Source organism: Labrus mixtus, chromosome 21, assembly GCF_963584025.1.
Source record: "Labrus mixtus chromosome 21, fLabMix1.1, whole genome shotgun sequence".
NCBI classification, from domain to species: domain Eukaryota; kingdom Metazoa; phylum Chordata; class Actinopteri; order Labriformes; family Labridae; genus Labrus; species Labrus mixtus.
The window spans coordinates 5,793,428-5,937,606 of NC_083632.1; the positions used below are offsets into that span (position 1 = coordinate 5,793,428).

The 144,179-nt window shown below is 40.6% G+C and overlaps 4 protein-coding genes across 5 annotated transcripts; all 4 read left to right on the forward strand.

Annotated features, from left to right (window-relative positions):
* The first annotated feature begins 10,633 nt into the window (after positions 1-10,633).
* On the forward strand, positions 10,634-80,925 carry ttyh2 (tweety family member 2). Of its 2 annotated transcripts, XM_061028022.1 has the most exons (15): positions 10,634-11,043; positions 28,643-28,815; positions 40,983-41,094; positions 50,853-51,073; positions 55,493-55,588; positions 62,557-62,629; positions 68,868-68,937; positions 69,029-69,084; positions 71,965-72,057; positions 72,185-72,277; positions 72,695-72,837; positions 74,156-74,338; positions 74,430-74,508; positions 77,382-77,408; positions 79,509-80,925. In XM_061028022.1, exons 1-15 carry the CDS (start codon positions 10,915-10,917, stop codon positions 79,587-79,589), a joined length of 1,629 nt encoding a protein of 542 aa, XP_060884005.1. In that variant the 5' UTR covers positions 10,634-10,914; the 3' UTR covers positions 79,590-80,925. The 2 variants fall into 2 exon arrangements, with proteins under 2 accessions (XP_060884005.1, XP_060884006.1); XM_061028023.1 differs by lacking the exon at positions 77,382-77,408.
* A 1,269-nt stretch (positions 80,926-82,194) lies between these two features.
* Positions 82,195-119,960, forward strand: kif19 (kinesin family member 19). Its single transcript, XM_061028612.1, has 20 exons — positions 82,195-82,590; positions 85,211-85,291; positions 107,242-107,352; positions 107,443-107,530; positions 108,442-108,578; positions 111,446-111,571; positions 112,056-112,250; positions 114,298-114,444; positions 114,551-114,673; positions 115,004-115,160; positions 115,277-115,451; positions 115,873-116,071; positions 116,178-116,448; positions 116,575-116,699; positions 116,782-116,945; positions 117,035-117,140; positions 117,587-117,710; positions 117,919-118,307; positions 118,683-118,851; positions 118,959-119,960. The coding sequence occupies exons 1-20, from the start codon at positions 82,552-82,554 to the stop codon at positions 119,084-119,086; spliced, it is 3,054 nt and encodes a 1,017-aa protein (XP_060884595.1). The 5' UTR covers positions 82,195-82,551; the 3' UTR covers positions 119,087-119,960.
* Positions 119,961-121,133: 1,173 nt separating this feature from the next.
* On the forward strand, positions 121,134-127,173 carry si:ch73-127m5.2 (uncharacterized protein LOC561202 homolog). The gene is made up of 5 exons (XM_061028310.1): positions 121,134-121,266; positions 122,949-123,633; positions 124,595-124,795; positions 124,899-125,028; positions 125,107-127,173. The coding sequence occupies exons 2-5, from the start codon at positions 123,228-123,230 to the stop codon at positions 125,573-125,575; spliced, it is 1,206 nt and encodes a 401-aa protein (XP_060884293.1). The 5' UTR covers positions 121,134-121,266; positions 122,949-123,227; the 3' UTR covers positions 125,576-127,173.
* Positions 127,174-128,026: 853 nt separating this feature from the next.
* si:dkey-21e13.3 (uncharacterized protein LOC100150043 homolog) lies at positions 128,027-133,501 on the forward strand. Its single transcript, XM_061028840.1, has 5 exons — positions 128,027-128,311; positions 129,947-130,054; positions 131,100-131,222; positions 131,410-131,535; positions 131,942-133,501. Exons 1-5 carry the CDS (start codon positions 128,218-128,220, stop codon positions 132,412-132,414), a joined length of 924 nt encoding a protein of 307 aa, XP_060884823.1. The 5' UTR covers positions 128,027-128,217; the 3' UTR covers positions 132,415-133,501.
* Positions 133,502-144,179: the final 10,678 nt, after the last annotated feature.

Here is a 144,179-nt window from a genome sequence, read left to right on the forward strand (position 1 = left end):
GAGAAATAAAGAAGTAAAACACAGAGCAAAGCAATCCTGAAGGTAAGTAATAGTACCTCTGGGTTTAGAGCCTTTCTGAATCCACCATTACTTCAGTTTGAATGGATCAATGGGATTTTAACAGGTTGCATTGTAGCGACCAGGCTTATTAAGATAAACTAGAGTTTACAGAGAAGCTAAAAGTCATGACAGAGACATGATCACCAGACTAAAGATCATCCACAGTAAAGTGGAAGGCTTTAAAGGCAGGGTTGGTCATATTCTCCAGATTCACTTTTTAAGATTTAAGTTGAAATTGTCTTTAGGTCCTGACTCATAACTCATGTACTCTGAAAAAGGAACGAAGAAAATCGGTCATCTGTAGCAGCTGTAAGTCTGTAAAAACTTCGACCAATGTCTGCCACGAGGTACCAATCTGATGAACCAATCACACGCCTCCCTGTCTCCCTGCTCGTTCTCTACCCCTTGTGCGCACGAGCCCAAACTCAAAGCGTGAGCTGAGGTCCGCTTCTGGACCAACGGCGCTTGTGCATGTAAGTGAGGGGGCGTGGCTTTTGAGGGAGCACAGAGGGGAGGGGTCTGGGTGCAGACGGAGCACTGGGGGAATGCTACTTTCAAAATCATGCTAGTTTTGGAAAATTACCAACCCTGCCTTTAAAGAGGATAAACATCTTGTTACGGTATTGTGTAATGGTGGACCGTAGTTTTACAGTTGTGATGTGTGTGCAGATGCAAATGTAGGTTTATGAACTATTGGCTTGTTGGGATTTTTTTTTGTGTGCGACTTGTTAATTTTGGCAAACGGTGTTCAGCCATTTTGGTCCATTTCTCTTTGTTTTTTAAAATATATTACATTTTACCTGTCTCATTCACATTAGTGTTTGTTTGTAGTAAAGATTAAATACGATAAAATTAAAACTTAAACGACATAAAAAGGCAGATACATTGGGAAAGAAATGGAAAGATGGACGGTTGGACAGACGGATCAATAGATGACGATATTTTGTGTTACGTTAGGTAAGTTTATTGGTACCCGTCGGTAGATTTGGTTTGCAGTGAGTGAGTCGGCCTCCTTTTACACACACAAACGACAGCACAGGACAAACCGTGATAAAGTGGTAGTAGCAAATATTCAAACGAGAACTTTAAACGCCGAAGTGGAGAAGGGTTCCACGGGAACGGCAGGTGAACAGGGGTCAGTCTCTCCTAAGAGATTGGGATTGAAATTTACATTAATCTATACTCAAGTGTTTTTATTACTTTAAGAACAAGTACTCCAGCACTTCCTAATTACATATTTTACTGACATAAGAAAACGTCAGTGGTACGCGATGTTTCTGTGTTGTGTCCTTCATCATTACTGAGTGTGCGCCTATCCCTACTTAGTGTGTGTATATAATCATTAATTAAAAACTAAAAAGTACTTTATGACTAACTGAAGCTTATGTTCACAGCAGCCTTCATTCCTGTTCACTCATTTATGTTCCAGACAAAAGCCTCTTTATGAAGGCATCGCTCCTGAATATGTTTAATTATCCAGACAAGGGGAGCCATTATTGACTTTTGAACCAGCTCAGTGCTACAGCACATTACATGGGTTTATATTTCTGTACAGAGGCCTTGAAACAGCAGAGCCTGTAATGGGCCAGGCTTAATAGAAATTCACGACCAATACCAGGGGAAATGGACATATTCTATGTCTCAGATCAATGATACTTGATGTACTTTACCACTGTTTAAAGTGACAAAAGCCCAACATCTGCTTACCACAATAATCTGTTTGTCAAGTCGATGTGATCTGACATATTAAGAGGCACAAAAAGAAGCGTTTTTAAGATGTTCTTTTGTTGTTTGATTCTTTTGATGTTCTTTAAGATGTGTTGTTCTCTTTTAGTTCGTGGCATTCGGTAACCAAACCCAAAGTCTTCCAACATTGTACTGCTGTTTCACATTCAACAACATCAAGTTGTGGTAAGACAATGGTCGCTGACCAAAACCCATTACCTTCAGGATCTTAACGTCCATATCAATCAATGTTACATTATTAGACGAGTAGTACTTTTTCAGTTGCAGGTGTCAACGTATAAAACACATAGACGTTTTTGTAGGATTTCAGCTGTGGTGTTGGTTATCCAAAGTCCAGTGTCAGTCAGTTTTCTGTGTGTTGTCAGCGTGTGTTCTTCATGCCTCAGAAAGATAGAAGCCATACTGTTTAGCAAGTAGCGCAACCAACAAAAAAAAGCAAGTAGACGAGAAAAGATCAGCTTCATCCACATATGTAAAAGCATCACTTTCCATATAAGGCACTCGTTCTCACGGCAGGGAAAGACACACTATCTGTAGAAACAGGAACTTTGAGTAGGAAACTGAACAACCACTTGCACCTTTGGGAAATCTCACACCCTCAAAAAAGGTGTAATGGGTAGATTATACAGCCAAAACTACAAGTCTAGACATAAGGACACAATAATCCAACATCTGTGCAACACACTCCTGGGTATGATGATCATATTTCCTGGTGTTTTGTCAATGCTAGAACTTTACTAGCACCACCCACAGTATCATTTAGGGATCACATAGAAAGAAGATATCTAAAGCCTAATTTCAAACTCATGGTCAGTCACATGGATGTTACAAATTACTTTCTGTAACCGCTGTCAGGTAAAGGAGAAAAAAAGTCAGTATGCAAATAAACAGCCACCAAAGATAGAAGACATGCACAAAAGTTGGATGCCCATACACCTGTCATAAATAGCCCCTCAGCAACCAAGCAGACACGGCGGTCTACATCATAAGCAGCAACATAAAGGGACAAATAGCCAAATTTGTCAATCAGAATCACCCATCGTGCATCACTTAAAAAAAACCCAGTGAAGGATTTTGGAGTGGGGACGAGACAGGGAGTTGGTGGTTTTCCCTGGACTTGGTTTAAGTTGATCTTGTTTTAGTTATTTGTGTTTGAGTTAATGATATGGTTAGTGTGTTTAAAGGTTGTTTTGTGATTTTGTTGGGTCAGTTCGTGGATTGTTCTTTGCCTCATGGGGTGTCATTCATTCGTTGTTTAGCAGAGAGATATTAAAGCCTGTCAGCTTTTGCAGCAAGCGGCTGTTTATATTGTGTGTTTGCAAAGAATAGAAGACACACACACACACACACACACACACACACACACACACACACACACACACACACACACACACACACACACACACACACACACACACACACACACACAAAGTGAAGCTGAATGCCCATACAGCCACATACTGTACAATGAGAAACATGCATGACCAGCTCAAACAACTAATCCAAAATATAGGCGACTATCAATTTGTGGCCTGCCAATAATAGAGAAACAAGCAGACACGGCGGTCTACAACATAAGAACCAACAAAAAGAAACAAATAGCCAGCATTTAAGACAAGCCTTTCACAAGCAATTGAACAACTTAGCCTACCGTTGATGTCTTCAGCCAGCAGCTGTCAGTTTGAATCTAACCCAGCGGACCAGCATGGCATCCAGTGCAGCACATAGGAAATGTCCCAAAAAAGTTTGTTTCTTCTCTTTCTCCCTTTTTCTTCTTTGCGACCGAGTTGTATTTAGCAAAGAAAGAAATAAAGAAAGACGACATTCGGCTTGCTAACTTACACACTTTAAAAATCGTGTTAACAACGTCATTAAAAGAGACAACAGCAGACTTGCACGTGCATTTTAAAACCAGAGCTTGATTAATGTGACGTCATTAAGACACACACAGGCTGTAATTGTGAACTGTAATGATAACAAACTCTTGATTTTTAATGGGAAAAAAATACTTGTTTTTGTTTTTTACTAAAATGGAAATAACGACCAGGTAAACACACTCAGTGCTGCAGGTGCAGGACCTTCATTAGTAGGTATTGTATTAATTTCGCGAACGATTCGACTCTTTTTTATCGACTCTTTGAGGGAATCAAACCGAGTCCTACTTGAGACTTGCTTGAGATCCGATTCGTTTTACCATCGAGCCCCTGTTTCCCCTAGGTGGCGATATTTCACTTTTCTTTCATTCTTTAACTATATGCCTCATGCTTGTATTTATTTTTTAAATAATCTTTTTATCAGTAGAAATATAAAAATACAAATCAATGATAGGCTACAAGTGCAGTATAATTTAATGATTGAATGCAAATAGGTACATAAATGTTGAACAATATAGCCTAAAAAGTATTCATAATACAAAACAAAGATAAAGAAAAAGAAGCCAGGGTACAACACGTGCTTACATTTAGAACATAATATAGCCTATTTATTTTTTGAAATGGGACCACACATTTACAGTTTTAATAGCGTTATTGTTTTTGGATGAGGAGATGTCCCACGCTTTTAATGCAAACTAGCAAAAAAAAGCAAAATAGACATCTCAATATGTGAGTACAGACGATTATATGGACGAGGATATGTGTTACTGTTACACTCCTTTTTTTCTGAAGGGATATTCAGCTGTTTGTCTGCAAGCTATAAGGCACATCTAAGAAATCTCCCCAGCACCCAATTGCCTACTTATTGATTTTTTTTTTTTTTGGTGTGTTAGTAATGAAAAACCCAAATATTTAGTTTAATATCAAGGCAAGGCAAGGCATGTTTATTTATAAAGCACATTTCAACAACAAGGCAATTCAAAGTGCTTCACACAAGACATCAAAAGCATCATGACAGAGGAAATAAAAGAAACATTAAAATAGAACATTTAAAAAATCACTGAAATGATTCATTATAAAGATATGTTCGAATAAAAAGAATTAAAATGAAATTAATTAAAATAAATAAAGTAAAAATATAAAAAGAGTTAAAAGTTACAGTGCAGAGTTAAAGTTTAAAATCTTATTAAAATTGTTTAATGAAAGGCAGCTGTAAACAGGTGAGTCTTCAACCTGGATTTAAAAGAGCTAAGAGTTTCAGCAGACCTGCAGTTTTCTGGGAGTTTGTTCCAAATATAAGGAGCATAGAAACTGAACGCTGCTTCTCCATGTTTGGTTCTGACTCTGGGGACAGAGAGCAGACCTGTCCCAGACGACCTGAGCGGTCTGGATGGTTCGTAATCAGGAGGTCACTAATGTATTCTGGCCCTAAACCATTAAGCGCTTTATAAACCAGCAACTGTAATGAGGGACCTGTGTTTGTATTTGTTGGAGCCAAATGATGTGTTTGTTTTGTGTCATGCTATTTTCCTTGTGGTTGTGTTTGTTGGCCCTCTACTGGGCACTATGTGAAGCCTGGGCGGATGCTGTGGTTAAAGCAAGGCTCCAGGTGAGGTGGGACAGGTGATTGAATGGAGGCAAACAGTTTTTTTTACACTACAGTATTTACTATAACGCTGTACAACAGCTCACCTCATGCGAGCAGAGAACTGTCATCATGATAATATCTGTCTCTCCTTACTGTAATCTGTTCTGCACATGTTAAATTTACAAATTATCCCTGCACTCATGTTCACTTCATTTGTCTGTCTACTCGCCGTTATATTGAATAGTTTCTGCTGATAACATGTCAACACTCATGCACTTTAACTTATGTCAATACTGTCCATTTACAACTCTGTTTTTGCACATTTACATTTAATCTTTCATATTTAATTTACAGCCATTTACAACTCTGTTTTTGCACATTTATATTCAATCTTCCATATTTAATCTTCCTATTTAAGACAAGTAATGCTTAGTTAAATCCTGGTTGTATATATTCACATTCTTAGTTTTGATATTTTTAGTACTTATTTACTTTGTATTTAATATTATATTGTGTTTAGATTTGCTAACATTGTGTTTTTTACTCATATTGTGTGTTTGGATAACCTGCTGCTGTAACGCCACAATTTCCCAGTTTGGGATCAATAAAGTAATTATATTCTATTCTATTCTATTTTATTAGCAGAATGCATTTGGGTTATCTGGGTGCTTAATGTTGACATTACACAGCATTTTAATCTAATTTAACTACACATTTGCATAACAGACTCTTGAAATAAATACATGACTTAAGTACTTCACAAAAAAGAAAGTCAAACTCTGTTTTCTTTTTAAAGGGAAGAATGAGCGAGGGTCATTTCCATTATCTAAGAAATCAAAAAACTTACAAAACGTAGCACTCATCCAGCGTTTACTGTATTTACAATCGCAGTCTATGAATTTAATATACTAGATACTGAATTCTATATAAAATGTTACAAACATATAAATGGCAATACGCTTTTTTTCCCCCTCAACATTGTCCCTCTCTACTTCCCGTAGCGCTGTATAAATGTCTTCGGAACCGGAAGTCCAACCCCTTTCATCCCCTTCTCCGGCAGACCGAGTGAGTGTCACATTTACAGATAAACAAAAATCCAAATTTCAATCATCATCCATCCTTTTTTATACCAATAATAACCAAGCTTAGACCGTAAACACCGACATATATGCACCAATACCTCGACAATGAGTTATTTATTTCCTTAACAAGACTTTTATTCACGATGTTTTAACCGATGATCTTCCTCTGCTCTTCCGCAGCGCTCTGTCCGCTGAACCGGCAACATGGTAAGGCGATTTTCTCTTCCAGCTTCCGTAACTAAATCTCTTATCACAACATTGCTGTGTCTAATAATTACGAACGAGCTGTGACGCGAAATATATCCGTGACTTATATCCATCTGTATGCAGCTTACAAATGGTTAGCACTCATTTTTAGCATTAGCATTTGGGCCGTGTGGCTCCAGCCTGTTTGACATAAACACGTTCAACAGCGCGTTTCTGCGTATTTCTAATGACTTGTTTAAGTGCCTGTGTGATAGTGGACTATAATTTATTAGTGTGCATTTCCTAGCTGTACTTGTAGGACAGTGGTTCATACAGTCTTCACGGTTATGACGTCAGCAGCTGAGTGCTAACGTTAAGTTCAGCCTTCAACTTTCACCTGTCGTGTTTTTTTTTTTTTTATCCTCCGCAAGACGTCCAAGCATCTCAGGCTGATGTGCTCGTTATGCATCACAGTCTTGCAAGAGTAATGATGGACCTAGTGCTGGGTTTTGATTGTAAACAGAAACATCAGTTCCACCGGTCCCCTAACATTAAACAAAAAAAACTTTTCTGTGAATCTCTGACTTGATGCTTTTCTGGAGTAATGATTGTCACGCTTGTGTTTTTGATTTGCAGCCTCGCATGATAGGAGAAATTAAAGATTTCCTGCTGACAGCCAGGAGGAAGGATGCCAAGTGTAAGTTGGATTCTTGACTGTCGCATGTGTCTGTAATAGTTGATAAAAATGGAGTAGACAGGTTTAAGCACAGGACATTGATAATTTAAGATATACTTTCTTCATCCCAGCAGGGAAATTTAGGTGTTCCAGCAGCCAGCATACATACAAACACACAACACGTATATACATGCATATCCCAGCCATACAAAACAACATGAGCCCACAATACAGTTTGATATATGCATCTCAGGCTAAAGTTTAAAAGTCTTCTGGAAAGGAGACAGAGATGGATGCAGGGGGTCAACTCTTGAAAATCAAACTCATGTTTAGGTAAAACATTCTTAACAAGGCGTCAGTATATGATACATGTTATAACTTACAAATGTTCAGGCAGGCATACATGTCATCGATGAAGATGGTTATCGCTTGAATTGATTTTTGTTAAGTAAATACATCTGTTTGGTTTCTCTGGTTGTGTGATTTTAAATCAAAGGATGTGTTACTCATGAAGATGTTGATCTTGACTTGTCTTTTCATCCGTCTCCAGCCGTAAAGATCAAGAAGAACAAGGACAATGTTAAGTTCAAGGTGCGCTGCAGCAGGTACCTGTACACCCTGGTCATCACAGACAAGGAGAAGGCAGAGAAGCTCAAGCAGTCCCTTCCCCCAGGTCAGTTTTATGATCAACAAACACAAGAAAACAGTCACAGTAGTCTGTGAAGAGGCTTGCATCTTTCCTCTGTCCTGTCTTAAGATACACAGTGAAGTTTTAGACGTCTAGTAGTGTAGAGTATGTTTCTGTGAGTGGCTCTTTTTTGGGTATTTCTGTGCATCAGATGCACGTGGATGACAATTATGGGATGGCATGTTAACTTATTGCCACATGAGGGGTTTTGCTCCTTATAATGCACTTTAAAAATAACTTGAATTGATTTAAACATTGCAGCATTTATCACATTTGAAAGTGTTCTCCAGCATAGAACATTATATTTATTTATAAGAAACAGAAACAAGCATGCAAACTGTAGTTATTTACAGCAGTGACTTTGCTGCTTTGAAGAGTTTCCAATCAGAAGACTCCAGAGGGGGTAGACACAATTAGATCCTTTAGGGAAAGGAAAAACTTCAACTTCAAGAACAATTTGACTGTAGTCTGGGTAGTTATATATTAAATATTAGAACAGCAAGTCTTATGAGGTCCACTGAGCCTCCAGTCAAAGCCATATAAATCACTGAATTTGTTAAGAATAGCCTCAAATCAGCCAGTAAAAGTTGAAATAACAAGAAACTTTGGAAAAATATTAACTGCTCGAAAACTTCCAATGTGCAGTGGCTCAAAGTCAAGAAAAGGCTTATTGGTGGAGGCACTCAGGGGCAACATGCATACACTTTCCAACCATCTTCATTGTATTAATAAAAATGCAGTTTAGTGAAGTGACGCAACAAAAGGATAACCCCATAGTTAAACGTGAAAAGGGGTGAAGCAGATTCTCATGGGAGCTGCACCATAGGAGTCACTTTAAAGTTTTCACATTGACGTGAAGAGGTTTTTTCTATTTCTGTTCTTGTTAAAGACTGGCTGTTACTGGGAACACTGGTGTTTCTACAAGTTTATTTACTGGTTTTAAAATTTTCTCACCATGCCAGCATTGTGTCAAACAAGTATTGCCGCAAAAATGATGAAACTGTTGCATGTTGGCTGCTGGATACTGAAGCATTTTCTTGGGTCTCAAACATTTGTCCAATCATTTTCTTCCTTGAGATTTGTCATCAGTATGTAACTGCTTATACTTCACTTCTTTTGAATGAAGGATTAACAGCAGCAGAAGTTAGCGTACATTGGTTTTGGCATATTACATTAATGCCAGATAATTGGGGAAACTCAGTGATGTCTTACAAAATTAAGAAAATAATTGTGCACATAAGTCGACAAGTCTTGCAGCAATTTTCTTTTAAATGATTTGTAACCAGTGTGTCTAAATAATGACACAAGTGATCTAAAGCCTCAGTTGTAGCCTACCTCTCAAATGATTTGATTCAATAGTAATTTAAAGGAAAACTGTAGCCTATCATGTTATTTTGCCTGGTGTCAAGTGAAGAGTATTTGTCATTAGAGATTTTCAAACATGAGTGTTTTACCTTCATTCACAAGAGAAGGGTTTGAGTGTACGGTTCAGGGTCTATCTACTCTTTACTGCTGTGATAATTGATGCCTGTGAGCTTTTTTTCTAACCGCTCATCTTTTTTCTTTTTCAGGTCTGGCTGTGAAGGAGCTCAAGTAAATCCGTGATGTACAGATTATTGTAATAAAAATTGGAAAATCCTACATTTTGTGTCCTTTGTCATGTTGTGATGAAACCGTAAGATTTACAATTCTAAATGTATCGTGTAGTGGTGTTAGCATCGCAGGTGTATGATATGCAGCTATCTTAAAAATAGAATACTTGAACTAAGTATATTGTAACTTTTAAATCAAAGTGGAAAATTGACTAGTTGTTAAATGTCCTGAAACAACCGCCTTTATCATCTGAGTGCAAAAGATAAATTGTAATCCATGGATGAATCATGGCTGGATTGAATGAAACCAAATTGTCAATTTTCAGAAACTTAAAAACGTTTCTGGGAAAGTTTGTAAACTATTCAAAGCTGAAGCCTTGATTATAAGATCATTTATGTGGAGCTACTTAATTCAAGTGTATACCAGTTAATTTGACCAAAAACTTTTCATTATTGGAAAAAGAAATATACTGTTATGTCGTATAGTGATCAGTATCAAAGGACTGAGTCCCTTTGCTCAATAAGAATTTATGAACAACACTTCTAAAGATTTTTCTTTGGCTAAGATGGCATTACAAGATGCTTTTGAAGTGTAAAACGATGGTGGGGTTGTGGTCAAACCAAAAAGGTGGTTGATTTGAAAAAAAAATGTGATTGAAATTGAGCAGATCACAAACATCCTGTGGTTTACCTTCACTAGTAAAAAAAAATAATTCATATATATGTAGTAAAGTAAGCTGTAGAGAAATGTAAAACCCTTGATTTTTAATATTTCCCGAAGAAAAAAGTAGCTCATGTTTGATTCGGACGTCCCCTATCAAGACACCCTCACTGTCGACTGAAGTTTATTGTAATCACCTCAGTTGGCCACTAGATGGCAGTGCGGTAGCTATCTACACACAGACTGATAAAACAACTCTAACAACGCTGCGTTCGTGTTGATATAACAATTGAATAACTTCACAGTGAATGCCTGTTTGTTATTAGTGTAACCTTGAGCAGACACGCTGACTTGTATTTCTGAACTCCTGACGGGGAGATTCTTTTGCGCGCTCCCGTGCTTTTACTCGTCTTCTGCGCGCGTCCCCGCCTTGTGACTGTGTCGTTTGGAGCAGTTTGCAGGACGTTGTCTGTGGGTCCTCACCAGCGCGTGGACATGGGCGCACTGTGATTATCTCTTCTTTCATGACAAAACCTCATCCGGATTTTACTTCCCGACAACTTCCCCGTCTCGTCAGGACTTTCATGCACGCTTTTTTTCTCCCCCCCCCTCTCATGTGTGGCTGAGAGTGCAGTTTCCACAGACGAGCATGCTCCTATCATTGTCTTTGTTTGACATGAGACGGGATTAAGGCAACCCGCTTCAGTAAAACGAGGCTAATTTAAGGCTGTTCGCCCGAACTTTTTCTCTCGGGGGCAGGGATGTCTTCGGCTCGGGTGGAGTACATTCAGCCCTGGTGGACCTACTGGCTGCACAATTTCCCTCACATCAACCTGAGGTTTCAGCCCATTGACAACACCTTCCAGCCTGAAGACACGAACTACCAGCAGGTCAGTGGGAGAGGGGACACGGGGCTTTAACAGACTGGAGATCACCTATCAAGGACCAAAGTCAAAAAAAAAAAAAAAAAGCCCTAAATAGTGGTAATATTTATATAGTATAATAATGATATTATTGTGCACATCATTCTATTTCTAATTAGAATAATCACTTCATTTAATACATTATCAAAGTCAGATGATTCCACTTAGGATGCAGGACGTTTATTATGATGATGCGTTCAGGTGCCATCGCATTTTGCAATTATTGATAAACAGAAGTGGCCAATAGCTTCTCTAAATGTCATCCTGTGCACTTGAGTAGACCTCCCCTAAACCTTGAAAACTATAAGGAGCTAGGCTTTATCCAGCATCATAATATAGATCAGGGAACCAAGTCATTACAGGGAATGGATGCTGTGTGTTGTTTTCTTTGCAAGGGAAAAAGTTCATTAATCCTCATTAATTCTCACACAGATTAAAATGGACCCATGCGAGCTGAAGCCCCTCTTTTCCTCATACACTGTCGACATATCACCTTGAGTTAAAGTATTTGTACTAAATGTTTTAAAACATAATGTGTTGCAGTAAACAGTGTAGCCCATATGTTACATTTAAACAACAAGATGAGCTTTTTTACTCTCAATAACAGACGAGATTTATACAATCATTTCAAAGTGAATGAGCAGAGCTGTTTACAGTTTTGTAATTTGAGTTCAATAGTTCTCACTCAGAGAAGTATCAGGAAGCTGACTGAATGTTGGCATAGACAAGTTTCACTCTCGGGACTTTAGACTCTAGTTCCCATCTAATCCCAGAGGCGGTAACAGTCCTGCTTCTCACTGTGTTTTTTTTTTGTAGCGGGCTGGGATTTAAACGTTGGATGACTAATGACCCGCATGTGAACACATGTCAAGTTCTATGAATGTTTTATTATTTGTCTTGATTAATTTTTCAAGCTTACAGCTCAGCTCCTTGTTAGTGCAGGTAGGTTACATGGTGTGGAGAACAGATGACATTATCGGTGCATTGCTGCAGTGTCTATCCACAGTGGTTTTCACAGTGAGGTTAGAGAGGGGGGGGGGGGGGGGGGGTGCTGCTTTCAGGGTGCAAGGGAGAGAAAGAGAGAGACTTATTAAGATGTGGAAGTGTTATCATTTTTTAAGTGAAGTGTCAGACTATGCAGACTTCTTTTTTTCACAGCAGTAAAACACTAAAGAAACTTCAGATTCAGAATCAGCTTTATTGGCCGGAGCGCTTAAACATCCAAGGAAAATGACTTTGATCATGTGTGCTCTTTGTACAATAACCTTCATGAAACCTTTACCAAACAAATGATAATTAAAACTCATATTCACAAGCCAACATAAGACTAAAGTGGAAAATAGAGCAAAAGATGCTGAAATAAACATGATAATAAATCATCTTATTATGTAACAGATGGCCTGTAGTTTATATGGGATTGATAGCTTTACAGTATTTACATTAAAGCAGTGTGCAGTTCATGCTTTAATGTAAATATAGATGTAAAAAGAGAGTCGCTTTTGGAAGTTTTAATGAAGAGTAACAATCAGAAGGATAACAGGACGAGTATGACAGAAGATAAATCACCTTCTCCTTTGTTTATGGTCAACAGTGAAGATATGGCAAGAACGCTACTTTGATAAGCTGAAAGACTTGGCAATCAATTAAATATATATCTTTAAAAAACATGCTGCTGCAATGAGGACTGTATCCTCTGTACATGGGGAATGTGACATAACCGCGCAGTGACCCACATAGATGGCTTTGACTCAATATATTTCACCACAAGTTTAAACAAATCTTCAGGGCTGCCAAGTTTTGAAGTTCAAGATCAGTGTGTTGTTGGTTTTTTTTTTCTCCGTTCAATAAGTGCTAAAAACCTGAAAGCTTTCTTTCACACTCACAGTTTGGACTGTGAGGGGGAGAAAAAAAAAACAAATTGCAAAATGTGCAGAGAACAAAGGTTGTGATTTACATCCTTCAAGATTAAGAGAGAGAGGGTAAGTAGGTGGGAATTGTTCCCAGAATGGCTCAATGAAAGCAGACCAACATGTGAGTCAGTGTGTACTCACAGCAGGCCAAATCCAATAGTAATATATAGTAATATAATAGTGAATAGGACTACTCTGAAGAGCATTAGCAGAGGTATTTATGTGGAACACATCACCCACAATGAGTAAAATGTCAAAGAAAGACTCCAATAGTTTCTGTTTCCTGTGAAAAGGGAAGCAAGGCTTGCTTCTTAGGTTTCTTTAAAACCTTTTTTTGCTTCAACATACAGAATATGAACCTTTAAGACAAGTGGTGGTTAACTTGGTCTGCTCTTTGGTACAGATGGGGAAGCATACAATGGGGAACTAAATCTAATCTGCGTCATTATCTTAACACAGATTTGAAGTTATAACAGGTGTGTGTGTGTTTCCAATCACGTTTATTTTTTTTTCCATAACCAGTCTATATTGGCCTGTAGCCTCTAAATGCACTAAGCCAGTGGTTCTCAACTGGGGGGGTCGGGACCCAGAGGTGGGTCGCGGAGCCATTTTCATTGGTGCCATGGAAGAAAACAAACTTTTTAAAATATGTTTATTTTGTTCAGTTTCTTGCTCCTGTCGCATGTTTTGTACCGACTGAGGTCCAAACCGCAAAAAAATGTCAGTAAATAAATCTGATTGGTCGGAAAAAAAATATCAAACATGTGGATCGTGATTTTTCACTGATGAGTTGGTGGTGGGTCCTGAGGCTAGATGAGTTGAGAACCGCTGCACTAAGACGATGGCTGTTACCATGTGAAGAACATCAGGTTTCGACCTCTTCAGCGACAGGAAAAGTTTGAAACATTTCCTGATCTAGATGTCAGATTGGAGCACACCTGTTTTGTAATGTGCTGGTATAAAGGGAGAGACGGACAGAGGCAAAGTGAAGCAGAGTTTTTTTTTCTTTCTTTTCTTCTCATTCTGCCAGTTTTCATTCTGCGTAGAACAGTGGAAGTATAGAGTCATGGCCACGGGGTTTGTGTGGGGGAAGATGGTGGTGAGTCTCAGCGGGAGAGCAGCAGCTTCCTCCGGAGAAAACTGTCAACCACAGGCAGACAGGCCCTCCAGTCAGGGGTGGGGAAACCCCCCATCATCCCAAAACATCAACCAAACTCTTGTACTCTGTGACTTTTATTTCTGTTACTTTCTCGTCTTCCAACACCACCGGCCTCCTGCTCTCTTTTTGTGCGTCTGTCACAGATATAGGTCAAGCCCTTCATGCGCCCACTTTGTAGAAACAATTTCCTTTGAAGCACCGGAGCTAATGACACAATTTTCAAGCCAATGCGAGGCTATCTAGGCCATTACATTTCCCGTCCTTTGTGGGCTGCCTAGCTTAATTCTGATCAACACATCCTGTTATTGCTGCATTAGTCGGAGTGATAATACGCTGTGCATTCATTACGGGGAAGGCTATCTGAGAAAACAGGTGTTTTGTTGCCCCTGGGTGCGCTTGTGTAGTTGTAAAGTTGTGAATTATTTAAGGCTGGTGTTGATGCTGCTAATAAGGTGACTCATGACTGAAAAGTCAGTTTCAAACGGCCCCCGTGTTTATTGTAGTTTCAGTGGAAGTGGCATGAGGTAATGAAGATCTTTCTAGGGAATTTGGGAACTTGCAGAAAACTGTGATGTAAGCCAGCACTGAGATGTTGTCTACACTTAATGACTGGAATTATTCTTTCATGTTTCAAAGCAAAAAATAGGTGTTTTCTTGTAAATAAAAAAAAGGGCTACCCCTCAAAAGATTTGAGGTATTTCAATAATTAGAATAATAAGAAGAAACCATGCAAGAGCACATTCTGTCCATCAAATCTGCACTTTCAGCTTAGACAGAGCTTTACGTCAGCAGCAGCATGGGAGTAAACTTTGAAAACCCAAGTATGAAAATGACCTTTCAGTGTTCATTTTCACGAGAAAAAAAAAGCCGAATTGTCTGCGGAGGCTTCCCTGTCTTCCAAAATAAACTCAACCTTGTGATTTCGACCTGTTTGAACAAATAAATAAATAAAACTGCTTCATTTATCAAATCAGATGTTCTTCTTTGCAAAAATGGGTGAAGTAAAAAAAAAAAATGCTTGATATGATTTGTTCCAGGATTTGACTTTCATCAAGGTTTCCTCCTCTCTAAGATTAACCTGCAAATTAAAACCCAGGAAACAAGTTGTAAAGCAATTTCACATAAAAATATACTTAGCCCAAATATGTACACACATTTAGTTTTCTTCACTTTCCCATGATAACGAGTGATTTCTAGTTGTCTTCTGAAGATCTTTACTTGCTTAGCTTATTTTTTTTTAGTGATTACGGGTTACACTTCCTGTCGATCTAGAAAACTTTAAAAAATGGGCTGTTTACTATGAAAGGTCAGACCTCAACATGCCCACATTAGTGAGGTTAGTTACCATGTGTCTACGTTTGTTTTTGGGCTTTTGCACGACTAACTCCGGGGAGAGAAATAAGTCGAGATCCAGAGAAAACAACCGGACATCGGCCCGTTGTCACAGGAGTAAACACAATGTGTGGATGCATCTATTTGTCATGTATCTTCATTCCAGTGTTTCAGGAAATGCAAGCCAACGTGCAAATACGCTTACTTTACTGAACTCCTTCTGACAAAATAATATAGTTTATAAAAATGGTCACATGACTTGAAACATGGGGGATAGTCAGTTCTTATTGTTTTGATGTCTTCTTGTTTGTCGGCACTTGTAAAAATGGACAAAAGCATCCTGCAGGTAAAACAAAGACTCGTATTGATTGGTGTATGTTTGGTGAGGCGTTTCATTATTTAAAAAAAAAAACGGTAAAAATCTTTGTATTGAACCACAAATCGAATAGTCTGGGCACCACGCTACAGAAACTCATGCTTTATAATTAAGCCGTTGAATTCATATTGAGTCCATTCTTTTGTGTAGGAATAGCTGAATCGATAAGATTGTCGCTTCTCGCCACGTCTGTGAAGCGTCTCAGACGAGCGGTAATTCGGTCGAGTTGTAGAGTGGGCAGTCCGGGTGAATGCCTCTGCTGGCTGTGCGCCAGTGAATGTGTGCGATGGAATGTGAGGGGTTGTGATCTTTCCCTGTTCTTTGTTTTGTGTGTGTGTGTGTGTGTGTGTGTGTGTGTGTGTGTGTGTGTGTGTGTGGTAGTAGATTTCTCACCCTCTATTGGACATTGCTATCCTCTGTTATGGAATGTATGTCAGCTGAATCACCTGACTCGAGTCTTTCCTGTAATTTCTGTTCTCTGACAATAAGCAAAGTCTTCTTTTTTTTTTTTTTTTATGCTCAACATATTTAGCAAAATCTTATTAGGTTTTAAGAGCTCGGCAATAAATGCAGAGTAGAAGTTTCTGTTTGTGTGAGACGAACTACAGTAAGCGTCCGATCTCTGCTGAAGGCAAAAAATGTTCATACCGGCTTCACATGTTGGCCCAATCTAAAAAGATAATAACCTTTATTGCCTCCTGTTGACTGCATCACACTGCCTTGTCTGGACAATTGTTGGGCATGCTGTGGGTTGCTGATCTCCTCTCCCAGGTGTCTCTGTCGTTTCAAATGTGTCTCTCAGCTCGTCTCCCTGTCCCGAGGCCTGGAGCATGGAAAGAGGGCAATAAACTAAAAACTGAAGATGCTCATCCAGAAATAGGACCAAGGCCTAGTTCTTACGATATTTGTGTGCAAGCCCACTTGTAAGTGTGTGTGTGTGTGTTTTGAGCCAGATATCATGTGTAGGTAAGCATGAGTGGGTATCTTTCCACTTCCTGCTCACCAAAATAAGTTTTTACTTCAGATGTTGCATCACACGTGTTGTTGTCCCTCACATCCAGCAGGCACCGTGATACTGTCCAAGAAGGTTACTGGTGAATAGAAAATAAATGCTAAAAAGCTGATTGTAGTGCTAGAGTATATTGCTGGGACAACAAGTGTGGGAAAAATGTGCTTTACGCTGACCTTTGTGCTTCTGTTTGTTTTGTGTTGTTGATTTTGTGCATGGCAGTCTTACTGGTCCAGGCTGTGGTATATATATATCCGTTATCCGAACCAATTATAGACAAAACAAAGTTTAAACGTGGCTCCTTTCTTAAATAATTCCATCTTATAAACATTGACCAATCCTGTTTTAGTTTGACAAATAGTTTCACAGTGTGTTGAAATGTGTCCATCTCTATGTTACAGAGAAAAATACATTTTATTAAACATGCTTCATTTGCACTCTTAATTAGTGATCTCTACCACTCTAATAAACTTTGGTGAAATAGTAATCAAGTAGGAGATTAGCATAGCTTAGCATTAAGCCCACACAATACCAGGGAGTCAGTATTCCTGGCCAAGAAGCCTAAATGACCAAAAGTTGTCTTTTTTATGTTTCTAGTGTGAATGAACTCGATCTGAAGTATTCATGAATTAAGAATGAATTACACACAAAGACAAGCTAGCTCTTTACCCCGTTTCCAGTCTTGATGCTAAGCTAACAGGACCGACGTGCAGCGCTTTTATTCTCCGCTTCATGCAAGAACTTCGAGCGCACAACCAGCGCTTTTCTGCCCCGGAAAAAAAACCGCTAGCTGGACACGGGGCCTTAGGCTTAACATTGCAGATGAAAAATGCGCCTTGTTCCAGTCTCTCAACAGTTTAACAGTCTTAGATACGCAGAGACAGGTCTGTCATTATGTTGTGAACATGGATATTAATGTTGTTTTTACACCTCTTGTGCTACAGACTTAAAAAGGAATTTTTCAATCACCAAGCAAAAGAATATGTTCAGACTTAAAAGCAGCACTATTTGTCATTGATAACACTCTCTTTCCTCATCTCACTACTTTAATCTGCCGCTCAGACGGGTTTTTATTGATATTACATTACACTTGAGTGAAGCTAGATAAATGAACAAGCATAGTAGTCATACTATTCAATTACGGGAGAAAACGCAAACTCCTAACACCCTCTCTTCCTGCCTCAGTGGCTTTTTCGTTCAGAGATCCCCTTGAAACAACGTTCCAGCCGGGTGCATCCTCCTCCTCCTCCTCCTCTTCCTCTTTTTTTTTCTGTTGTCTTTGTTTACCCCCTTTTTCTGCTTCATCAGCAGTTTCTTCACCTTCTCCTTTGTGTGCATCCATGTAAGACCATCCTGTACCAAAAGAAATGGAAGTGCCATTGTGTCAGAATAAGCTCAAGAGTGGATAACGGAGAGAATTTGAATGAAATTTTGAGGATAAAATAGTTCCCCCCCCCCCCTTTCAGAAATATATTTACTCCTTCTGATTGTACCACAGCATTGATTTCTGCAAGTGGCACTATTGTTAGATTTCATTTTTAATGAATTAATCCAATTGAAATGTTAATTGTTTTGCTGTAAAATATTGGATAGTGTCTTTACAGCACTTGATCACCAGTTGATGCCATAACAGGCAGCGAAACCTGAGTGATTTATCCGAACAACCGAATGCAAACGTCTTTGTGTAAAGCTGTGTCAAGTATGTGTAGTGGGAAATTGAGATTTATGCACACAAAGGGCTGAAAATCCATTATCTGTTCAGCAAGCGCTCTGATTGCATTGGAAATTGACCTACTCCTATTCCCTCCCCCTGAAGAAAATCAATCTTAAAGCTGTTATTCTCGATTTCCACGCTCCTTGTCTGACCCGAGCGTCTCCCCGATGGAGTGAAAGACTGTGTAACAGTATTGTTAAAACAGGGATTCACCTCCACTCGGCCTAGCTGTCATGATTCCCTTTATTTTTTTGAAGACACCGAAAACCCAACTCCCCAAATAGCCTTCTCGTAGTGTAGGATCTTTTGTATTCAATAGTTAGGAACTAGAAAGTTTTGGACCTTGTTTTCAATCCAAAATGGAAATATTGGCATTTAACTTTCCCTCAAATTTGGTTAGCATTTATCTTTATGTTCAGACATTTGTTTGTAATTTATTCTAGGAAGCAATTATATAAAAGCTATTAGCATTAGCTTTGTTTACCAGAGAAGTATCTCTTGCCTCTGGCGTTTAATTACAACTGTGGTGAAACATTTCTAATTTTGTTTCCGAGGCGGAGGGTGTTGAATGTTTGCAACAGCTAAAGCTACAGAGACCATCATTTCTTTCAAAGCTTTTTTGAGAACAGATAGAGGCGTCCTAGCCAACCTTGCTTGTGTATGCCGCTAACTGCTGCTAACCTTGGTATGGATTAAAAGACATCCTGCAATTCTGGAATTAATATTTTCCCATGGGTCGAGTTTCTGCTTCCTACGCTGAATTCTGATTCAGACAAGTCAACCTAATTGTTAAGTTCTGCACTATGCTGAAAGTCAAATACGCTCTTGCTGTGTGCGAAGCGAGGCAGATGTGGATCAAACATATCACCTACAACAGCTGCACGGTCTTGAGAAGTTGTCTTAATGGCTAAATTCATTATTTCTTGGTCTTTGTGTTCTAGTTAAAAAGTGTTTTGTTTCCCTCAGTCTCTTAACTTGGATATTAGATTTCTATTTATTCCACACCATTTTTCCTACAGGCTTTAATGAAGCCATCTACTTAGTCTTTGTTTGTGTCAGGCATACATAGAAAGAGGCACTCTTGTTGTCCCCTCTGGCTCTCCAGAAGGTCATTAACCTCAATCTGTCTCCGTTACGCCTGAAGTCATAATTAGCAACACCTGATTGGCTGGATGGTATGGCCATGGTCTGAACTAATAAGGCGGTATATGTCCATCCCTCCAGCTGATCAAACTGCATTGCAACAGGAGATGACAGCATTGAATGCCATATACTTTGTTGCAATCCAATATGATTGTTGTGTTTTCTTATGAGTTTTATTTGGTGATGAAGAACACAATAAGAATCTTCAGCAGGTCAGATCAGGCAGGAACTCCCCTCTGGCAGAAACAATAATGAAAAGTCTACTCCGCCATTGAAGCTGGGGGTTGGGTTCCTCTTGTTGTTGAGGGTGTAGCATCATAATCACGACCCCTGACTCCCCTCAGGGAAGGGTCGGGGCTTTGGGTTCACGGGAGGTGTCAAGATAAAGAGGAGAGAGCATGCCTCAGTGCACTCCAAAGTAAAATCAATCAATATTGGATTTTTGTGGTTGGTACTAATTTTGAACCGTTTACAGATACTGCAGCCGATAAAGTGACATAGAGCAGTGGTTCCCAAGCTTTTCACAATGAGTGCCACCACAGAGATCATTTGGCTCTCCAAGTACCACCATTATGGCAAACATTGAAATACAGTAGCGTAGGGCTCCCGTTTGGAGCCACAAATGCAAAAGAATTGTAACCGCAAGTTTTGCTTCATCCCCTTGCCATCACCGCTTTGCTGGTCAACCGTTTGATTTGTACATCTTTTATTTAAAAAAAATCAGAGACTCCCAGAGTACACCAAGAGGGATCCCGCGTACCACCAGTGGTACTTTTACCCCAGTTTGAGAACGAATGATATAGAGAATATAAGTGTTCTATATAAATTGTCGACCAACACTAGTGTTGACCACCATCAGCTCGGCTGTCAAGCTGCGGTGCATTTGCCGCAGACAGTGTAGAGAGTGTTTATGAATTTATAAAAAGTTTTCTGCATTCATAAAAAACTCTGTATCAGCACATATCGGAAAAAGATTCACAGCTTTACTGATATGCTAATAACAGAGTGCGCTTGTATAGCACTTAAAAAAACAGCCTTACAAAGAGCTGTACCAAACATAAAAGCCCACAACAATGTCAGAATAAAATAGAAAGAGATACACAATACAACAGGAAGATCTTAAAACATTGGTTAAATGAATAAAATATCAAGATTCATCATAAATAATATGTACAAGAAAGCCTTTTGATTAAACATAGGCTTCAATTCTTAACATTAATAGACCTAATTCTGTCTGAGAGTATCAGCCAGCCGATATATCAGTCGAGTTCTTCCCTAAAGATGTCCTGTTGAGAATGGTTACTGGTAAGAAATGAATGACGGATAAACAGAACGATGGAAGTAAAGCTAAAATTAGCATCTTAAGCAAGCGCCACACATCATCAAAGCTCCTGAGATCTTCAGTTTGTGACGGTTTAGTGTTGAGGGAAACCAGGCATTGCAGATCCTTGAGCAATGACGGCCCTTTCTCTCCCTCTCCCTCCTCCTCTCATCCATAACCCATGGGTGTCTTTACTGGGACTTAATGGCGTCACAGCTGTGAACATGAGCAGGCCCAGCCGAGTGCACTCTGCCGGAAACAGTCCCGGTCCCTGGGGCATTAACCCGAGTGTCAGAGGGGGACGGGCAGCAGCAGGGGGGAAGACACTGAGTCAGACTGCTCTATTGATCTTTGTGGAGAGGAAGGGGGGGGGGGCAGCTTTATATTGTAATGCCATTTCTCAAGGCAGCTTGTATCGAAGACTTTTCTGGTTGTAGAAATAAAGTGATCTTTCACGCAGCGCAGTGTGTTAAGTGCTTCAGAGAGGGCAATGTCAGAGGATTACGATGTAGCTGCTCCATAACACAGTTTTTAAAAGGAATCTGTGTTTTGTTTTTGTGCTTTTAAGTGCAATACATCAGTTTTCCCCCCACACGGCCTTCAGCTTACTCATCATGAAGAAAGCAGCATCTTTTCGGATGCTTTGCTTCTGCGGGAGCTTTTCTTTTCGTTTCGTCTGAGGAAAAAAAAAAAATAACTCTGTTCATGTCACCGGGGTTAAACCTTGGAGCAGCTTAGACCAGAATATTCGACATTTTTACAGAAACTTCATGGCATGAACTTGCAGCGGTTTTGTTAAACTTTCGAAAAGTAAAAACTCAGGAATCATTTTAACACATCATATCTTCAATGCAATAATAAATGTCTGAAATACCCCTTTAAGAAAAGACAATGACAATAGTTGGAAACCAGACAGCGCTGTGTGTGTGTGTGTGTGTGTGTGCATATCTGAGAGTGTGTGTGTATGTGGAGCACCTCTGTTTTTTTACATGTCGTGCAGAGACCAGGGCTCTGTTGTGAAATCGATATAAAAGTACAAAGGCGCAATGGTGGCAGAGCTTCATTCCGGCGCTGTCGCTAATCTGGGCTATTATCTCTCTCTATTGATTGCAAACAGAGGGCAGAGTCTCCTGCTGTTCACTAAACTTTTGACTGAAAAAGGCGGAAACCTCCCATCTTCAGCCATATCTTCTCCCTCCTCTATCTGTCCTGACACATGTTTAACCCCTATCATGTTGGAGTGATGTCACTGTCCATTCAGGCCACACAGGCACTCACACACACACACACACACACAAACACACACATTGCACTTCAGTGCGCACACTTGCGCCTGGAGACCTTCTCCACCTCCGCACAGCTGTCTGCCACCTGCTGTGGAGCAGCCATGCTTGGGGAAGACATTTCGTATCGCTTAGCGTGCATTTAGCACATCTCCGAGCCTGTGGAATTCCACTCGTACGTACCTCAGTCCTGCTCTGCAGATGTGATGTAACAGATGGGACTGCTTTCCGTCTCTATGTATTAATCATGGTCACTTATTGTGAATTAAAAATAGATTTTTAATGGATGCTCTGCATAAGGCACAAACCATATACCACTTTGACTCATGTGAGTTTGCGTCCCTCATCATCTTTTGTTTGTTTATTTCCACTCTGCTCCCATGAAGTAGATTTATATCAGTGCAGTGCTCATCAAGAGGAATATATTCAGGTCAGATTTATTGCCTTAAGCATACCATTGCTTTACACTGGACAGTAAACATGCATTAAAGTTTGGATAAGATTTTGCATTTATTGTGTTTTTTTCAAATGTAGAATTTATTCAGTATCAAGCAGTATTCCCATATTTTTGCTGACTCCACCATTTAACTGGATAGATGTGTATTTTGCATACATGAAGAAAAGTTCCAAAATGATTTGGTGTGATAAAAAGATATGCAGACTCTTCAGGCACAGGGCTAGATTTCAGTATCTGAAGTGTTCAGTTTTGCATCTGTTATCCAAGTAAAATCGTCCAATTTGATTGTAAGCAGGACAACAGTCAGTATGGAGAGCAACCCATCTGCCGTCGTCTAACTACCGTTTATCTTAAATGAATGTCTTTAAACATAAATCTGCATAAAAGTGCAGCCAATAATTCCTTCTTAGATGTGGTTTCTCGACACCGTCTCCGTTCTTGCTTGCCAAGTTTGCAGTCCAGACTGTAAACAAAGAGAACCCACGGAAAAGGAAGGTGGTGGCGCAGTGGTTAGTGCGCAGCGGCCCATGTGTGGAGGCTGTGGTCCTCCGGGGCGGGGTCGGCCCAGGCCCATGTCGTTCCCTGCTCTCTCTCTCTCTCTCTCTCTTCCTGATTTCAGACTCTATCCACTGTCCTGTCTCTACAAGAAACGCACAAAAAAGCCCAAAAATAAATCTTAAAAAAAGAAAGAAAAGGAAGGTGGAGCCAAAGTCCTTTTTTTTTTTGCCACAGCTGGCTACACCGCAAATCCCAAAAAGATGACTCCCAAAGGCTTTATCATCGTCAGACAATGGCTGGTGACCAAGACATAACCTAATTAAATGTACAGGTTTCAGATGACTCTTCAATACTTCTTGAACCGGCAGATTCTTTCTCTTCAAACCTGGGCCACTTAAGAGCAATTGAGAGTAACAGATGGCTCCAAAGTTCCTCTGAGAAATCCTCTTCCTGTGTTAACTGTGCTGACTTCACGTCACCTGAATTATTCCATGAGTCATCCTTTGGAGCAGAGCTTATGGCTTGTATGTGTGTTGTCACGCAGTTCATTATCCTACATTAAACAGTGAGCTTTCTTACGGTTGCTCTCTATTCCGGGAAAGTTGTAGCGTTATGCAGCGTTGCCGCCTCGGGGCCCGAAGACGTCTACAATGCACTTGTAACAGGAGAAAACTGGGCCAACCTTGAGTAATGAAGAGGCTGTTTGAGGTAGCCATGAGGTAGCTGGGTCTTTGTCTTCCTCTTTCGTGTCTTCACTCTCTCCTCCATACCCTGCTGTCTCACCGTTTTCATTACCCTACAGTTTTTTTTCCCCCCATCACTCTGTCACCCTCTCTTGCTATTTTCTATTTTTTTTTCTCCCTCCCTCCACATCTCAGGGATTTTCTTTCCGCTCCGCTAGACCTTCCTTCCTCTCTTTCCCGTGTCATCGCCTCAAGCCTTCCCCACCCCCCACCCCCACCCCAAACTCCGTCTTTAGGGACAATTGAGAGGAAACAAAAAAGCATAGACAGTGGATGGAGTGGGCCTCTTGAGCTAGGAATGAGTAAGTAACGAGATGGGTGTTAACACATCGAGCCTACTTCTGTTGGGGAAGCTACATCGACCTAATTTAGGCAGCAGTTAAGTGGTTAGAGCTGTCGATTTGATTTTTTCTTTTAACCAAAGAGCGAATGTGTGGACACCGTGGTTGGGCGAGAGATAAATGGTGTTTTGAAACGTAATGGAAGGTTGGAGTACTTGGGCGAGTGATGGGTTTGCGGTGTGGCTTTTTGTGCACGTACTATCTGTGTGCAACCTCACGCTGAATGGATTGTACATAATTCAGGAGCCATTATTGTTGCACACTACAACTGAGAAGAAGAAGAACAGTACGGCAGAGTGAAAGAAAGGAAGAGAGTGGAGGGTGGTGTCTTGGCCACATTTACTTTTAAAGTAACCTTGCAATAATTTGTATCTAAAAGAAATGGATGTTTCAGTTCCTTAGGAAGTCACAGTTTTGAAATAGTATGATTTCTACCCAACACCAATAGGCTTTCCTCTTTTGATACCCTTCAGATACCTACCATTGACCCTTGAGAACCCCTCTCTTAGTAGGGCAATACAAAAAAGAAATATATTATTTAATAACTGTAGCTTTCACTGCCAGTCCTATATGGATGTGATATGATTTCTATCCCTGTTTTATGACCGCTACACTAAAGGAAACCTAGCCTGGAAACAAGCTGAACACCCATAGAAACAACTCAAGCTAATATTAGCATTAGCCCAGCATCTCTACTATGTTCTGTGTCTGCAGAAGAGAAACCAACTAGAAACTGGTTTATTTTGTGGGTTTTTACCTCGTTCTACTGTATTTACTTTTTATCACACACAAAAAATCCTTAAGTGAGTAATTGAAAAACATTTATTGGTGACGTAATGCTAGTTTAAGATAAGGTAACGTTCTCCTATAGCAGCAGCTTATAGTCTCTGAAACAGTTGTTGCTAGTTTAGGCCACTGGATTAACTTTTCCTGAGTAAATTCTGTTTTCAAGAAGATACAATATTTTTTTCCCTAAGGTAAATTCATCTTGGTATCAGATCATTGAATAGCCTTTAGTACCCTGATAATGCATAATGGCTGTATCAACGGCGCTTCTTAAACAGGTTGGCCTATTGGTATCAACACCATCTCCATCCATATGTATACATACAATCGATCAAGGGCCGGAGTAGAATAACTAACACAAATGGGGACCATTGTATATTAATTCTACGGCAAATGTGTTATGGCTAACTAGCAAAAAGCTGATTGTGATCAAATCCAGGAGACAGACGGTTGCATAAGCAATATGCAGATTCAGGAAATCAAGTTTTCTTTTAGCTCTATCCATCAATTTAGGGTGCCCTCACACAAGGCACCAGTTGGCCCATACCGTGCCAAAGCATGATTGTCCCTCCTTCCCTGTCTTTTTACAATTGTGTTTTAAATGTATGTTGGCGTCCAAAAAGCATACTTACTCAATAAAGATTAAGAGTACGTTTTTTCTGTCTTTAGTACATTTGAGCTAAAACGTGACCCTACAACTGTTTACTGGATCTTTCCCCTTTCTTGAAATTCCCCTCTTTCACTTCATGGCCGGGCTGCAGGAGAGTCACAAGACGGAGGCACAGCAATTTAAGCGGGCCTGTCACATGCTGCTGAATTCAAATAGACTGTTGTATCTCGCCCTTTCACTCGTCTCCTTCCCTACTGCAAGGGCACCAACCAACCTGCATGTTACCATGACTATAAGAGCGTCTGGGTGGCCTTGTGTTTGTCTGTCAGCGGGATCCCCCACCGCCCCCTTCTTTTATCCGTCTGTCCAACAATCAGAGGCAGTCTTCACACCCTACCCTTCCCCCCTTCAAATTATCCACCTGCGCCCTACACCTCATTTACTGTGCTCGCCTCAATTACACCCAGTTTATGCCAACACTCATCACCCCACCGTCCAGCCTTCAGCTTCTATCTCTTTGTCTCACCTTGGTGCACACTGCCATCCATCTGTCTGAGCAGAACCATTAGCACATTTACTGTCCCATCTCTTAAGATGAGGCGCAACATTTCCTCTCATTTCCACACCTGGAGAACACAAAGAAGCCCAGGGATCAATGGGTGGAGATTGGCTCGTCCTTCCTCGCTCCTGCACCCCCCCTTTTTTTTTTTCACTGTGAAAAGGCATGTAGCCATGAAATGGAACAAGATGATTGCTCCCAATGGATTGAGCTAAAATAGAGGAGCGAGGGCTGAAATAAATATTGTTTAGAGAAAGAAATAATTCATGGTGCAAAATCAATGTGCAACTATAGTGATATTTATGTTTCTTGAAGACCTATTTTTGCTCTCTTATTAGCCAAGTTGACGGGACTGTGACCCTGTCAGCTCACATAAACAGCTGTTTTCAGGCTTCTCGAGGATTTTTTCAATTTGCGATTTACTCTGCTCTTTATGGCAGTCATTGACATAATCCTGCAGATTCTACCATTTCTAAAATTTAATCCCACTACTTGACTTGTGGGACACATCACTTCACAGCGTGAGAGCAGATGGCTCAGCACCAAGAAGATTTCAAACAAACTAAAAAGGAAGCGTAAGTGGTGGTGGGGGGGACACGGGGCGAGCTTGAATAAACCCATCTGCTCACAGATGGATGCAGAATTCATTTGAGACTGTCAGGACAGTCTTGTTGCTATTTTTGTCACAGCACTCCATCTCTCGCAGAAGGTGGGAAGGGGGCTAGAGGAGGAAAAAAGAGGAAGAAGATGCAGAGATGCATGAGGGGGTGTATGCTCTTCAGCTTGAGATAGTAGATTCCGCTGCTCTTGTTTCTGCAGCTCCTGAAAACATATTCATATGTTTTTGTTGTCCTCTCTCTTGATCTCTTCACCTCTCACAGTAATTGTTGAAGTTAGTTTGAAAAATGTTTTTTGGGAGGGTCACAAACCGTCCTTCTTAAAATGATTTTCGCATGTTTTTTTCTAGTTATACACAGTAATTTGCCGCCATTTTTGCCTTTATTGGAGAGGATAGCTGAAGAGAGACAGGGAATGTTGGGAAGAGAGAGTGGGGGATGACTTGCAGAAAAGGGCCGAGGCCACTCTGACGAGGACGGTAGCCTCTGTGCATGTAGCGCATGACATAACCGCTAGGCTATCCGGATTTTGCAGCTTTTTAAGTTATTTAACTTTCATTTTTAAATTTCTTACATGAAAAAGTTTGTCTGAAACTGGACATAAGGTCAAATAACCTAATCATAACTATTGAAAATGCGTAGGAATCATTAATTAGCCCTAACTATATTGCGACATGATAGAGTGCAACATTTTTGCCTGTAAACTTTCAGCCTATATATTTTAGTAATGTAGCAAATTAGCACTTGTTTGTTATATCGAAATGTGTTTTGTCCGTTTAAAAGCAGAATAAAAGCTAACATCAAACACAGACAATAACATAATATTGCTATGGCTAACATGTGAAACATGCTAACATGTCTGTAAAACTGTTTCTTATTTACAAATGTAGCAGACACAGAGCAGGGTTAGCATTCATTTTACGTTATTGTTGTGGCTAAAAGACTTTATTACAGCTTTATCTGCTGTTTATGTTAAACCCAGCACCAGAGAAAAGGTTCTTTACTTGCTAGCTTAGATGATTAGTTGAGGGCAGTGTAGTTAGCCTAAAGTTAAGCTAGTTTTGTAAAATAGCTTTCTAATGCTGTCATGTCAGAAGCGAGCACAACTGAAAAAATATAAGATAGGGTAAAAAAAGGCAACACATATATATATATATAGCCTACTGTATTTATTTGCATATAGGTATATATACATGAATGTTATCTACAGACATTTACAGATTTCAGTTGTTTAGAAGATTTTGTGTTTCTTGTTTTTTCTGAACTTCAATGTGTGTTAATATTTCAGTCATGTAGTGGTTGAAACTTCTTTTAATTTATTCAAGCGCTGCTAAAATACTATCTTTTTTTATAGTTAAACTTCTATCCTGCTAATTCTATTCCACTTAACTTTGCAAAAAGCTTTCCTTGAGCCAGCGCCAGCATTCATAAAAACTGATAACACATTAAAGCATCACTAATGATAGGCTAATATCTATAAAAGAGACTTGTCACAGGGGCCGTCTTCTTTGTAATGAGTCATTTTACTTAGGCTACAGCAAATACATTTCCCTAAAAGTATACTTCCATGAACTTTCTGGAAAGCATTAGTCATAAGTGACCCTTCATTCCTCGTCAAATTGGTTGTTCTTTGCTTGAGGCAAAACATGATGAAGCTTTTTGTTTCTGACTGCATCATGTCATTTCATCCACTTCTGTCTCTCCACAGTCTCTTATATTCCTGGGCTGTGTGGCAGCTGCGGGGCTTGGCCTTAACCTGCTCTGCCTGGCCATCTACCTGAGCTGTCTGTGCTGCTGTCGCAAGGAAGAAGAGGAGGAGAGCAAGAGACCCAACTCCTGCTGCGTCACCTGGTCCGCTGTCGCCGCTGGACTCATCACATGGTGAGTAAGACAAGACGTAGACTAGATGACTAACTGCTGATTGTAGTGCGCGCACACACTCTCTGTTGTTGCCTGTGTGTTTTTCTCATTTCCTTTATTGGTCATTCAGTATTCCTAAAGGGGAGCAGCCGTAAATGGCACGGCGTTTTCACAGAAAAGATTCTTAATATGTCTCTGCACTTTTGTATTCCCTCCTGAAATCCAAAACTTATAAGTTCATTCGGGTTGATTTGTCTTTCTGTTTATTTGCACACGTCTGTTTACCTGCCTCTCTCCGTTTTGTACTCTTAAGCTGTTCAAGGTCTCTTATTTGTGGTCTACAAGCCTGGCAGTCCATCACACGTTAGAAAGCCCCTGAGCTTCTGTTTGCAGTTCTGCAGAAACTTGTGGTTCACAATTGCATCATACTAGTTTCTTACCTTTTGATGAGTTCACTCTGAAATCAGTCTGCACTCAGACTTAATATGTACCTTTGTCCGACATTGATGATCAAATATGTTTTACTGAACGTACACTTTCTGTACGGTCAGTTGTTGAAAAACCAGACATGTTTGGATATATGTGTGGTTTTTATACATGGAGAGGTTTGTTGGTATTTTTGCTCAGACAGACAGGTAAGTACAGGTTAATAATGCAAGACGCAATGAGCAGGCTATGGGTTCTGATCCCACCTGCAACATGAAGGTGGTCTGGGACGCCTGGCTGCAGCTGACAACTGTGGACCACCAGCAATTCATCCCAGATTCTAAAAATACTGCAAAGTGAGGATGTCCCAAGTAACGCAGCGAGATAACAAAGATTGTTTTTTTTTTCACCTTGGATGCATGTTAACACCTGGGCCTCCCCTAGTTGGAGGAATAAATTGTGCACAATCAGCCAATACGTCACAAGCTCCGACTAAACATGTTCAGTCAAGTTCAGTCTGACTCTCCAGCACCATCCTTGTAGTGAGCGCATTAGAAATAATCGTGAGAAAAAATATGCTGCTACCACTTTGCATCAGTGCCAGTGACAGCCAACTGGCAGACAAATCCTATCACCTTGTGACGTTGGATCTCTGGATAGAATCCCTGACTGCGTCTGCCAAATGAAGCCAAACTATTTAATGAATCAATTGGAGACACAGTGCTGTATTCCTTCTTTTTTTTTTAATGCAGGCTTTCAGAAGCATAGAAAACTAGAGGGGAAAGAAACAGAAACCTTGTGAGTTTTTGGAAAGTTTTCATTTATAATGTGGATTATAAACGTTTAATTGAAAAAAACGTAAAGTAATAAAGGCCACTGAACCCGAGCACACACTCTTTGAGTCTCCATAGGATTACGAGACGGATATTGCAAAGGTGTTGAACTAATACAGCTCAGAAATTATAATGGATTTTTGAAACCCAATACTTGCAGCATTTGTAAATAACATTTCCCCTCGGCTAAATGCTTACAGGCTGAAAAAGCTTATCAAGCGTAGCCTATTTATTTTTGCTTCTTTAAAATCCTATGTGTTTCCTAGCTGGCTGAATAAAGCAGCTCAAATAATGAAAAAAAACCCTCTTTTTTTCCTGATGGTTGGAAAATGACACTTTTCACTTGTCTCATTAGGGCCAATCTTGTTTCACCATCACAAGACTGGATTTTCAAGGCCTCATAAAATGTCTTGTGTATGAGGAAATTACATTTGTTGAATAAAACCCTTATTAATGTTTCGAGGAGGAGAAATATCTCCTGATGTTTAAGATGATATCTGACCCAGTGTCTCCCTTAAAGGAGCGGTGCAGTAGATGTGATTTGTTTTGTCCGCAGGCTGCTGAATCTCATCAAATTTATGCTGAACTTTAAAGTATCCTGATGTCAAATTATATTCAGCTGGAATAAAGATAAACGATACAGTGTTGTAGCCGTTAGCTGCCACACAGATTTCATAACTTTTACTCAAGTCAAACTTTTGACTTTTTCTAGCTAGGTTAACAGCATTCTGATGTGTCAAACATTCACATACATCCTTAAATACGACTTAAAATCATTAACAGATACAGTAAATCCCTTTAACTCTACAGGCAAAGATCCACTCACAGCCGGATCTAAAGCTACCCAAATACCCGGACTGATGCAGCTTCAGCGCTCACATCACAAATTAGGATAAATTAAGTCAGTCAATGAGATGTGCTCTCCCCCACAAAGTAGCTAATTGAGTTTGTAGCCAGAGGAGTCGAGACTTCTGCCAACCATGTGACAAGTCATGTTTAGCAACCAGTGGGAAGTATTAGATTAAGCCTCAGGCATTATCGTACATCTATCTTGTTTCAGGGGAGGGTCATTGTTCAATGGAAGCACACAGCAGTGTCATGGTTTTGTAAGTTATCCTTAAAGGTTTTCTTCTTGTAGACTCTTGAGCTGTTTTCACACATGCACAAAACTCCTAAAAAGAATTAACCAAAATCTTTAGGAATGAGCTGAATGTATGAACCCTGATTTTTCACCCCGACTGAACTCAAACTTTTCATGTCAGCCCCCAAGCGGGGTTATGAAATGTATTTCTTGAGACCGATGTGTGACCATTGGGCATGTTACAAATTCCCTTCATACTCTTCTCTGCTTGCAACTAAGTTCGTATCCACTCATTCACTGATACTGTGAATATCTCCTGTTACACATAACTTTGATATGAAGGCAAAATAACTCTCACTATAGTTTCAGACCCATACCTTTACGTCCAACATCTTTGATTTCCAAAGCCCCTGTTTGACATCATCTACTTCCTGTTGAGACCCCTCCCTACCGTCCAACATGGAAAATTGTACACTGTGTTAGAATTGTGGATAAGCAATTTTGGAAGATTTCAGGGGCAGACTCAGGAATTGTTTTTTAGAAATGTTTCAAGAGTGCGCTGCAAAATAAGCTTTATGAAGAAGTGAAGCCAATGAGAAAAGACCTTGAACTGCATCTAAAGGCTAGCAGTGGGCAACCTGTCAATCAGGATAGAAACGTAGCAATTTGTATCCACCCATGTCGTCCAGATATGGTGATCTGACTCCCAAAAACAAGATGGCAGGAGCCTTAATGCCAAATGCAAGGCTATAAAAAGGTAGTCAACAAACCAATGGATGGTATCACTGTGACTACTTCCACTCCTTCAATTCATTCTACAATTAATAACCAATAATGGAACTGGGATTATTTGAAATTTTTCAAATTTTTGTCCCACTGCCCAAATCTAGTAAATAAAGTTTAATAGTGTAAATAAAAAATAATGAAAAGCAAAGCTGAGTATTATTTAAAGAAGATTTATTTAACATATTTTACTTCAACTTTAAAATTCTCTTCTAAAAGCATGTTGAAATACATTTTAATCAATACTCAGAAAAACTGCGCTAAAGAACAAGTCATGAAACACTTACTGTGATGTCACATTTATTCAGTGCGTTCTCTCCATCACAGGCTGCAAATGGCTTTTTTGCTCCCCACAATGCCAACCAGTCTTCATTACGCTATAATTAATAATTTACATGTCTTACAACATAGAGTGACTCAGAAGTGGCAGTCCTCCTTGCATAAAAGATTAAAGAGGCAAGATCAAAATTAGAAGAGTAGAGTAGAAATTGCTTGGCTGACGACTGAGGGGACGTGGGCACTGTTATGTAATCACTCACTGTATGAAAAACAATACATTGAAGTCTTTTCAATGCATTTGGACAGATTGTTGGATGCTTTTTAAAAAACCTTGTGGATTGTTTGGGGATTAGATTTGAAACCTATTGGAGAAAAAATGTCTCTCAGTCTTAAGGCTTTTGGGTTTTTAAGTTCCAAAGATTTTTAGTGAATAAGAACAAAACGTGCTTTATGTCTGGGTGCTTTAAAATAAACGCCAATTCATGATGAAAGCTGGCTGAAAGCGAGGCCTCAGGCTGACTTTCCATATGGTATGATTATAGTTTCAATAAAAATGCTTTCAGAATTTCTATACCCATTTTGTTCTGTGATTGGCCAGGTAAAAAAAAAAAAAACTACTGTACCTTTATGTAAACTCACACACAAAATCCTTCATAAATATAGGATTTAATGTTCTTAAATTGGACCAGTGCTCTGAATAATTATTTTCCATTCCACTGTTTTTATGTTAACTTTCAATAAACTGGTTACAAAAGCTCAACAGAAACAGACTTAGCAGATCAATGATGACGTTTACAGGAAGTCCAATGAAAAGAAGAAAAATATCACACATCAGTGTGGCTTGATGAGAAACTTTCTCAGACATTGTTTGTTATTGGTCGGATCAGAGCTCTTTAAGTCAAATAATCGTCCTGCACACTATCGTTTCAACAGTAGAGAATTAAGAGTGGACAATTATTTATTTAACAGTTGAGGAAAAGATAAATATACTATAAGTCTTTGACGGCCCGACTCTGTCATGATGACATCATGCACTCGGAGGGGTAGGGCCGACAGCAGGATATAACACCCCCACCCTCCAGACACTAGTGGTGGTGGTGATAGAAGAATGCAGGATGTGATGAGGAATGGGTTTCTGAGGCTGTATCTGAACTCTGCTGAGCCGGAATAGAGGCGACTGGGGCGACTGAGTTCCATACTGTAATGAATAAACTCAATCCTGCACAACAAATGAGGGCGGAAACACAGAACACTTTCTGCTAGTTTCACTTTCTTGGGCGCCTGATAGTGGTAATATCACGCACCCCATGTACGGATGCTATCGTCTTCCAAGCAGGCGGCCTCGGTTCGACTTCTACCTGCTGATCCTTTACCGCTCACTCATCCCTGTTTTCTGACTCTGAAGGCCAAAACATAAAAAAAACTGAATTTCACACTCTTTTGGAAATTATTTTTGGGAATTTGTTCAAATTTCTCCGACGTTTGGGTAGGTATTTTTGCATAGGCTTTGCGATGTTTGAGGTGAAATTAAGTGTAAAATCTAGTTTCACTTCATTGACAGTGTCAGAGTTGGTCTTAAGTCAACTTCTGCAAAGTTCCCGTCTACTTCATGAGATTATTTCTATCCGTCTCTTTCTCTCTTCTTAGTTGCGGCTCAGACTTTCGGTTGTAACTTCTGTCATCTTATACTCTGTAAAAAAAAAAAAAAAAAAAGATCAGTGCTTTAAAATTTGTGCTCACATCTGAAACTTCTGTTTTGTTTATTTATAGATGGAAATCCCATTAGAGTGACGCGTTGCCGTCCGGAGTAAATCTGAAGAGCTTACGTGGTTGGACTTGATAAATTGTTAGACTTCATACTGAGAGTCGAGAGAAGTAGGCAGGAAACATCCTGCGGGAAATTAACTCTCCTTCATTCGATTCCCATCTTTGATTATGTCAATCTACTGGATGCACCAGAGTGATCTCCCGGGCAGATTCTTTTTTACGTTTAACCTGGGAAAAAAGGGAAAAGGGAAACTGGTTTCATTTTAATCTCATCAGTCCAGATCCTTCCCCTGGTTTTTACCCTTACTCTGTCTTCCTCTATCCCTTATTACTCCCTCTCTCTCTACACTTCAGTCCCTTCATCTTCCCCTCCTCCCTCCGTCTCTGTGTTAAGTCTCTCCGTCCTCCGTTCTAATGATGTTTGACAGAAGCTGGACCTGATTCGCTGTGATGTCCTTCCCAATTAACACTGGTGAAAGCAGAACAGATGTCACTCAGCTGTGTTTGGAGCGCTGCCTGCTGAAGCACATTCATGTGCGATTACACTGTGATTATACTGTACTCTAAATTACTTAGCTGCTCCTGCTGAGGACATCTAGACTGTAACATCGATGCATTTATTTAACTACATTGTGAATAAAATAGTTTGGGACTGATTGTTTTCAGGCTGAATTTAAATAAAATGACCAATAAGTAAGACATCTACTGAATTAAATCATAAAATGACCTTACTTACCTTAAGGAAACATGTTATGTTGAAGTGCTGTCATCTCTGACAAAAACACAGCAGCCGGTATATCCTCTTAAATTTCAATTGAGGTAGAGAATGGTCTGTATTTGTTTTGACCAGAGAAGGTAGGCAGTTTTAAGGCACTCCCACGCGGCCATTTTGGATGCCCTTTCGATTTGCCAGGCAAACTGCAAACCAACAGGTGTTGCAGCGATGGAAGCAGCCATGCAAACTGCTTCAGATATAACTGATTCTACTCAACTCAAAAAGCCTCGGCAGGTTTCTAATAAAGTCAACGACCGGAAATGTGGTAAAACTAGGATAAATATGGGAGATTCTTCTGAAAAATGGAGAGAGGTTAGAATGCAGAAAAGTTTCAAGACCAACGCAGAGCTGGCTAAACACTGAAGCTACAGTGACTGCGACATGGCAACCTGCATGCACATCAGTCATCTCCAAAGGGGAAATTTTTCAATCACAAAATCCCACAAAGAAATGACTTTACATGTGCAAAACAAATCATGCAATATGATAATATTGTAATGCAAAGACTTGTATGAAACAAAGCTTCATGCTAGTAGCCAGTTCACAACAGGCCAATAATGTCGAACACCAAACTGGCACATTTTGTGAAGATGACAAAGAGACAAAAAGCTGTTTGTTTGAGTTACTCAAAGTCCACCTTAAGTGTTTGTTGACTTGTTCAGTTGAATCTGTACAATGGATTCTTATGTGTTTCCAGTTTTTCCAGAGTTTGGATCAAGAGGTACCTGGAGTACGCTCTTTGGACTGACCGATTAAAATATTTCCATTGAAAGAGGCAGAAACATTTGTCTCCAGTCTTACGTGAAAGGAGCTTAACTAACATAGATGGAAACATTGTCTCAGTTACAAATCGATCTCAAGAAGTTATTCTCCTTTCCAGGACGGATAAAGCAGCTTTTTAGATTTCTAGAAAGTTGGAAGCCGAATGCCCCTGAAATCTTCCAGAGAGGGTTTGTTCACACATGCACCTCACAGCGGGAAACTTTACTTGTTGGACCGGGTGAGGGGCAACGCAGAAATGGAGGACAAATCAAGAGAATGTAGCGTTATTATGACGATTTTTTTTACTTCATATCATTGCTATGTGTCATTCGACTTATCCACGGTATAAACAAATGAACGAAAAAGAACATATAGCCATCAGAAAGTCTTGATGCAGTGACATTACAAGCACAGTGTTACACACCGGTCGAAGGATAAAATCACCATCATCCCCCCTCACCTGCTCGCTCGCGTGTAATTCTCTTGGTATATTTTCTACCATGTTTACACGTCATCTCACCCTCACTTCATGTGGAAAAATTACTGGAACTAATCATTTTAACTGGAAAAAAATGGAGGGAAAAATTCAGCTGTCTGCATTCACACATGCACCCCAACTCCCCAATTTTATTTTATTTTTTTTGTGTTGTGTGCGTGTAAATATTTTGTACAGGTGTCTATTTTGCACGTCTGCCTTAAACAGGCTTATTTGGAAGTTTTCCAGGAGTCTTGTCCATGAAACATTTATAAAGTAGCTAGTTGTGTTTTATATTAATGCCGTTTTTTTGTGGTTTGGCCCTCGCTGAGAATTCAGAATATAAAATTCATGTGTCTATATTTGTCATCTCAGGAGAGTCATTGCTGCCGTTTTAAGGCAAAAGCTCAAACATATTCAAACCTGTCCGATTCCATTCAAAGTAGCTGCGGGCAGTTTTCTTTTTTTTTTTCTTTTTTTTCTTTGCTGCAGGCTGATGCTTTTGGTTCCTTTTTCCGAATTCCCCTCAACGTCCTTTATCCACTTTGTCATTTATCAACGTGACAGTTTGGACCTCTGCTCAGGACATGCCTGCTCAAATCTATGATATCCTTTCTCTTTGAATTAGACCGTAGATAATTCAGGGAGCAGCACGAGGGAAGTGGAGGCACCGAGAGAGAAAGAGGGGAAGAAAAGAGGAGGAATTCTCTCCATTTGCACACGCCATGATGGGCTCCTTTTTTTCTCACATTAATGAGATTCTAACCTTAAAAGTATTTTCATGGTTTAAAGAAGTACTTCTTAGTTCCTACTAGGGCTGCATGATTATTTGTAAAAAAATCACTTTCTTCAAACATGCGCACATGTGGTCTCATTTCTAAATGACAGCGATTCACTTGCTCGTATTTCCATTTTGCATTCAGAACAATTCACATGTTCAATTAGGCCACAGACTAGCCTCAGATGCTGCCAAACAACTTTACAACATTTAAGTGTTTCATGTTACGTGTTCTATAAGAAAGGAAAAAGTATATATTGTAAGGAGACTTTAAAGTTGAAGTCCAGTTTTTTTTAATTTAGGTATTATCTGTTGAGAGCCCTAGACAGCACGTGTTTTTATTTGAGCGCAATTTGCATTTTTGTTGAAAAAATAAGAATCGCTATCTTAGTACATTAGGATAAAAATCATGATCCACATTTTAGCAAGAATGGTGCAGCTACTGTTACACTCGATACATCTGGTGTGTTTGCGATTCAGAGGTGGAGAGCTTTTCAAAAAGATAAAAGAAGGGAAACCCCTGTTCTGTGTGTATCTTCTTATCGGTGATGATTTCAGTATTAAACAAAAATACATAAAAGGAATAAAATTGACCAAGTTGTTTAAAAGTCTGATTGCATGAATCAAGGAAAATCTTCTCTTAGTTGTTTTCCAATTCTTTATCTGTCTTTTCCTTTTTGTCCAAATGTCTCGCTCCCTATTCTTTTTTCATCATATCCAATGTCTGCCTATATGTCCTTGTCTCTCTGAGAGCTTGTCCTCTTTGGTCAGTTTGTATTTTCTTTTCTTGTCTCCAATATACGCCGATATTCTTTTATATAACCCCTTCTTTAATGTTTGTATTCCTCCCTTTTTCTGAGCTTCTCCCTTAGAATTGGTGTGATATCTTGCAAAGTGGGTGGTTTACCTGCAGGGGCTCATTTAATGAGACTGTGTCCTTGTTGTTCTAATGAGTAAAATAGACCCTTTTTTTTGTTAATGCTCCACCACCTGTGATCAGCATCACTCTGACTCTCAGCTCTGGTGGATCCAGGTATACAAGCTGCAGGCCTCTCTCTTCTTACCTCTGATCCAGAACACCAGGGAGAAGTCAACAAGGTTAAAGATGTTCTATGAAGTATTAATTAGGCTGACTCCTGCTTACTTTCCCTTTGGTGCTGACCTGACTTGCCCTGGCCTTGATCCGGAGTTCATTTAAAGATGGGAAAGCGGTGGCAATCCACGAGGGGGTTCCCAACTGTCACTTGAGGTTTAGCCTATAAGTGGAGAGTTTATAGGTTAGAACTCACAAAATGAAATATAAAACGCCTACTCTTATGTTAGCTTCAACACATGAACACAATGTACTGAGAGTTCATTAAAACTAGCTAGCAATCAGAGCAGGTAGCTTAATGGATACATTGGTGAAATAGGAAAGTTAAAGTAAAAAATAGACAGTGGAAAATGGTTAGCTTGAAGTCATGGTTGAACAGTAAATGGTGTAAGACAAATGGTGGAAAGCTAAAGTATTTGTTAAATGGGTGAAATATAGTTTTAGTAATTTTAGATAGCGAAAAGCAACTGAAGATGGTTGATAGAGGTGGGGGGAAAAATTGTTTTACTGTATGTAAAAATGTAGATTCTTATCTTCTGAGATTTTATATCAATTCATAACTTCCAATAATCTATTTTTTTTTGTTGTTGTGCTAATCAGTCACTCCCTGATAAGTGCTAAGGCTAGCTCTTTAACTCAGTAGAATGCCAAATGGAGCAGCAAGAAATTCAGCCAGTCTCACAGATGACTGGAGTAGATCCTGAAGTATGTACTCAAGTATGTACCCACGATCTGCCTAGATGGACCTAATACTTGACGTTAGACTTGTGTAGATTCACCTGAGACTTGTTGTAAAGTTTGTGAAGATGAACTTGAGGTTCACAAAGATAGAGTTGAGGTTGGACTTCAGACTTCCATCCATCCATCCATTTTCTTCCGCTTATCCGAGGTCGAGTCAAGGTGGAAGCAAGTCAGCCCAGACTTCCCTCTCCCCAGCAACGTGTTCCAGCTCCTCCTGGGGGGATTCCGAGGCGTTCCCAGGCTAGACGGGATATAAAATGCCTCCAGCAAATTCAGACTTGTCAAAAACAATTTCCAAAGATTGAGTTGAGAGTTGAATTAAGACTTGTCAGGATTGGGCAACCAAGTGGTTAGTTCGCGTGCCCCATGTACAGAGGCTTCCGTCCACAAAACGAGCAGACCGGGTTTGAATCCGACCTCTGGCTCCTTTTGCGGTATGTCGTTCTCCACTCTCTCTCTGTCTCCCTGATTTCTGACTCTGTCCACTTTCCTGTCTCAATAACCCCCCACAAAAGCAAACAAAAGACTTGTCAAGAGTCATGTTGGACCTGTATATGTTGACTTAAAACTCAATTGTAGACTTGCTTGTATTGAAATGAGACTTGACTTCAGACATACAGACTTCCATGAGACTTGTCTTGATACTTGTAAAGATCATCTTGAGATTTGTAGACATTGATTTGAGGTTCGACTTTGACTTGTTGAAAATGAATTTTGGACCAGTATAGATTGACCAGGTAATCGATTATAGACTTTGAATCCATGGATCAATGAATCTAGAATCGACTTTAATCGAAAATAGATTCTGAATCGAATCGAATGAAATTGTGAGACACCCAAAGATTCCCAGCCCTAATGGTTGAATGGTGAACTGAACTCAGGAGGAAGCTAAATATACTTGTTAATAAGTTTAAATGGTTGTTGTTGGTGATGCAAATGGTTTGGTAAAAGCAATGGATACATGGTGACAAAGTTCTCAACAATGGAAAGATGGTGATTGGATAAGGGGTTGGCTTATGGGGCCTTTTTTCCTAGGAGTTTGGGGACCTGCTCTCCCTGTTTGATATAACAGTAACACTTTCCTCCAAGGGTTCTGTTTTCAGGACAGGCAGCCTCTAGGCAGGAAATCTGGCATTGGGAAAGTTTGTTTGTTTATTTGTTTACCAGTGAGACATTCAGCTCTTACTCTGGCCAGAGTCCCAGGACCTTCACATTTTGTTGTAACATGTCAAGTCTAAGCATTTCATGTTCTCGCTGGGGTTTTTTTTTTTTTTTTTTTTTGAGAACCATTTAGAAGCTGTTTTTCAAACTTCACCATTTGGCAAGCTCTGAGAGGCTACTTGAGAGTGTGAATTTATGTGGATGATTGTTGTCTGCAGTGCCGATGCTCCAGCTGAACAAATGAAATCCTTGGATGAGGGAATATGCTAAATACATCTGAGATGATGCATTCCAATACTCTGCGTTGTATAATTCCTGGTTCAAAGAGTTTAGTTTGCATAATTAAGCACAGAAAGCGAAACAGTTTCTTGCAGCTCAATAGCTACAGTTTATTGGTTTGGTCTGCTGCAGAAAGCCATTCACAGTTGAGGTGTATGAACATTTCTATGACGGTTGCTGTAGGCAGATTTCTCTTTTAGTCACTTATTGTTCTATAGCTAAGAGTTTGACATGGTGTTTGAATTTGCAGCACAAACATTTCATGGAAGAACAAATTGTTGAAACTCCAATTGTATCCTTTCTACAACCTTAAATGTGCATAAAGACAGAGTGAGCATGCCTGTCCAATCCACTGTCACTCATTCTGCTTGGATCACTGTGTTTACCTTGACAAATATTTATTGACTTGACCAAAAAAAAAAACATGTTTGCCTTTGGATAGTGACGATTCGAAAGTGCCTCATTACCTTTGTTTTTTCTTCCTGGTTGTCAAAAAAGTCAAGTTTGACGGACGACTTGATAGCAGTTGTCAAACGGAAATCCACAAATACCAGGGTGCAGAAGAAAAACAGGTGCCGCTAATGAAGATTACAGAGACAGAGCCACCACACCCCCCCTCAGGTGTGACATCAGTACTGACCCTGCTTCTCCTCCTACCAACCACGCCTACCGCTAAAGACACTGAAGTGAATCCTCCTAACGCATTATCATAACATCAGGATGACATAATGTCACTGAAGAATTACAGCGACCCTGATGTATAGGGTCATGATGGACTTTTTTCCCCCAAACAATTGTTCTAATAATGGATTTGAAGCTGACAAACTTTGAATCCGGTGACATCACCTCGTACATATTTGATGTACAAGCCACGCAGGGCTGCTGCTGTACACTGCTCCTCTCATTAATTTAACAAGGGCTCACCCGTCCTCCCATGTCTCTTCTCTCTCTGCAGCGTCGCAGTGGGTGTGGGTTTCTATGGCAACAGTGAGACCAATGATGGCGTGTACCAGTTGACCTACTCCCTGTACAACGCCAATCACACTCTGGGCGGAGTGGACAGTCTGGTAGGTAAAACACTAGCGTCTAATGATGGATGTGTCCAACATGTACACGTTTTTCAGTTCACATGGAGTTTATAGAGCCATCTTGGTGGAAACAAACAGCTCCGAGTGAACGCTTTTAAAAGAAATAAAAGCTGTTTGTGATGCACACAGACGCTCAACAGAGGAGGAAAGCCCCGAGGACTCAATTTAGTATGCCTTTAAATGTTTTTATGGTTCTTTTATGGCTTCTTACTGCTACACACAAATCGACAGCTTCTAAACACAACAACTCTTTCCCCACAGACAGACAACACACACACACACACACACACACACTCTCTTTCTCTCTCTCTCTCACCCTTCTCCAGGCCCGCTGTGGCCTCCTCAGAACAAAGAATCGTCCCGTGTCTTTCTTGTGCTCACTTTAGCTCAGTATGTGTGCGTGATCTTTTTTTCTATTTTTATCTGCCTCCACTGCCATCTTAAAAAGACACACATCACACAAACCCCCAAATGTAGCCCGCTGTTAGAAATTTCAAACTGATGATGAGACGTTTTTCTGCTTTAAGAGGAGTGGGATTTTCTACCTCTACCTCTAGATGTTTTTGTCAAACATTTTCCAAAAAGGTATTTTAAAGTTTTATTGCAGTAGTAGTACAAATTGATAACATGTCAGCACTATTGGTGCAATTTGAGACTGACGTACCTGGTACCCAATTTTTGGCTTGTATCGGACATATTCACACAAGAAGTCCTTCCAAACTTGCCCGAGATCTGCCTAGATGGACCTAATACTTGACGTTAGACTTGTGTAGATTCACCTGAGACTTGTTGTAAAGTTTGTGAAGATGAACTTGAGGTTCACAAAGATAGAGTTGAGGTTGGACTTCAGACTTCCATCCATCCATCCATCCATTTTCTTCCGCTTATCCGAGGTCGAGTCAAGGTGGAAGCAAGTGCATTAAGTCAGCCCAGACTTCCCTCTCCCCAGCAACGTGTTCCAGCTCCTCCTGGGGGGATTCCGAGGCGTTCCCAGGCTAGACGGGATATAAAATGCCTCCAGCGAATTCAGACTTGTCAAAAACAATTTCCAAAGATTGAGTTGAGAGTTGAATTAAGACTTGTCAGGATTGGGCAACCAAGTGGTTAGTTCGCGTGCCCCATGTACAGAGGCTTCCGTCCACAAAACGAGCAGACCGGGTTTGAATCCGACCTCTGGCTCCTTTTGCGGTATGTCGTTCTCCACTCTCTCTCTGTCTCCCTGATTTCTGACTCTGTCCACTTTCCTGTCTCAATAACCCCCCACAAAAGCAAACAAAAGACTTGTCAAGAGTCATGTTGGACCTGTATATGTTGACTTAAAACTCAATTGTAGACTTGCTTGTATTGAAATGAGACTTGACTTCAGACATACAGACTTCCATGAGACTTGTCTTGATACTTGTAAAGATCATCTTGAGATTTGTAGACATTGATTTGAGGTTCGACTTTGACTTTTTGAAAATGAATTTTGGACCAGTATAGATTGACCAGGTAATCGATTATTGACTTTTGTATGTAGATTTAGGACTTCCCTACAAAGCGTCACAGATTGACATGAGACTAACCTTAAAGTTCTCTAATGATTAACTTGAGATTGGTAGAGACTGATTTTGAACTTGACTTTCGTCTCTGAAGATAAACCTTGTACTCAATACTTGGTTTAAGATGTTTATAAATTGACCTGTTACGCATAATACCTTTACTGACTGACCAACTTCTTGTGTAATTCACCAGAGACTTAATTTCAGATAGTTCAGGTTAACAGGAGACTTGTCTGAGAGTTTTTCAGTTGAATTGGAGAGCTGACTTTTAGCCTCGTCAGGAATAAAATTGGGACATGTATAGAATGACTCGAGACTCGCTTGAAACTATAATAAAAGATGTTTAATGGGGTTTACATGCTTAAATATCGGTTAACATAAGCTGTATGTTGTCACGATGTATGAGCAACATTTGTCCTGTGATGGCGTCATGCACAGGCAGGAACTCTGGCTAACTTGCTGTCATAGAGTGGGGATTAAGTCTCCTTCTGTGTTAATGGAGATTAATGTGGCGGTATGTGAACCACTTACTGCTGTGACTCAACGTGGCCACAGTTATAAACACTTTGCCAAGAGAGTATAGATCCAAACAGCACACTCACTGCAGGACTGTGTTAAGACTTCACACGCTAATGATGAGGGAAAACTGTCTCCGATTTTCATGGCGAGTACTTCTTAGCTGTCAGGCTCTGATTGAAGCACTTTATGAAAGATTTACAGTGGAAATATGTAAGAAGGCTGAAATTACAGATGTCAGGAGATCTGTAGGGCTGCTGTAGATTGTCGGCTGGGATTTAGTTATCCTGTGGCATGCATCAACCAGCTAGCATAAACCGTGTTCATAAAATTCTTTTTGATTTACTCCTTTTAATGAGTATCACCACCATGTTACGGTTGGGTTTTCTTAATTATGAGGGACAGATACATCTCCAGATTGTGTGAATTATTCAACAATTGTCTCCTTTTAGTCTTGTAAAGTACTTAACCATGTCAATTCTCAAGTCTTATTAGCAAAAGGAAATAAATCATTAACTTATGGCTCATTTGAAAGCTTGTCAGAGTTTCCCTCTAGGATGTGTGAACTCATGCAAACACATAATTGGACATGGTGGCCTTTATTTAGTGTGTGTGCGTGTGTGTGTGTGTGAGTGTTGGTGTGTGTGCATGAGTGAGTTCATTGCAGGCATCTATGGACTGTTGAGGAGTCTAGTTCTTGAGTGGGACAAAGAGCCCAGTGTGCCACACACAGTTCCCAGTCTCCCCCCACCTAATCAACCATGAGGCCAGGAGACAAAGCCGTTTGACGGGGAAGGACAAGCAGCAATGCTGGCCTGTCTGATTGGCAGAGTTGAGATTGAAATCTGTATTGAAAGCATTGACAGTGAAGGCCTCGCTGCCATTTGGCCCACACAAATGCCTTTTAGCCTCGATTCAAGATCGCTAAGAAGGGAGTCCGGCTCTAAAGACTCGCTGTATAAGACAGGAAAGGAAGGCTGTTAGACTCATTATCAGGAGATGCTTTTTTACTCTGCCTCTGTTGAGCCGTGATTAGTTACAGTCTGGAATATATTCTTATGATGTGTTCACGCACACACATCTATTCACACAGAAACACACACAGTCTTTCATGTGAATTTTACGAAGCACTTGAATACTAAGTGTGGTGCAATTACGAGGCGTTACCTTCAACAGAGATGCAAAAAACGGGGCTGCAAAATCTGGAAACTGGCCAACTGAGATATTTAATCCATGCTGTAATGGGACTGTTGTGACATTTGAAGTCTTTAGACACACTAATAATAACTCCATTGTTTGGAAAAGGGGGGTTGTGAGCGAGTTTTGGCAGCCAGCGGTCACCCAGCGGACTGGGTCGATGTCTGGGTCAGTCGCTGAGCATTTGGCCAGAACTCAAGTACGGTTTGGAAGTCGGCCCACGCCCTAATTATAAACATGCAAATTTCCACAGCATTAACATGATAAGCTTTGTCCAATGTTAGTTACAGTGACCTCAAAGTTTAAAGCTTAAAGGTTCAACGCTTGACATTTATTGGAGGGGTTACTGACAAAACAGAGCATTAATACAAACTTACATTTTCCAAAGTTTAAAATCATCGGAAAATAAGAAATATTGGGATTGCATTAAACATGATATCCATGGCAAGATTGAGAGTAGTCCATTGAGTGCACAACTAGCATGTTTCTACAGAAGAGCCAAACATTGTCTGAAGAGCAGTCACAAGCATGTCTTTTGTATGTTTGATAGCCACTGTAGGAAGGCCAGGTACAGTCTGGAAATACCGGTAAAACCAAAGTAAGCATGGCGCTTGTAGAAGACAATTCTAACATACCAGAGTTTTTATTCTCAGACCGTCATCCATAGTTTGTCCATAAGCTTTGGGTAGTGACCAAAAGAATGAGGCTGTGAATGCAAATGGGATATGACTCAAAACTAGGACCCAGTTGAAGGATTCAAGTCATTTGACTAGGACTTCTCCTTGATGCTTTCATGTAAACATATACATGGGTGTTTCAACTGTTGTGAGACACCTAAACATGTGTCACAAACTGGCTCAAAGTAAGTGACAAAGAAGGGGTATCACACATGAAACAATGTTTCAAGGTTAGTTCATTTATTATAAACCGGAGTAAAACCAATCATTCATATGTAAGTCTGATAAATCAGTCATGAATGCAATGTATGGATGAGTGGAGCATTGTGAAGTGCAAACTAAACCAAACCTTCTGGTGAAAACCACTTAATTAAGCTGAGGCCCGACTCTGCTATTGGCTGCTGAGCCAGGAAGTTAAACCAAACCAACCAAACACATGCAGGCATGGAAAAAGCTAATTTGTGCTACTTAACATAATCTGCTGTCATGGCAGATCAAAGCAGATCAAAATCGGTTGATTAATTTGATTTCTCAAGTCTCCACAACAGTAACCTTAGCTATCAGGAGTTCAATCCAGGGTAGCAGTATGTCTGATCCACAATGTGGTGTATTTAGGAGCCTGGTGATTCCTAATAATTTTATTACTTTCCAATAAAGGACACTCCATCTCTTTACAACAAAGCACTCATTGAGTCTTTCACTGGCTACAAACCTCTTTGACATTTGAATGTGTGCTGAAGCATCTGTTCTGGAAAACGCAATGCAATGAAATGGTCATTCCTGCTGACTTCCTCACTTTCTAACACAGCTAGATGGACAGCCTTGTTAAGGTGAAGGAAAAGTACTACTTACATTTGGCCTGAGGTCATCAACCACTTTCCGTTTCCTCTACCTCAGTATGACCTCTGTGAATGGCTCTCATCTGGTTGTGAACTACTGTACTCACAGTAAACCATTTTTTTAGAGTACCACTTCCTTCCTTTGGTTAACTATCTTCTCTGTGTGGGCGGTCGGATTTCCAAAGGTCTTGATTTATGGATGACCATGGGTTTCATCAACAAACCCATTAACACCTGTAAGTCCATCTGCAGTAAAAAAAAAAAAAAAAAAAAAAAGTTCTGTGGGAATCAAAAAGTCAAGAGAGAAAAAAGAAGAGGGGAAATAATATATTTTTAAAGAGATGTTCTGCTGAGCTTCATTACACAGCGTTGAAGATGGTCTCTATCTTTGGCGGTGAATAAGCGGCCGAGGCACTTCAGATCCATGTTCCATTTCACGCTCTAGCTCCCACATTCAATTTTAATTATGGAAAGGCTTTCCACCATCAAACACGGACAAGGACTAAGACCAGGAAAAGAAGTTTAATCCTATGTCCAAACCTTTGTTATACTTTGACAGATGCACTCTGGTCATCAGTCATGAAGAAATGACCAGAACAGTACAGAGTAGTGTGAAAGTGATTATTGGATGCTTGCTGAACCGTTAAAATGAGCCCCAATTAACTTGTTAAGTGATAAGTCTGCTGCAACCACAGCTAACAGACTATATGAAACATGGGTGTCGCCTCAGGAACATCACCCTTTGGTTTCTGATGAGGCATTTTGAAGCTGAAAGATGGTGGACGCCATATTGGAAATTAGATCTTCACCTAACTTTGGACCAATAGAAACAGGCAAAGCGGTGAACCTGAGGTGAGCTTTAAGCTTGGCAAACAGCTACAATGTGCCCACCTGTTAGTCCACTCAGCTAAGCCCCTAATTATGCAAATATATGAATTACTCTTAGCCTAAATATAACCAAAGCCAACCCCGGTAACAATGATAAAATGAGCTATAGAGACAAAAAAATGTTTTTTGTATCCAGGCTGTAATTTAGGACCGACTGTTGGTTCCTCAGCCAGCCTCCAGTGGACGATTGACGAAATAAAGTTTTTGCGCTGCTGCTTTGGCTTCATCTTTCAACACTGGAGGTTGCTTCATGGATGAGAGTTCAGTTGACTTTACTGGTCTTTTATAAGCTATTTAGCAGATCCCAAATTAGGTTCAGTTATCTGGCACAGCTGATATTGAATCACAACTTTCTGAAACTCTGGCAAGCTGTTTCATGTTCCAACTCGGAGATAGACACTGTCTAGGAGGCTTGCATCTCTGTTTCGTGCGCCCAAATTCATCTTTTAAACATCACCATTTCCCCCCAAGGCGATGTCACAGATCCCAAATGGCTCCAATTTCAGAGAAGGATGTGAAACTTTGTATTCTCTAGAGCCTGAGAGACAGTATTATAATCTCCCGGGCAAGACTTTCAGAAAAAAGATACCAAAGACTCATATCCTTGTCCAGCAGTATTAACTGTGAGAAGAAGTATATGGTCTGATGTGAATTACAATGTCATTTTTATAGTAAATCAATTGGTTCTCATGTATCATTCCAGTACTAAGGTCTTTTTTTATGCATTGGCATTATTTTTAAGCCTCTGTGAATGACAGAATTAATGAATCCCAAATTTGTATGTGTAATTATAGATAAGATTTGTATCATTTTATAATGGAGCCAATGAGGCAAGGAGAAAGATGGGAGACTAAATGACTTTACCAACTCCCACACTGCCTACAAATGAATGCATGCTCGTGTAAACCAGAACCTTTACATAATGCCCGTTGATATATATGTTGTACCCTTTCCTTAAGCTGGAATACACATTTGATATTTGACAACTCTGTCATGTTTTCAGCCCAGGGCTTCTTGTCATTTGTCACAATAGTAATTTTTCATGATTTCTCATGGTTTTTGTTTGTTTATTACCCTCTGGCATGAAGAAAAGAATATCCCACTGTAAAACATCCGCATGCAAAAACCCATTCAACTGCTTGTTCAGAAAAAAAATATATATATAAGGCAGAGAATGCTTCTCCATGGCCTCAAAACATCAGACTTGAGATAAAGACGGGGAAGACTGCGACTGGGAACGGTATCTTCTTGATCTGTGCAGATCACTTACACGATGTGGATCAGACCAAGGCGAGGACGAGGAGAGATTAGCAGGACTGGATGTCTCCCTAGGCATTTTCAGATAAGATTCTCACACGGGAGGCAAATATCAGATACGAGCCTGCATTTCTCATCTGTGATTTCATCTTCTCAGTGTGAGAGTGACTGAGTGATCAGATAGCAAACTACAGAGCACCGCAGGCCTGTGAGCTCAGTGGAGGCTTTTGTAAGGTTCTATTGTTTTCTTTAAAAATATACAAGTCACTCTGTGTAGGTTCCTCATGTGATTCTGATAGTGGAGACCATTATAGTTCATTTCAACACTTGAATTAAGCTCTCTAAAGCCCCTATAAAACATGTATACACTCCACCACGACCAGACCATACGCAGAGGGGATGCATATTAGAACGCAAATGTGCCTTTGACATGCAAGCCCCCCTGTTCAAAGTTTGTTTACTGTCCAATATCTGAACACTAGGAGTGGGAAAACATTACATTTATTTAAATATATTTGTACCCAGGGTCCAAAATTAGTTGCAAACCAAAGTGGAATTCCTATCAAAGTTTCCTTCTTATAAAGGGCTGATTAGCAACATGTGGATGCTAACAGACTAAACTTAAAAGCAGGACCTGATAAATATTTCTTGCTTAACAATAACATCCAACTTAAGCATTGTCACTTTGAGCGTCTTGGCACTGTGACGCTAGCTCAAGGACATTTGTTCCCAAGAATAGCGCTCCAGAGGCTGTATAGACTCTCAGGCTTACTCGTGGGCCGTTTGTTGTGTGCTGCACATTGAATGCAAACCCGACTAATTACTCCCCCCCACCCCATCCCCAACCTCTCCTTGCCTCAGCGTCAGCAAACCCAATCCCTGACAAACACAACAACAATATGAGTTTTCTCTCCTGTGAATGCCAAGTACCCAGAGCTGAATGAAAGCATTAATTAGCCTGTTTGATCATCAAATAGCAGGACATCTCAGCGAATGACATTCCCTTGTAAACAACGTCTCCCTTCAGGAAAAAACGACCGAGTAATTCAGCAAAGGAAATGGTTAGAGCCCATACAGCAGAGGTACACTCCGAACATATAATCTGATCTTGCTGTGTTTTGCCGACAAGGTAAAAAAAATGTGATGTGTAAAAATAAATGCCTGTATTCTTTTGTCTGCCTTAGAGAACCCCAATCTTTCCTCCAGGGACTGGATTACTCGCTATGTGATTACATGGCTTAAACGAGTAAACAAACTCTCCGATTCATTAGCGAGGTATCAATTTGGATAAAAGTCACACACACACACACACACAAAAAAAATAAGCAGCAGCGATGAAATGAATAACTCCAGCAAGAGCAAACCTACTATTTCACCTCCAGGCTCTTGAGTTTTGGATGTTTTCCAAGTTGAACTGTTTGCTCAAAAATGGACCCTCTTCGCCAACACCCACTCGCTGTAGTCAAGTTCTCCCACACTGTCCCCTGTCTCAACTCTGCTGCTGATTGGCAGCACAGACCAGCCTCGTGTTAATATCACCTCTGGACACCTTTTTCTGGGGGACAGCTTCTCAGGCAGAGCAGTCAACCAAAAGCACAAAACACATGAGCAGAATTCTGCACTGCGTTTCACTCCAAGGTAATTCTCGGATATTTTAGTGGGAAAATGTTGAGTACAAAAACATTTTCTCTTTAAACTAGTTCCCGGAGCTTACAGGCATACGTGTCTGGAAAACAGAAACGTACTCAACCCCTTGAGGCTTGTGTTGGACAAAGCACGTCAGCTGTTTTAGATTGGCATGTGAAAATGCTAAAATGTGCTCGAAACAATGAACGATGTAACAAAGCTGTAGCAGATGGCAGTCATTAGTTTTGCAGGTAATTGGTTATCATCCTATGCCCGTTTTCCTCTCCTGGAATCCATTTGGATACCTAGACTTCAGTCATGGCTGATCTTGAGTAACCCGAAATTAGTAGTGAAATTACAAAAAAAATATACAGTACATGATTCAGCTGATTCGCTGTTTAATTTGACATGCAGAAATTTAAAAGGGGACGAGATAATAAATGAAATCTCCATCAGGTGGCCAGACAGGTGGATGCTGGAGTGGTGGTGGAGCTGAAAAGCAAAAGCAGTACTTAATTAAGGGCAGAGCTGGCAATGACGGAGCGGTGGGAGAGGCCGGATACCTTGCAGTTTTAATAGACTGTCAATTAAGAGGTGATGGTGGGGAATGAACAGGTCAGTGTGGAATCAGTGCAGCTTGAGTCGTCTGCCTGAACTCGCTCGCATGCGTCGCCTCATTGGTGGAAAAACCCTTATTGGCGACATTTTGCTGGCCTTCACCAATGTGATACTCTAGTACCATTCTGTTTTGACTCATGATCACGGGACAAACTTGAAACCTATTGATTTTTTGGGACTAGTTTGTCATGGTTTTGACAGAGCATTGAAAGAGTATACTTGGCGATACCTTGTGCTGCATTTGAGGCTGTAAAGGAGTCCAATACCAATACTGGTGGTATCAGAACAACTGCAGTATTGGACAAGTTTTTACCCGATGATGCAATCACTAAACTCAGAAGGATACATCCTCTGGGAACTATGGACGTCTACTAAATGTGATGACATTCCATGAAGTAGTTTATGAGTTGCTGTCTTTTCTTGATTTCTTTCCGGCACTCCCTCTTATTATTTCCACAACGATTCCAAACTTCTTCGCTGACATTTGTGGTTGATATTCTAGTCATACCTGCAGCAGTATTTGTACATTCATAAATTCATCTCACCCTCTACCTTCCTCTTCCTCTTGTGCCCTCCAGGTGACTGGCACCATGGGCAGCATGAAGAGCGGCCTGCAGATGCACCTCGCGAGGTTGGACGAGATCTTTGCCACGCGGGGCGACTACGTGCAGACCCTGCAGTTCATGCAGCAGATGGCGGACAACGTGATCAAGCAGCTGCTGGGGCTGCCCGACTGGGAGGACGCTAAAGTGGACCTGGCAGCCATCGCTGATCAAACAGCACAAGTAGAGTACTACAGGTGAGAGACAGAATAAACATGTGTTGTTCTTGTACAGTGCTGGGCGGTTATTATGCCAATGCTATGATGCAACACTGATGGATTAATGAGAGGATGCTTAGAATGGAACCCAGCAAGAGCTGAGAGGACAGAATATGCGATTTTCTCTCAAATTTTAAAATCTGTTTGCTGTTGCCATGAATATGCTCAATGATGTAGAGCATTCACAATTTTGTGGGAGGCAAAAATGTAGACAGGCATTTCTAAATGCAAATCAGACGAGAACATTTTCATAAGCACAGTTATTTATACCATGAGAACAAGACCCATCTTCATGCAGAGCCATCTGTGGTTTATGGAGTTTGTTTTGGAGGAGAGAGTCTTCACAGTAAAATATTGATGCTGGCTAACGAGGACTGATGAATACAATTTTTATAACATACAGAACACTGCAAAATGTTTGCTTCTTCTTAGAAATGCCAAGGTATCTTCAGTATCATGTTTGTTTTGTAGCTGCAGTCACTGAATAATTCTTTAATTGAGCTTCCCGTTCAGTAGATAATTTGTTTGCAGGTAGTTAAATCCACCACATAATGACCTCAATATATCACATGGTATTTAACAGGATGAGGTGAGGTAATGTTGTTGCTTGTGTACATCATCCACTTGTGTAAAAAAAAAAAAAAAAAAAAAGAAGTCCACAGCAGACTTTGAAAAATAGGACTATCCGATTAAATCATTAGCAATAGTTGCATCAACACTGAAACAACCATCTTAACTACAGTGGGTTGAGACTTCTTATCGTCTCATTATCATCAAACTTCTATTCTTAGCATCATAGAGCAGAACAAGGCCCTTTGTCAATTTGTCCTTGAGTAGGTTTGACGAGTCTTTCTCAGTCTGCAGTTACAGACGGGCTGGTGTGTTTTCATTGATCTGTAATGGGACTCCTCCGCTCCGCCGATAATTCAATACCTCATAGCTCAGCACTAATGAAGTAGGCAGACTGAGAGCAGACAGCCAGATATTGGAAGCTGTTAATGGACTTGTTATCACTTGTCACCCTCCAATAAATAGTTTGTGTGTGTGGTTTAGTGTGTGGGTCTGTTTGTGCATGCTTTCAATTTGACTTATCGAAGGCTTAGTGTTGTTCTGTCTGCATTGTGCATCATCAAAAACTCATCACAGAAAATGTCATTTTACTCTTCAAGCCTGCCCACAGTATTACTTGTGTGTTACTCTACTGAATCACAATAGTGCCACACTCCCTTCCCTCAGCCAAAAAGCCAAAAATTCGACTCTTGACAGAGCATGACATGGTAGCAGATATCATCAACAGATATGAGCCATTAACAGATATACTGATATCGGCATATTTGTATTTAAAAAACCTAACAGATTTGAAAATCACATTCACCCCACATGAGACAATATGTAATATTGAACATGTATTTACAATTTGAAGTCAGTGCAGCACCATTCATCCAAGCAGATTGGAGCACTCTTGACGTACCTCACACCACAGGAAATTTTAGCAAGATAACCTTTAGAAGCATTGAACAATAAGGTGTTTGCACCGGATTGTCGGAACAGGAGAATTGCCCCTAAAATCAGCCTTAGTAGTTTATAGTGTGTACCCTGCCTTAGTGTTATTCAGAAATGGAGAAATCATGTAGTTTGCCCAGCAAAGCAACACCAACACCAATGTTAACGAAACTTAGTTTCAGCATCATCTGCATTACGAGTTAGGAACTTTGAGCCCTGTGAGGAACTTTGGTGCAAATTACACACTGTATTATTTTGCTTTTTTGGTAATTATGAATTTTCCTCTGAAATAATGGTCTCATGGGTCCAATAAGTCCTGTATCGGTTCTACTTTTGACACTATCCATTTTCTGTTTTTAATATTAACACTAGTTCACTTTTCAGTTTTGGACTGAAACCAATTCAAATGTGCAAGCCAAGGGTATGTCACAGATCTGCATTTGATTTCGGGTTTTGGACTCTCCACATCTCCAACTTTATTAAAAAATATGAAACTTTTGTCTGTTGAGATATGGTACCAAGGGTAAATTTGCATTTGCTGTCATTTCACTTAAACTATGGATAAACCACCCTTGAGATTTTAGCTTTTAGAAAAAAAAGTTATTGAAAAACTGCTGCAACAGAATACTAATTGTTCAAAACAATGTACGATAAACTTCAATGTCTGCATTTTTAGATGACTGTGATCTCGACCTTTCTCTGAGGAGGTTGACTAAAGGGTCATTATGAACCTTTAAACTGAAGCAAGCCCATTAGGAACTGCTTCCCACTATCACAGACACAAGCTCTTGAGGACATGTACTTTTCTATTATACATAAATCCAACCGCCCTCATCTCTACATGTCTCTATTCTGCACTCAGTTTGACTCTAATTGCATTAAGATAACACAGACAAACACGGTGGCAGTGTCACCCCAGAGCCTCCGTGTGCATGTTGATGTCCCTGCATCTTGTACCATACCGTGCCAAGAGGGGGAAAGATGAAACGAGGAAGAAACATTAAGGAGGAGGTGGTGAGGGAGGGGAGGGCAAGGCAGGGGAAAGAGGGCTGAAGGCAAAGAGACCGAGGGGAGGGAGATGAAAGAGAGAGAAAAAAGCGGAGGGGTAAAAAAAAGAGAAAGACAGAAAGATGAGGGAGATGTGGGAAAGAAGATGAAGAGTGATGAAAACCCAGTTGGGTGGAAAAAAAAAAAAAGAGGTCTGACGACAAAAAAAGAGAGAACGACTTTTATGAGATATAGATCGATATAAGTGAGAAGGTGATGAAACGGTCGAAACAAAAGACATTCAGCCATATGGATTGGAGTCCATTCATTGGTCACCATCTGGACAGGCTTTCTTTGTCTGGTCAAAGACTGACCACCACTCACATAACAGATGGACACACTGACCAAGGCAATACCGGACAGGAGTGTACCCTCGAGCAACACACACACATACACACACACACACACACACACACACACACACACACACACACACACACACGTCAGAAAACAGCTATTTTGTTTTAAGATGAAAATAAGTGGGACACTCTCCTCTCCAGGTTTCTGGTTCCAACTTGTTTTCTCTGAGTGATATTTCTCCAGTCAACGGGCTCAAAGGACTTAAAATCCAGCCAAAGTTATTTTTCCTCACTAGTAAGATTGTACTCAGTCGTGTAATGGACCCTGTGCTAAGTTTAATCCTTTTCTGTTGCTATGCCGGTCAAGTATTGTTTTGTTCTCGCATGACCCATAGATTTAAAGGTTACAGTGGCCTAACCCTGGTGAAAATTACCCCTCACAACTCTGCACAAGTTCTTAAAACAATAGGTCCTTGAATTTTTAGATGAAACCAGGGTTCACATTTTTACCTAATTACTGTCAAACTTCCTTGCTAAAGCCACAGCTATCAGTAATGGGTGACATTATCAGTAGCTAGACAGTTAAGTTAGCTAACATTAACTATAGCTTCATAAGCTAACTTTGGTGTTACAGAACCACAGAAGAATCTCAGATAACTGTCTTTTGAGTTAGAAATGAGCACAACACTTTCCCTTTCATGCCCCCATTTGTTTTAGACAAGTGATAATTGTCATGTCAAAGGTTTTCGGGTTTTATTGCCAAGTACATTTACACATACAATTTACACATAGGCTAATAAAAAGCTGGTCATAGCTACTAATGTTGGTCTTAACTCTTAAACCACCATGCATGTGTTGCAAAGAAACAAGACTTTTGAAATGATGCTAGGTTATATGTAAGCTAGTTAGCGAAGCATGCTAAATGTAGCAGCTTATGTTAGAGTTAGCTAGTTAGCTAGCTAGCATGAGCACAGTTGATAAACTATGACTGTTTTAAAGGCTCTTTTGAGGAGAGATTAAGAAAATGGTTACAGAGAGTTAATGATGGGTACGAAGACAAGAGCTACCTGTTTTCACATAGGCTAACAGGAATATCCTTTTTAAATGTGTTACAGGCAACATTTCCCAAGTCAAATGTCTGAAAACAACTTGACCTATACATAAACTATCTTAATGTTTCCAACAAAGATCCTCAAAACCAAAAACATAATTTAAAAGAAGTATTCGTCACCTGTATTACGAAGAAAACACAAGATGGTAGCTATGCAAAAAAAGGGAGGTTGTACTCTAATAAATGACAAATCTCAACAAGAACATAATTGAATACACAACTAACATAACGGATGAACATGATTTCTGTCAGTGATGGTGGTTATTAAATATTACAGATAAACAAGTCCCATGGTCTCACTTCACTTCAAGACATCATAAAGTTATGTCCTTAATTGTTGTTTTGATTGAGAGATCATTAATTGAAAAAAAAAATGTCCATGCATGTGTTTAACAAAATTGTAACAGCTGAACTATATCCGTCTGTGTTTGTTTGCAGGTGGCTCATGTACCTACTGCTCCTCATCGTGGACCTCATCATCTGCCTGCTGGCCTGTCTGGGGCTGGCCAAGCAGTCTCGCTGGCTTCTCACCACGTGAGTCTTATTCGCCCTCTAACGCTAAAAGTATTTCCAGAGACAAGAGCAGTGTGTTTGTTTACAAAGAGGAGATGCAATCTGTTCCATTTTATTTGTGTGATTTCTTTCTATCCTGCACAACAGAAGGAGAGTGAAAAGCCAGGGGCAGAATATATGAGAGCAGATTAGCACACTTAAGTAAATCACATCTAAGTGGGAGACAACATCAAAACAAAATGCATTCATTTCATTTGTGGCACATTCATGCTGCAACAGCTGCTGCAGATTCCATTTGTCCAGATGTTAGAATAAAAGACTAAATGTGCACAAATCAAACACTGCATTATTAATTTTTCCTTCTCATGAGTGGATCACATTTCTATCTTTTTTTAGTTTCTTCCAGATACATTTTTTGTGTAGGTATAAACACAACTCCATTTAAGAAACTGAAAATATTGGAATTTCTACCTCCTACCTGTCATAATAATCCAAATCTATCCTTTCTGTTTTTTTCACATAACTGCAAAAAATACTCCTTTTAACATGAGATGAATTTGTACAAGTTGGTATTACTGAGAGTGCTGCAGGCGGGATTTGTTTTTCTTCCCATGGGAAATTGCTTGTGAACAAGTCCTTGTACAAACACTGCCCTGCTAGCCCTGTTGTATTTCACCATTTGCCCATAGCACTGCCAGCGGTGGGCTGGTCTCGCTCACAGTGTTGCCGTCTCGATAGCTTTGCTCTACAAATTGGATCGGAGAGCCGTGGAGAGATGGGAGCGCAGACATTTGATGTTATCTGCAATATAACTTCCTGGAGATTGTTATTCCAGTTTAACACTTGACCTGCTTCAAATGGTCACAGACAAGAATGAGATTTGATAACGGACACAATGTACTGCCTCTCAGGGCCCTTGTGTAGAAGGTCATAAATTATTCAGCTTTGTGTTTCAAGACCTTTTTTTAGGATCAATGTTTTATTGATTTGACCTTTTATGAGTGACCAGAAAGAATGTTTAAAAAAAAGAAATAGCTTCATGTGAAGGGTAGAATTAAATTTAACAAATATAACATCTGAGAAATATTAGATATAATACTTTTTTTTTTTTACACAGAAATAGATGCAAACTTTGAAAACGTACACAATTTCTTCTAGATGGGAAACAGTAACCTGATTCATATACTTTGCGATATTTTAAAATGTTTTGTACAGCTCCTATTTTCTGTATAAAACCAATGCAGCTTTTTCAGCTATCATCATCCACAGCGGAAAAGCTCCTTCAGATTCAGTTATTTTTGTCGCTGCACTCACATTGCTGTCAGTCGAAAATAGTTCAGCTTTTTGGAACACCGATGCACTCGCCAATATCCCTTTCCTCCTACAGTCTAATTGAAAATCAATCAAGAATGGGCGGGAAATCCCTTTAACAACTTAATCAACAAAAACGGCAGAGGAGATACTTATCAACTTTTTTATCTCATGCATACAGACACTTTTTTCAAGGGTACAATGTCAGGGTCTAGAGCTGCTGCTAATGTCAGGTCACAAGTACTTTCCCTCTTTTTTTTACATTCACTTTGTAAAATTGTCTTGAGTAAAACAAAATATGAAGCATACAGAACAGTATAAATGACCTAACTGTCAATTCGAAGGAAGGTGGAAGTACCACCACACTTTGTAACCTAGCAACAGTAAGTGCTGGTGAGAAGCGCTGTGAAATTGAGGTCATGGGCAATGCAAGCATAAAAATACGCTGAGCAGATATAAGGTCTTACGGGATAAAACACTCCTAAACATCATTACGTTAAACTGTGAGATGATATGACTGAAACATTGCAAACAAATCTATAAAGTATAGCACTTTACTTAAAATATATAGATCCATCTAAGCACAAAAATAATAAATATAAAGGTTTATTATCATATTCAATGATTCCGCTTTCTAATCTCCAACGGTATATTTAGCTTAAGTGTCTCTGTGTCCACTGGAATGTGATGTTTTGTTATTTCTTTGCTTCCTCTCTTCCTGCTGCAAAGGATCGTTCACAAAGCATGTCATCCACTCAGGCCTCCATTCATGCAGCCTTCATGTCTCTCGTAATCAGTCAGTTTTGGGGTGTGAGCAGTGCTAAACTTGCCCTACTAACCACAAACCAGCCCCCCTCTTCAGCCTCCCACCACTCTGCTCACACAAGATGAGTCAGTGTCAACAGTGTTTGCACTCCCAAAGCGCGCTCCCTTCCAGTAGAGTGGAAGTGGTTGAAGGCTTTCGGGAGCAGATTACACTCTGGGGGCCTGCTGACTTTTTCTGGTGTTTATATCTGGCTTGCCGTGTGTTAGCATGACATGCAGTTACAGCTCTGACAAGAAGATACGCCCACATGTGAGAAAAGCAGACACATCCATAGACCTTGCTGTCAGCTGTTTTTATTTGGATTTTTCTTCAGTCTGTTTTCTGTTCCTGCAGGGGAATGTTAGTGCTGATCTCTTTTGTCAATTTGTTTATGCTCTGAACATCATAAATCCATTCTCCATACTCTTTTTTGTGGTGGGGTGGCAAATATGTCAGAAACTGAGGTTTCAAACATTAGTACATAATAAATCTTCTTTACGGTATCATGCAAGCAATTCAAGTGAGCAGGATGTGCTAATATTCTACCCAAAAAAATCACAGCATTATTAAAATAGAATTGGAGAAAATGCTTAAAGGAACCACTTGGTAGAAATTCTCACTGTTCAATGATAAACCAGAACGAAACCTTTCAATAATGGTTAACAACAGAAACACAGTTTTTTTCAGAGCGTCAAGGGAAAGATGTAAGGACTATATCAGCAAAAGGAATAACTTGGAATGTAACAATATAGCATACCTGTTTTCAGACAAGTTTAATTGTTTCCCCTTTAACCAGAATGGCTATACAAGCCCAAGTCAAATTGCCATTTTGAAGGTTGTGCGCAGTGAAAGCATTTCAGTGTGGTAATTGAAACAAACATCTGTTCTGACCTCCATTCAACAAACAAGCATCTTAAAGTTAAAGTTTTCCGTGTCTCATCTTGCTGACAGGCCTTTCCAAGCATGAACAAATGGGCATGATGATGTAGTTTAATACAATGACATCATAGCAAAATCTGTTTATTTTTGGTTTATACAGCTGTAGGTAGCTAGATTGCAGCTTGTGTGACTTGCAAAATACAGTAAAACTGACTAAAAAATGATTTTGTTCATCAGAAAAAGAAAAAAAAACACAAAACGTGGAATAATACAATGAGATGACGATTTAACTTCAAACTTTGCTTGGCAAACCTAGACCTGTGTATTTATGGTGTTCCACAGGGAAGTGTACTCAGGTCTTTGTAGTTCTGTATTTATACAACAACAGCACATTATACAGTGCAGAAACCTTACGTATGGAGATGACACCATTCTTTAAAATGTATTAAATCAGGACTTAAAATCGGTTAATAGAGCACAGTGGCTACAATCCTTGTTGCACCACTTCAGGTTTGACTCCAACCTTTGTGTCTTTGCTGAGTGTTATCCCCACTCGTCTTTCAATATTCCCTGCTTCCATTCATCTGTCCTATTGAGTAAAGGAATAAAAGACAAGGGGCCTCCATCCTGCTTAAAATCCAGCACATGGCAAGTTGTGTATTTTCAAAAACTCAAGAAAAAACTCTGGCTCTTTGATGCTTTATTCAACTAAAGCACTGTAAAGAGATTGCTAGAAGCTCAAGAGTGATATCACAAGTTTACAATTAGCTCTAGTGACTATGTGGTCAGCACACAAAAAGTCAAGCGAAGAAAAGGTGAAAACCAGCTGAAGAACTGAAACCCTCATTACTAAACCCAGTGTAAGAAATTCTTCACTTCAAAAACACAATCAATCAGAAAGTTGTTTTTCTTCAGGACACAAAAAGCACAATTTAATGAGGTGTTATCGAAGGGAGTTCACCTTCAAAGCTCAATGTTTTTTGAGTTGACAATCACATTGAAGAATCAGAGATAACTGATTTATCCCTGGGGGAACTTTGGAAAGTTACAATTCCTTTAACACACAATTCATCTGTGGGAAATACAGGAATATCAATAGAAATATGAATGAAATTAATAAAAATTAATAAGGAGTAAGGCAATAGGTACAAAAAGCAGAGTATCGGAAAAATAAAGCTATGTACTAAAGGCATACTTTTGAACAGAAGCCATAATTACAACTAGAAACAACATATAGTTCTTGTGATAAGCTAATTGTCATGTTCATATATCCGTATTTCAGCTTTGAGGATCACATCACTTTAATTTAGATAGTTTAATTTGACAGAAACAATTGTCATCGTACTGAAGAGCAACAAAACAGTACAACTGAATTATTATGGCACTCCATGAGTTACAATATCAAAAGTGCATATATTGATTCTATATTAGCGCAACTTTTTTAATACATGTTTAAAACAGCCGTTAAATGCTTAAGAGTCCAGTTCCATAGTTAGTAAGAAAATCACTTCCCACACTGACTAAATTCAGACTGACTAGGCTTCATACTTTGCCGGAGTCATCTGCCCTGCTCATTGGCCTCAGCGGCTTATTTCACTTGAGTTGCTGTGCGTTACGTTTACACCCGATTTCCCGCTTCTCCTTATAGCTCAGTGAGTCCCCCCCTGCTCACCAGAGCACAAAACTGAAAACAGTCTCGCTTGGTTTGGATGTGACCTGCTGGCACTGAGGAGGCCTCTGAGAATAAAACCAGCCTCATAGTTTGCACACACAGTCCAGTGTCACACACCCTGAAACCACAAACTGTCAAATTGGCATGACTTGGAGGACACGAGCCAGTAGCGACCAAACTCTTTGGCTTAGGACCAAAGCAATGTGAGCTTGTGCCCCTTAACACAGCCTTATGAAGGACACAAGTGTTGACCAGCGACAACAGAGAGGGGATTTTTAGAAGCCTCACAAGGTGAAAATATTCAAGCTTTTCCATTTTTTCCCCATTTTATTGTCTTGATCCTCGGGAAAACATTAAGTACAAATACAAAAGAAATGGATAACTAAAACAGAAATGGGTCCCATATTTCTATATGAATGTCCAATTTCCCAGTTATACTTACATTTTTTTGTGTTAAATTGTATGCAGACGATGTTGTGGTAAACATCACTGAACCTGCAGCAACATTTGCATCTGTTCTGCTCTTCTTGATTATAAACCCAGACAAGGACTCGGTGCAGCATGCCTTGCTCTCTTTGCTATCCGTCTTTCTGTGAAGTTCTAGGGCTTGTGAGGGCTCCGTATCTGTGAGAGGGAAGGAGACAGACTACAAGAGCTGATATAGAAGGAAGCAGTAGGCAGAGAGGAGATAGTGGGGGCGAGAGAGGTGAGGGAGATAGAGTGAAGAACTGGATTTTTCTCTTTTTTTGAAAAGATAAAGGACAAGTGGTGGCTTGTGAGGTAAAATGTTCGGCGCAGAGTATCCTCTTAGCACGTTGAAATGAATAAGCCAGAAAAAAAGGAGAGGGGGAAAAGATGGCGTGATGAAAAGGCCTGGACATGCAGATTATAATGAAACATACGCTGTACACGGGCTATTGGAAAAGTGCCACTGATGTCAAATCAGCAGGAGTTTATTGGATATATTACCCAACACGAGATGACGTTTGATAGGACCAGAGTTGATCTTTTAATGGGTATTGATCTCCGTCAGTCCTTTTTGTACACTCATAGAAAGGCCCATCATTAGACCTCTGCATGCAAGAATTCATCACCCAAATCTCTCCCCATTTCCTCACACATCTCTGATGCAATTTACAGACGCTATGAGCTCATCAGGGTGGGAGCAAACCGTTAAACAAAACCACATGTTTATTTTTCCACATGGGTGCACATAACAGTCGTCCACCCGGGGGGGTGTACTGTAATCCAATGTAGTATTGGATTACAGTATCACCCAATATTGGGTGACTTCTTGTTTGTTTAACCACAGATTTTACATTCATGGTGATTCCCAGTTTGGTACTTCCTCATCGCTCACACAGATGTTTGGAAAGAGGTTAATACTAATCAACAAGTTTACACCCTAAACCCTAAAAGTTGACATCAAATTCAATTGTATTTTTTTCCATTGCACATTCTTATACAAAAGAAAATCAAATTAGTATACATAAGAAAATAAGAATTAATAATTCAAATTAGACTTACATAGCTCTTTTCTAAATTCTCAATGAAGCTTAACATGAATAACAACAAAAACAAACCAAAACGACGAAAACAATACAACGAAAAGTAAAAGAAGGAGGATGAGATTGTTAGTGTTTGTAGGCGATGTTGAGGAGGCAAGTTTTTTGGGAATTTCTTGAAGGAAGTGAGTGTGGGGGAGTCTCTAATGTTTTTTTTTTTGAGTGAGTTCCAGAGGGTGGGAGCGGCAACGAAGAAGGCCCTGTCCACCCAGGACCGATGGTTTGTCCTGGAGGGGTGGGAGGGGGGGTTTGAATTTCAACACAGATACTATTGGAGCCAGTCTAAAGATCAGCTGGCAAACGTTTACAATACAGTTTGATTGCTTTATTGGCAGGAGCGTTTTTTAACACAGATTAAGTGTTGGGGGGGGGGGGAACCCACCCTCAGCAACATTTGGTTGATGAATGTTGGAGTCATCCCTCCAGACTTTGAAAAAGGACCTTGTGTCTTGTTTACTTCTCATTTTTTTGCACTGCAAGTTTAAATGAGGAACCTACGTTTCTCTGCCAGTTTTCTAATGATGTGATTTATAATCAATTCAAATTACTCTTAAAAAAAAAAAAAAAAAGTACTCTAGAATGGAACAACTGATGCACATTATCAATCATTGTGTTTGAAATGAAAGGCTTTAATTCGTTTGGATGGATGGCCAGCGTCAACCGAGCCATCGTTCTGTGGTTGTCGAGCTTTGTGTTCATCCTCATTTCATGATTGATTATTGTCGTCCTGTGAACCTGCTGCTCTGTGTCCCTGCAGGATGATGGTGTTTGGAGTGCTGACGCTGGTCCTGAGCTGGACCTCTCTGGGAGCCGACCTGGCCACTGCTGTGGTGAGCTGCTTGGCTTCTTCTTCTTCTTCACACTTTAACTGACCGCATTTTTCTCCAGTAACAACCATACTGTAGTATCAACTGGTCTCTAATCCATTCTTGTCATTCCCCCGTCAGTGGTGATAAATTGCTTTCACTACACGCACACTGCGCTTGAGAAATGTCTTCATGAGGACATGAGTATGCACTGCTGCGTATGTACCTATGTGCCTGTGGAAAATAATGCATTAAAAATGTGCAGTTTGTGCAATTTCTTGCATTTACATTGAGCCTATCCACACAAAAATATTGCAATCATTAGCTTTATATTTGCTTATTCAGCATATTTTCCTTAGTTAAGTATAAGCCCAACATAATTTTTTATTCTAAGCAGAATATATTTGAGCCCTTACATTAATGCAGTGTCATCTAAAAAGGTTTTAGCTCGTTCTCACTGACCATTCTAATTTTTTTCAATCCTTCAGGGCCTGTGTCCACTTACAGCTTTTCATGACCTCAACTCCAGAGCTCTTCTCACTGGCGTTTACTGTTGCTAGGTTACAAAAGTTGGCTCAAGGCCTTTCCGCTTCCCTCGTCAGTGTCCGTAACAGGTCTTAAATTTCTCTGTTTGCTTATTATTAGTTTGAGTTTGAGAAAATATCACCAAGAAAACATGAAATGAAAAATGAGAAGTAAAACGTGTCCTGGCATTAGCAGCAGCTCTTGACCCGGAGATCGCTCCCCCCCTGAAAAGACGAGTCACATTCGTCTCTCTTCCGCCATTGTTGTTGATAAAAGTTGATAAAAGAAGTCCCGAACATTCTTGACTTTGATTGGTTGGGGAGGGAGAAGTGACATTACATTACAGTTTGCACAAATTCTACTCACTTAGAGCCCCTCTCCGCTGTCCAGCTGATGTCTTGAGGAGTCTTTCAAATGAAGCATCACAGGGATTATTCACTGAACAACAAGGCAGGTGCCAGGCTCCTGACGCTATCAGATTTTTTCCTTCTTTATGTCAAAATCATCCATAAAAAGAAAACCGTGGTATACAGTTGAGTTTAAAAAAACACTTGTGGAGTGAAGTTTTTATTGAAAACAAGTGAGCTGTGGAGCTGAGCAGCCTGTCTCTAGGTAACTTGGATTTTATCCATTTGTACCTCAGCGTGCTGTGAGCGTATAGCGACAGAAAAACTGCTGACACTGAGGGTGTTTTTAGCGCTTAGGACCCTGACTGCTGATAATACTGAGCTGCATTAGCTGGTGCAGCCAGACAGTGTTGCGGGACACAGGCCCTTATTTTTCTTTCTGTCACCTCGTACACTTTCAATCATAGCTGTCAAACAACAAGCTCCTAAAAATAGACCAACAAAAGAACAAAATCCACACAACCAGCGAGATTATTCAGACGGAATAACTTGATTCAGTGACGAGGATTAGAAATGATGATGAATTCAGTTGCAGCTTTTTAAAGCCTATCAGGCAGAATGTGTGAATCACCTCAGTGACACACACAAATATGCCAAATAAGTGTTGAAATGACGTAGTGTGTGACACTGAGCAAGATGGGGGAATAAAGAGATATTTAACAAAGAATGATGATCGGATAGAGGAGCGCCAGTGTTTGACTCACCTGCCTCAGGCGAGTGCGGCTGGGTTTGTTTTTTTTCCAGGTTTCTTATTGGATGTTGTGTTCTGACTCGGGGGGCCGTAGAGGATTGATCGCATGTGTGTGAGTTTAAGTTGGAGTTAATTAGCATCGGGTGGAAAGCAGTAGGAGGCGGGGCGAACGGTTACAAAATATTAGACTCTGGTTTCATCTTCCCCCTTTTCATCTACCGGTGTAAAGTGTCCTTTTCTAAGACTCCGATCTCTGTGGTCTACATGTGCTCCATCCATGGGAGAACTCCTTCGGGATTCCTTTTGATGCCGAAGCGAGGACACACAGAAAAAGAAAATCCAGTCGCAAAGAACCCCTGCGAGCACACAGATGTTCAAAGAGCTGCACAAAACAGAACTTTGAACAAACAACATACAGATGATTTGCACTTCAATAAGTGCCTGCTGCACTGTGAGGTACAGTATGTTATGTGCAGGAGGAAATGTGAGCTTTCTAGGAAAACACCAGGAGACGCAATCTGATTGACAAAATCACATTTTTCTTCTCCTCTGCATCAATGTTTCATACAACACGGAAATATTCTCAGTGATGTTACTCATTTGTTCAGGGTGAGGCAATTGGGAGTCGAATGGTGGTGGCTGCCATATTGGAATTATTCGCTCACCTTCTCCAACCTAACTTTTGGTGAATCTAGAAACAGACAACAAGGGGGGAGCTGAGCCCACCACCCAACCCCACCATCCCCATACAGTTTGTTTTGCCCCCATAAATTAATGAGCTCTCCAGACCCAAATCTTTTTTTTTTTTGTTAACCAGGCTGTAAACTTGCTTATTTCTGCTGTATACATGGGACCTAATGAGGATCCCTTGGCTTTTGCCAGCGGCTTCAATTTTCAAGACCAGCATGCTTGGTCATTACTAAGAAGGGAGGTCAGGCTAGGGGAGGCCCTTAAAGAAGCATGCAGGCTTCCAACACATTTCATCTTAGTCTGTTCATTAGATTTATTCATATTTGTGTAAAATTGGGAATCGAGATCTGCTAAAGGTCTTGGGGTCATCAAAGATTTAACGATCAATCGTTAGGCGAGCAGCCATCCATTTCTGATGTCCCGGGTATTTGTCAGAGGGGAAATTGGGAACTTGATGGACCAACAAATCAAAATCATTAGAAATAATCAACTGGAGACAATAAGTATCCATACTGATGGTTTTCCCCCCACTTTTTGCAGATTGTTGTCAAGATGTCTTTCTTAAATGAGAGTATATATACTGTTATATGCAGTTAAATAGCTCAAAAAAAGCTTTTCAAAATTGGATCTTGCTCAATGGAACGATTAGAAATATAGAAACCTCACCCACAGGGAGACATTTAACAAGAAATAGAAGAAGAAGAAGACATACTTTATCAATCCCCAGGCGGAAATTCAGGTTTTCCACCCTGTTACTGAGGATGCTATCCACACATAATGGAGGGTCAGGAGTACACACACACACATGCACACAAGTTATCATATGGACATCCACTAGTCAGAGCAGGAGAACACATGAATGACCGGCATGAGCACTTGGCAGCAGCTACTCCCAATTTCCAAACTTCGGTCAATACCAGGTCTGAAACCCAAGAGCCTACAGAGTGAGCTGCTGTGTGACGGGGTAGATAAGGACAGAAAATGTCAAACAAATGATTTACAGAAATAAGTCTTCTCATTGGATCTTCTCAGTGTGAATTACAAAATATACTATTGCATCTGTTTCCACCTGTTCTGTAACCTGTCTGGTCAACGTCCACTTGGCCTTTCCTCTACCTGTGAGCAAACAGAGCACAGCATCACAGAGCGTCACGATTGTTCAGGCAGCGACACAACAAAAAAAAAAGAAGCTATGAACAAAGATGTATTTCATGAACGTTTTCCCTCTGAGTTGTGTGTTAATGCGAGCTGAACGGGCCTCAGATTGTTTGTGGATATTTGTTTGCACTTTGGCCAGGTGCAATGAGACAGGAGTGTGTGTAATAATCTGATGGCGTGAAGGTTAAAACAGTCACCGGTGTGTGTGTGTGTGTGTGTGTATAAATGTACTGCTCTGTGACTCAGTGCAGTCTGCACTGTGCTGAATACCAAATAACAGATCTCATACCTCTGAAAACAAAACCCTGTTAGGCTGTCGGTGTTTGAAGTGTTTTACATTAAATCTATACTCAGCTGATATACAAAAATGCCCAAGGACATTTTTTTTCTCAATCACTTTGTGTGTCTGAAAAATAGTTTAAACTCAGCAAGTAGCAACTTTGCTGCCACTCCAGTCAATGCTCCCGTTCTCACATGAAGCACCTTCACGGTCCACCTCTGAAACGTGCCACACAGCACCGCTCCATTTCAAATACACACCAAGTCCATTGTTGACGGCGCTCTCTGCCAGCACGCGTCAAGCTGAACAGAATAGACCGACCGAAGACAGGAAGTCAGACAGGGAAAACGAAAAGAGCATTTGGTCACTTTCAAAATGAAACAAAATAGATACATAGAATCTTTATTGTCGTTGTATAAAAACACAACAGAACTTTGTTTGCAGCAATCCTGTACAGCAGCGTTTGCAAAATAGGTTCACATATATATACAAATATATTTGTAAATTGGACCCAGTGGGGCGGGGTGTGTGCAGTCAGATGGAGCAAAGACGTGGCACTGAAGGAACGCAGCGTTCACAGGCTATGTGGGAATTGCGGATCGTTGCTAATGTTTCTTCTCTTTGGAATCAAACCTCTCATTCAAAACGGGTTTTAAGCCACCATTTAAACCACGGGGTGACATCATGATGTCTACCAAAATCTTTGTACAAAAGAGGATAGAAGAAAGCCCCACCAATACATTTGATGAAGTGGAATAAATTGAATAAATTAACTTACCTGACAGTTTACTTTAAAGCTTAATCCATGAAAATATTTATATTTTTTTGTTCCAATTACCAATGGACCAATTATTTAATGGACTTATAACTAGTTTCAGTACTTTTACATTTCATGGATTGCTTCTGAAAGATTGTTGCTTTAGCCGAAGCAAGTCTCTCATTCACTTGACTTTAATTCCAATTTATTCCAGATAATATTTTCAACTCAGACTCTTGACTCGATGCTTCACACAAACACACAAGTCGTCCATCTCTGACATTTCTCTCAGGAGCCACAGACTGGAGCAAACACAGGACCAGTCATCAGTCTGTAGCCGAGCTGAGATAAAAAAAAAAGACCCTTTGTGGAACTTGTCGGCTTGATAGCCACTTAGCCTTCCCTTACAGCCCAGACTCGCTCCTGCAATCTGCCAATGTGTGAAAATCACAGTCAGACCTGGCTCACTCCTTCTGCAATCACAGAGGGTCGGACTTTTGATTGTATATTTGTTACTGCAGCCAGACTACTGTGTCCCCCTTTTAGATGAGAACGATGCCAAACAACCAACACAAACTTCACCGCCAGTGTGTTGAATTAGTGTGTAGAGGTGTCTGAGGATCTGCTTGTGTGGCTGCAGTCAAGTGTGTTTGTAGGATATTTACTGTATGTGCATATCTGAGAGCAGATGTTTGTGTGTCTGCAGGGGAATCTTTAAATTGCATGTGTGTGTGTGGAGGCGACAGTTAGATTACAGCCTCAGATCAGAATGAATTAATGCATAATGAAATGCAATGCTGTTGCAGAACTCTTAATTACAGACAGCGGGTAGTCAGAGGTGTGCGTTCTCAGAGAATCACTGCACTTCCATCAGGAATTCTAACAAAGAGATCCTGGTGTGTTAGAGCTCCTGGTGTCCCTCGTTTCATACAGACTAGCTCGGGTTAGGAGCAGATTCCGGCCTGTTTTATCTCGTATGTGCGTGGGGCTCATTAGCGCTCCCCTCAGAGATGGTTTGACTTCACTCAGTGTGTGTTTGCCCTGAGCCCGGGAGACGTTTAACATTCAGCACAGCACAGCTCGAAGGAGACCGCCGCTGCTCACTTTCTGTTATTTTGCCCAGACAGGTTCCTTGTTAGCGCGGGGCAGTGGAGGGAAAGTGTCTGATTGACAGACTGGAGAAGTGTTTCTGTCTAGACGTGATAAAGAGGATTATCGGAGCGGCCCATCATCCTTATTTTTTTCCATGTGACAAAAACAAAACAATGAGGATGATATAGTCGTCATTATTGTTCAGCCATGTCAAAATTCCATGCGACCACACATGGGGTCTGGACCCCAAGGATGAGAAAGCCTGATATACATATACACAATACAAATCCTTCAAAGTCTTATTCAAATATAACTTGTGGTAACACGTTTATCTTTACAGTACAAAGTTTTGCTACGATCCTCACAATACCCATTATATAATAATAATATGTGACAATGGTAGAGTTATATTCAGCTGAAAGTCCCAGTGCTGTTATACTCAGTACTAGCACTCCCTGAATACATTTTGTGCAATCAGGTTACTTGCTCCGAACTACATGTTGAATAATTAACATATTATGAAAAGCACTTTGCTCCTTCTCTGAATGCTTATTTAAGAATATCTGGGTTTAACCTCATTATTTCAAGGACTGTTTATTCCTGTCTGCTGTATTGTTGTTGTCTGCTGACTGCTCTCGCACATGTCTCCTCTTTTGTTTCAGGGCACGAGTGATTTCTGTGAGTGCCCTGACAAGTTCATCTTGAGCCAAACAAAGAGTGTCATTGGAGCTGGTGAGTGCTAGTGTGAACACGTGAACACGCACACTGTAGAGAAGTAAAAGTGAGATGTATTGAACCGTGTGCCTGTTTGTGTCCTCCACAGATATAGTTCATTACTACATGTACTGCAACCAGACCGTCGCCAACCCATTCCAGCAGGTAGGAAACTGACATCCCATTGAATGTTGACTGATATTGACTGATAGGCTTTTGTAGGATATTCTGCCGGTCATGAGAAGTGAATTTGTCCAGGTTTCAAAGGGATATTTTCTTGCACCTTTGTACTGAAAAAATCTCAGTGTTGACTATGTTGTTTGTGGTTTACACCGGCATCTGAATGTGTGCAGCAATAGAGTCCATGACGAATATCCCTCAGGGAACAATAAAGTGTATCAAATTGCATTGCATCATATTGTAGCGTATTGCCTTGTATCGTATCGTACAGTACAGTATCACATCACATCGAATAAAAGACCTGCTTTAGGGTAACATACATTCCTTGTTCATTTAAATTTAGAACAGTTATTTTCTACATATTGAAATATAGTCAAAAATATTCTGTTGTTAACATTTGACATTTTAAAACTTTTTCTTTCCAACCACAATTCTTTTTTCATTTTAACCTTAATGTTAAGACATCTATATGACCTGCTACTAAATCAGCGCTCAATGGAGGGAGGGTTCATTATGCTGCCCTTCAAGCCTCATCTTTGTCTATGCGTGCAGCCCCATCTGTCTGAGTCACATCCCGATTTCACCTTATGAGTCTGGCAGATTGCTTCAAGACATTCTCTGGGGCTGTCAGCATTACTTTCTTTCTTTCTCTTTTTCTGTAGTTCTCAAAAAAAAACAAGCCAAAAAAAACAAAAAAAAAAACAAAACTGCAGAGTGGTTTCAACATTTTTTGAAATTCATCTGTTCCGTTAGTTTACTGTTCCGAAAAAGCAGAGTCGAGATTGGGGGTCAGATCACTGACTTTGCTGCTTACATCAGTCAGCAGTAAAGTCAATTTCTACATGCTGTGGCTCAGCAGAGCTCAGATCCTATTATCTGGCTCTGGTAGAGATACCCTGAGGATAACGAGAGCAGAGCAGCAGAGGTCTGACAGCCGTCACCCCGCCTGGTAAACAAAGTCAGCTCTCTTTTCTCTGCCACGTAGACGCCCAACAGGTGCAAAGTTCACGAGCAAGCTGGCAGATACAGGAATTCACATAGATTTGCAAACATACAAGCTTCCTCTCTTCTGTCTCTCTTTCCCTCTCTTGTGTATTCTCAGCCTGAAACACAGCCGTGCCCTGTACTTCTACCCTTGGTTAACTTGTATCTCATGGCTCTGGGCATCACTCTTGCGTCAACTTTGCTCCCTTTCCTCAGCTCTATTCTATTCTTATCATCATCATCATCCCTTTTTTCTAACTCCTACATCCACTTTTCTGCCCTTTATTTTTTTTTTTACTTTATTTGGCTCGGGAAAAAGCTCACCCAAGCTGAAAGAAAAAGCAAAGTCTGATCAGGTCGCTTGGATTGTGCAGCAGCAGCGAGCAGTTTGACCACAGACGGTCATGCAGATCCAGAAAGAAATGTCAGATCAAAGGAAGGCAATTACATTTGTGGATGGTTGAGGTAATTGACCATATCCTGTTTCAATTTAACATTCCACTGCAGGCCAGGGGGTTTCCATGCAATCTCTCTACGTTGCGGTGACTGTGAAGATACAATTTTCCTTTTGAGATGTGGCAGATTGATTCATTTATGGTTCCGCCTCAATGTTAATTTAAGAATAGTCATGGGGCAGAAGGTGCTGTCTTTTAGATGAGATGTTATTATCAATGTGCTGTTGGCTGTATTAAACTGAATATGGGGGCTTAGTTTTCCCCCTGTCGGTAGGATGATCAACCTACTCGACCACTCTGAGAGACACCAGTTACAGCATGTTGTCATGATGAAACTTGTAAGGTCACAGCCCTATAGAGCCATAATATATTATTGATATATTTGGTTTAAAACTGTAGGCTAAGGTATAAATTACATAGAAATAAAATAATACCCTATGAATGTGCCATTTCAACAAAAGGCAGTTTTTAATGAGACCACAGTGAAGCTAACTATTTCTGCTGACTATGTTAGCTTTAGCGTTGGGAAGTTGCCCTGAAGCTGATTTATTTACTTCTAAGGTTAAGAGTTGAAACCAACATAGGATAGGGATGAAATTCAGTTTCTGGGATAGGCTAATACTTTACAGACAAACAGGGACTGCAATTATATTGTTTTCTAATTTAAGAATCTGTTAATGTATAGTTATAATTTCAACAGTGTTGCTTTAAAGCTAACTAACTCAGCTAGCCTAAACTGAAGCAGACTTACTAACCATTTCTTAAAAAAAAAAAAGAAGAAAAAAGACAAGAACAAATCAATTCAGATGCTAACAACATTGTAATTGTGTTTCTCATTAGTCAGTAGCTACAACTACTCAGAATGGAGCAAAGGAAGACAGCAGAACTAATCCTACTAAAAGCTTATTAGCCTAGCTTAGCTAACTATTTGATTGTCTGGACAACAGCTTCTATTTAATCTGACAATGACTTGTTTTCTTGTTTTGGGAGGGGGGGGGGGGTGTAGCATGTACTTAAGGTTTAATAGACCTGTGACACACATGGGCTAAGCAGCTTTTACAGTTCAAACCCTTTTTTCTCAAATTCACTGTCTCTGTTCACATTAACAGTTTCCTGCCAGTTCAAAGCTAGCTCTGACATATGTCACAGTTTTTTCTTTATCTGTCCCTTTCAAATATACTCAATTAACAACTGAAAATGAGCTCCATAATGTATCTTGTTATCTATGATTAATTTGCTTTCAGTTTGGGAAAAGACGAGGAAACTGTCATATGACTTAATTTAAAAAAAAGAAATGTGTTTTCTATTTTCAACGTTGGCCTTTCCGTACTCCCCTTGTCGTATAAATTTCCATATAGATCACAGTTTGTCTTCATTTGCATGCTCTTTACTCTGTTTGAGTTTAAATGCATTTTCTTGTTTACAGCCTCTAACCATCTTCCAGAGGTCCCTGACCACCATGCAGATCCAGATCCAGGGACTGCTGCAGTTTGCTGTGCCTCTCTTTCCTACAGCTGAGGTATCACATACGCACAGGCGTTTGGCTTTATGCTACAGAATAACAGTGTCAAATGTTTGAGAAGCATGAAATCGATTAGCTTCTATAATAAGCACTCTTTCTGTGATGTATGCTGAATTCTCCACAGAGAGACCTGCTGGGTATCCAGAATTTGCTCAACTCCTCTGAGGCAAGTCTGCACCAGCTGACCGCCCTGCTGGACTGCAGGGGGCTCAACAAGGTTTGTTCTCTAATTGGCATCACAGCAGCACAACTGGGTCAACAGGGGCCACGCAGGAAAACAGCATGAAACCGAAAGTGGAACTTAGAAGAGAGCAAAGGGAATCCTCAACAGAAAATGGAAATGAACTTTTTTAAAGTATTTTCATTTTCCCTTTTTTTTTAGTTTCCTGCGCTGTTTAACTTTACTGTTTTGCAGTGTAGATCACAACGGCTGCGAGTTTATATGAATAATGTGGGACTTCCTGCTGGATGTGCATGACATGAATGAAATATATGTCTTCCTGAAGATGTCACGCTCCACCGCTCCGAGTGCATTTCATCTTGTGCTTCATTTTGTCTGCTGTGAATTCAAATATGACAGCAAGAGTCTTTCCAACGAGCATTATTTAGTTCTGTGTGTGTTTGCCCTCTTTAGGACTACCTGGATGCGATGGTGGGGGTGTGCTACGACGGGGTGGAGGGCATGCTCTACCTCTGCCTTTTCTCCGCCCTGGCAGCCTGTGCCTTCACTGTCATGCTGTGTGCCATTCCCCGGGCGTGGAGACAAATGGCCTGCAGGTGAGTTTGTTCTCTGCATGCCTGCACAGGCGCCCTCATTTCCTCCTGCAGCCATCTCCATGCAGCGTTTTGTCCTCTATGAGCTAACACATATTAATTTGATATCTTCTTTAAAATATGCCCAGATATTTTACTACACAAATACTACTATGTAAGTGCAGGGATGCAAAATACCTTCACGAGTAGCAAGTTATCTAAACTGTTGAGGCTGATTTGACATGTTTTCACCTGACAAACACGAAGTGCTTAATAATACCAAAGACGACATTTCCCTGTCCTTCAGAGCTGCATCGTTTTGCCCTGATTCAGAAAACAATGAATAATATCATGCAGAGTTTTGAGACTTGCTTTGAAAGGTTATCCATCACAATGAGCTATCTCTAACCTTTATGTCTTTGTCAGTAACATTCTCATTTGGTAGTAATAAAGATGTAAGCAGGGGCTGTTTGGAAACTTCTTCTGAAGACGCACTGACACCTCAAATGTAATCTACCCAGAAGCTGACTTTTTTTAATGTAATAAGCAATGCCCATAGAAAAGCTCCCTGAAGGAAAGTCCCTGCTCACAGCTATATGACAATGCAATGATATCACAATCACGCATTTGTCCAAAAAAAGATGGTTTTAATGTCGGTTATGATGAATCACATGTATCAATCAGCTGCTTTTCAGACAGTTCCAAAGAAAGACATCGCTTCTTGGAAGAGGGGAAGTTTAACTTTTAACCTCCCCCGTGCATTTTAAAATTAGCAGGAAGCAATGTGACATGATGTGTGGGGAGAGGGGCAAAACATTCAAATCTCAAGTTGAAGTCAGACACCGTGCATCTGCCTCAGAAACATTAGACACAAATCAGTTTTGTGATAGATTTAGTAAATAATGGTGTAGGTAATAACATAAACCCAGTGCTGCTTTGCCTCTGTTTGAATGTTAGCGTGACTTTAAGTGTGTCGTATTAGCTTTCTGCAGTTCCTCTGTGCCCACCAATACCCAGAAAGAAATCTGTACATTACTTTGAAATTACAAAAAGATTAAAAGGTGATAGTTTCCAGGTAAGTTCTGCATCTTGTTTCCTTTGGTTTCTCAGTAATATATGGATTATTTTGGTATGGACCTCAGAGACAATGCTTGCCTTTTACTATGTAAGTCACACTGAACCTAAAATGAAATCTGGGTCTTTTTACAACGATGAACTTTCTGATGACCGTTACCTTGACTCTAGACTGTATGTTAGCACACCCTGGGATAATCTCTCACAGGTTAAACACCTCCAGACTAAGCTAATCATCTGGCTCCTCTCCTCTGATGTTTTTTTTTAGGGAACGAGATTATGACGACATTGACGAGGAGGACCCATTTAACCCTCGGAGGAGGATAAGCTCCCAGAACCCCAACCTCACCAACATGCAAAGCTTCTGCAGCTACAGCAGCAGCATGGGCAGTCAGAGCAGCCTGCACCGGCCCACCCCGGCTCTCACAAACGCCCCCATGTCTGAGTACATGTGAGTGAGAGAGAAGATCAGATGTCTGCATTTAATGTGTGTTTAATATCTCTGAACCTGAGTCCCTTCAATTCTTTCTTTCTTCTTTAAGGAACCACACAGTTCTGTTTGGGGGAAATCCACGGTACGAGAATGTGCCTCTGATAGGACGAGGCTCTCCACCTCCCTCGGTGCGTTGGGTCCCAGAGGCCAAGTCCTTTCTATGATGTCACTTCCTTTTGTGCTAAAGACTTACAGATTTAGCCTTGAAAGTACAGAAAAATGTCCTTTTATGAAAAACTGCTGCTATACATAGTATTCACATGGTGGCCATTTTCCTCTGCGCTAAAAGCTAAAATGCTGCTATTAGGCTGCTATGTTCAAGGTTTTAGGTTGAATAAATGGACCTTTAAGGTATCATTTTTATCATTACGTGTTTATAATAATCATTTCACCGCTTCACAATTAGAAGACAACAGAAAAGACAGTTGATGTAGAAATCCAGAGGGATGTAGGGTGTATGTTATAATACTACAGGTAAAAGCAGCTACAGCAGCTAATGCTAGCATTCAAACTTTTCCTAGCTAACATTTTCATTAGCTAGGAATGTTAGCATTTTCCCCTACAACGTGTAACACTTCCAAACATAATTTAAGCTTTCACACACTTTCAGTCTAATGGTAATATTATTGAGTAAGTGGCTGGAGGATAATGTTAGCGGTTTTATGTACGTAGCTAAAGCGTCAATGAATGCATTGATTGCTCTTGAAATGTAGCCACATTTCCCTCTAGATTTTCAGTGTTCATTATCTTTTGCTAAACAATTGAGTAGCAGTCATATTCCTTATATTTATTCATCTTACATCCTTGAACATAGCAGTATGTCAATATTACAACAATTCAGCCTCCCAGCCTGAGCATGATGTCGGAGTCAATGGCTGCCAACAAAATACAGTCCATTTTAATAAAAACCTTCGCTCAGTGGTAGAACTCACTTTATTCCTTAAATTTGACCTTTATATCACCCAGATATGAAGCCATACTCTAAAAAGACCTCCAAAGAACAACTTTTTAAAACACCTGATTTTTAAATATTTAACTCAGATGCTGCGCACTGTGCCTTCATCTGCTTTCCATAACTTACCGGAGGCTGACTTACAGTACCAAAGCAAGGCGAGGAGAAGTAATGAAGTTAATATTTTATCATGAACTGAACATCATTTAGCTTCTCCTGGGCCGAACTCCCAGGAGGAATAGACAACGGGTCGTAACCCATAAGCTCCAGAGTTGACACTGAAGGTTTTCTTCCGCAGTGAACAATTTGGCCCCCAGCTGGGCCACTCGTGTCTTCTTACTTTACAACACGGAGCTAAAAATAGAAACATTTTGGATTAAATTTTCATAGTGCACAGCCTCTAAATAACAAGGCACGCAAGTGTGTGATGAAATGCAGCAATTCAGTGCATTATGCAGAAATGTCTTTAGTCACATACATCCTTATACATAGTAAAATGCGTAGTGAAATACTTTTAGTACCTGTCAATAAAATATAATAACACAAAAACTCTCAAAGTAAATTATATAAGATTTCTAATATACAGTAACCGACTTTAAATCAGTGTTTTGTAACGTTCTTTTTAAAGAGAGACAATAGCTGTGTTTCCACCAAAATAACTCAGGTTCTCAAGAGTCCCAGGTGCTTCTTCTTACGGACAAAAAGGTTCCACCCAGCCAAATCGTTTTCTGCATTTTCACCAAGGTGCAAAAACCTGTGAAGATTAGACAAGCCAAAAATAAATGTTTAGTGCTACAAGCCCCCACTCCAAAGTCCCTGTACTTTTTGATAGCACTACACCAAATGTCCCTTCAAGGGACAATACAGGTCTGAACTGAACTAAGCTGGGAGCAGGGACAAGCAAAGTCCCAGGGACTCTGGTCTCTGCAGTGGAGACTTGTTCAGTACGTTTACATGCAGTTAGAACAAGTCGATTTATCGTGCTAGTCCACTCAAAACTTGACTTTTAAAAAGCTGGAATCGCCCGAAGACAAATTTCTCGAAGTCGGACCAACACTCCTTGATGATGCGGTTGGGGATCAATTTACTTTTGGATGTTTACGCCTCAATTGGAGCCAAATTGGCCAAATTGGTTCTGCACAGGCTCCACAGTGTACGTGCTGAGCTTTGACTCAGCAGTCAAACAACATAAATACTAAATACCTAGCAGAAGTCAAGTTGTCGTCTGCCTTCGGATATCACCATTAGCTAGAAGGATAACGTGCAGTGCATTTGAACCATGAGTAAAGTGTAGAGTACGCACAAAATGTACAGCGCTGTAATGTACAGGTGTCAAGTTGTCGACTTAAAACCATTATGGTTTGCTAAATTGTTAGCAAGGTCAACAAGCAGAAAAAAGGTTCGATAGTAGCTAGCTTAAAGGGAGCATATCGCCACCTTCTGTCGCGGAGTCAGACATACTTCCGTCAATAAAATAATTCTTCCACTGTGTTTGAATTTGGAGATGAGGACAGTAATCCAATAATGGCCAAATCGAGCTGTAGCTAAACTTAACTGTGCTTGTTACAACGTACTGATTGAGTTCCTCCACTTGCAGAGGAAACGCAGCTAATATTGTGATCATTAACTCAGGATACAGAAACTTTATATATAAATATTGTATTTACTTGTAAATGTAAAAAGTGGTTTAAATGCGCCTACATTTTTACAATGTATATTTTTTTCTATTTGTAATTTCAGTATATTATATGTGTTTTTCTAGCCGGTCATCATTCTCATTAACGTTCAGTCTGAAGGTCCAACTTTAGTTAACCAGAAATGTGATGCACTCTGCCTTATGACTTCTCTCCTAATTAAGAGCAGGCAGCACTGTTGAATGACATTCTCCCTCATGACTACAAGTGTACAGCACCATGCAGTAGTCTGCGGCTAACAGCTTCTTTTATGTATTTTTTTGTTTGTTTGTTCGTTTGTCATGTGTTTGTTTGTTTGTTTGTTTGTACCTTTTCATTTTCTATATTTCCTCTTTTCTTTAATCAACTTTTGGAGATATACTCTCAGCAGTATAGAAACCGAGTAAGTCTTTTCAACTCTTTTCAACAGGACTAACTCCCTCACTTTTCCTCTGTTGCATCTCTTGTCTTTACCTCTCCTTCTCCTCATATCACTTTGTTTGGTTTCTGTGCGGGTTTTTCCTTTTTGTTGGCATGGATTTAAAACTCACAGCCTTTTGTCTTCATTGCAGAGAGTCTGTCTGAGTTAGTGAGGGTTTGTCTACCCCTGGTGTTCACAGGGTGCTACTGTAGTCATGTCTCAGGGTTTCCCTTTTTGTTCCACAGTTAGCCTCCCCTGTGCATGCACTTCTACTCTAGACATTCAGTTTGACAGCTTGTGTAAGCACCAGGCTCTGTGTAGTTCTGTTGTACTAATTCCATCTGGGTATTTTACAGATTGAGAGGGATGTTACAGTAATGTTTGAGTTAACATTTTGTCAGCTTTATATGTAACTATTACTAATGGTTAAATGTGTTTTAAAAATATTGAAGATTGCATTTGTCTTACGCAAGCCTTTAACCTTTTTTCTGGTGTGGCTTAAAGGAATAGTCCGCAGAAAATCTCATCTATGGATCATAAAACACTCAGATTGCAACTGTGGTCAGCTGAGATTCACAGCAATCCCAGTGGAGTTAAAGGCGAGTCTTGTAAAGTGAATCACTCCTGCAGCATTATCCACCGAATGATTTTGTAACAAGCAGAAAAAAGCAAGAGGTGGAATTACATTTGCAACCCCAAAAAATGGCAAAAACCCAAACAGGCAGGAACTTAAAAAGGCTGGAACATTTTGGCAGGAAGGACAAAACCATACTTGCCCTTTACCCGGGGAGGTGAAATAACCATTGGAAAAGCTATGTAGGTAAGGGCAAGTATAAATATAGCGTAGCTGATGAGGGAATTAGGAGTGTGTCTCTGCATAGGAACAGAAAATCCATGACACACAGAGATAAACTACTGGAAAGGGAGGGAATGGCAGGAAGGCGTTTGACCTTTTGTACAAACCTCCTTTTCTTTCTAACTTACTGGACGCTAGATAAAAAGACTGATACCATTCTTTGATAATCATTAAATTAATAATAATTTAAACCTCTAAAGTTCAGGACAGTGGATAGAGTCAGATATCGGGGTGAGAGAGATCGGGGAATGACATGCAGGAAGGGGGCCAAAGGTCGGATTTGGATCTGGATCTGTCGAAAGTACATATGTAGATAAATCAAGTCAAACCTATCAGTAAATTCAAATGTGTTAGCGTTATTATAAATATTATCTCATGCTTCTTTATACTTCTAATCTATCAAAAGATGACCGACTGTTTTACCGTTATTCAATTTTTAAGCTGAACTAAACTAAACGTCTGGTCAATGAACTTCTATAGAGCATCAATCTTTTCAGCTAACTCCACTAAAAATATGAATAAGGGTATTTCAAGTATGAGCAATGTCTTTGTTCAACGACCATTCTGCCAAAAAGTACGACAGGATTTGACCTTAAACCAGGAAATAAATCAGCATTTTTTCACATCTCTTGTTACCTTCTCTCAAAGTCGATATGTTTTAGTTATCGTTCATTTGTTAGGGAAAAAAAAACTTTATTGGTTTTTACATTTAGCCTTAAACTTAAAACATTTAGCACCCTTGTGAGTCAAGTGTGACTTGTTTTTAAGTTTTTAAACGGTCTTCAAAAAGAGGGGTTGCTAACAAGTGGCCAAATGAAACTGTAGAGGTTTTCTGGGACATTAAACACCATCATGTTTAACATGCTAAAAAAGAAACCTCTACAATCATTGTTAATTTCAGTTTGACAAAGAATCAATTTCCTGCTAAAATACTTTTGAAAAAGCAGCAGGTATTGGTTCACGGAAGTCGAAGTTTGTTTACATAAACAAATAATAATCCAATAATCCTTGGACTAATATTGCCGCTGAAAGGGATTGCAACTTCTGTGAATCAAAGCTGATATAGCTGCTGTTCCTCTCTAAGCTATAATCTTTTGAGAATCGGACACATGATGAGATGTTGATTCTAAGTGAGATTTTCCGTGGACTGTTCCTTTAAACCTCCTGTGACGAGCTCGTAACATTCTCTGTTGGTGTGTCTGTGTGTTTACCTCCTACCTCCGCAGTACTCCCCCAGTATGAGGGCCACCTATCTGTCCATGACCGAGGAACAGAGAAGACACTTTGGGAACGACTTCCAAGCATAGACTTCTTACGCTGTCCGAGGATGGAAACAGCTTCACACACACACACACACACACACACACACACAGATACACACACACACAAACACTCAACAAACAGATTGTGTGGCTGCAGCGAGCATCACAGAGGACAGTGTGTAACAAAGTCGTCGGTCCAGGACGGAGCTGTGTCAGGACAATGGATGCACCGCTGTATGCTCTAAAATGATTCATGACACTCTTCTGTTTGAAGACACATCTGGAGGAGCTCGCTAAATATTTCCGACACTCGCCGTCGACCTCTAACCTGCTCTTAACTTGTTGTGTTATTTGGCTTGACAGGCTGAGTCGTCAATTGATGAAGCACTATGGGAAAGAAGGTGACACGGCAGAGATTTGACTCATACCTTAGTTCTTATGTTTTAATGAAAAATGAAACCAATGATTACTGACTTTGATTCAAGGGGTGGGAGAGGCAATTTTGAGTATTCATTTCTCACCAAGGTAATGCAGTTAGCCTTTTTATTATGAAGTCAAGAATAAAAAAAGGAAATCATTTGTCACTCCTGTTGGAACAGATTTTTTTTTTTTTAATTCAAATTGAGCCTCCAAAGAGAAAAAAACGTGAGCATGACAGCTGGTGTAAACACGACATAGTATTTTCTGTGCCCCTGTGCTTGAGGCTTTTTTTTTTTATTTATGAGGCACAAAGCCAGCAGTTGCGGCACACAGCAGGCGGAGGAGGCTTTGTTGAGGTATAATTTATTTACATTCACACACAGGCATGCCTCGAGTGAAGCTTTGTGTCTTCTGGAGATGACACTACCCTGAGACCACGGCTTCTGTGTATAAAGTGTACAATAACAGACTGGTGTCTCATTCTGATGTGGTTTATTTTCATTTGGTTTTAAAAAAAAACAAAAAAACGTGCCATTTTTATATATTTTTTTCTAGTTTTGTGTGGCGATGTCACATAGGATCACTGTTTATTGTTGTGTCTTGTGTTTTCTAAAGGGCAAATAATTCACGTTTTCTGCATATCTAACCCTGCTAATACAAACGAAAAAGTAGTTTCGCTCAGAACTTGGGAAGCTGTGCTCCTCTAACAATGATTACTTAGAATATTCAGGTAATATTTCTATCAAGTCAAACCATCAAGCAGTTCAGGTTTGTATTGACTAACAATGATTCTCTGTAGGGGTGTTGAATACACAAAAGTTTTGTTTATTAATTATTTTTCTAAGTGTCATTTCTTTCAGCATGTTGCAGTGTACAGGCACTTACTGTGGTGCTTAATTTTGCGTGTGACCTTAAACTACAAGGTCTAACTGTGAGTTGAATAAATCAGTTTTCAGTACAACTTTATGTGTCTTCTGTTTGTTGACCCGCCCGCAGAAGATTTCTCATAAGATAAGACAAGATTCTTATAAGAATTACTTTTATTGATCCCCGCAAGGGGACAGTTCAGGTTTTACACTGCAAGTTCAACACACACATAGGCTGAAATATACACACATGCACAAACAGAATCCTATGGACATGCGCTAATGGAGAGATGTCAGGGTGACGGGGCTGCACACGGTGGGTGCTCCTGAGCTGGTGGCGGGGAGGGGGTTTGGTGCCTTGCTCAGGGGCACCTCGTGCTCAAGAGGTGATCTGGCACCTCTCCAGCTACCAGACCAACTTCCGTATTTGGTCCGCACCGGGACTTGAACCGGCGACCCTGCGGTTCCCAACCCCCCAAGTCCCTACAGACTGAGCTACTGCCGCCCCGAAATGGCTTGGCCAGATGTTTGCTTGAGAAATATACATTTTAAAAGGTAACACACATCTAAAAACTAAAAAGTAGCTATTTTTGTGCGTTTTTCAAAATTAGCGCTATATAAATCTCATTTATTATTATTATTATTATTATTATTATTATTATGGGGGTTTCATTATAATAAACATCATGTATTAATATAACAATCTGTTAACTAATGAAGCGTTTTAATCAAATGGAAAATATATCTAGATAAAAAACTACATTCATTCAAGTTTTATCAAGGTTACCCTGCACCCCCACCACAGTAATTCATACCTTACATGGGCCAGCATTGCTGTATGAAGCACACTAAGGCAATCTTGAATTCTTCCACAAGATGTCAGTGTAGTCATCAAAAAAACAATGCTGCCAGGTGGAGACTGTACTGTAGGAAAACCTACTACTGCACACAACATACAACAACATTGTTATTGTTATATTGCATTAAACATTTTAACGTCAAAAAATGTTGACCAATACGTCCACAATGTTACCTACATTTAGTAGTACTGGAAATAAAATAAAAAATCATGAAAAATATGCAAAACTTCTAAATTATATTATTTCTATTTGTTTAAATCTTAAGCGTTTTTTTTAACTTCAGAAACGGAAGTAGCATTTTCTAACAGGTTTTTACCTTAGACTTTAAATAATATATGCCATACAGTATGTCTATGGTTTTTACAGTAGCTAGTTTGATTAGCAACACCTATGCTAACGTGTCTCCCAGGACAACATAAAGGCAAAGCACGCACACACATACGCACACACACACATACAGCAGCAGGGCAGCGGAGAGGAAAGAGGAGGGACAACCAGGGAAGTGAGCGTCGCAGGTGGGCTGCTGCTGCTGCTGGTGGTGTAACCCACCTCTGTCTGAATATATTCTGAGCGGAAACACTGGAACAAGCGGCGGAGCGTCGCAGAAAAACAAAAAAAAAACAAGAGTAGCTCGGAGACGGTTCGCATGGTTGGCTCCCTTAAAGGTGCCGAGGAGACAGTCAGAGGCGTTTGTTTTAGAAGACGCTGGTCTAGGTGCCTTAATAAGTGTGTTAGCAGAATAGCCCCAGGTGTGTTTGTAAAGATAGGAGGCATGCAGGCAGGTGCAGCGAGGAGGTTGGTGCAGTGTCCCGTCAGCTGTTGACGCTCCGTATTACCCTTTAACGCGGACGGAAAGTGACCATGAAGGACACGGGGGAATCAAAGGACCAACAACTAACTGTGAGTTCAACTTACTAAATAGTTTCGTTCCTTTCTAGTCCTGGGCTGACAGGCATGGTTATTACTCTAATTGTGTTTTTCGCATGTATTTGGGGAAAGTACGCATGTGACGCAAAGATTCAAACCCAGAAATCAGACAAGTGGTCACTTTATTAGGTACACCATTATAATATCTATAATGCTACATTCTTATTCTATAAAGCTTAATATTTGTTGACATTTTATATGAATACAATAAGCATAAGGACACTATGTCAATTAATTAATTGTGCTTTTGTGTTTGTTTTACTTTCAATCTAATTATCCTGTTTACATTTTGGCCATATTGTCTCTATTACCTTCATGCAATCAGGCAAATTGAATTCCAATTAATTGAATTCATACACTGACATGTTATTGTTTTACTTTGAGAGGGAAATACTATTCAGCAACATCAGAATTTTGGACAGAAGAGTTGTATTGGATTGCATCAGATAATACCAGCTCACCTCATAAATATGTTGGTAGTTTTTAGATGGCAATATGCTTTTTCATAAATCCTGACAGCATTCACTACTTAGTGTTTCACTGTATGTATGATTTCTTCTTTTTTTGTCCTTACGCCACCTGCACTGCCGCAGCTCATAACTGAATAATTGAAGTTGCTGTTTCAGTCGCCTGGCCCCTCTCTTGTCCAGCATGTAATACACTTTCTACTGGGTGCTGACAGAGAGGGTGACTCATGTATTCCCTCTGGAACTACGTTGGATCACTTTGTCATTATAATTACAAAACCACAGCGGCAATGTCTTCAACTTATTTGTGAATTATACATTCCTCTCCTGAAGACCTGCTGTAATTGTTGTCGTCTGTTTTTTTTTTTTACCAAATTTGACTCACTTCAAAAGATATCGCCATTTAATTTATTTTATTTATTAGGGGTGGGTATCACCAGAGGCCCCAAGATACGACATTATCACCAAACTTGAGTCACGATACGATGTTATTGCGATTTTAAACAATTTGCGATTTTTTTGAGAAATTGCGACAATATATTGCGATTTAGCTTTTTTTAACTGCATATTGTGTCCACAAAACAAAATCAAGAACTGTTTTGTCAAATAAGAAAACATTCTCAGTCTATTCATCTCACTTCAGTCTTTATTTCCACTAAAACCTTCTCTTTTTTTGCAATGCAACTTGTTTAAAATGAATTGTGCAACCTCTTCCGCAACTAAAAATAAAAAAAGCACATTTGCTATTAACATAATAAAAAATTTTAAACTTCGCGGCCATGAGACGATATAATATTGCCACACAAAATATCGTGATACTATGCTGTATCGATTTTTCCCCACCGCCTCTATGATTTATATTTAACATCATAAGCTAAAGTTGTCTATCAGGCATTTCAAAAGCAATATTTGACATTTAAAGTATTATAGGAAAGATAAAAACTGAATATTACACAATAATAAAGCAGTTTCAGAAAAAAAGAAAGGAAATAAATTGGTGCTCTTAAACAGGCTTCGTGGAGGGCTAGGAGCTGAGCTGCTGCTGTTAACTTCTACTTTTAATCGGTTAAAACAAGTAAAAAGAAAGGAAATAAATTGGTGCTCTTAAACAGGCTTCATGGAGGGCTAGGAGCTGAGCTGCTGCTGTTAACTTTAATGGGTTAAAACAAGTAAAAAGAAAGGTTTACAGTTCTGAATTAAGAAATAGCGTTTCTAACACTTTTCAGTAGACACTAGCTGCCGTTGAGGGGGGCTGCTTGCTGAGCTGCCACTAATGTCATATTTACTGGTTTTATCAACAGTTTCCTAATAATTGGAGGATAACTAGGCTTCACTTTAAACATTATATTCACATGGAGTAAATTTACTTTTATACCCCTAGTGAGATTGTTTTTAAATAAATGGTTTGGTCTCTAGTGAATGCTATCCAGTGCTCATTAGGGAAGGACAGTTCACCCTCTATAGCTACAGGGTTTAGTTTCACATTTGAGCTGAGTGTTTCTGCTGATTGTGGTGAAAGTGTCACCGCTCTAATTTGTTTCTCAACTGATCATTAATCAGGCTGTGAAGTGATTAAGGGCTGATTGTGGGATTGAAAATGTTAACCAATGTACTCAACCATCTGTTGTCTAAACCTGTGCATCACAGTCAGGGAGATGACTGCATGCACTCAGAAAATGGTCCATTTTAAAGTTGTCACGAGTGTACCACAGATGTACAGTCATAACATTGATAGTCCTTCACCTGCACCGAGATATTAGGACTGACTGTTGTGCACTGTTTGAATTGAAAACAAATCTTACAGAATTTGCTTGGAATTTCAAGAATTACGTACAATTTTTTAAATTACACCTGCATGAAAATGGTCTGTAAATTGTGTCATCATTTAAAAATACATCTCTTAATACAACAACCTCAAGAGTCAAGACAGACTCCACACCACACACATCCAATAAATACAAACTCATTTATTTTCAAAGTAAGGTAAATCATGCTGTGAGTTGTTCCTACCGCACAAAGGCAGAGCTCAGTTCATTTTCTAACCTATAATTTCAGTCAATTCAATATCTCTGTGTGGATTAAATCCAAGGACCACTTCATTATTATACTCATTGTGTGTGCTGCAGGTTGCCTTGAGGATCCGACCCCTCAGTGATGCTGAGCAGGAGGAGGCGGCCACAATAGTGGCCCACAGACTGGACGACCAGGTGAGAACCTTTGTGTGTGTGTGTGTGTATCAGTAAACTGTTTACCTCTGTGCACATACAGTATACATGCATGTGAGTGAGTGAGTGATGGGGTCAGTGAGTGTGTGCCCCTTTAGGAGAGTGCTGTTGTCTCTGTTTCAGGAGCCTCTTCCTGCCTGTCAGGAGGCTGCACAGATAAGGTATCTGCAGGGACCTCAGCAGCTCTTTTTAAAAAACAAACTTGTTTGTAAAGCTCAAATGTCACATTTCATTTGTAAATGAATGCCGGATGACTCAGACCTGGAGCAGAACGACTGACCTTTTCTAACCACTCACAGAAAGCATCACATTTTTTCAAAGGTAAATGGCAGAACGGTTCGCTGTAGTGAATGTCTGGAGTTTAATTGGACGTCCATAACTGCAAGGCTTTTTACACATTAGTACTGAGGGGTAAATCAGTAACCAGGTGAGCGAAAGTAGTAATTATTTCTGCTGTGAATTATTCATCTATCAATTATGCTGTAGTTTTCAGTCTTGTGTTTTGGTTAAATGGGTGTCCGTCATTTCAACAATATTGCAAAATCGATGACGCAAAACCAGAGAATTGAATGTACCAGCAGCATTACCCACAATGCAACACTGACACAGACAGTTCAGTCAGAGATCCACACTGTGTTACTCTCATAAAAGCTAATCGAGAGATATTTAAAGCAAACATTCAGAAAAGTTCTGGTTCCAGCTTCTCAATATTATTGGGTACTACTCGTTACTTGCTGACATCCAATGCAGCTATTATGGTAATAGTGTTCTCTGTTAGAGTATAGCAGGACTGGGATGTGTCTGAACTGAATGTATGTAGACTGACCAGCATAGCCACATGATGAACACAACATTTACATATCCTAGCAAATAAAAATATTTCCTCATTGGATTGCTGTCACACAATAGATAAACAGGGACCCTTACTTAGAAAACAACTACTGTGAGCTGCATCTAAGGTTGTCATCTCTCAAGCAAAAGTATGAGCTCCATGAGGACCGCGTTTCCATGCAGGCCTCCCGGTCCCTCTTGGAGACCGTTTAGCGGGACCAGCAGTGAGCGTGTGATGATGATGAAGGTGGTGCAAATGATTATGAGCATCCTGCTGAGGTGTCTCCCCACTTACTGCCTCCTGATTGACGTGGGAGTGGGCGCACCAGCAGTGGGCAGCTCTTTTCTTAATTAGCAAAGATGGAGCAGAGAAAAGTGACAGCATAGCAACAGTTGGCATAGCAACGTTATATTAATTGACAAGTGTGTATAGTTCAGTTTGTGTTTGCAGCTGAAGGCAAACCCTCCCCGAAATAGATAACCCGCCACGCTGAGGGTTGACTTGTCTTTCTGTCTTCTCAGAAGTAATTTAATTACACCCGGTCTTAAGGACAACATCAGCACTTCTGTCTGCCGTGACATAATTAAAGCAGGCGGGAACACAGGGGATTAGAGCGTAGCAGCAGGCAGGTAGAAATGTTGCTGACACAGCCACCATAACAAGACTTTGTTGTTATCGTCAGCTCCGCCAAACCTCAGCCAGAAACAATTGTGCTTCAGTGTGTCCCGTTCAACTCTTTTTCTTTCTAAAAAGCATACTTAGTGATTTCTGTGGAGGCAATTACAAACTGGCAGATCATTGAACAAGGTTATTTAAAGTTCACTAAGGCACATTCACCGTGCGGGATCAGCAGAGCTTACAATACACCCTTGTTATTCAGACAGTCCGATAGAGGGAATCTGTTTACCCATGTCTTGAGATGGACTTACGAGGTGTTGCCCTTGCATGAATGCAGAGGATGAAGCGAGTTCTGTCACATCAACACACTGATGAGATTATGAAGCACGGCATGGCTGAATCTGTTTACCTGTGAAAAGAACTACTACACTAGAATTCAAGACACTAATAAAAGAGATGCACAGATACAATTTTCTCTCTTCTCGATACAGGCTTGAGTATTTGCAGATACTGAACTCTCAAGATACTAAGTGCTGAGTACAAATTTAAAGCGTAGTCATAAATATCAGTACCCCTCTGATACTGATCTGTATAAATACTGACGAGAAACAATGATTTCTGCCAGCTTAAACTGACATTACATTACCTGCTGCTGGTTGTTGTTATGACACAATATTTTATCTGAATCTAATTATTCGGTCATGGTATGGGATCTGTGCATTGACTGCCTTTTTCGCTGATACCCAACACAGCGTTTTAGGCAGTATAAGGCCAATAGAAGTACTAGCATCCCTACATCTCTAGCTGAATAAATGCAGAAATACACTATATTTCCTTCCATTTGATGCCTAGAATTAAATATTGGCCCATTCCAAGTACTCAGATTATACCGGTGCCATTCAAATAATATAAATATTTTTGATGAAAGTAAAACCCTTAAGGCTGATATTTGCTATCTTTGACTCGCGTAACACTATGCTGTTTGCTTCTTATTAACACACATTATTTGATCTAAGACCAGTGGTTTTGGGTGCTTACTGGTCATCAGACTGTTGGCCTACTCTCTGATAGTAGAGCACATTTTAGGCAGTAGCAGAGGCTGTAGCAGAGAGTATTCCCAGATACCCAGCCGCCCTACGATACTAGTGTGATTCTTTTTTTTTTAAAAGAAGAAATAAGAATTATATTGGTGGGAAAACACTCGAACCGCTACTAATGCTGGTATTTTTATCAATACCAGTATCTGTATTGATACCAATAATGGTTCTGCATTGGTAGCAGTACGATACTTATATCAGCATTTGTATTGGAACAATTCTAACATGTACATGTACCTTTATGAGGAAATCAACTACATATAAATAGCATCTTCAAACCCTTTCACACACAGTCACTCCATAAATACATGCAACAGTGACTTTAACACTTAGCTTTCTAAGGCAGACAAGCAACCATCTGGCTAAGAGGTAGCGCTCAGACAGATTAGGAGGACGGTGGTGGCTGACTTGGCCGACTAGGTGGTCATTTGCAGATCTGGCTCTTTTCGCAGAAAGCAGACATCTCAGAGCTAGCTAAGCCTGAGGAGATGAGCTCAGTGGAGGGGTTTTAGCTCAGGTTAAGCCTGCTGCCACCTGCTCTCCTCCGCTCTCTCCCCCCCCCCCTCAGATGGACCGTCCCGTTTGAGTCAGACGCTGCCTTTCAGTGACCACCTGTTACAATTTACACTCACTGAGTGAGTAGTACACAGGTCAGAGGTGTAGTGAGGTCGATTTATGAATGGGACATGAAATAGCCTGTAGGTGAAGTAACATGAGTAACAATCATTGAAAAGTAGCTTTTACCCCAAACTGTATACAAAATACAAACTTAACTTTAAAACTGATGCATGTAAGAATTCAATCTGCATTATTTTTTTTATGATTTATAATTTACGAAGGCCTTCAAAGTGAAGGTAGAGTAATTGTTCCGGACGGATTTTCAATGACGCAGGAAGGAGAAATTAAAAAAACGGCCAAACTGGTGTTGTCTTGGACACTTTGGACAAAGAAAACAACAAAACTCCCAGAGAGTCCAGATACTGTTTGGACATGGACAATAAAAAAAATGGTATCAGTTTGATGTGATATTATACCTGCCTATATGTTTGAATTCTAGCTCCAAATACTAGAACACTAGAACACGCTGTACCCAATTCTAATTGTTTGTGTAAAATCAGATTTGGCAGTTTAATAACAAGATTTGACTAATTGTTCCTTATTTTCTGATCAGTGTCCTCAGATGTCTGTTTCGGGCTGCGTGAGTCATTTACCTCACCTGTAAGAGATACACTCATCAGAGATTTCACGAGACAGTAGCTGTCAGCCAGACATTAAAACATGTCAGACTACATAAGCCGACTACACCCGCGATGTTCCAAGTCACGTAACCATCCTCTCTAACTCGATCATTTCACAGTGGGGAATGAAAGAACTCATCTAAAGTTATCAGAACAACACGGTGAGATGAAGTCAGCAGCAGCTCAGTGAGCAGCCCCCAAAGCCCCGCCAAAGAGTTTCAGGGATTTCTAAAGTAAAACTGCTATATTCAGTCTTTTATTGTTACCTGGTTTGTGGAGGATTCTATTTAATATGACTTCTGGAAATATTGTGACTATTGTGGAATTCTCCTTAAAGCAAACTGGGCTCTTGACACATCCTGTGTGACATAACACAGATTTTTTGAGTACTTTTGCCAACTTTTGTTTGTTTTTATCACGCAGAAAGGGAGACTTTGACTGTTATCTTGTCACTGGGTAAAAGCTTTTTTTTAACAAGGAACACAGAATGGTCATTTTGAAACTGGACTTGTGAAGGTTAAAGCCTGCCATGCTTTTGTTCTGGCTCTGTTTGCAGTAACGCTGGTAAAGAAATGCAGTGAGTGCAGAGAGGCAAATTGTTCCTGAGTGCTCTTAGCGCTCATTATACACAATTATAACCTTCAAAAACAAACAAAACTATCAAGGAGAAGATGGCCTGTTTTTGTACATTTGATTTCCATCCCTAAATCTGCCGCTGCTGAGTCAGACAAGGGGATTGTCACCAGACATTCCTTATTCACTATCATTCAATGAATGCTAGTTTCTTGGTTTTATTTAAATATCAGCTCCTTGAGGTTTATGTTCTCATACTCATTTTGTTTGAGTTTGATGGCCGTTCAAACCTGACGTCATTCACGGTAAAACCAAAAAGAACATTTAATTTCACATCCAAATAACACAGATTTCTTGATATTCTCACAGTGTTGCTTTTTGTCAATCATTTAAAATGTAGAGCTAATGCTCATTAGGAACATGTCATTTGTTTTTCATGTTCCTAACTGACCTCAGATCAGAGTGAGAGTAGCCTCAGACGGTATTTACTTGAAGTAAATGTTGAAGTAAAAAACCCAGGGAGGTGATATCATCCCTCCGTAAGAGGCTCACAGGAAAGCTATTTTTATCCCCTGAGGGATAAAGATGGTCGTTCTACCTCGTAAATGAGACACCTGAGAGCACTATTTCATCTCACTAATGACTCTATGCTCAGAAGACTAAAGATACCAATGGTTGTTTACATTAAATACACCATTACACTATGTTCAGGCTCTAACAGATTTTAGGTTTCATATGCCAAGAGAATCTATTTTTGATCTCATATCAGTCGTGACTCAGTCATTGCAGTAATGAAGGATGTTTTTATTGTAGTGTTTTATAAGTAGAAATGTGTTTTTAACCTGCAGGAAGTGTCTCACTCAGTCCTTACAACTTGTTGTGCATGTCTCCGACGGGGCTGGTCTGTCAACAGCACACAGTGGGGAATGCTTTATAGTGAGGCCTCGTCTCCATAGAGACACCTAGACAAGGTCAGGGCCATTGTTTGTTATTTTAGTGTGTGTTTTTTTTACCTCCTCTTCCTCAGCGCTACGGAGGGAAAAGGGAAAACCAGCAGGGCAAGGAGGCCTCTTTTGGTAGTTCTCTCTTTATCATGTCGGCAGATGAATTGGCTATTACAAACACGCTCTTTGATGGAACAGTTGTTCGGCTCGATTGTTGGCAGGCTTGCCACTGCAATGTAGGGTGGCCTGCTTTTTCAAAGTGGCAATAAATGTATCACAAAAAGGTGTGAAGAAGGCACTTCATGGTCATCTTTTGCAGAGAAAGCTTCTGTTGTGTGCTGATAATTGAGGACTTAAAAGCTCTTCTTCGTAACAAAACTAGCGGAGACTTTAATAAATTGCGTTTCCTGAAGTGTATTCATTTTTACCTTAAAAACACCAAACTCTGAGCCAGGTGGGTCAGTCTGACCCAGAGAGGGAAAATGTCAACCACTGTGCAAACAAAGATGTAGCATTTTGCCTCTCAGTTCCTTTCTAAAGGTCGAGTCTTTTTAAAACAATACGCTGCATTCAGCTCGGTCCAAGTACAAGTCTACTTGATCACAGTGTGCCATGAACGGGCAAATTTTCTGTCTTTGTGGACTACAAAGCAGCTCACCTCAAGGGCTCGGTGTAGGGTTTCCACTGCCCTCCACAATGCTCTGCCAGTGAAAGGAGGTTCAAATTGGCCTCACCTCAGAGACTGCATGTTAGTAAGCCTGAATCAGCGACTCCACCTCCCCCAGGAAAACACACTATTGTGATCGAGGACTGTGCTGTACTTCCAACAAAACGTCATTTAAATCAAGGCTTGAACTTCTGTCAATACAAAATTACAGTCACTCATTTGAAATGGCATTTTTGAACAATTACTGTATTTACGTAGAGGCAATTTCTGACGTGACTACTTCAAGCAGACATCCTGGTATTGATCAATAACAGAATGGGTGTTTCTTTTTTAATCAAAATCACACATGTTTTCTTGATCTTACAAAACAAATATATATTTTTAAGGTTTAAAAAGCAGTGAAAAAAATGACATTACATTTTTAACTGATTCCAGGCATGAATTACTAAAAGTAGATTAAAATTGTGAAAAGTTCAGGTAGCCATGATCATGAGCCATGGTGGCTTATTTCCATCCACCTGTTTTCTTTAGCTAAACAATAGGGCCAGACCGATATGGGATTTTTGGGGCCCGTACCGACATATCAGCCGATATCTGTCTTAGATCGACCTTCAAACTGTAGAGATAGAGATATACAAAATCATTATGTTGAGGAGGGTGATAATATTGTTGTAATCCATATAACACACTCTGCTGATGACAGCCAGAAAGAGAACTGCTAGTGTAGTACAACTCCAATGTAATGCTGTTTGACTGGTGAATAAATCTGGTAATATCGGCACATATCTGCTAAAAAATTAGCCGATACTGATAGTCACAGGATATGCAAATATCGGCCGATACTATGGGCTGGCCAATTAATCGGTCGGGCTCTACTAAACAGCATATTTTTGGGAGAAATACATGCATCAGAAATATTACAATCCGCACAAAAGGTTATCTATTTATTTTTCTGTTTTAAAATGACTAAACCCTCATTAGCACATTAGAATAAGGGAGAAGTTGAAAATCTTGAGGTGGAGCCTAGAAAGAGCACACTTTGTCCATCCAGAGTTGTCTTTTACGAGGCTGTGTTTAAACAGCTCTCCAGTAAGACAAGAGGGCAGACAAGATCTACAAACATTCATGTCTTTTTTTTTTTTTTTTTTTTTTTTTGGCTGTGAAGATTGAACTCCCCATGGATACAGAGTCAAGAGCGAGATCTGAACCCGAGGCAACAACAGCAGCACAGCAGACAGACACAAACATGGCCGAGAAGCATTCAGGAGTTTATTTTAGGCCGCACAAACAGAAAGGTAGACCTGCTTTTGCAAAGTTAGGTTAATATGTCAACGCAAATAGGACCGGCTGACCCCTGGGAGTGGATAATCTTTGCTTTCTTAGTTTAACTCCAACTTCACTTCTCCTTCACGGCTTCTGAGTATCACTCTCTCTGATTCCTCCTCCCTCCCGCCCTCCCTCCTTCTCACGAGCCTCTTTTACAACGAGAGCTATTGTGGGTCAGTCTTTTCATGTTTGTATGTGATCCCTCTCCATCCCCACTGCCCTCCCCTCCCACTCCTAATCTCAATGAGAGGAGGGCAGGGCGTGGCAGCTCACCGTAAAGGGCCTCTGAAGGAGACTAGAAGCTAAAGAGGCCGGCAGTTTGTTCTTCTAAACAGATTGGAGTTCTCGAGTAAACACTTGTTTCCCTCGACGAACCACTCAGGGCGTTCTGCGAGGCCTGTCCTGTGAGGCCTGTCCTGAGAGGAGCATCGAGGAATCACAATGAGTTCATTAAGTAATTTGATTGAAAAACATTATTATGCAATCCAACTGTTGCATCATAAAAATCATAATGTAGCAGGTGTCCATTGTTCTCAACATGATGTGGAGGATTCTGAGTCATGAAAGGAAGAATCTACAGTACCTCAGAATTGCTTCATATTGCTTTCAGTGTTTTGACTCTTTTTGCCTGTATCCTAGTATGAAAAACCCTGATAGCTGACGTTTCACTCACTTTTTTCTAACGTTACGCTCTGTGCCAGCACAGCACTTTGCAAACCCTGACTGTTTGTCTGATAGTTAAGATCTCACTTGACCGAGACCAGTGGGTTGAAATGTTTCCACTTTTGAACATTTTGTGGCATTGAGTAAGTGTGCAGGGTGCCGTTCATTTAATTGCCCTGTACCTACATAATATGGAAACAACCTGCCTCCTTTAATGTTATTATAGTCACACCTTTTGTGGCTACTATTTGGCTAATTGGTCATAGTATTGAAACAGTACATTAACTGGCATACTTGCTGATACAAGATACTGCATGTTAGGCTGTATCCATACCGACACTGGTATATTTATCATATCAACACTTTTTGCTCATATTTAGAAGTTGTATTTGTTCAAATGCTTTATTATATTTTATGTAGCTTCTTTCCTTATCTTTCATCCCCCTCCTTTCTTTTCTCTTCTGTTTTTTCTGTTGTGTGGGTTTCTGTTGTTGTGTTGCCATTTGAAAAAAATGCTATATGTAGAAAAAGTGAACCTCTTCTTGTCCTTGTTCTTCTAAGTTGTATTATTATTATATGCTAATTAGTAGCATTTGTCTGTGTATGTGTTTTTTGTGTAATACAATCAGGAGTACAATGTTCCCGCTTGCTCTGTGGCTACCTAATACCTCTTACAAAAGCAGGAAGTACCGGGCAGTCGAGGGCCATCGATGTGTAGTCTTAATTGGCTCTTGGCAGGATATACAGTACTGACATGTAACGTAGCTAGAAGGTGAAGAGCTTATTCCCGCAGCAGCCAAAGTCCAGGTCAAAAGCCAAGCATTTTTCTTCATCACTGAGATATGAAGGGCGGGGGGAATGTGGGAGTGTGGCGAGCTAGAAGAGCAACAGGTGGATAAACGAGGGTCGGGGGGAAATTCAGGACAGAGAGAAAAGAGGAAAAGACCTGGCTATTGGTTTGTGCCTGTTGCTGTCCAGATTGTGTGTTTCTGTTATGATTCAACCACTCAAACTGCAACAGCACCGAGGACAGACCTCAGTGAGGACAGAGCGATTTTGTAGGCCGTCCTTCACACAGAAAACATCTCCCATATGTTTTCCACTGTAGAGGGAATAAGTCTCCAAGGATGTACTCAGTGTAATACCTCAGTCACAACATGTTGTTTGTCTGCTAAGGCTCACCCTGGAGACTGCCTTTAAAGGAAATGACAGCATCAGTTAAAGCTGGAACTTTGTCACCTTACCCAACCTTATCAGAGACAGAGGGCTCAGATAGACGTTTTTTTTTTTTTTTATATCTGGAAATGTTATTTAACTCAAAACTGTCTGATGTAAAACAAAGACTTGTGTTTTGTGAGAACAATGTGTCAGTATGAAGATCGTAGTTTCACCTGGAGTCTGTTCATCTGAAACAGTTTACACCACATCTTTCATCTTAAAACCAGAGTAGAGTCAGTGTATTTTCATTTCACAGATGAATACTTGAAAACTACTAATGGCTGCTTCCCTGTTTCACATGGGGGACATCTCCCGCCCTGTCATATCTGATGAAAGCAAAACGGATGAAAAAACGCTTGAAATAGCTGCTATTACGGCTGTCATCATTACATGTGAGCGTGGGTGTGAAGGTAACTTGACACAAAAATGGACCCTTGCACAGCTTGTTTCCTCCTTCAGAAAAAAAAACTAGCGCTGAGCTAGTTGACTGTGATTCAGCCAATCTTGATAATAATGTGTCAATGTACGATCAACACAGTGGGGAATGAACAACAAAAGAGGAGATTCTAGGTCGATTCACAAGTACTAGAACTGGGTTAGTGCAGGACAGTCTGTTCTCTTTTAAAAAGAAGAAAATATGTGTGAAAAAAGTGAATCTAATACTGATGATTCATCTCAACCCATTTTTTGTGCATGGTTTAAACATTCAAAAACATGTTCTTTCTCTGTTGTAATAACTTAAGCATTAAGAATGACTCAAAGAGTGGAAGAGCTTCATTATTCGCCGATTCTCGCAAAAGATTGAGATTAAGTTAAAAATTATTCTTTAAAGCTCCAGGAAGTTATTAGCATGTTATGAAACTGGTTATAATTAAAATTGAGGGCTTTATTTGGCCTAAAAAGGGGGGGATGCCCATCAGCAACAAGATTTATTTCAATTCAGTAGTTTTTAATGTTTTTAACAAGTGCCACCGGCTAGGTGTTGACGTTTTTCACAGCAAAGATTCACATTGAGTGATATATATTTTTCTCTTGGACGAGAGCAGGAGGAGACTTTTTTATTATTATCAGAAAATACTTCTTAGACGTATAACTTCATCATTCATTTTGTACTTGTATATACCCCCTGTTTTTATTTTAATTTAATTTTAATTTATCTGATCTATTCTGTTTAATGTGTATTTTCGAGCTTTCTTGTCTGTGCTGCTGTAACGCCCGAATTTTCCCTCTGGGGATCAATAAAGTACTATCCTATCCTATCCTATACAGGGCAAGATCAGTAAAAGATTAGAGATACTGCTTGGTCCACAGGGGGCACCAAAATCAACAAAGTTAGGCTTCCTCACAGGAGCTTTAAGTTGACATAATCATTCATTTCCTAGATTGTTTGTTCTTAATAAAACCAGCATTCAGCCATTGTGTGAATATCACGGTGGTCTCGCTTTAGAGAGTTGGATGCGCCCATTGTTTTGAAACTGTAGCTGCAGCTACAGGAGGCTACAAAGTAAGCTGTTTCTTTAAGCCTATGTTTTTGAGTAACTGCCTTAATATTATAGAATTATCACTACCTACATGGGATAAGACATTTTAAAATAATTATTTACATTTTGGGCTTAGTTTTGAAGCAGAAACCAAAAGATATGGGTCAGAACAATTCAGGCTTCTCATCAACTTACCATTTGACCTGATTTTAATCCTGAGATTTCCTTCTACCCTCATTTTTTATGCCAAAGACACTTTGGGAAAGTGGAAAGGGAAACTTCTCTGATCTCTTAAGTTGTTCCTCTGGCACCCAAACACCGGGCCTGTAGCTCTTCATCCACAGAGTACATACGACTGATTCCTTAAATTGTGTTGTTGTCCGGGTAATTGGTGCCTGTCCTCTTTTTGTGTGTGGTACTGGGCCTCTGGCCTCTGGCCTCCAGGCTACCCCTGACCTTTAACAGCCCTCTGGCATCCAGCTTCCCTGCATGTTGATCTACACTTTGATCTTTGTGGATGATGATAGTGCCAAGTAGATAAGTAATAGCTTTGCTGGTATTAGACCTGATTACATTAGTTACATTTGGCGCTGTCTGTGACACCATAGGGTCATCACAGAATTTTAAACTAAGATATAGACTAGTACAGTTTTTAGAGAACTGCAACAAAAATAAAAGCCCTAGGCAGGTATTATTTGATCCTTTCTTCTTATAAATTGCAAAAACATTGCAAGCAGATCACACGTACTTCCTACTTTGCACAAATATGTTGCCAACATATTTTGGCAAATTAGACAGTGCCTTTTCTTATTCACTCATGGCAGCTTTTGGTAAATATTATGACTGAACATCTGTTTTATTTAGCTATAAAGCGTACTTTTCGATCAGTGAAATTACACAGATTGTATCATTTAAAACTTGTGGTATCTAAAAATATCAAAGTATTGAACATTTTGACATCCATATTGCCTACTTTGCTGAATATCTCCGAAACAAAATATTTGAGTAATACCACGAGAATTTAGTTTTAGTGTCTGATTAAAATGTGTAAAATCTAGCACTTTGACGTTGAACTATTTTTTGCAGTCTTATGAGAAGGGTAATAATAGCAGCTTTATATAGGTGCTGTACTCCCTCCACATCTTTATTGAGATCTGGAGCTTCAGTGACTTGCTTTCATGGATGACAAATTGCTGTATTGTTCCCCTTATCCTTTGTAACCATCTGTGCCTTTGCTATCCGACAAAATACATCCGTGCTGCTGTATGTTCTAAAAGCTAAAATTGTGAAGAAAATTAGCTTAGAGATAAAAAAAAATAAAAAAAAGTGGTAGGTGGTAGAAAGAACAATCTTTGATCTTTTAAGGTCTCATCAAGAGACATTTCAAGATCTCTGGTTGCATTGCGTACTAGACTAGGATTCCTATTGCAAGGACCCGGGTGTCGGAGTCGGAATTACAGCCACCTTCGTCTCACTGTATAGATGTTCAATTCAGCCAGACGTCTTATGTAACATCAAATGAAGAGCAGGCCTTGCTATCGAGCACCCTGTATCAAGTACACTGTGATCCAACACACACACACCTGCGATCACCCAGAGTCCCTGAAAGGGGATCTACAGTAGCATTGTCGGGGTGCAGAGAGGGCAGCGCTGAGGTTTTCTATCAGATAACCAGACTCATTTGTGCCCGTTGGTTTTTTCCAAAGCTTCAGTTGCGTTTCTGAAAGAGCAGCTTGAAAGGTCGCCTCGTAAAGGTCAGGGCTGGGACCTGATTGCTTTCTTTTAGTGATCTTGATACTTTGTTCTTTGCTTCATTCCCGACGCGACACATTGATGTCATTGTTAAACGTCTCTCAGTGTGCAACCTAAAGATAAGGGAAGAGAGCCAAGCTGTTTTGTTTTTTTTACACACACACACTTTACTGTAATTGTATGGATCCTTTGAGGTTGATTGTTACATTAGAGATTAAAGTTTGCAGAAAAATAAAAAGAGAGTATTCAAGGCCGGGTGTAGGTGGTCCTCATCTTTAGACTCTTAACATATTGTTGAGTCATTGATATAATTCACTGCAGTACATGTCTACCGTACAGTAAGAGGATATTTTTGCCTGACGTTGAACTTTATTTGCTGTCTTCTGTTCAGCCACAAAAATCATATAATGGATTAGCTGTTTGATGAATACTTATTATTGATTATGCATTACTATCCTGTGTTTGTTTTTATATGTTATTATTGTGCTTGGTATCATTTCTTATTTGTTAAGTCAGTTTACCGGAAAACAGGTTATTTAGAAGACATGCAGTCTATTAGGGATGACACAAAACAATCAGCCGACGGTTCAATATTATATTAAGATTTGTTGCCTCTCTACAACCTATAGCCATGATAGCTGCTCTGCTATAACTTGGGCTAAATGCTAAAATGATTATGCTAACTGGCTCATTGTGACGATGCTGAAGTTGTGTTAAATCATGTATGGTACAGTAATCTGACGGTTATTACAACTCATCTCAAGGAGGACATGACATATTGGGTGGCAGTCATCTAGTTATGAAAGTCTGCAACTAATTTAGTGGAAATCCTTTCAATGCTTGTTGAGATATTTCAGTAAGGACCAAATTGGTGTTTTGGACAATAGGAAAGGACATTCTCCTCCCCAAGACACAGCCCCAAGGATAGCTTTAAAAAATAAAGGATTACAAAATGTAGAGGAATTTTGGTGTACCTGTTTGCCCAAAGATAAATTTAGATTTCTTAAGTGCTTCTTCATCCAATAAAAAATCACAAACATCCAGATTGAGTTTCATACAAATTAAGATCAAGGCAGAGATTTCTTGAAAAATGGTCATTATGTTTTATGATCAGTATTTTACATTGTTAATGAATGCTTGGTGGATATCCTCAGCGGCACATTCATTCACAAAGCATTTGAAAATGAATGGAGGCATGTCTCCATGGAAACAACAAATGTCACATGGAGCCTGGAGTGAGGATGGAGACTGAGAAAAATGATATTCATTGAGTGACATGCAATCTAGATTTGACACTAAGATATAAAAGCTGTGCTCCTAATCTCTCCAATACATGTGTGGTCAACCCTAGGATGTCACCTTTTGACCTTTGAAACTATAGAGAAATAAAGACGGGACACAAATGTAAGCAATAAAACGTGACACCAGTGTGTACATGTGCTGTGACGTGCTTTGGCCCTATCGCTCTGATTCAGACCCCGAGTGCCTGTTTGTGTTAAAAAAAAAAGGATCATCGCTTCTTTTTCAGTCTTTATATTTAGCTGCGGCTCTATTTATGGACTTTATTTATCTTTTTGTTCATTACACTTAAAATGTTTTACAAGATATGTCTCCAGTGTGTGACTCTTATCACTCTGAGCTGAGTCCACATTCAAGTTTTTCATTTAAAAAAAAAGGACAGTCTCTTCGGTTTAAGTTTCGTTTTTAGCTTGTAGCTGCTGCTCATTCTGTTTTCAAGTTACTATTTCTGTTCTTCTCACTTACAGTAACAAAGTTTTGCGAGGATTTTTAGTTGGTAGTGACCATATCCCTCTGATTCAGAGCCCACTTGTGATTGAATTTAAAAGAAAGATCTTTATTCAAGATTCTCTTTCAGTCTTAACGCTTCCTTTTGAGACAAGATAACACCTACTTTTGCTTCCAGTGTGAGAGGTGAAAAGTAGAGCCTTTACAGTATAAGATTATGAAAATGAATGGAAGCATCTAATCATTATTTTTTTTAAATTTTATTGCTTATATATGAGCCACTATTCAGGTGAAATGAAACCACCACCTCTAAAAGCAGTTGATTTCTACAGGACTGCTGACTTTTGTTGCCCATCTTGGCAGCGTTTGTCACTTGGCACACTGAAGTGGAGCGAGTCAGCCCGATCCAAACAGGGCAGGCCTGGCTTGTGAAACAGAACCACATCCAGGCTTTGAATTATGGATCCACGGTGGGAGCTAACAGCGCCATAATCAGCGAGATGGCCAACCGAGACAACCCCGCTGCTTTAACGACCACACCAGCAGGTCCTGTTGATGAGAAAACCCATCAGCCAAAGGAGGCGGCGGTCAATGGTGCTCCATCACACCCTGCTGATTTTTATGGTGTTTAGATAACTCCATCGCGCTAATTGGTTTCATGTCGCTGCATAAGCAAGCTGTTGTTTTGACTTTGGCTGATCCTTGTGCAGATATTAATATTTTAGGAGGCTCATTTTTTTCATAGACCCAGTGTGTAAATTCACACTGAGGCAGTTTGTTTTGTCAGCCACCAGGAGTCAAGTTGAATAGGTTCGAGCCCCGTAGCCAACTGAAAAGTGACGGTCGCTTGTTGTGTCCATTGTGAAAGAGGACAGCATGATTAAAAGCGCTAAAAATGACACCGTGTTTACAGGCGCTGTCGACCAGGAAATTGCTTTCCTTTTCACCCCATGTTGTTCCTCTTGGGCTTCTGTCCAGCTTGTTTCAAAATTGACGTCCCTTTGAGTGGTTGCCATGAATTAAAAAACTAACTGATTGGTTCCAGTTGAAAGATCAACAAGACCCGATGGACACCAGTGGAAAATTGGACTGTGACATCGCTTAACGCATGATGTGTTTTTGAAGTGGACTATAGTTTACAGAGCTCTTTGTCTACTCATATCTTAATCCCTCCAGATCGCAGGGGGATCAGGAGAGGAACCAGTGAACCAGCTACTCCTTTTCTTATAGCAGAGCAGATATTGAAGCTAAAGGTCAGATAGAATTAACAACATGATGCCGAGGCCTCACGCTAAGTCACATCATTATCGGTCAATCTATTGTCTTCCTGCTGACTTTTAACATCTGGGGTTTACCATTGAATGTAGGGCCATATTCAAGAAAAGTCTGCACAGATACACTCAAAGCTGATAAAAGAGTGAGTCAGAGTCTTTGAAGCCAGTGTTCCAGTTATTAATCATCATTGGCATAGTAACGGCTTACCCACTACCATTTTATAAACAGCCAAGCAGAAGCAGTCGTTTATTCTTATCAATCTTATCAGGTTTTGTTTGATTGCTGTTTTGTACCACTTGTGTTTGTAGAGTTGTTGCTGTGACTCACAGCCAAGTCAATTCATGAGTCAGTTAAGCACATAAGAGGGGTGAATCCATCAGCTGTTGTGTAGATTTTTACTGTCTACATTTTTAGTCTAGATTAGAATTGGAAACACCTTAAAAAAGGATAAGAGCCCAAGATGATACAAGAAAATGTCTTAAAAAATGTCAACAACCAAAGGTCCAAATTAAATAAAGAGATAATAAATGTCCTACGATGTCGAAGTCAGGTAAGTTCTCAAAAACCTTAAACTCTAAACATTTTTGGCATTTTTTCTTGAAACATAACTGAAGCAGTAGAAGAAATATCAAAAACATTTTAATACATTTTCTGCTGATTTTTTTTATGATCTTAGCTGCCGGGTTAAACCATTAGTCGAGTAAGTATTGGAAATTAAAATGAGAGGCCTAATGCCCAAAGTGACAAACTCAGAAAAAAACTCCAAAATCCAGAGACAGTACATTTACTTTGACAAAGGCTTAAAACAACAAATTATCTAAATCTAGAACCTACTCAAATTTGTTTTTGTTTTTTTTGTCACTTTTGCTTAAAAACTAAGTGAACCAATTCATCAAAACATCACTGTTAATATATTCTTACAAATTATCAAAGCAGTTCTATTAACAACTGATGTACTTTGGATATTGAAATGCTTTGTGTCAACTCTGAAGTGAATAAAGTCAATGCTTGTCTTACCAGTGTTTAAGAATAAAACCGCGCTATCATCGACGTATACGTATAGATCAAGAGTGTTGTCGCTGCTTAAATGTTTTTCATGCATTTATCGCAGCAGGCTGTGTGGGAGTCTGGCCTCAGTTTGTGTGGTCAGTCATGCCTCCTGCCACCCCGCCTGCTCAGACTTACTTGTTGCAGAGGAAACGCTGCTTTCTTAGTTGCTATGTATGTGACTACACGTTTCCACGCAACTGTTAGAAGAGAGGGTGTGTGGGAGATTTAATGGGACTGCCAAATGCTCCTTGACCTGTTTTGTACAGTAAACATCAACACGCTACAGCTCAGACTGACCTGAACTCTTAATTAACTTGGACAGACAGTGGACAGTCCATGTTGGCACAGTGTGGGGTCAGGAGGTTTACCTGTACTCCATTACTGGCATCCAAACACTTGCCAAGGCTCATGCCCAGACATCAACACGGTGTGCTGTCATTAGAGCCAGCAGCGGACGGTCTTATCAGGAGACTTTAAGAAAATTAGAGGTAGAGAATCTCCCCAAGCAGCAGCTGCTGGGTGTGGACGTTCATACTGTAACTGAAGAAACACAGATGACAGATGGGACAAGAGGTGTTATCAACACCCCCGAGCCTTAATGATTTTCCCAAGTGCATTCACACGAACAAAACCGTGCATGGATGCATGCACTATTTGATACCTACTATACAGTACATGCAATTATGTAAGAGTAGTGTTGCAGGCTCATCAGCTTTCTTTAGGAACACAATTAACACATGCAAACACTATGAATGTAGCAGCAAGGGATGTTCACACTGAGCTTACTTAATTATCTCTCTGGTATAGCCTTTCATAACGAGACATCAAATTACCGTCCTCTACGACACTGACATATTAATAAAAAGAAAAACACCACCAAGTCATTTTGCATGATTCACAGGCACAGTTGGATGGTATATAGAAATCACAAGTCTCTACTTCTCTGTTGATTCCAGCTCTGCTTGTATTGATGTGTATGAAGTCATTGGACAAAGTCAACATCAAATATTGAATTGATGGCCGTCTAGGTTCATACACCGTCTTTGTCTTGAACCGTAATCCAATATCTTCATATTACTAGCACAGTCTGACAAATAAAACACAGAAATAAAAGTGTCTTCTGCTTCACTGAAACACAATATTAGACATCGTGTAGATTATCTGTTATTACCATGAGGTAGTAACAGAGTTTTACTCAAACTTCTTAGAGAACAGATTCTGCTTAACAGATGAAGGTTGATACGTCCTATCATTTCTGTTAGTTCAGTCATAAGGCAGCAGTTAACACACATACTGCTTTATTATAGTGGGTCCAGATGTATTTATTAGGCATATATATATATCTTGATCTCTCTGCTGTGTTAATACAGAACTAGAATCTGATATAAAAGCCTTTTTTAACATATCAACAAAAACCTGAGCTCTACCTTTTCAGTGCTTGTTTCTGTGTCTTCATTATTTACCATTACTTCCAGGTACAGACAGTATACTTGTTGCTGTGTTCCTTACTTGTGGCAGAATTTGGAAGAACAGTGGCTAACAAGGTTGAAAGATACAAGAACATTTTAGTCTGTGGAGACGCCTAAACCTTACTCCAGCCTGTCCTTTTATCCAATATGGGAAATTTGGGACAGATTTTACAGTAAGGTAACTTTGTGTTTCATGGTGTGAATTTGAGCTTTTGTGTAACCAATATATTTAAAAGGCTCTCTAATTGTTTAGGTTTTCTCAATACACTGACCACGTTTGGCCAAGGTGGGTCTGATGAACAGCTTGAAGGAGTTTGTTAAAGTATGACGCGGATTAAAGCAAAATATATACCGACATATAGACATATAAAAATGAATTCAAATGCACTGTAAGAGATGACAATGATGATAACAGAACACAGATGACAGAGCAAGCCTACAAACTCTTGGATTGGTTTGCACATCACTCTGTCTCTTTGCTTCTTCTTGACAAACTGATTCTCCTGACTCCTTTTGTTGCTGAAGGTCGATAGAACGGCCGAGTGTAAGTGGCTCTGACCTCAAGTGCTTCTGATAGAAAGAGAAGGAACCGGTTGTTCATAATATCTTTCCTGTGAAATGCGATCAGAAGTCGCACGTCACTGAAGCTGGAAGGCATGCAGGGTTAGAGGAGAAGCAGGAAGTTAAGGCGGATGGGGGGGGGGGAGATGGGGGGGTGTGCATAGAAAAGTGCATCGAGTGCTGCACTACTACGCTCCTCGTCTTCAACATGCATGCAATTTGAAAGAAACAGAAACTTTTTGTACCTTTTTAGTCGTTTCGACACCAGAATAAGAAAAAAAAAGGTTTTAGTTTAAAAATACCAAAGTTCCCCTTTTAACGTGAAATCGTTAAATCCTTATAAAAACAGCCCAATTAACACGAAAGAACAAACATGTTGCATTAACAGTATCTCTGCAGTCTCTCTTATTTCCCCCTCCCTCCTTTCTGCTCTCTTGAATTTCAATTGAGAGGCTTCAAAGTGAGCGGCTCACTTGTTGAGGGGGTCATCAAACGAGCCGGGTGCTTCAGTGTTTCAGGCCTCAGAGGACTCTCCAGGCACAGCTCTGAACGGTGCTGATCAGCGGAGAAACTTGGCACAACCAAAACAAAGCTTCTGTTAGAGTCCAATCTGATGTAAACGCAAGGGTTCTCCCATCCGTCAGCCACGTGTTGATTTTAGGCCATAACTTTGCTATATTTTGCCCATGATAAAGACTTTTTCTGTCATATTCAGCCAAGACGCTGTAATCGTTTTCTTTTCGGATTGGAGCATCATTTTCAATGAGGAAATCAACCTGGGCCTGCTTGACATATGAAAACTAATTTTTTAAATAATGATATGACATGCCTTAAATAGAGGAAGCATTGCAAAGAAGCAATATTTTGTAATGTGTTGAATGTATACACACACATATCACGATGACGAAGAAATTGCTTTTTAATCTGAGCTAGAATCAAATACCGTATCTATCAGTCATGTTATCAGTAAGTATACTTCCTATGTATGTATTCTAGATACTTTCAATACTACATAGTAAAAGTTATGGTTTTAGTGAAAAACATAAATGCCTTAAACCTGTCTAATTGTGACTATTGGAAGAAAAAAACAACTTTTGGAAGTTTTGAACTATCTCAAAAAAGAATTGTGAAGTCTGTAACCAATCTGCAAACCCTCCGTTTCTGTAAAGAAGTAGGACCGGTTTTAAGACGTGGATTGAATGTTTATTTGTCTCATTTTCCTTTTTCTGTTTTGTTTCTTTTTGTACTTTTTTTGTAATTTTCTGTCAAATGCTTAGCAAGGAAAAGTAAACCCACAACTCTGTTATGTGACTAATTTTCCTTTAGTGATTGACAGCCTGTCAAGCCGCTTTCACCCACTCTGATTAAGCCATTTGTCAACACAATTATAATACTTTCCTCTGATATCAGTCCGTTCAAAATTTGTCCCTGAAATGTTCCTCTGAGAGAGCTGTCATTTATCGATGATTGTCAGGGAAGCTTTGTCATCTCAGCCCTCAGTGTTTCCACATACAAAGACTTTGACCGCTCAGACAAACACGTTTTCACTACATGCTTCTTCTTAGTCTCTTCTCCAGATGCCACAGTGTGAATGTCCTTGAAATGTGGGCTGTTGGTTCGCTCACTCTTTTCTATAAGGAATGTTTACAGTATGGTGGATGGCTTAGATTCTGGTAAATGATGGTAAAGATTCACATTAGCATTCATACATGAATTGTGCCGGTGCTGTTCTTGTCACAAGGACAGTCTGGTGTGCGCTTTAGGAGTCATCTTTCATTGACTTTTCCCTTTTTTTTAAGCTTATGGATGATGATTGTGGAAGGAAAAACATAACATGAAAGTAGAAAATGTATTTGATACATTTGTTTTTACCAAAATTGTGCCAAGAATCGCTTGTTTTTCAGGTTTTTCTTCGCTGTGGAATTCACTATTTAATGTTTGGACTGTAAGGTAGATGTGTGTTTCCCAGACAGCTTACTGAGTAATAATTGGTAAAAGTAAGATTTCAGCCACATACAAAACACCCAATGAACCCAGGAAACATGACTGATGATGCATCCCAGTGCTCCCACGGGATGTATCTTTTATCTAGTGGGGAAATAAACACACAAATAAGATTACAAAAGTGTACAGTGAGGCTGATCTCGAGTGTTTTTGTCACAGTATCTAATTAAGTACCTGGAGCGATAAGATGAATGAACAGAACTTGTCGCCCCACTAACCTGATTCATCAGGTCATGTGATTGATTATAATCACCTGCATTCATTGTAGTCGTGTAAACGCTTGTAAACAGGTATTTAGAGACCGATACATTAAAGTATATACTTCTGTAAATGTCTGTCTGACTTCAAACTGATCCAGGAGGTGGCTACTACCTCCTGGATCAACATAAAGTCTTGATTCAAACTGTTGATGATTAATAAGATAAATTGAATGACATATAAGCAGCTGACTCTGTTATACTATACCATACAATGCAATATGAAGCAATACAAAGCCATACAGTATCAAGTGGTATTTACACTTTATTGTGCCTGACTGAAGGTTTGTCTTAGACTCCCGTGCTGTAGATGGAGTCAATAAATAAGAAGAGTAGAGACAAACAACTTCCCACATTGTAAACATAGAAGCACATATGATGAAAACCACAAACAACATGTATTACACATTATCCATATTCCACCAGGTCTGCATTGAAAAAAACAGAAATAAGAGGTTAAGATAAGAAAAAGATAAAAACACCAGGATGCAATTGCACAACCCATCGTGCCTTAAGAGACTTTTTTTCCAAAAATTGTGTTTGAGGTGGGCCGTTTGTTCACTTCAAAATAAAAGTCTCTGCAGTGTTCAACCAGCCACAAGTTTATGACTGACTCCATTCTTTTCTGAGCCGATACCTAAAACTTTTTCTTGTGTTTGGATTTTTCTTGCAATGATCAAACTAATAAAAAAAAAACTTCTGCAGCAGCTGGAGAGCCATCTGCTTTTTGTGTTAGATATCTCTGACAGCTGATTCTCCAGCTGTGTGGTCTGTTTTTTCACCAATTTAGTTTGGTTTTGTCCTTTTCCCTGTGTGTGAAACATATAATAATATACTAAATTATGTAAAGGAAGCTCAGAGGGAAAGTATCATGTTCTATTTTGTCGGTGGAAAATCAGTAGGAGGGTCTTTTTGTATTCCAGTAACATTTATACTTCTCTTTCGGTCCCTTACTTTTCCGTAGTTTCAAGCTTGATCATAACGTCACTGAATTAAGGGCTCGTTTCCTGTTTCGCTTAGTCTGCCACATTGTTTGAAAATGACAGGCGGCATACAATCAAGTTCATTGGCTGTTTTGATGTCAACATAAAAGTCTTACTTCTTCTTTAATTGTCATTCTCTCTTCCCCTGTTTTCTCTTTCCCTCCTCTCCCATCATCAGATGGTGGTTCTGATGGACCCCATGGAGGACCCTGACGACATCCTGCGTGCCAACCGCTCCCGGGAGAAGACGTACATGTTTGACGTTGCATTTGATTACTTAGCCAGTCAGGTCAGTCAGAAAAAAAGAAAGAATTTGTTTTCCTAGAAAGTCGTTGGTGCCTCAAATTCTGAAAGTGTATTTTTTGTCCTTCCTGTGCAGGACGAAGTGTATCGAGCTACGACCAAAGAGCTGATCGAGGGCCTCATATCAGGCTACAATGCCACCGTGTTTGCCTACGGACCCACAGGTTTGTGTGTGTGTGTGTGTGTGTGTGTGTGTGTGTGTGTGTGTGTGTGTGTGTGTGTGTGTGTTATCGCTCTCATTAGCCTCTTTCTGAGTCATGTGCACACTTTGGGAAAACAGTGAGACATCTTACTCTCATCTGCTTTGCTGTCTAATTTAAGTCCAGGTGTGATTATAAATGAGTCACGCTCCCTCGTTAAAAGTGGCCGGTGACAGATTGTCAAGTCCGTCCACTTTCCCATCTGTCTCGCTGACTTCATCTGCCTTCTGTCTGTCCATCTGTCTCAGACAATCACAGCTCATTGGCTCCTCCTCTAGTGGGGAAGTAAACACAGGCTTTAAACCGTGTATTTGTATTTGTGTGTTTATGTCTTTATTTGTCATTTCGGTCAGGAAAGCCAATAACAAATTTAAATAGCACATTGAATTTTTCAAACACAGAATGTAATTAGCTTTAAAATTAGCTGTCATTACGTTGTTTGTTTTAGAAATAGGGCAGCCTTCGGTTTACTATCTTTAACTCCTTGTATACATTAGTATTAAAAATAGCAAAAATGTGTTTTTTTTCCCCGGAGATTTAATATTTACAACCAGAAAACGATAACATCTTATTTTCTTCTTTCTCTTCCATAGTCTTTAAATAACAATTTAAGAATACAATCTCTAGGTCAGCTAAAGACAACCCAAACTCTAGAGATTTATAGATGTAGATGTTAATCCAACTTTCAGCTAATAGGACGATGAGCCTCAAAACAAGTGGGGGGTTTTTTTTGCCTACCTTTATGACACCACTCTGTGAGGTGCAAACAGTAGTTGAGGGATTTCACTTTCCTCCCTTTAACCAGCCTGATGTTTTTTAAACACAACAGGCACCTAATGTTTATTTTTGGCTAAATTTCCTTTCTCCGTTCTCAGGTTGTGGGAAGACCTACACCATGTTGGGGACCGACAAGGAGCCAGGCATCTACGTCAGGACGCTAAACGACCTGTTCCGTGCCATCGAGGAGACAAGTGACGACATGTCGTACAGCGTCTCCATGTCCTATCTCGAGGTCGGTGTTTTATCTGCAACTTTATCTTCACACTAGTACCTCCAAACACATCTGGTTAATGCAACAGCGGTGACACATCTCCATCTTTCCAAAGTTGTCGCCATTTATCTTACGGCTCGCTTTGATCATTTGTCTGATTTCTTCACTTTTAAATGTTCTTTTTCTATCTGCGTGTCTGTCAGCGTCTCAATTAGATCTTCTGATTTAGCCGCCGTCTCTTTACACCGATAAGATCTCAGGTTGTCAGCTGATGCCAATTGCAGGCAGATACGACTGGTGTCCTTTTCCTTTTGCCCGCATTCGTTTTCCATCCGAAATGAGCTCTGCTGGCATCCTCAAACACAAGCGAACACTTTGCAGAACACGTTGATTCCACACGTGTTTATCTATGTTTTTAAAGGCTTTGTGTTTGGTTATGATGATCCCTGTGTTTCATGTAAAGCACAATGAATTCACTTCACCTTTTGTGCTTTACAAAAACGACCTCCTCTGTCTGTTCAACACCCTGACGTTGATAGTAACGTATCGTTCAGAGAAAAGAAAAGCACACCAGACTGCTGGGTAAGTGTTGGACAAAAGTGATTAATTGCCTTAAGGATAAGATGTTTTTGTCCTAAAACATGACACATACATGTAAAGGACAAAATCAGCAAAGTGATCAGAGGGCCTGCTTTGGCCACAGGGGGCATTCAAATCTAGACAAACCAAATCTTCCTCACAGGATCTTTAAAGATTACATTTTTAGGAAATATTGATCTAAAGTGAGATGTCATGATAATATTATTAAAGAACCATTATTGAACGGGCAGTTGTTTTGCTCTAACACCTCTTGTTGCTCATGATTTGGCTTCTTTGAGCTCTGTAAGCGCTGGCTGCAGTCAGTGTTGAGTATCAGGGCTCAATGAAACAGTTTTTTCTTGAGATGCACCGATCCAATTTCAATTCCAAACCGATACACATGTTCCGATACTGATTCCGATATTTTTTATAGTTAATCCATCTACAATTGCAATCCAGGAGCCACTTGGTTTTTGGAATACAGGAATAATATCAGATGAACCTCGAAACGACATCCAGGATGGTTTTATGATTTCAAGGGAACATTTGGTCCCTCGTAGCTTTTCTTTCTGAAAAACTTTGCAGCGTGAATATAAAGAGGAGTGAGTCAGAATTATTCAAAGTGCACTTCATGTCAGGAGAGGAAACGAGACGGAAATAAAGAGAAATAGAAGACAGAGATGAAGAGGGAAGGAAAGAGGCGGAAGATCGATGAATGTAACCTTGAAAAAAAAAAAAAAAAAAGGCTTATTATGAAACGTGGATTCAATCTCCGACTGAAAAAGACACTTTTAGGGTACAAAGAGAGAGAGGGGCTAACATCAGACGATAAAATTAAATTTCACAACCCTATAATTATGTTCAGTGATTGACAATTTCATTAAAGCCTTACTCTTTAATGGCTCTGTAGGTGGGAGTAACATTTTCTTATTAAATTGCCAATCACAGAGCGCTGCAGCTCTCTGGCCTGCGTTGAACTCTTCAGGAAGAGTCCCGACACCAGGCTGAGCGTGACGTGTGTGTTTGCTGTTTCCAAGGAGTAATCAGTTGCCACCGCCGCCTCGCCACAAAGAGGTTAAACTCCATTTTACAGCCTGACTGAGCCATGGGTGCACATCTGCTCGTTTGCTGTTTCAAATAAAACTCTCATTCATGTGTGTCAACCTCTTTAAACACACGCACAGACACACAAACAGAAATGCACTGTACTTATAAAACAAACACCTTGAGCGTCTAATGCTTGCAGCGTACCTTCTTCATTTTCTACCACTTTATTTTTTGCTCACATTTAGCCTTTATCGATGCGAGTGAACAGGAGCTACAACTTTTTCTCCTTCCATGATGGGAACGTCTCTCTGCTGTTCGATAACCTTCAGACGATTATAACAGATCACAGCTAGAGTCGTCGTCTCTCAGAAGGTTGGGGTTCGATCCTCAGCTCCTGCAGTCACATGTCTGATGTGGGCAAGGCACTTAACCCCCAAGTCACTTCATCACCGTGTGAATGTATATGAATGGGATAAGCTAATACTGATGGTCATTTTAAATGGCAGCCTCTACCATCAGCGTGTGACTGTATGGTGAGCACCAGGGCTGGTACACATTTCCCAGAAATGTGATGATGGCAACATGTGACAGCTTCTTCCGTTCAGTGGAGAAATAAACATGTTTCCATGATTGTCAGTGACCCTACTGTTGCGCTCAAAATAGCAATTGTTAGAACGCATATTTGGACACAGAGGCCTCATTGAAACTCTCTCCAGGCATGAAAGAGTAAAAATGGAAAAACAAATATCCCTCTGTCAGTGTTTGTAAAAGCTTCCCCCCTTTTCAGGGTCTGTGGCTGAAGTCCGCTTGAGAAGTAAAAAACTGTCATGAAGGCTCAAACCTCCCAGTGGGTTTGTCGTCCAGTGGTCACTTTTCCAGGTGTCACTTCCTGCTCTGAGCTTCTATGTAGGTCTCTGAATCCAGGGAAGTCAAAACTGCTGAGTTTTCTTTTCGAGAAAAGCGGAGCACTGACACCTACTGATGACCGCCACCACCCAGCCAGCTGTGGTTTCTAAATGATAGGTTGCTGAAAATATAGAACTTTGTTTTTGTACCGTGTTCGGGCCCGTGTAGGTGGCCTGAAAAACTGAATGGAGCCTTTTGAATGCTCATAAAGTGTTTCCAAGTTGGCTCATGTCAACTTCTCCAAGTGGCAACACTTTAGGATGCGAAGAAGATACATGGATTGTTGCTTCTGTCCGGCTTCTACTCTTTTTACAAGCTTTTTCTGGTGTTTTTAAATGTATATCTGTGTCTTTTAGATCTACAACGAGATGATCAGGGACTTGCTAAACCCGTCGTCTGGTTTCTTGGACCTGAGAGAAGACTCCAAAGGTGTTATCCAGGTTGCCGGCATCACAGAAGTTTCTACCATCAATGCACAAGAGGTAAGACAAGCTGCCTAACAGGGAAAGACTTCTTCCTTGTTTAAAGGCGTTTTATGTGATTTTTCACACTTAAATGTAGAAATCAAGTATATCCTCTGAGAATAACTCTGTGAGTCATGACTGTCTACAATGGGTGTAACATAACCTATCTTCAGTTTGTTTACATCGCCCGGACAGCCGGTCGGCTCATCCCCTCAGGTATAAAAGTTGTTTAATCGAGGGACTAGAGAAAAGAAGAATAACATACTGTACTCACTGCTTAACTGTGTTTCTAGATCACGCTCATTTCAGGTAAATTTACATGCAGTGTGAAGATACGAGCATAATAAAGATCGCTAGCATTAGCATGCTAACACAACAGTGCAGCACGAGTTGTTTTGGTTTCATGCTGGTGCTCAAGGGCGACATCTGCTGGATCAAAAAAATCGCATATAAAGCCTTTAAATATTAGATGATTGTGATATCATAAACTTTTTTTTTTTAGATCATGGAATTACTCATGAGGGGCAACAAACAGCGCACTCAGGAGCCGACAGCTGCCAATCAGACGTCATCTCGCTCCCACGCCGTGCTGCAGGTGGCCGTCAAGCAGCAGAGCCGGTGTCGAGAAGTCCTGCAGGAGGTCCGCTTCGCACGCCTCTTCATGATCGACCTCGCCGGCTCCGAACGAGCAGCACAGGTGTGTGTGTGTGTGTGTGTGTGTGTGTGTGTGTAGCTGCTCTGCTGTATTTCAAATGGCAGGAATGATGTTTGATTGTTAGTTTGACACAACTGAACTACTTTTCTGACAGACTCACCTTCAAGCTCAAACACTTGGCTAACCACGCCAGTTAAATCTACGTTGCATTTTTTCAGCCTATACCCAAACGCTACACATGAATAGACTCAGAAATACAATGCTCTGCTCTGTGAGTGTGTCTGCACTCAGCTGCTGGCTCACTGGGGATGCTTGGCAGAGAATCTGTACAACAGACCGGAGGATTGAGGTTCTCATAAACATGCCGACACTTTAATGAAAGCCTCTTTATATCTGCTATTATAGCACACTGTGCAGCTTATTAAAGAAATACAGCAACCTTTTGGTAAATAGGATCATCTCATTGTGCAACACAACTCTTTGTAGCTTCACTAAAGAGAGGTCAAAGGTGAGACACTGACATGGAGAAGAGTAGCTTCACTTTACTTGAGTGTCTATGCTTCGACTTACTCTCCTTCACTTGTGTTTGACAGCTTTGGTATCCTGTCAAGAGTTTTACATCCAAAAAAAACATGTTGAGGGGCGCAAGTAGGGAAGTGGTTAGTGTGCACGCCTAATATACGGAGGCTGCGGTCCTTCAGGTGGGCGGCCCAGGTTTGAATCTCTAAAAAATAAAAGGCATTAAAAGCCCAAAAATGAACCTTAAAACATGTTCAGCTTGTAAAAAATATGACACATTTTACACATTTTAATGTTGCTGAAGTATTGCACATTTCAAAGCTCATCAGTTCATTTTCTTGAGAGTTGTCACTTCCATCTCTCTCCTTCTGTGATCTCTTGAAGAGATTGAATCAAAATAAGAAACAGTTATTTAATACTTCATTTTTGTATGGATACTGTGCTGGCTTCACCTTTCACTAGCTACAGACCAGCAGAAAGGAACAATGAAAAGAAAGACAATCAAAAGCACATGAAATATAAAGCGCTTCAAACATCAAACCCTTCACTAAGAAACAAGAACTCAAAATGGTAAAAGCATGAAGATGAAAAGCAGTTTCATAATAACCCATTAAATGGAGCAACAACAGAGCCAGTTACACGCTGTTAGCCGCTCTGTTTGGAACATTGTCTCCAGTATCACGCCGGCTCAGTCAATACTAATGTGAAAAACAGCAGGGCTGTACAACAGACAAAAAGAGAACACTTCTTATGACTTTGAATATCTTTTTTGGAATCAGGCAAGTGCGTATTTTGAAAAGCCTTTGTCCAGATTGTTGCAGCAACTTGTAACAGTTCAGTCTTTTCTCTCTGTCAAGTGGCGCGCTTGTCATTGTCGACCACGTGAACACGGGCAACATGCAGTCAATGAGTGAGAGCATTTATTTACCACGGAGACAGTTTATAAGGTTTCACACTCGAACTACTGACAAACAGCAAACATACAGCATGGTTGGGAATCCAGCAGAACACAGAGCCAACAGAGAGGCAGCAGGTGACATTTGAGGAGTGAAAGGGGGTCTGCTCAAGATGATTTAGTTCGCACAAATGTCAATAGACCAAAAGGTGGGGGGGCAGCGCCATCTGCTGGACAAATGGAAACTCGACAACTACCACGGAATAAAAAGCCAAGCGAATTAATTTGTGTTTGTTACGACCCAGCTCATTAGGGAAAGGAGGAGTAACATAACACCTGATGTTTTTGGTTAAATAAAGTTATTTATTAACAAAAAAGTAAAAAAGTGAAACAATAACAAAGTGAGGCAAACTAAAAAGGGCAGAATAGTGCTGAGTAAATGAATAAACAAGGAAAACAGAAAGAGGACTCTTTCCTTTTTTAGCTCCACGCTTCTGAAGGCTGTGATGACGGCGATGCTCTCCACTGATTGGTCGCTCAGTTGCAGCAGTGTCTGTAAAGGAGCTGTGCACATTTTGTTCTGACCCTTCCCGTTCTCTACATTTCCTTACTTCCAGTCAGTCTATTGTCGACTACTTTTCTCACTCATGTCTTTTCCGTTTGTTTTGTATTCAGACTCAGAATCGGGGTCAGCGGTTAAAAGAGGGGGCTCACATCAACCGCTCCCTCCTCGCTTTGGGAAACTGCATCAATGCCCTGAGCGAAAAAAACGGCAACAAGTACGTCAACTACCGGGACAGCAAGTTGACTCGACTACTAAAGGTGAAACAACTTCAGAGTGTATACTGGCTTTGCATGAACGTACTGTGTTTTTATAAATGAGGTGTTATTAATGCGCTATTTTCACTCTAATGACCTTGACTGACAGGACTCGTTAGGCGGGAACAGTCGGACGGTCATGATCGCCCACATTAGCCCCGCCTCTATGGCGTTTGAGGAGTCTCGTAACACGCTGACGTATGCCGACCGTGCCAAAAGCATCCGTACACGGGTAAACTCAGATCACACTTCATCTTAAATCCTCTTATCTGTCTCTGTTTAGAACTGAAATAGACAGATCATGATGAAACGAGATATTTTATTACATTATATGCACATGGCAGTGAATCTTGTTTTGTTATTTTGGCTTTAACCGCAAATATTTCTTCATCAGAAGAATAGACTGTGTGATTAATTCTACAAATTGTTTGGACTTTGTTGTCAATGAAAGCAGATCCAGGTGCACTGAAAGTTCAAACTCTTTTGATGGTTTTTGTGGAGCAGCTTTTAAATATCAAATATCTGAATATTCTTCTCTCCGTCCCCTCACTTTGTGCTCCAGGTAAAGAAGAACCTGATAAATGTGTCGTACCACATTGCTCAGTACACAAACATCATCTCAGACCTGCGCAGCGAGATCCAGCGGCTCAAGCAGAAGATCGCAGATCAGGCGAGCCGCCAGCTCAACTCTGACCGCACCGACATCCGACATGTTCAGGGTAAACCCTCATCCACACCTCCTCCTCCCGTAAAAATCTGCCAAATGAAGCCGCTTCTTAGTATTTATGTTCTACTTTTTATTGTAATTAATATTCCCTTTATTCTCCTCTCGCAGCTGAGGTCCAGGCTCACTCCAGCCAGCAGAGCCGGGCGGAGATGGACCAGTTGCGGGAGCAGCTCCTGGATGCTTTCCGCCAGCAGATGGAGATCAGGAGGAGCCTGATGGAGCTGGAAAACAGCAACATGGAGATCCAGATCGACACCTCAAAACACCTGCTCACCATTGCAGAGTCAGTGTTTACATTAAAATATATCTTCCCTCTCCGATCTGATAGCACACTCGCAGTAATCTGTAATCCTTTGGATAACACTCAATGATCCAGTTTGTTGACAAGATGGTTTTAAATTAACTTCTTTGTTTGTGAAACTCAAATGAGTCTGAGAGGATTCATTATACCATCCAAGCAAAAGCTTAAGCAGCGTCAAATCTAAAGAAGTGTTTAATGTGTATTATCTTTGTAACAGTTCTTCAGATTGTCTGCTAATTGACCTTACCGTGTGTTTGACTGACTTCAAAGAATAAACCATTTGAGCTTCATAGATTAAAGCAAAGCTGCAGAACGTGATCAATAAGACCACGCTCTCAATTAGACACAGGTATTATTATAAATAATCCTGGTAGTTAAAGTCTTTGTGTGTTTCTTCTTCTAGCTGGGAGCAGGAGAAGAGCAGGCGCAGGAGGAAGTGGCGGGCTGAGAGGAGGAAGGAGAGTGTCAACAAGGACGACAGCGAGAAGGACTCGGACTCCCCTGAGTCTCCTCCGGACAGCACAGAGACGCAGCAGGTGGCGATGGCCCGGGAAAACCTTGTAACCCTCATGGCTGAACAAAAAAGAATCAACAAACAGAAGGTAGGATTCTTGATCAACGTTTTTTTTTTTTTTTTATGGTGGTTTTTGTACTTTAGCTTATTTCTGAAGCATGTACAAACTAAAACCTTTCTCTTTTCACCGAAAGGCGTTGCTCGAGCGCAGGTTCCTGGAGCTGCGGGATCGTGCCCGGCGACTCGAGGAGCTGCTCCCTCGGCGTGTGAGCTCTGAGGAGCAGCGGGAGGTGCTGGGCCTCCTCTGTAAAGTGCACGAGCTGGAGATTGAGAATGCAGAGATGCAGTCTCACGCGCTGCTCAAGGACAACGTCATCAGGCACAAAAACTTTGTGGTGCAGCGCTTCGAGCAGCACAGACACCTGTGCGACGAGATCATCCAGCAGCAGAGACAGTTCATTGATGGTGAGGCAGATGTGATTTTTGGTCTCTGGGTGGGAGGGGCGGTGTTAGTGACATACACAATGAGTCCTTAAGCACAGTGCGTTTCTGGTTTTCTGATTTGTATGTGTGCATGTGTTTGTGTTGCAGATCACAGTCTGTTAGTGCCTCCACACCTGCAGGAGCTGTATGATATGTACATGAGGGAGCTGGAGGAGAGGAAGCTGGACAGAGCCATGGCCCTGGACAAAGTGACCACCAGACACACCATCAAGGTAAACCCTGCAGGACCAAACTCATTCAGAAACTGTATGAACATTACCACACATCATTCCTAATAAGCACTCTGCTCTTCAGGAGGGCTCTCTACCCAAGATCACTCTACCCGGTCAGGGTCGCGATAACGCACAGGACATGGACTCGGACCAGGAGAGCGTGCGCAACATGTACTCTGATAACAGACGAGGCCAAACGAAAACCCGCAGACACACTTTACCCCCCATTCTGCCTGAGCCGGAGCTGTAAGAGGACATCGTGTACTTGTGACACTCATTATATATGAATCCGTTTATAGAAATAATACAATGTTCTGTCTCTCTGTGTGTGGCAGGGACAGCAACAGGGTGTTTAAGAACAGCCCTCACGCCCGGCAGATGAAAAACTCGGCTGTGATGACTCCGCCCCCGATTCACATCAACGGGAAGGGCAACAGAGAGGTGAGGACATTTTTAATGGACTCTTTTTTTACCCCCCCTGGTTCATTGTGCTTCAAAAACGTACTCCTGACTCATGCTGTGTGAGCTAATGCAGTCTAGCCGGGTGCTTCAAGCCATATGACTCAACCAGATACTTTACTTTGTTAGAGCTGTTTCATTTTCAACTCACGCAGCTCCAGACTCAAAGTAACGCTCAGCTGCTGTATTCAGCTCAGCTTCCAGTGTTCAAATGTGTAAAAGAGCATCATTAAATCTTCATCAATGCCTTTTGATGAAGATTTTTCCTCTAATTGCACCCCATTCACAAGTAGGACTCAGAAGTAAGAAACGATCTGGATGCTGATAAAAGAAACACAAAGTTGATAACGGTGACGCTCAAATGTGAGCCTGGCTAAAAGTGAATGTCTGATTCTATTTGTTGAGCACTCTGCATCGTGTGTTTGTAGCTGCAGCCATTGGCTCCTGAAGGCTCCCTGAGCTACAGCCACCTCAGCCACAGTGTGAGCAGCCACCTGGACTCATCGCCCGAGAGCAGCGAGGCCGGTGCTGAAATCCCTCTTTCAAGACACGGTAAGAGGAATGACTAAAACAGTTAATTATAAAAAAATAATCGTTGGATTATTCTCCTATAATCAACTTAAACCGCAACATAATGGTTATGAGTATCCTCTTTATTCTGAAGTATCTCTTTAATGAACTTTATTATCATCTCCTGCATGCAAGTATGTAAGGAAAGTGAATAAAGTAAGGTATCAAACATCTCTCTGTTTCTCTAAAGAGCGTCAGCAGATCCTAAAGGGGGTCCAGAACATTGTTGTGAAAGCGGCCCGTAGGCGCTCCAAAGCCCTGGAGGTGGATGCCTTGCGGTTGCACCTCCCCCCCTCTCCTCTGGACCCCAAGAAGCAGAAGAGCAGCCTCTCTCTGAGCGAGGCTCCCCCTGCAGGTCTACCGATGCGGCGCGGCCGGCAGCCCAGCCCCGAGCTCAGGCACGCCACCTCCGACGACAACCTGTCCAGCAGCACGGGGGAGGGGTCCAGCCTTCAGGTGACCTGGACACGGCCGCGCAACCGCCAGGTCAGCAACAAGAACCAGACGCCGCGGGATGTGGACTTCGAGGCTCGCCGGAAGAAGAGGCGCTCACGCTCCTTTGAGGTCACTGGGCAAGCAGTGAGTATTTTAGAAAAATGTACTAAATCAGCTTATCACATTCCTTTTTATTCCTCTTTGAAAGACGTCTTATTACTGACACAGGATACAAAGAAGAAATGCTTAATGTCTATTTTCAGTTCTGCTCTTTTGTCATCAAATCAAACTTTCAAAACATTATGCCGTTTGTCATGAACTTCACCGTGCAGTCTGACATCAGAGCCCAGAGATAAATCAGGGCTGTGTGTTTGCAGCATGTTGTGATGCAACACTTGTCATAGTATATCATATAACAATGGATACAGTCTCACAAAACATTATTGGTTCCTAGGACTGGTAGCAGCACCTGTTGAGTTGTTCATGGTTTGAGTTATTTTATCCTTGTCTCACTTCCAGCTGCCTCAAACCAAGACAACCACAGCTCAGAGGTTTCGCCCTCTGGACAGCACCTCAGACCCCCATCTCCACAACAACACTCTTCCCCAGGCCCCCATGCTCCGCCCCCAGTACAGAGGGGTCCCTCCCCTCGCCAAAGTCAGGGCTCCCCACTTCAGCCAGCATTCAGGTAAACACAGCTGTCACTGCCTGTTTGGATAAGTCACCTTCCTCTTTAAAAGATTGTTTAATTGAACTTTGTTTTTTGTTTTTTTTCCCCCTGTCCGGTGCTTACAGGCTCAAACGCAGAGTCCTCCACAGCCTACATGAATAATCTGAAGCGAGGGCCTCAGCTGCGTCAGCCACAGCCCCTCCTCTACATCACCACGTCAGGCGCCGGGGGCCAGCGCACGCGCAGACACTGAGCCACTACACACCTTTATCCCCAACACCAGCACTTAACATCCACACCAGCCAAACTTGCACGGGAAAGTCGTCATCGTTAAAATGTACAGTGAACCCCTCAGTGACTGACATCAGGCAAGACTGTGAGGCAGAGAGGAAAACAGACAAGAGACCTCCACACAGGTTCTCCTCTCTGCTTTTGCTGTGCACACTGAGCAAGAGGCAAGATTGCTAGATGTACAGTGTTTGGGTCCTGTCAAGTGTTTCCACTTTAGCTTGCTGTCGTTCAGAGCTATGTTATCGTTAAGTCAGGAGATGGTGTCAAGCCCCCCCCATGAATGCAACATGGTACTAATGTTTGTGCTTTACCGTGAGTTTGGTCATTTTCAGTGTTTGTTACTGAGGGAGAAACTGAAAAAAGAAGCTCATAGGGGATGTTTATGGGGCACTGTCTAATAGAGCTTTCCCCTTGAATGTCACTGAGGATATTACACTAATGGCTGTGTAAAAACTGTATATGAAAAAAAGGCCTATTGTCAAATTTCTGTTTTGTTTTTTCAGTTAAACCCCACACAAATAATTCAGCATAAGTCCGCCATTGTCTTGACTGTCAAGCAATCATGGATTCAAACTGAATGTTTTCTCCTCCCACACCCCGGTCTCTGCCTTTTCCTACCAACACGTGACTGTTAATGGTCATGTCTTTTTGCGTTGATGTAGAGTACCACAGATTGCTTTTCCAGACTAGCTTGCTGTATTTTTAAGGATTTATTTAACTGTTGCCTTTTATTTTATTTTGTTTTTATTGGCTTTGTTTTCATAATTGATACTTTCTATGCTTTATTTTGTACTTTTTTTTTTTATTTGTACTCAAATAAATTCAAAGGAGATAAGCTGAAAGTGTCTCTCCTTTCCTGTGCATACACACAGTCATCATTGTTAAATAAATAACCTCAGACAGGGCCCAGCAGGCGGTAAAAAAAAAGCTTTTCAGGGCTTAAATAAAAGGAATCGATTTTGCACAGTTTGGCATCTGTGCACACACGTCAATGAACGCATAAAGTACTAACGTTAACATAGTTTGAGACCCATTCTGAAAACTAAAACTAATCCAATCATGCAACTTCCAATGATGCATCTCTGTGGTCGAATCTCTGATATTTACTCTGATGACCAGGGATCACGTTTCAATAATAAAATGATTCACTTTTAAGCACTACAGCTACAATACGCCCTCTGGTGGACCCTCTCCCTAATGACAACATATATCAGCTAAAAAGAGAAATATAAGAGGGATTCATGATTTTAATAGGCATGGCAAGTGTATCTATATAGCACATTTCAGAAACAAGGCAATTGTTGCATCGAAAGCATCAAGACATGAAAAAGTAACATTAAAATAGAAATTAAATCACTTGAACAAACCATTAAGAATCAAGATCAAATATGAAAATAAATATAAAAAATAAGATCCAAAAGAATTACAGAAATATGACATTAAGTAAAAAATAAGACATTAAAATACAAAATATATAAAACAATTTGTTACCGAGAATCGTGTTGGGTCTGTCAATAATAGTGAACAATTACTATATTTATAATAATTCTGTTTATTTAATCTTTCTTACTTATTTTGTTCAGACTACTATGAGTGTATTGCGGGCTCAAATGTTTTTTTTTTAAGTATGTTTCAAATTCATCCTTATAAAAATTGCATTAGCATGAATACATATTTGGAGTTAAATCCTTTAATTATTTTTTGTTAAGTTAGTCAAGATATATTATTGGACACGGCAATCAATTTACTTTCTGCCTTAAATACCTGAGTATAAAACTGTAAATACTCTCACTCTCTTGTGTGCCCATACTTTACTTTATAAAAAAAACTTTATGGTCAACTACATCCCCGAAAATAAGACGATATTTCACTCCCTCATGTATTTGAGAAAGCCTGATCCGGAAATACCGCCTCCTCTGTTCTACAGCCAGCCTCCTTGACCAATCCACCGCTCATCCTGCTTGAGTGACGCGTCGATGGACCAATGAGCGAAGGGATTACAGCTCTCTGGCGGTAGTGTAAGTACGGCTGATTTGCAACCCGCCGAAGCAACAGCAGTGAAGGAGGAAAAATGTCGATGGCCCCGACGCGGACCGTTCTAGGATCAGTGTCCTTTTAGGAAAAAAATCTGACGGCGATTCGGTGAGTAGGGGACAGCCGTCACTAGTTGAATCAAGGTTAGCGGTGTAATTTAGTCGGTCCCGTCGTGGTCCTCTATCGTTTTTGTCTGATTTTTTTTATTTTTGAAAGGCGTTAGGCCTGCTGGTACAGAACAACCTAGCAACAATCACTCCTGGCAGCCATGATGGATGTTTGTTAACGATGAAAGCAGCAGTGTTGATACATATGCTGCAGTAGCAACTTCAATGCAACACTTCAGAATCAACCACAAGTTGGTTCCAGTGTAGTTATTAAATTGAACAGACGCTTCACACTTGTTTGAGTTGAAATAGAGTGAAATTGTGTGTCTACGTGTTGCAGGAAAACAGCACTGGTGATTGTTGACACCTACATCTAGTTCCCCCCCCCCCCCCCCCCCGAAACCCTGATGATTAAGTTTTATTAATTCACAATAGATGTCTACACTATGAAATGCATTGTATTTAAAGCCTGCATGTGCAAAGTAGACCATTAAAATATGCCTGTTGAAGCATATTGTATTGTGTTTAAACTCTGAGAAAACCTTGCAGGTACTTGAAACCAGTTTGGATTTATGCCAGTAACTACTTTCCCATTGGTGTAAAATGATGTTTTTGCACATTTGTTAGTCTGCTGGCTAAGTGGCACAATCAAACTTTTGCTCCAGAGAATGAAAGTATATGTTTTGCAGCAGCAGTATTTTTGAATAGAATTAACAGTGGCGGTTCTAGACCACTTTTACTGAGGGGGGTCAAACTGGGGGCCAGTTGTTTTGTCAGAAGGGAACATTAAACCCAGGTGAAAAATAGACAAAGATGATCGCTTTAAAAAACAACAACATATAATGCCAAATAATAGCGCACATCATTAAATACCATGATTTATATTTGTTTCAGTAACAGAATTTAATACTAGATTGTGAGTCCGGTTGTTGAGTCAAATACTGTGTATGTGTTTTGAGGGGGGGGGGGGCTCTTCCTTTTGGAGGGGTGGCCACAGGGGGGGGACCAAGCTCAGTGTTACTGGCCCCTGTTGGCCCCTGCCTAAAGATAAACTTTATTGATCCCCCGTGGGGGAAATTTGTGCATTACAGCAGCTCCAGAAAACAGGGGACGGGAATACAATTATTAAAAATAAAAATAGAAGTTAAAATCAAATCAAACATATTTACATTCAGTTAAATAAAAAAATACAATAATGTAAAGTTACACAGTAACTACAAAAAAAACTACAAGAACGGTTTTGTTCTTTAAAAAACCCCACACAGTGTGTAGCATGAGGTGGTGATGCTGTTAAAGAGTCTGATTGAACAGTCTGACTGCAGATGGGATGAACGCCAGAACCGCCCATGATAGAATACGCTAACTTAATTCCCCTACATGCGTTGCTATGCAGTTATAACCTTTTGTTATATGAGTCAAGTGTAACTCTGGGGAGATCAGTAACTCTGACATATTTGTTTGTTTGTTTTTTGCACTTTACGTTCAATATATTTTATTACTTCATTTGCACGACTTTTTAATACGTTTTTATAACTTTGTTTGCAAATGTATCCAGCAATACAGCTTGAAGTAATGTATTCAAAAGATTTTTAAACGTGTTTAAATTACTTAAAGTGTTAAGAGGACTACTTGTGAAGCTAAACTCTTTTTACTATCCATGTTTTTTTTTTGTCTTTCTTTCAGAATGAAACTTCTTCTGTGCTGTTGCCATGACTCATTATGAGCCTGTACAAAGAAAGTGAGCTGTTCTAACAGTGGCAGTGTGGGGCATTTTACCTTCACTGCAAAGACGGGGAGTCAGCTTACCTTCTCCCTTTTGTCAGGTCATCTCGAGGCAAAACCGTTTAAAGAAAAGAGGAGTGTACAGTCACACTACATGGGCCTCTGAGGTAACCTGATCTGATTATTAAAGCCGCCTGAGCCTCCTCCCTCAGCTGGACAGGTAAAAGTTAAACACAAGGTATGGACCCATCTACCAGGGTGGTGGGTCTGGATGCCCAGGGGAACATGGTTTTCACTGTGGTAAAACCTGTAATGGGCATCTTTCAGGTGTCTTCAGATCAAACAGGAGGTGTGGCACAGGGCAGCATGGGCCTTCAGGCTTTATCTGAAAACACGCTGATCCTCCCACAAGCGCAAGGACAGTCACAGCTGGACCACAGCCAGGTGGAAATGCAAACCATACAGGCTCACATGCACCCCCATATTCACACCCAGATGCAGGTATCTGCCCCGGAACAGATAGAGAATGTGTCTCAGAATCAGGACCCTCCATCGAACTCGAGCGCAACAACAGAGTCGGCTACTCAGATGCCTTTTGCGGAGGTGTCGTCACTCCTGGATCCGAACATGAAAGGATCGAAAGCAAGTGAGTCTTATCTTTTTGTATTCCTAAAAAAGCAATAAGACGTACATTAAAGGGCCCATATTATGCTTTTTCTGGTTTTATATGCTCTTTTTAGTGTGTTTTCCAAGTGTCCTGTGCATGTCTAGGCACATCTATGTGCAAAAATTCAAAGTCCGCGGAAACACGGCTTCTCATGTCCTCCTGTTAGCTGTAGCATTAGCCGCATGTAACGCTCGGTTCTAGCCCCCCTCGATAAAAATGTGTCAGTCCGACGTCATTGTCAGTGTGAGATCACTGATCTAAGCCCATTGGCTCGTTGTGGCAAGCCCTGCAGCTCATGTTGAAATTTCCGAGACGCGTGCTGAGCAACTGACCAATAACGACAGAGCGGATCGGCAGACCAATCAGAGCAGACTTGGCCCACGTGGGGTCTAACAGTGTGGGCTCAACAGAGCGTAGCTGACAGACTCAGAGCGTAGAGAGAGCAAGGAGGAGCAGTACATGAAAACAGACACTTTTTTTAACTTTAGCTATTGTGAACGTACAAAAGTAGGTACATAGATTAAATATACAGGCATATATATAAAGGGCATAATATGGGCTCTTTAAAGTTCCCATGAAACAGTTAGCAGAGTGCAATTAAATCTGCATATTCACATGTATCCTTAGAAACTAGGAAACTTGAGAGGGACCTTAACTGAATGGCAATTACAGTAGCAGCCAATAGTGTTGGATGTAAGACAGTTTAAACAAAAACGAAGCAGCAACCTATAAAAACCTGCTAACAGGAGGTCCAGTGCTGCACGGGAGGGGGGTGATATAGCAATTTAAGAAAGGCTCTACCCTCTGGATGTAACATGTTTAGTTTAACCTAAATATAAAAACCGATCCAGATTTTAGAAGAAAATTAAATTTTCAGACCTGATGAAATGCGTCTGACCTCTATCACATCTATGTGTTTGGATCTTTCTCTCATTTGTAGGGAAGTACCTCATCTCGTATGATGAGATCAAACGGCGGCTGCAGGCCCCGGAGAAGATGTCCCTGCGCTCCCTGGCGGCCTACACTCGGGTCAGCAGAGGACCGGCCAGCAAGAAAACTCTCCTGGAGTCGCTCAGCGTCCTCGGCCTGACACCGAGCACGACCACCTCTGTGTCCTCGTCTTTCTCCAAACTCACAGAAGGTGACTTGAGTCATGCAGTGTTTTGATGTGATTCAATAAAAGAGAGTGCAAGAGATTAAATTAAAAAAAAACCTAACTGTGTGCTTATTGTTTGTGTGTTTAGGCGACACTGGAGCTCTGTGTGATGATCTGAAGGATTTTGCTCATGACTACATTGACTATGGCAACATGTCAAAACAGCTCATTCCTGAGATAAATACAGTTCAACACTGGTCTAAAATTATTGAAACTAAGTAAGTAATGCAGGAAAATGACCTTTACGATGGTCATCTTCATGAACAGAGGATTAACCACTGTCTTCTTTCTCTCAGAAACCACCTGGAGGACATGCGGAAATGTTTCAAGGACCCCGTGAACAGCGGTGCGTTTGATAACGTCACTCATGGCCTCGGCCTGGGAATGCTGGACGTGGCACTGGACATGGTCGTCATGGTAATAGATCAGCAGATCCGGATCCTGTCCGGCGCGGCAGCGTCGGACCCGGCCGACTCGGGTCCCCCGATGCGGCGTATCCGCAGGCGACACCGCAAGACCCGTTTGAATGACAGTGAGAAGCCTCACAAGGTGTCCGGAGGGGTCAAAGAACAGGGAAAGGTCATCTCTAAAGGTAAAGCACGCCGAGTCAGGAAGAAGACACGACAGGAAACTGGATCTACTGGTGTCGTGGAAACACATACAGAACAGTGTAAGCCGGATGATGTGGAGAGTAACGTCCTCACTCTGGTTTCTGTTGGATATGAAGCCGTCTCCAGTGGGCTCAACACAACTGGAACTGTTTGAAACACATGAATGGTCTATGAACCAAACGTGGTCCTATTTAAAGAGACACTCAGCGATGGGACAAGGACACAACTCAGCCGGTCGTAACTCTTTTTAAAAAGAATTGTAGGAGTCCAGGATCAATGTACTATGTTACATATTAGAGCCTAATCATAGGAAGAGTTTGACTTTTTTTCTAAATACACTTCAGAGTTAGTGTAGGTATGTTAGTTACATTTCCTTAAATCAAAATCAGACAATTCCTCTGATTAATACAAGTTTGTAATGGCAGAATAAAAATGAGTTTCAGCACAATGTGGTCATCTCAAACAGTAGTATTTTTCATCGTGTTGAAGTCTTAGCTCATGCAAACACTGCAGTTAAAGCTCTACTGAGGAGTTTTTCAGATTGTCATGAAATAGACTAAAATGGAAACGGATTCCTCTTTAGGACCTACACAAGCAAAAAAAAAAAAAAAAAAACTATCAGGAAGAAGATTGACTATTTACACCAAGTTATTTGTAAAGCCTAAAACAGCTTCTGGTGGTTGATGTCAGACGAGGTGATTATCGGCATGCTGACCAAACAGCCGATTTTAACAAGATTCTCGATAAGTGATACATTGTCCACAGGGGTCGCCAAAAATCCACACAACCCAAAAAGTTTCTCACGTGAGCTTAAAGTTCGAAGATGTTCGTCAACATTTTGTTATTTCCCTCCAAAGCAGCAAATCGGCTATACAGCAAACAAGTAGGAGACTCTATTGAGACACAAGCCGCCACACAAAGCAGAGCTGCTGTCACCTCTCCATGCTCCTAACTGAATGTGACGGGATGTTTGGATGATCACGTGCTGTAAGGACACAGTGTAAGCAAGGCCAAGTTAGACTAAAGAATGAAAGCTAAAGGTAGACAGAAAGGAAAGCCTTTGCTAGCTTTTAATGCTGTTCATTTTATGACTCCAACAGCGGCAGGTAACGTACATCAAGACACACACAAGTACAGCTGTGTATCTAGATGTAGACTTGCACACAGAAGAACCTGAAACACTCAGTATTTGCAGAATTCTATAATCTGTGATCCATGCCTTGTGATGTGACAGGATGTCTGGATTTAATCCTCAGAGTGTTTCAAATGTTTTCTTCTGTCTTCTAGTGTATGCTGAGTAAAGCAAGCTGCTGCACTATTTACTGTATAGACAGAAGAGTGGTATCTATGCTCTCTGTGAGCCTGGCAAGAAGGCAATCAAGAGTTTCTCACACAATGTCTAACTCCCTTTTTTTTCTCTAGAAGCAGGTTTCATGTTGAATGTCGTCTTACTGGATCAATATATTTTTCTATGCTGTTTTCAGCCAGCACACAAATCCTCACTGTTGTCTGTGTGAATTCAAACACTGAGAAAATCTTTTCCTACACAGGCCCATAACGTAGAACAGATTATATCAGAGGTCTAGATTCTATTTTTGCTGGTGTTCCAACATCTCCTGTTTTCCTCGTTGTATTTATTCACATGTAGATTTCCATTTCAACGTCGTTCCGTACTACATTGTTGTCAGAAGTCTGTTTTTACTTGAACCTTGTGAGTTGAGTAAAGTATAAAAATGTAATTTTCAAAAACTGCTTTGACTCGGTTTTTGTGTATTCTAGGTCAGCGGTTCCCAAAGTGAGTGAAGCGGGGGGTCGCAAGATGCCTTTAAAAAAAACAAGTAAAACCTTTAAATGAATTAAAATAGCACATTTGACCTATTATTGTGAACTAATATACAAAAAAATGGTTCAATTTATAATAAAGCCATAATCCCTAAATCAGGTTTGGGCTGAAATGAACGTGATGTGTTAAAAATGTAAGTTTGGACATGACTGCAACGATGTAGGTGTCTGTTGCTCTTTGTGAATAATAATGCACAAAGACACATGTTTTCGTTGTTCTAATTCCAGGGGTTTGGATAGTGCGTGCAGCTATGCGCAACGTCAAATGCTTAAACCATTGCGGGCTTAAAAGTTTGGGAACCCGTGTTCTAGGTGACACAATTGGAGCAAAATTTGCCCCAAAGTGAAAAATATGATGATGACGTTGAGATTGATATTTACATTTAAAATACAAAGATAAAACACTGCTCCACATTCAGCATTCAGATAAAATGCTTTCTAATAATACAATTTCTAAGAAAGCGTGTGCCAGATGCTCACCTGTCTGTGTTGTTGTTTTGATTGGGATTTTCTCGGAGGTGAATCGTGGAACATTCTAGTGATTTGAGCAGAGTCAGCCAAGAAGTAATACCTTTACTACACACGCATATAACCACGTGCAATGGAGAGAGAGAGAGAGAGAGAGAGAGAGAGAGAGAGAGAGAGAGAGAGAGAACAGCTTTAGAGGATTATTAACCCCTTGAGAGGAGACAAGAGAGCCAGCTGGAGCACACGTTAGAGAGACGTGTTCATACACAGACAACAGTTATTTTTCTGTGTGCAGGATGGATAGTGGGTTCAGAAGTGGACTTAAAATGGTTTGCAGGTTAAGTTGAAGAAGGAGTTTGAAAAAGCTAAGGCGAATGACTCGAGAAATCTGGGGCGAGTTGAGAAGTATTCTGTGTGTTTTGCATGAAGATGTGTCCCTGACAAAGTTTCACCACCAGCTGTCCGGAGACCGTAGGACCTGGCAGAATGGGACATCCAAATGTGCCGCTCATATACACTTACACACATTCCCAAAGGAAAAAACACAAATCTGCTCGACTGGAACCCTACCAACCTAACGGTAAGTGGAACTAAGTTATGATCTGTGTCTTATAATGTGTGAATTATTCAATTTGTACATCATTGTTGTTGTTGTTGTACCTCTAATTATTCATAGAACCACTAGGTTTAAGTATTGCTTATGCCTCACGTCCTCACAAGGGGAAACTGTCGGCCACTGAGCAGCTTAAGTCGACAGGCCAAGGGGTCAACTGTCTTGTTTTGAAATCACCTCAGAAGTCATTTTTTGAAGAATGGAAAATGCTTCCTTTGTACACTTTTAAAGCAGCCAAAGAGATTCAACTTGTGATCTTTGAGCAATTAATTTGTACACAATTAAGCCGGAGCAAGACTCTTATTTCTTATATGGAAAAAAAATCTGATTTTCTTACTAAATATTTTCAATGCATCCTTGATAGTTTTAGATTCCTCAACGTTCTTTTCCTACTGTTTCCAGGAAGTCATTGTTTCCAAGTACAATATGTACGTTACAGCAGACCTCAGAGTTGCAATCACTGTTCAAATTTATTGTTTGGATTTCTATAAAGTTAAATGCATTTACCTGGAATAAATCAGCAACATAGGCAGGTTTGAAGAGTCTCCTATGTTACTTTTGTATCTTGCAGAAATGAATGGACAACAATGGCAAAGAAAAACAAACTGAAATGTGTCAAAATACTGCAGGAAAGTTTTCAAATAGGTTCTGCGTGATGGTTAAGATGACTTGTTGCAAATTGGCAACTACAGGGATAACTTCCCTGTTAAATGTCTCCCTTAAGTTAATTTGCCGCGATTGGCTTAAGTAAGAGCAGGTAAAACATTGACCTCGGCTAAATGATCAGTACGTGCCAGCGGCCGAGTCAAGGACAGCCCAAAAGGTTTGGATAGTTTGATGATGACCCGAGCGCTTCCACTGAGCTTGGCAGGCTGGCAGCGTTATGTCTTTGTGGCCAGGAGCTCATATCCAGCTGTAATGTAAAATCAATTAATTAAATCCACTAGAGGTGTCTATTCAATAACTGGAATGAGTCCCAGAGTCAAAAACCCCTCAAGTTTTCACATTTACAGCTAAATAAGGATGCAGCTATTTAATTTCTCCTACTGTGGTTAATGATCAAATAATTGCAAAAACATTTTCTTTTTGTGCAATTTGGTAACAATTAGCAGAAGTTAGCATGCTAACGCACTCAACTTTACGGTGTCTATAATAAACAGCTCCACCTTTTTGCCCGTTAACAGGTGGATCGATAAGTAACTTTGAGACCACATTTCCAATATGGCGACCGCCATCGATGGGCTTCAAAAATCTGCTTCATAAAGCAATGATGTCACTGAGCCTACGTCCATGTTTTATACAACCTTTATGGTCTGGACTAGGAAGAATAATAGGCTAACATCTGGATGATTTACTTACAGTAGTCTTGGCGTAAATGATCTTTCCACATTGAACTTTATGTAGACTTGAAGAGTTGATCCTTCTGTTCAAAATGTTCAACTGCTTTTTCCAACAGAGATTCCCAGTACAGGTTTTTACCCCCACACTTCTCTTTCACCTCATACTCCCTGAGAACATAAAGCACCCGTACCTGCTGGGTTTATTTGTACCCCAATGTACATCTCCTAACATCTCTGTGTTTTTTCCACATTTCTCAAACAGACAACCTGAACAATGCGCTGGGTGCCATCAGAGTCCTTGGTTTGGAACTGATTGAGGACGAACTCAAACCACATCTGAACACAGTGCTGACAAACATTAAGGAGAGGAGTGAGTTCCTTTCAACCCTTCTATACTATAATAGATAATAATATATCCCTAAATCAACAGCTATAACATAACCTTCTAGACAACATTAAAAGCCTATTATTTATGTTATGAGATGTTTCAGGGTGATATTTTATGTCATATTTTGCTTTTTACTTGTGGTGATTTGAATTGCAAATGAACAGCCCTGCTGCCACATGCAATTTAAATATTTATGTTTCCATGCTAGTGTGCCTTAAGACATCAGACCTCCTACAGTACACCCTGTTGCAGCATATTGAAACAGCTCCCCATGTTAAATGATAAAACCTGCAGTATAACCAGAGGGGTGAGGTGGTGGTGGTGGTGGGGGGGGGGGGGGGGGGGGGGGGGGGGGCTTGAGCTTGGGAGGCTGTGAAGGGATCAGGTGTGTGTCAGAGGTAAGCCCTCTGTAGAAGGCTAAGCTGCATTTGTGTCTCCGAGTGAGAGAGCAACCGGGGGGGGGATGGAGGAGGCAGGAGAGGTAAAGAAGGTTTAAAGAGAGAGAGCTTGTAAAAAGCAAAGGCTGAATCACACTAAATATACAATTCAGGATCATTCTGCTCAGCGATTTATAAAGCGTAATATAGGAACCAAATGTTTCTTTGACTCTGAACTTATAAAGCAGACACTCCTAACCTTACATTGCGATGTTTTAATTTGAAATACCAAATTTCCTCTTTTCACACGACTCAAATCACTCAAAACAAAAGTTGCACAGAATATGTGAAAGTGTGCCAACGGTACTGCATGCAAAATGAATAATCAATCCATATACACTAAGCAGTTTGTTAAGAAACTAAATAAGTTCATATTTTAATTTGTACGGCAAAATTATATTATATACTCAGTATTTTATTTATGTAAATGACCTACGACGACTGTCTGCACGCAGTACCTAAAAGGCCCAATAGAGGGCCACATATCTGGATTTATTGTTAAAATGTGATGAATAAAATGATGAATAAATATCAATATCTTGAATTTGTATTGCTGTTTTATGAACATGTGTCATTCCACATGTGTCCAGATAGAGGCGCTGCTGAGCAGGTGGTGATCAGTGGCATCCTGCCCATCCTGGCCCTCTCTCTGAGGACCAGGGGGCCCCTCACAGTACTGACGGCCAAACTGGTGGCTGAACTCGCCAAGGAATGTAAGTTATTCACACTCATAGATGTCGATTATATCATCTTTAAATATTTGTTTTGTAATCTATGATGCAATAGAGGTGAGCCTGTGACTTTCTGAGGTGCTGTAAAGAGTTTCTTAGTGGTGAAAAAGTTGAACAGCGAGGCTTTGTGTTCATTCGCTGAAGGGTTTTTGTGTGTGTTTTCTGTCAGCTGTTATCCGTAAAGGTTTTGGCGACGCAGGTTTGGGCACTGCTCTTCTGTCTGTGCTGACCAGTCAAGACCAAGAGGTTCTCATCTACGCTGCAAGAGCAATCTCACGCATGTCTTATGACAGCTGTAAGTGAAGCTGACCCATAGAAATTATTTTGAATGAGAACGAACATAGTGTAGCCTGAATTAGTCTGCTTGGGGCGCTTGGTGGCGCAGTGGTTAGTGCTCACGCCCCGTGTATGGAGGCTGTAGTACCTCCAAGTGGGCGGCCCGGGTTCGAATCCCACCTGTGACTCCATTCCCGCATGTCATTCCCCACTCTCTCTCTCCCTCATTTCCAACTCTATCCACTGTCCTATCTCTCCATTAAAGGCACAAAAAGCCCAAAAATACATCTTTAAAATTAAAAAAAAAAATCTTCTTCCAGATTCATGTATTATAAAAGAAACTTGATAGTCGTAACATAAACTTTCACTGTACTGATGTTTTAACAGCTTTTTGTTGCGTCTGTCCGTCCCTCTGTCTCGTCCAGCTAAGCTGCAGGAGCTGCTGCTCCGTCGAGGAGTGGTTCCTCGCCTCGTCGCCATTCTGCTCCGTTTCCCCGACAAGCAGGCCCTGGAGGAGGTGTGCCTTCAGGCCCTGTGCAACGTCAGCGGCATGGGAGTGGCAGAGGAGTCCGGGATGGCGTGGGAGCGGGGTGCGTCCGTGCGGCCCGGGGAGTGCGTCTACCACGGCGTCTCGCCTCACACCTGTGGTTTCGCCTCCTCGGGGATCTCGGTGTGCGTGTCTCAGTGGGCCCCCGGTCAGTACGCGGTCAAAATCGAGGTGTTCCAGCGCTGCTCCTCCTCCTTCTGGAGCCTGCACGGGAACAAGCAGCGGGCCAGCTGGTTCCGCTTCTCCAGCCTGGGGAGCTGCTCAAATCTCTACAAGGTGATCAAGTTTTCCTTGAAGAAAGTCCCCCGCACTAAAAGCCTGAGGTCTCGCGTGTTTCACACTTTACTCTGACAGCTCAAACTCTGCAAACACGGCCGCCGTTAAACACAACTTTACTAAAGAGACACCAGAACATCGGGACGCTCTTTAAACTCTACAAACCTGCACATGCACACGTTGAAATGTTCAAACTACAAATGTCCCCTCATGCCTCTTGTGTATCTTCTTATATCTTATACCTGTGTTTAATGTGTGTTTGCATTTTTTCACTCTGATTGTTAGAAAAGGACAGTTTTTATTCTTAAATACTTCAGGGAAAACAGTCGATCACAGATCATTTCATAGATCCAGGTATCACGGGCTTCTATGCCTTGGGATACTCTCCACATCTTTAGCTATAAGTGAACGAGTGTTACAGGAACACATCAAATCAAATCATTGAGAATTATGTATTAGAAACATGACAACCTTAAACATGAACGCCATGATGACGTCATTAGTGTCGATTCGTTCACAAGTGCTTGAAGTAACAGCCATGGCAGCAGTATTGATCGTGTTCTTTTCTTCAAAGCAGCGCAGCAGATTCCATCACGGCCAATTCAGCTTTACCAAACCAGACTGAACACTTGGCTTTATTTACCTGACAGTTACCTTAAATAATAAATCAGCCAGTCTTTTTATTTGTGGTTGTGGTCGTACAGCAGAGAAACACATTTTTACACTTCACTTAAGGATGGTTTCATTTGAATTTGATCTCCTCTGTTTATTTAAAAAAAACAAAACTTTTTTTTAAATGATTTTACATTTTGTATTTGTGTTTTTTTTCTGATAGTCCCCGACCCCTTACTTTGTCAACCACCGACCTACACCACAACCCTCTCTCCTCTAACTGGGCTCTGTAAACTGGTTTAATTGGTTTTCTCTAGCTCCAGGGAACATCTGAAGGTTACAGGGACACAGGCCCCTTTAACGCTTGATTCATTATAAAATGTGCTTCACGTGACAAACATGCAAATACACCCTGAATGTCTCCGTCTTATTTCCACTTACACACACGTCGTCTGCTGAATCACCCGAGTTCAACACTAGATGGCACTGATGTGTTTTGTAAAACGTCTGTAGTCTTTGTACATGGTGATATTAAAGACATTGAACACCAGATTGTGACTCTGTAGACGAGCCCACACATGGACAGAACAAGTTTTGACATGTCAGTGGATATTCAAAGATATTTAAACAGATTTAATTGGTTTACCTTACCTGTGAGAGTGTGTTTACTTAAACAGAGCTCTTGCCCTTTGACTCTTTATCTGTTAAATAGAAGATAGACACAAGAGTACCGTCCTCTTTTTTTAATTTCTCTTCCTCTAATTACCTCTCTTATTGGTTCCATTCAGCTCGAGGCGTCCCAACGCAGGGCCTCTTCCTCTAATCAATCCTAACTTTATTACTCCGGAGCCACTTAAATATTTCATGTGATCGAGAAGAGGCTTTAGAATTATTTACTGGTAGACAAGTCGGCGCTCTCACCTGTTTCTGATTAACCTGATTGTCCTCTGGTGGAGTCTGTTCTGCACTTCTGTAAGCGATAAAAAATGGTAAGCCGCCTTATTATAGGCGGCAGTCGTCAAAATTAGCTTTGTAGATAGATAGATAGATAGATAGATACTTTATTGATCACGAGGGAAATTCAAAGCATCCAGTAGCAGGTTACAAGACGTACATGACATGAACAAATTAAGCCGCAAAAAAAGCCACAAACCCCCCCCCATACATATATATATTAACCTGAGGTGAGTACTCACCTCAAACCCGAGGTGTATGAGGTGAGTAATGCATTAGTGAATCTAAAAAATCATTTTCTACAACATATGAGGATAAGATTTGTCTGCGATGCTGATCAATTAAAGGTACAAGACGTCATCTGACTTGGTGACGTTTATTTCTGTCAGTCGGTCTGGAAACATTGACCAGAAGTGAGGAGCTTCTTAATGCAGAGCTCAAAGGCTTGGTGAGCACAAATGACACCAATAACAATTCCTTGTTCAAACAAACATTCTCATTTATACACACTGCGTGACAACTGTGATTTGACTTTGTTTCAAAGTTTCATCGTTAGTTTCATTCTTTCATAAACTGCAATTTAAAGGTGAAAAAAGTTACATAAACCCTTTTCACACATACGGAAATCTCCTGAAAAACTCCGGAGATTTGGCTACCCGGAGGTTCTTTAGGCTATGTGTGAACGCAAACAGCCGCATTTTTAGCGCAGACTTTACCCGGAGTTTATCCGGCCAGACCCCTCGTATTTTATCTGCAGAATATCCGAGTGAGCTGATGTCTGAACGCGGCCGAATATACTCTGTTTAGTGTCTGCCCGCGACCACTACGATCTCCCTGCACGTAATTAAACGTCTGCATTCTGTTTTCTGTTCGTCAGTATGTTGTTCTCCACTCTTTTGTGGATGTTGTCATTCCATTGGATAACACATAGCATTGATAAAAAGGCAAATATTCTCATTATAGCGTCGTGTAGCGGACTCTGTTGCTACGGCCGCTACTTCCGCATTGTTTATTTACGTCGCGTCTTACGTCGGGAAATCCCCCCGCGGCCCCCTCCCCTCTGACAGGGAAAGTCTCCCGCTGTGAGGAGCATATGTGAACGGCTAGTTCGGGAGAATCTCCGGAGAAGTCCTCCTGTAATTATCTAGATATTATCTGGAGTGCATATTTGAAAACGGCTATATTGTTGCTTTAAAGTCGGAGCTAACTTGCTTGACTGGCTAGTAGCTCATGAGCTAGCTCAAAAAATAAACACTTTAAAATAAATACTGCTGATGACTTCATTGTCATGAGAAGTCAAATGTAGATTTGCATTAGGCATACTGTATTGAACAAAACAAATAACCCATTTTTTTCATTTCAAGTATTGTGCACTCTTTACTTAATGTTGAACTCTTTAAAGTTAAACTTTCTATCAAAGCAGAAACTCCTCATGACATCTTACTGTCACGTTCTGAAGAAAATATATTCCAGTCGTATCTGTTGCCTCAGTCTTTCGCACAAACCTGTGATGCGTCAGACAAAGTTTTTAATCAATAGCCTCACTTCCTCTCTGTAATGGGAGACGCAGGAAGCTTGCATATATTACTTTTAATATAACACTCATTAATAATGCATGACGAAGTCTACATTATATGCCCTCAGTCCCAGATAACATGGCTGAAGACGCTTTTATTGCTTGTCTTTGCAAATGAGTCATTTAAACTTTAATCCTCTTGTTGTTTTTGTGCAGAAACAGCTCCATGTAATTGCATTAGGATTTTCATAGCGCACAGGCTCTAATTACGGCTTTTCGTCATTTCTCTATTGTGGCCTTCATTATTCTTTGCCTGTAGCGTGCTCCAGCGAGAGACACAACAATGATCTACCTCAGTGACTCACAACACAATCTTTGTCTTTTTTGATACGGACAAAGAACCAAAACTCAAACACATGAGAAAGATATGATTCAACAGGCAAACACTGAAACTGCAAAGAGACACACACACAAACAAGTTTGATTTTAAGGAACACCAAATATAATCACTCTGATAGATTTTACCTCAGAGTGTCCCGATGTGTCTTTAAATTCTGATTGTCACACAGATAAGATAATGGACCCCTGATTCTCAGCCCCCCCCCCCCCCCCCCCCCCCCCCCCCCCCGACACCACTTTTTTCTCTGCAGTCCACCAAACCTCCGACCTCTGTCGCAGGTCGATGGCAACTCTCATCAGCCGGGAGTCGGGATTAGCATTTACCAATCGATGCCTTTGTCAAGTGCCGCTGAGTGTTTGGGCCGATCCTCTCCACTGTATTGTGCGCCAGCCTTGCAGAGGACAATGGTGGTCTTGACCTTAGTGGGGAAAGATTGTGTGGAAAGCAAGGGGAACGTGAAATCAACAGCTTGTCTCATGGCGTCCTTTGAGCGACGATATTTAGCATTTCATACGCATGTAGTTTTCACAGAACTTACAGAAGATGATCAGCTGATACAAACACAGCACGTGCCTGGTACTGACAGTTTTCTGTTTTTCAGAACACTTACAAGTTGCAGTTTGCGTGCGTCCATGGGTCCTCTCCGGGTACTGCGTTCTGACTTAGCAATAGGCAGCTATGCTAGGTCATTAGCTCAAGAATCCAGTTTGTATGGCATCTACTTCTTTACGATACAAAGACGTTTGGCATGACGTGATTTAGTGGCCAACATCAACTATTTGTAAAGAATGTTAACTACAATCCCGTTGGTTTAATAATGACACAACCACAGATCCGTAAAGTTCTCCATCAGCGGCAGCCATCTTTGTTGTTTTTTCGAAAATTCCTGAACTGCACTTAAACATGCCCTAGATATGATAAACTGTTGTGATTGTCCCATGCTGGATACTTTGGAAAGTCTGACCATGAGGGGAACCTGATAAATAAAAATGTTCCTGCAGATTAAATCTGTTCCTTGGCAAAAAAAAACCCTTGTTCTATTAAAATTGATCGTTCTCAATTAAGCCAAGCCAGACGATGCCTCATATTGTTTGGACTTCAACCGCTGAAGTTGTTCAGCTTTCCTCAATAAATACTCTTTACAAAATTTCAATCCTAATCACTAAACTTCCCAAGCTCCCTTTTTATCATTTGGTCAATTTGCCTTGAAAAGAACAGAAGCATTGTTTTCCTTAACCTTCTTCACACAAGGCCTGAAATCTGAGACTGACTAAGCAGAACTAAAGGTGGAAGAAGAAGTGCAGCATCATGTTGTTTTTCTCCTGGCTGCCTACCTGAGTGAAGCTTTGATCACGTTCACCTGCTGTACTCTCTGTACTGTCTGTGTTTTTTCCTGAAAATAGCACAAGGCCAGACAGATGTCATTGAAGGCACAACAAAAGGAGTCTATAATCCTACATGGTGATGACTCGTATACCTTTTGGATACAAAAAAATAATAATATTTAGTTTGCAACCTGCCGTTTTTCAGCTTAAATCTTTATAAATACAAAACATTGGTATTTTATTTAACATTTTATTTAATTGTGCTGCCAATCCCAATTCTACTGTAACATTACACATTGAATTAGTTCGTTAATTTTAGCTCATGGTGCCACTTAGATGTCGACATTAAATGTGATCACGGTGAAGGAAATGCAATCGAACTCGACCTCTGAATATGACAGCCCTTGAAATCAGTCGATATCTCATCCAGATCGTCTGATTGCTGGCACACCTGTGGTTTTTCCATGTCACGGCGTATTGCGTACCAGGCTATGACGGGCAGATTTTGGACTCGACACCAAACACCAAAGAGCCCAGCTCGTCCCAGACAGACTGCTTATTTTAACTCGGCGATGTCACCGAGCTGAACGGTCGGTTCAAACGCTGACTGCTTTTACTTCTATTTCTGTGCCGACATCAGAAAGCAAACACGGCACAGATGTATCTCTCTCCTGCTGCTCTGAGCGACAGAATAAGGCTAGTACTGGAACAGGCAACAACAAGCGCGACCAAACACTGAGGCTGCACTTCAGGCTGGTGTGTGTGTGTGTGTGTGTGTGTGTGAGCCAGTAAATGTGAGCGGGTCGGTGGGAGACGAGGCCATCTGTCCTGGCCTATTACCTCCATCACAGGTGGGCCCTTTCCACAGACAACACACGTACATGAAATCTCATAGATGTTGTGGTTACAGGTGGTGTCAGAGAGAACAGGGCAGGACTAATTGTGGACTTTGTTTTCACTTTCCCCCGTTTCGTTTTGTGAGGATATGGTGCATTTTTTTGCCATAATCAGAAGGGGGGGAAGGAAGGAACTTGGCGAAGGGATGAAGGGAGAAACAGAACGAGAAAGATGACACGGCAGATGGTTGATTGGAGATTATCACCGTGGGAAGAAACACCAGGAAGTCAATTAGGTGATGGGAGAGTGACGCACAAACGTTGGAACTACCAATCAGCGATCTTTATACTTGATTGTGTATTCCAGACTTAAGGCAGCATAAATCATTCAAAAACCAAACCTCTCATGAATACAAAAAAGAAAATGATGCAGATCCAGAAACAACGCCTCTCCAAAAAAAAAAAAAAAAAAAAACTAAAGTCCATCACGGATCATAACTCGCTGTATGTTCGAGAATCTCGCTGAAAAATCCAAAACATGTTCACAGCTGATTCTCTGCAAATGCAACAATAAAAAGCTATGCTAATCCAGTCACAACGACAGAAGTCCAACCGGGCCTTTAGGTGGCGCTAAAAAGTTTCACTGTTTTTCGCTTTAAAAAAAACTATAATTTACCCGGGAGCTTTTTGATATAGGTCAAGCCTTAGCGAGGACCAACACTGCTCCTGAGACTAACAGAGGTCAGTTTGATGGCAAGGAACAACAGGACTAGGATGTTTTTTATCGCAGGGGTCGCTGTTTCCCATCATGCACTGTGCCTGATAAACTCTATCTCCTTGGGGTTGAAGCTCCTGTGCTGATTTGCAATATTTACGTTCCCCTAGCAGAGTAAGCTAATAATACTGCTAGCTGTAAACCTTACTAAGCTCACTAGCTAACAGTACATGGCAGCAGTGGTTATTTTAGAAAGGCTATCCGTCTGTTAGAAATAATTTTCCATGAACATTTAAATGTTATATTGTCAACACCTAGTCCCGGAACTCTTCTCCAGTTGTGTCCACCGTAATGGGTCTAAATTCAGTAGCTGATCTTTCTTTCGCCCATCAAAATATATCAAGCTGCTGCAATCAGTGCCCCCTAGAGGCCTGGAGCAGCTTCCGTTGCGATAACCCAACAATGCAACTTTTTTCTGTTGCAACCGGTTCTCTGGGTTTGTTTGAGTTTCTGCCTTTGAACCATGTTTGCTCTCGTTGGCCGACAACACCAAGAGAAGGAATCTCAGTTTTGATCTCGACGACGGCGTGTGTCCACGTGTAAAAGGTTTACCAGCACAGACCTGCGGAGGTGTGCAGCGGCAGCGCTGTGAGCACCAGACCGCAGACTTAATAAACATTTTTAAGAGCTTATTATGGCTGAGACCTCTGGGACGTTCTTCAAACAATGATAAAGTGACAGCAATGAGTGAGCGTGAGCGTGTGCGTGTTTGTGTTTGTGTCTGTGTGAGGGAGGGAGGCTGACAAGGAGGAAAACAACTAAAGAGACAGTTACAGACTGAGACTGAAAGACAAAGATAGAGGCAGAATGTAAGATGAGTCACACACACAAAACAAACACAAAAGAATGAAAGACGACAGCAGCAGCAGAGAGACGGAATGAAAATAGAGACTTTGACAAAGAGAACATCAAAATGATCCTCGAACTTTCCTTTCAAGCTCCCCTGTTTTCTCTTCATTTACAATGTTGTCTCTCAACTCACTCTTCTGCCTTCTGTTTCAGTAAAGTACAGAATCTCTCTTTCGTGCAGCCTGTGTGTTTGCAGTGCAATATCAGCTGCTGTCATTCTGCTGTATTGTGATGACAGCATTAGTAAGCATGGATATTAATTTGCTGCAAAATTACAGCAGCCAGCTCCTCTGACAGGCTCGATCCTCCTCGGCTCGCTCTCTTTAACTGGGTTTGGGTGCAACATTTTTATCCTAGTTTCCATTTGAATGTGTTTTAATTGGGGCTGAAAGCATTAACGTGTTAATCCATCGCGATTAAGGTCTGAAATTAAAGCATTCATTTGTTTAATCGCGTGTTATTTTTTCCCTTTAGGCACACCGTAGGAAGACACCACAGAGTCTCCACTGTAGTCACAGGCTGTCATCGCAGTATGCAGTGTACTGACATACCCAAGACCAGAGGGCTCCGAGACATTTAGGGTTCGAGACCGAGTCAAGACCAAGGCAGGGCGAGACAGATATAAGACCAAGACCATAAATATCAATAAGAAATCATCATCTTGTGTGCAGCAGGCGTGTCACTCACTTGGACTGTAACACTGGGAAGGTTGCGGCCGTAACGGAGGGGTAAAAAAAAATCCAGCTACAAATGAATTGAAGTTCTTTTTTGTTTTGGAAAGGGACGTTTTCTTTTAAAAAATAATGACCTTGAATAGAAGCCTATCAGTGGACCGGTCTTGATTTAAAATCATGAGTCCGCCCGCACAGAGACAGAGATGAGACAGAGTAAAAATACTTTAGATTCCGAGACGAGACCTTCAAAAAAGTAGTCTCGAAACCGGTCTTGAGTCCAAGACCAATTTTCAGTACCACAACACTAGTATGTAGCAAAGTCAACTTCAAAATGATAATAATAATAATAATAAATTAGATTTATATAGCGCTTTTCTAAATACTCAAAGACGCTTATGATGTTATGAGGTTAAATGATGACCTCGGAGCTGGTTGTTGTAAATGAAGTAAACCTTAAAAAGTGTCTTGCAGGGCTAACCGTCTCCTCCATCCTGATCTCTCTGGTAAGTATTGATATTGGTAAATATAACGTACAGCGAGGAGGTCATCATATCAGAAATAAACCACTGACAGTAAGACAGGAACTGCATCACCCTGTAACGGTTCATTTTTGATTTGATAACCTGCTTGTACAATATTCCTCATGAACACACACTAACAGTTGACAAATACACACAGAGCAGCTGATCACTAAAAGCAGCTGACACACATCTGTTTTGGAAGTATCGAGTCCTTCCTGGGATAGGAATGACTCACCAGGAGTTCAGCACCGACGCTAGAGGCTCTGTGGCACATAAAACCAACTGTGTTTTTATTTTACACTAAAGGAGGGAAAGGTAATCGACTGTAAAGGCTCGGTTCTGAAGGGGGCCAATTAGCTCCAACACGGAGGAAACAGGATTTGTCAGTGAGAGTGTGAAGGGCAGATGGAGAGAGGGAGAGGAGCAGGGTTTATGCTAATATGTGTCTCAGTGCTGCTCCTCGTCCTGGTTATCTCGGGGCCTGGAGGAGGCAAACCTGAGAGCAAAAACCCACTCATGACCCCTTGAGAAGCACTTTGCCTGACACTGGGATGATTGACTGCTCCACAGCCAAGAATATGCTAATGCATTTAACTTTTCCACAGTGCATGGTTCAAACTCAACTTGGACCAAATTGGACAATTAGCTTTGAAAGAGTGTAAGAATGTCACAGAACATAGACGGACAATTTTAATTCAATTATATACTGTTGTGAATTAAATCAAATTAAATATTTATCTACACAGGTTTTGTTGAGATTAAAAATCTATTTTTCAAGAACGTCCTGGCCAAGACTGGCAGCAGCAGAATATAGCGTGCTAGGTTAAAGGTGACCATATTGCCTGACCTGTCAGTATATGGTCACCTTTACCCTACCACCTACACATAAACACAACTACTGTACCTGTGCCATATTAGCACACTTTTACAGTATAATTCTGTCAAGCCTAAGGAAAGGTTTTTAGCTTTGTAAGACTGGAGGCACAGTTGTGCTTTCAGATGATCAGAAATATGCCATGAACATAGCTAAGTTTAGCTGTTAGCATACTAGCATTAGCTAATTAGCATGACAAGACTGGAGTTATTTAGAATGTAGCAGTTCAAATATTTTCATTATTGACCATGTCAACTTTTTAACTGGTTATTAAAGTGAAAATTTATCCGAAGGGAGAAATTCCTTTACGACAATCATCCATTTATTCAAAGTATTTTTTAACTTGTTGGTGTTAGCACAACCTATAGTAACCCTTGAGTGATGGAAGATGTTGTATTTTCTCCTCTGGTTAATTGTGGATTGCTGATTGTATCATAACCCAATGCAACACATCACAACGTATTGTAACGTATATTGTTATTATATATAAGAACTATTATTGTTTCTCCTTATGCTGTTTGAACAAAAAAAAAGGGCAGGGTCCCTCTTGTTTATAGAACCATGAAAAGGGTAATTTTGATCATTAAAGCCTCATGCTATGGAGGAAACATTCTGTTTTCAAGCCTTAAATCAAAAGGTAAAATGAATAAATCTCACATCTTCCAGTCAAAGTGTGACTGATCAAGGCCAGGCTGTCGCTTCTCTTCAGCCTAATTAAGATACCCGGCTGATTACAGGCTCTTCTGATGAGGCTGTTCATTATGTCTGCCCGGGTTAAGAGCTTTCACACCGACAGCATGAGATCTTTGATATCATTGAACAATATGGGACAGATACAAGCTTAATGGAGCTTAATGGAGCCCATTTTTCAAGTCTTTGATCCCTCTTGAAAAACATCATCAACAAGTAAAGGTGCCTCCTGCTCATCCACTTGAGCACTTCTGAATTTGTTTTCCCTGCAGTCCCCAGCCTCCCATATCTCCTCCGATTGAAAGACAAAGCTGCCAGGCTTCCCTACCCTTCCTGTCCTCCTCCTCCTCCTCCTCTCCTTTTTATTTCTCCTCGTCTCGGCCGATCTGTCAGAGAGTGTCTCCCAGCCATCACTCTGTCTGACAGAAGGACTATCTCCGAGTCGTCAGTCACTCCTCAGCCTCTCCGCAGCCGTCATCTCCAGCCGGCAGGGACACCCCCCTGCAACAAAGCCGTCACACTGCAAATGAGGAGAGGCCCCATTTCTGCTCGAACAGGGGAAGCATGAGGGGAATATCTCTGCTGATTAAAAAGCCTCCCTCCTCACATAGTCATTAGCAATACTACCGGTGGTTTTAAAAGGATTTTAATAGTCAGGGAGAGGTTTGACCTTGAATTTCAAAATTACACCTCTACTTTAATCAGAAGTTACAAACGCTGCATCATGCTGTCATAGCCACACTCCTGTTTGAAGCATGACTTTTGAAAAAGAAAAAGTTTTTATATAAAATTAACTGTGTGAGCCTGAAGTCAAATAAAACGAAGTCAAATTATTCTCGATTTGAAGAGGTAGAAAGAAGATGTAAAATGTGAGTCAAGAAAGATAATACAGATTTGTCTATAGATCAAAAAATGAAAACCACCTAACACAATATACGGTACAAAAACAGTTATCATAGTAGATTATTATTCATATTAGTCTCCTTATTTACTAATTTGCTCTTATTGTTATTATTTACATCTCCATGCTACGGAAGCCTCAAAGGGACATGCATCCATACATTTTACTTTATTCAGTTTTCCCTTGAGAAAACAACAAGAGATGATTTTTCTTTACATCTGAACTTGCTCATGTCGTTATCTCGAGAAAACAATGCTAGGTTTCCGCGACAACGCGTTCATTTCTCAATATCTCAAGAAAACGTCTAAAATTGACTCGTTATCGGGGGAAAACCATCGTTGTTACGCCGAGATAAAAATACAGGTTAGTTTAGAGCTTGAGAAAATAACCAAAGTGTAAATGTTATCTTGGAAAAACAGAGGAAAATAAAATGTATGGATGCATGTCCTCTTAGGGCTTCCGTACTATCCCCTTCCACCACGGTCATATTTACTGTATATAGATGCACGTTCAACCTTTTCCTACACAACAAGGTTATGAAGATAAGTAAAGTCCTAAAAGGTAGAAACAATACATATAAAATACTGATGTTAATGTAGCATGGCATTAATGCATCACTATTTATGTTGCTCCTGACTGTCTGGACCTGCTTTTTTAGGAGTAATGTACTTATAGCAGCATACTGTCGTCAAGGTTATTCTTAATATATTTTGCTGACTGAATTTCTCTTTTTCCTTTCCCTCCCTACTGTCTTAGTTTATCTTCTATCTTCACCAAAATGCTCCTCCTCCTCCCTTAACATCATGTCTCTCCACTCTGTCATCTTCCACTGCTCTCAGTATTCTCGTGTAAACAAAGATAGTAATATGCTGCTGGTCACTGCTCCAGTTTGTCTTCAGCCAATAAAAGCAGC

Excerpts from the sequence above, each read along its gene's own strand:
- kif19 (XM_061028612.1), top strand. The coding sequence starts at position 82,552 with ATGAAGGACACGGGGGAATCAAAGGACCAACAACTAACT. Across the intron at positions 85,292-107,241 it reads CCCACAGACTGGACGACCAG|ATGGTGGTTCTGATGGACCC; the intron begins GTGAGAACCTTT and ends TCCCATCATCAG. Across the intron at positions 114,674-115,003 it reads CCAAAAGCATCCGTACACGG|GTAAAGAAGAACCTGATAAA; the intron begins GTAAACTCAGAT and ends TTTGTGCTCCAG.
- ttyh2 (XM_061028022.1), top strand. The coding sequence starts at position 10,915 with ATGTCTTCGGCTCGGGTGGAGTACATTCAGCCCTGGTGGACCTACTGG. Across the intron at positions 62,630-68,867 it reads CCGACCTGGCCACTGCTGTG|GGCACGAGTGATTTCTGTGA; the intron begins GTGAGCTGCTTG and ends CTTTTGTTTCAG. Across the intron at positions 69,085-71,964 it reads TCGCCAACCCATTCCAGCAG|CCTCTAACCATCTTCCAGAG; the intron begins GTAGGAAACTGA and ends TCTTGTTTACAG.
- si:dkey-21e13.3 (XM_061028840.1), top strand. The coding sequence starts at position 128,218 with ATGGGACATCCAAATGTGCCGCTCATATACACTTACACACATTCCCAA. Across the intron at positions 130,055-131,099 it reads GACAAACATTAAGGAGAGGA|ATAGAGGCGCTGCTGAGCAG; the intron begins GTGAGTTCCTTT and ends ACATGTGTCCAG. Across the intron at positions 131,223-131,409 it reads GGCTGAACTCGCCAAGGAAT|CTGTTATCCGTAAAGGTTTT; the intron begins GTAAGTTATTCA and ends GTTTTCTGTCAG.
- si:ch73-127m5.2 (XM_061028310.1), top strand. The coding sequence starts at position 123,228 with ATGGACCCATCTACCAGGGTGGTGGGTCTGGATGCCCAGGGGAACATG. Across the intron at positions 123,634-124,594 it reads CATGAAAGGATCGAAAGCAA|GGAAGTACCTCATCTCGTAT; the intron begins GTGAGTCTTATC and ends TCTCATTTGTAG. Across the intron at positions 125,029-125,106 it reads TCTAAAATTATTGAAACTAA|AAACCACCTGGAGGACATGC; the intron begins GTAAGTAATGCA and ends TCTTTCTCTCAG.